At 51.4% G+C, this 121896-nt stretch overlaps 2 protein-coding genes across 12 annotated transcripts in view; both read right to left on the minus strand.

The window, feature by feature from the left end:
- The window catches only part of Kbtbd11 (kelch repeat and BTB domain containing 11), a 22169-nt gene extending 6203 nt beyond the window's left edge, over positions 1 to 15966 (minus strand). The window contains exons 1-2 of one of the 2 annotated variants that reach the window (XM_015988281.3): positions 15773 to 15966; positions 1 to 421 (exon numbers count right to left, since the gene is read on the minus strand). The exon at positions 1 to 421 is cut by the window's left edge and continues 6203 nt beyond it. The gene's annotated coding sequence lies outside the window, so the exon portion shown is untranslated. Of the gene's footprint in view, positions 422 to 15597; positions 15751 to 15772 lie in introns of those variants that run through there. The other variant, XM_015988280.3, reaches the window with a different exon arrangement.
- A 12161-nt stretch (positions 15967 to 28127) lies between these two features.
- Positions 28128 to 119372, minus strand: Arhgef10 (Rho guanine nucleotide exchange factor 10). 10 transcript variants are annotated; one of them, XM_076553671.1, is made up of 30 exons: positions 119279 to 119336; positions 108426 to 108501; positions 104341 to 104511; positions 100278 to 100457; positions 99015 to 99302; positions 96398 to 96461; positions 95214 to 95290; positions 93370 to 93426; positions 89957 to 90120; positions 87538 to 87654; positions 84963 to 85074; positions 83047 to 83153; positions 77488 to 77565; positions 77077 to 77256; positions 75194 to 75310; positions 73591 to 73683; positions 70543 to 70713; positions 69032 to 69177; positions 67328 to 67500; positions 56166 to 56281; positions 55549 to 55676; positions 55305 to 55405; positions 53685 to 53806; positions 52828 to 52914; positions 51079 to 51305; positions 50349 to 50506; positions 46556 to 46698; positions 38160 to 38334; positions 31107 to 31229; positions 28128 to 29865 (listed from the first exon to the last, which is right to left on the minus strand). In XM_076553671.1, exons 3-30 carry the CDS (start codon positions 104375 to 104377, stop codon positions 29351 to 29353), a joined length of 4056 nt encoding a protein of 1351 aa, XP_076409786.1. In that variant the 5' UTR covers positions 104378 to 104511; positions 108426 to 108501; positions 119279 to 119336; the 3' UTR covers positions 28128 to 29350. The 10 variants fall into 10 exon arrangements, with proteins under 10 accessions (XP_076409786.1, XP_076409787.1, XP_076409785.1 ...); XM_076553672.1 differs by having other exon boundaries at positions 104341 to 104431; positions 119279 to 119323; XM_076553670.1 differs by lacking the exon at positions 108426 to 108501 and having other exon boundaries at positions 119279 to 119372.
- Between the last annotated feature and the right edge of the window lie 2524 nt (positions 119373 to 121896).

Raw genomic sequence — 121896 nt, forward strand, 5'->3', positions numbered from 1 at the left:
CTCTTGTACGGCCCCTCTGGAGAACCGAGGTTAAATGAGTCTGGTCCGCCAAGGCATGCCCTTCATTTGACTCTGTGTGAACCCACTGTGTCACCTTGCCTCACAACGCTGTGGCCCCAGGACCAGCAAATCCTCTCTTAAGGGGCTGTGACCACATTGAAATCCTTGGCTTCAGCTCTGTTTGAGCCTCCAGCTAGCTGTGCAGCCACGAGTTCAGCTAAGGTGTGTCTCTCTCTCTGAGTCCCGGGTGGCAGCTCTGCACCCACGCTGTCCGCTTAGGGAACCACTCCACCTATGGGTGGGTGTCTGGAACGGCAGTTCCTGTGTCACCCAGGCCTTCTTCCTTTGCCATCTGGAGCCTGCCTCTGCTGCTTCCTTTGTGGGGTGTCAGGGGCCCACATCGCTCTCCATATTCTTGCTCCTGTTCACAGAAGGAAAGCGGGAAGATTTTGAGTTTCATCGCTGAGTGAAATGGTTTTACCCCAGACCCTCCATCAGCAGCAGTTAGTAGTCTCTGGTCTGGTAGCCAAACGTCTGATTAGCACTGGAGTTTGGTGGAGAGGAAATACATAATTACTCAGCTCCCGCCCCCCCACCCCCCACTCCCCATCCCACCCCACCCCACTCCCTCCACCCCCGGCACAAGACTAAGAGCCCAGTTCAGGCAACAGGTGTCACCAAAAGAGGCTCTGACCACGGTAAAGTAAACCCAACACGTGGCTAGTTCCATTAAGTTGGACATCGCCAGCCATCAACATCAAGTTTAAACCCAGTAGAAGCACCTTCAGAAGCAAGAAAGACCGTGTGTCGAGGAAGCTCAGTGTGGCTACAAAACCTCATTAACTTAATGTGTTGGCAGTCTCCCTTGGCTTTTCTGGACAACCACCTTAATTACAACAAATATGCATCAAATATTTGAAATCGTCCTCAGTCAAGGATCCGGTCCTGGGGCTCCACCTGCCACCTGTGGCCGTGATTGGAATCGGGTCTCTTCTTCAGAGAGGCGATTGCCAAATAGCATGAAGTGGGTAAAGGAGAAAGCAAGGCAAAGCGGCAGAGGTGTGGGAGGGGGTCAGGACCCTGCAGAATCCTAGGCAGAGTCCTCCTGCTCTGGCAGCCCCTGGTGGAGGATTCCCTGCCTTGCTGGAGGGGACTTGGGGGGCAGGACAGTGTGGCCCAGTTGTCTTCTATCCTTCAGAAGAATAGGAATGAGGACATTGGAGACAGCTCAAGAGCTGGCACTTTGCCACCCCAAGGCAAGAAGTAGCATTCAGGTACTTTCCTTGCACATCATGTGACCTGTTACACACACACACACACACACACACACACACACACACACACACACACTATTATGTAAGTGCTGCTAGAGCTTGAGTGTGAACTGTCCCTCACAGGCTTATGTTTGAGTGCGTGGTTCCCAGCTGCTCTTGGAGGGGTGCTGGTGGAGGGGGCTGTGGATGCCTGAAGTAACAAGCATACCCAACCTTTCGACATTGCAACAGGATGTTGTCATCGACAGCGCTCCTGCCCGGAGACCTGTGCCGTCAATTTAACCCCTCCCCCAAACCAATCCCCTCATGTTTTAAGTTATAAATTTGATTTTAGGCCACATTCATGGCTATCCTAGATATATGTGCGTTTAGGAGCTGTGGCTGTGGCTTGAAGGTTCTAGACCATTATCTCTTTCCCACCTACTTTCCTGCTTTCTGATCTGCTAAGACATAACAAACCCCGGGCAGGCTCTCACCATCACAGATGAAGCCCCGGCTGTCATACCTACCCCAGGGTAGTGGACTATAAACCTTTAAGTAGGAAGCCCCCAAATCCTTCACCTCTCAAGTTGTTGGCCAGGTGTTTTGTCATAGGGATGAAGAGAATGACACAGAAGAATGTAGTGTACAGCACTCCCGCCCACACCGGTTCTTTAAGCCACTTTGCCACTGATGAGTTTATTATGGAACTGGGAGACATTCCGTTCCCCCCATGCGAGAACTGTTTCATTTGGCATGTTCACTCTGCCCATGGCACTGCAGGAAGATCCTCAGGAGGGGTGATGCTAGAGAAGTCTGGGGACCTGAAGCCTTGCTCACCAGGCACATGGGTCAGGAGACTCCAAGGAGGATGGGTACAGGGCATGATGTCCGCTGGTTGACCCAACGAAGCCTCCATCCAGCTCTCCGTCAGTCCAGGCATCAGAAGGACTTGTTGGCCCCCAGCAATGAGGATGTGAGGATGACTGCAAACACCAGAGAGACGGGTACCCCAGCACCCCACGGGCTGTAGAGCTTTTCCTCCGGGCTTAGCCACTGCAGGAAACTGAAGTCAGAAGCAGGACACACTTCAAGTCTCATGTGGAAGTGTCTGGAAACCTCGCTGCATGAGACAGAAACAGAGCTGGCTTTCCTGGTTGGCCCATTCTTCACACTGCCTCCACGAGGGACAGCAGACTGTCACCTTTAGAATGTCTTCTGACTTGGGAAGTGGTTTCAGAACTACCTGGTTCCCTGGTTTCATAGCCTGAGAGAAGAACCAAGCAACAGAAGACTCTAGAAGGGCAGCTTGGGATTGGCCATTTAAAGGTCCTAAATCCTGAAAGAACGTGCAGTAAGTGAGCATTTTACTGTGCCCATAACTAACAGAGTCTCCATGCTGAAGCTATGCTAAGGCAGTGGTGTGGTCTGGCCCACACCTGGGGAGGGGGGCTGTCTCTGTTCAGGAGACCTGGGATGGAGCTGCCTCTAGCTCCTAGTCATTCAGGAAAAAGGAAACTCAGCTACCTCCAAAAGCATGCCTGCTGCGTTCTTAAGCCTAAATCGCTGTTACTCCCAACACACATGGCCCCCACATGACTTTTGGAAGCTTATTTCCAGAGTATGGCTTTAACGGTGTCCCAGTGAATTCCTCGATGTCCCATGCTACCCTCAGCACAGACGGCAAGATGAGTTGGTGGAGTCCTGTGGAGTTGGCACGGAGCACACAGCTCATGTAGCCTCGCTCTGCTCCCTCCCCCAGCAAGAGCTCTGCTGTCACCCTGTGACAGTCAGTAGCACCCCACCCTGCAGCAAAACCTGTCAACCACACCTCTGTGAAGCTGGTGCTGAACAGGTTCTGAGCAATCTGACAATCAATGCTGCCCCGCATTAAAGCCAGGGTCACACTTCAGAAATCTGGTTACCTGAACTGGGAGCTCAGGCTGGCGGCACAGCTCCCCAGCTCAAAAAAGAGATGCAGGTATCGAAGTTCCCCATAGGAGCAAGACAGAGGGGCCCTTTGCCTTTGGGAGGTGGTGTTAAAGGAGACTGGGTTTTATCACCCATTACCGCAGCTTAACCTGAAAACAGACAGCGCAGCCCGTCCATTTCCACACACACAAGCCCTCACTAACAATGGGATGGCTTCCTGGACAGCCTGTCGGTGGGAATGAGTGCCTGAGCTTTCTGACTCTGGTGTGAACACACTCCCCTCCTGCGCATGTTTGTGTACAGCAGTCTTCAGGGAAGCAGTGTTAGTTGTACAATTGAAACAGCCACGTTCATAAGTTAGAGGGTTAACTGTAAACCATGCCAGCTTTAAGAAGTTACTGAAGTTTAAGCAAATAGACTACAGCAAGGCTCCAACAGCTGTGGTTCTGCTAAGACCATTCTCATGGAATTCCAAACCAAACGGAGGGAGGTTTGCAAATGGAAATTTCCCTGCTTTGTGGTCAGCTCTCGGGCGAGAATTCCTCGGAGGCTCCTGCAGAGCGCTGTCACCGTTCTGGTGCAGTCATGGAAGGCCTCACTGCCTGCTCCAGACCTTAGGACAAGACTCTCCTCAGGGAGGCTGTTTGTCCAGAATACTGCTGGGAAGGAGTGTGCCAGGGCAGAGGAGGGGAATGAGAGGCAAAGTCTCCTCCTGAACTAGTCAGGAAATCATGCACCACAGCAGGCTTTTAAATACAATTTACATAGCATTTCCTCTGTAAGAATATGACCTTCTTAGACCTTAAAAATATCTAAACAATATTAAATTTCTGTTTACCATTTATATGAATAAAAAACATAAGATTGTATGTGGCTTCCCACTGTGGACACTGGGCTATATGGTTATCAGTTTATTCAAAATTAAGTGCCATGCTTTGCTATCTATAATGCCAGTTGTTAGAATCCTTCAGGTCATTACAGCCAGCTCACTTTGTTTGTTGATGGACTTACAAACCTGAGGCAAACTTCAATGAGTATGTAGTACTTATAAGACAAACCTCCCCCCTGTCTCTCCCACATCATGTCTGTGTCTCCCACACCTACAGGACCACAGGGTCTCTGGGAAAGGTGTCTTTGCTGTCTACCTGGTGCTTCATAGTCAAGAACCAATAAACTGCAACCGGGATCCCTGTGCCAGTAGATGAGGCACAGGGCAATGTGTTTCCTCTTACCACTCACCTCTCTCCCCACCCATCAGACCCTTCCCTGCTAGAGCAGCTCATGAGATAGTGTGTGCCCACCATCTCAGGATGGTAGCCATGCAGAGACGTGATGTGTATGTCAGAGAAGGCAGCTTTGTCTAGGAATCTCCATTCTCCTGTGAGCCAAAATTCTTATTCCTTAAGCTCATACTCCATGGTATCTTTTATTCTTTAAGTTCATGTTCCATGGTATCTGCTCCAATCACTGCTGGAATTGAGGGAAAACTTGCCCTGGCTGGTGTGTGTGTGTGTGTGTGTGTGTGTGTGTGTGTGTGTGTGTGTGTATGTGTGTGTGTGTAAATCTCAACACATAAGTAAAAAAAAAAAGTCTAAGAAATGAAAATCACAGAAGAGAGAACACTGGACTGGGTCAGGTCCCAGACCTTCATCTGGCTTGCAGGATTCTGAGGTCTGTGAGCTGCATCCCACCAGGACGCATCTGGACATGCTCCCACAGCTGTGGCCACCATCCCAGCCATGCCCAAGAGCAGCAGAGCAGCTACCCTCGTCTGGATTTAAGACACACACAAAAAAAGTGTTCTGTGCTCAGAAGTATTAGGGGCACGGTCTCAAAAGACCAAACGAAGCCCAGCAGTGGCCCCACTATTGCCCTTGCACAGTCCACAGGTGGCCTTGGAGAGGAGAGCCGAGGCATTTGGCATTCCTAGTCCTTAAGTCAGTAAGCCCATGTGAGCTAACAGGACTGAGTCACTGGTCAAGGTGTTTAAAGGTTTACACTCAGTCACATACTCTAGCCCCCAGGGTTTTACCCTATGTGCACTAGGGTCAGGCCCCACTGCATATAGAGAGGAGGCTGGATTCCTTCCCCTGGGATCCCTGACCATCACCAGATGAGAGCTATTTGGAAGGATCTAAAGTATCATGTAGAGAGATTAAATTTTCACTAATCCAGTTGGACACCGGGTCATGAAATCATAGATGTTAACAGTCTGTTTCCTCCACCCAATTGTGGATGTTTTTATATCCAACTATTCTGAAACACACACAGGAATTGATTAGTTTCACATCATACAGGATGCATCTTTCCTTTGATGTGATGAGATGCCTAGAGTACCACACTTGAAAGTGGATGGGGATAAAGACCTGCCCAACGATGGGAGCATTCGAACCAGGTGTGTAGAGCAACCCCATCCACCCCATCTCTGGTACAAGGCAGACAAACTCATGGGATCAGACTTGGATGTACTGACAGAAAAGTGTTGAAATTAAATGTTTGTCCACTCAAAGCATCCAAGGGTCAGATGACTCAAGCTGTGCCCCTGACTTCTGTGAGGACATATGCCCAGACACAAATGGAATATTATGAAATCACAAGTGTCTGCCCCTCCTGGTGACTCAAGTGAAATTAGAGACTTGGAGAAATAGAAAGCATGAACACCCACAATCACCAAGACCTGGGGGGAAAAGGTATACAAACTGTAAGTCTATCTTACATTTATAGCTATAACATCCAGTTCCTAGCACTGCCTGAATCAGCCTGATTATGGAATCTTCTGTGAGTCTGAAGTCCAAATCGAACATTTCACCCGCAACAGGTGCTAGTGTCAGAAACGGCAGACCATCGAGACCAATGAATCTGCAGCTTTCTCAACCATCCACTTAGGTTCTGACTGATCCCCCAGAGCTGGAAAATACTTACAGGTAGTCATTAGGAGAGACACACGGAGCACCTACCGTGTGATGGGCACACAGGGCTGGGTACCTGGATGAGGCAAGACATCAGTTAATCCTCACCCTCTGGAGCTGTATCAGGAGACAAACTAAGCTGGCACATCTTCAAATGGAATCATACGCCAGCTAAGAGTGGACACAAGACCTAGTACTGTGGTGCTATTGTGTTCCTGAAAATATTGTGCACCCTAATAAACTTATCTGGGGTCAGAGAACAGAACAATCCACTAGATATAGAGGCCAGAAAATGGTGGCACACACACCTTTAATCCTAACATTCCAGAAGCAGAGATCCGCCTGGATCTCTGTGAGTTTAAAGCCACACTGGAAACAGCCAGGCATGGTGACAGGAGCCTTTAATCCCAGGAAGTGACGGCAGGAAGCAGAAAGGTATATAAGGCGTGAGGACCAGGAACTAGAGCTGGTTAAGCTTTCAGGCTTTCAAGAAGCAGTTCAGTTGAGATCCATTTGGATGAGGACACAGATGCTTCAAGTCTGAGGAAACGGGATCAGCTGAGGAACTGGCGAGGTGAGGAAGCTGTGGCTTGTTCTGCTTCTCTGATCTTCCAGCATTCATCCCAATACCTGGCTCCGGGTTTGATTTTATTACTAAGACCTTTTAAGATTCGTGCTACATAGTACGTCATAGTAAGATCTAACTTCCAGGGCAAGTGATGCTCCCTGAGAATATGAAATGTCTGCTGAAGCCAGCGGGAGATTCCAGGGGTAAGGCCTGTGGGAGTGAGTCTGTGGAACTGACCTCCACAGGAGAGTGGCCAATGGACTGTAAGAAACCTCAGGAGCCAGTGGGGCAGCAAGATCTTGGGTGGCCACAGAGTTTTGTCACCTTGGTCTCAAAGGGGACTATGAGTGGCTTTTAAAGATTTAAACCGAGCAGTGATGTGCAGGTGGAACCTGACTAGTCTGTCCTTTCAGATATGAACAAAAGATAAAAGATTTTGACTCTTAATTACAGCACCACTAACTTTACCTTAAAACCAATGAGCTAAAATCTGCATGGGCCAATCCAAGTGAATCCCACAAACACGATTCCGACTTTATGAAGATCTAGCAGATGTTTCCCTATAATGCCATTGATAGGCTTTTTAAAATACACACACACTGCCTGTCTTTTATAAAGTGGAAAACACAGGAAGGGAGGTGAGTCGGGTCTTTGTGCAGCATGTACTTGTGAAGTACAGGGGCATTTCCTCTTGCTCCCCGCTGCTGGGCTTCTCAGGATGGGTGAACATCAAAGGCCCAACAACAACACGTTCAGTCTCAGGAATGAACGGGAGGGGCCTCCTTTCTGTTTCTTTGATATTTTGCGTTTGTTCAAAGTCTTTTTGTTCATAATTTGTTATTCTGAATGCTCCAGCGGCAGGCTTTTCAGTGAAGGGAGCCGGCCTACACTAAACGCAGGGTGCAAAATCCCAGACAAAATAAGATTGACACCAGGCAGCGGGGCATGACGGGGGTAGGTGACTTGGGCGGTTGCTCACGTTCTAGGCAAATGAAACAAAGAAAATCAAAATGAACACTCACGTGGGGGTAAGCTCTAAAGTTCTAGGCTCTTGGGTTTATTAAGCTAAAGCTTGGACAAGATCACATGGTGGTAGGTCCCACCTGCATCTTCTAGTCAGCACAGGAGATGACAAGGCCCGGACAAACTTAAACCCGGCAGGAGCCCCCAGCCAGCCTCCAGCTTCCATGCTCTCCTCACCCACTGTGCCTGCATCATGAAAAACTGTCTGCTCCGTTCTCAAACAGAGGATATTATTGAACTGGAACTTCCTGCTCAGCCTCAACAGCAAGTGTTAACTGCTTCGGGTCCAGAGAGAAAACGGGATTCTTTTCATCACAGTGGTCGTGTCCAAACTTCCTGTTTGGATGTCAGGAAGAAGAGGCTGGGAACCGATGATGCTGAGAACAGGAAGACCAGGGTGGGGCCCCCTAGGCTGGTCATGTGACCATCTCCACTAACTAGGTTAACTGGACATGCAGCAGGGCAGAGATGAGCAGGGTTCTTTTCACTGACAGTTTAACCACTGCTGTGGAAGTGGGCATCAGAACCTGTGGTCTGATGGGTAAGAGCAAGAAGACCACTTCCTGTCCCAAGGTTCCGAGAGGTGGAGACACCTGTGGATGCAAAATCTGCCTACAATTAGGCCCTGAGATGAGCTTGGAACCGTGCATTCCAGACACGTTCACCACCATCACACCGACTTCTCAATGGTTGCTGACACACTCATCTTTATTTCATTTTTTTCCCAACACGTAGGTTTGAAGGTAGCCTCTGTAGAACATTCAGGATGAAAGGACCTCAAAGTCGGCACAAGACACCCCAAGACCAAGTTCTCAGCACAAAGGAGATTTATTTGCCCCAGAGGGCAGGGAATAAAAGACAGAGACAGGAGATAGAGGATGAGAGAAAAGAAAAAAGGAGTAAGAGATGGGGGGGGGAGAGACATCTGCCCTGGAGAGACAAGGACCGCTACTCTAGAGGAGACAGACGTGGCCCATAGGAAACGTCTACAGGCCGTTTATTAAGGAAAAGGGGGAAACCCCGTGTTAGGATGAGTTGGTTAATTTTAATTGGGCATGTTAATGAGGGTGGTCAAAAGGGGGCTTTTGGTTGCTGGACTTCAATACTTCGATAGCTGGACCTTGGTAGTCAACCTCAGGAGGAGGAAGTGGCCAAATAAGGGAACAGCCCATGGGGGCCAGCTTTAGGACCGGCATCTAAAGGCTTACGAAGGTTGAGGGAATGGCAGAGAAGGGGGAGGCAAAAGCTGTCCGTGCCATGTGCTGCCGTGCTCGGGCCTGCTAGAGTCTTTCTCGAGGACTCCCGCTTGGACCAGTACTTGGCAAGACATCCTGGCCACCCCCAAACAGGCTGCAGCATCTTGTGTGACTGGTGAGGCCTCTCCCCACACTCTAGTGCTGAAATCCTCTGGGAGCAGGAAACGTTCCAAGTGTCCTGACGTGGGAAGGAGTGGCTGTAATCCGACCTCAGCACGGGTCCCAGGGGACTCTGAAATTAGGATTATCTCCCTTTGGGGCCAAAGGTCACATGGGTGGTCCAATACCCTTCTAGCTTCTGTGGGTAGCCTTCCTATAGACATCAGCACCTTCCCTCTAAGGGGGTCTCGGGAGAGTGGACCAGCCACTTAGACTGGCCTTTGCAACAGGAGTCTTACAAAGGCACTTTTCATTTTATACAGGAGCTTCCCTCAGTCCTGAGAGCATATTCTAGACACTCCTACCTAAGAATTCTTCCTTTATCAGTTATTCATTCTTTATCAGTTAGCAGCAGAGAAGGCAGGCAGACAGACACTGTGTTGAAAGGAGCAGGCTAAGTCTTAAGAGGCCAGAGTTCCAGGTGTCCCTCTCCTTGGAGAGGGGAGGACACAGAAATTAACCAAGGCAAGCAGGGGTCTCAGGCAGGTTCCTGCTAGCTCTGGGCATCCACAGCCTCCAAGCCAAACAGACCCTGCCATGCCGGCTACATGCTCCGTCAACCTTCCAAACAAATGACACCTGGCTCCAAGAACAAGTGAGTTTGGCAGCTTAACACTGCCCTGTCTGATAAACTGATCTCTGCTTTATTATTGTTGTTGCTATTTGTGCTGGCTAGTTGTACGTCAGCTTGACACATGCTACAGTGATCTAAGAGGAGGGAGTCTCAACTGAGATGTACGGCAAGCCTCTACAGCATTTCCTTAATTAATCATTGGTGGGAGGGGCCCCAGCCCTGGGCTGGGTGGTCCTAGATTCTATAAGAACGCAGACTGAGCAAGCCCTGGGAAGTAAGTCAGTAAGCAGCACCCCTTCATGGCCTCTGTCTCAGCTCCTGCCTCCAGGTTCCTGCCCTGCTTGAGTTCCTGTCCTGAATTCCTTCAGTGATGAAGAGTGATATGGAAGTGTGAGCCAAATAACCCCTTTCCTCCCCAAGTTGCTTTAGGTCATGGTGCTTCGTCACAGCAACAGTGACTCCAATTAAGACTCTAACCTAATTACTATCGTTACGTGTGCTCCAGCAGCACAGAGCGCCTTTGTCTGGCCACCAAGGTTCTGATTTAGCTTGTTTCATTGGACACAAGCACAACCGTCCTCCATCCCTCAGGCTCCTTTCATACAGTAGATCTCTCTGCCACCTCACTTCGTGCAGTTTAACCTTAGACGTGAAGCCTGCCTCTCACAGGCAGCATTAGTTGACTCTTCTCTGGGAAATAGCTGCAATGTGCTTTTTGGGGGGAATGGAACCCGTGTTATCCCTGAGGTAAGTACTGGCAGGTAAGGCTCACTCCTGCCTTTCCTCCAGTCTTTTGTTTGTTTTGTGGACCAGGTTGCTTTATCCTTCTCTGCTAGACTCCCATATTAGCAAGTCTACTGCAGGTGTCGGCTCTGTGTTTCCTGTGATGATACCTCACTGAGCGCCCCCCTCCCCCCCAAAAAAAAGTTAAGGGAGAACCATGGGGCTCTGTGGTTCCTTCTCGGCAGAGCGCAGCACTTTTGGGAACTGTCGGCATTTTATTCACAGCAGCCTTGCGGAAGTCTGAGTAAAGGAAACATTTTGTGTGGATGGGGTGTACAGATGCAGCTTCTGTCCAGCAGCCTGGGTCCCCAGAGAGCCCTGGAAACTAGAGACAACTGGAAATCGGATGGGGTGAGATGTGGCCAGCTCCAGCTAAAGGGAACAGTACAGGATGAAACATCATCCTAGGCTCTGGAGGCACTGCGGGGGCAGGACACAGGCAGAGAAAGTCACTTAGCTGCAAAGAGCAGACATTGCCAAGGAGAAGGAAGAGCTTTGGAGAGCCAGAACTAAGCTACTGCTAGCTTGTACCTGGCTGTCTTGGGATAGCTGTGGGTCACTGGCCTCTCAGCCTCTCAGATTCCCCTTCTCACCAAGAGAAGAGAAAATGGTTAGTTTTATCATCCATGTAGGTGTACCACACTATCCAGATGTTTGGTCCAACACCAGTCTATATGTCCCCTGGAACACCTTTTAGACGAAGTCAGCAGCCTGGGTAAAGCCAGATGTCCTCCATTCTCTGAGTAGGCCTTACCTGGTCAGTCCAGAGCTTAGAGAAAGAGATGGAGGTGCCTGAGGAAAGAGAATTCACCCTCCAGGCTCATGCTGCACCATCAGCTCTTCCTGGTGTACTAACCCATTTTCTGTGACTGTGACTGAACACCTGAGACTGGGAAACTTATAAAAACATAGAAAGTTACGTATCTCTGAGGATCGGGAAGTCCACGGACACAGCTCTGGCCGTCTACACAGCTTCTGGGACAGGCCTGGCCAAAAGCAGAGGGTAAGTGATGCCTCCAGAAAAGGCAAAAGGTGAGGGCCGGACTCACAATGAACCAAGCACTACGAGAGCTTGCACACGGCAGCGTCAACCTCCAAATGACCAAGTACGTGTGTCATCAGGAACCAAGCCTCCAACGCAAGCCTTTCAGGGGACACTTCATACCCAAACCTTAACTGGGACCGAGCTTCACTGTGAGTCAGTCGTGTGAGAAGAAACCACAATTATTGCTCAAGACCCGGGGCTCTGCCTGCTGGGCTGCCCCCACCAGTGGGGGCTGGGTTGTGCTGATTCTTCATTGTCAATTTGACTGGAACTGGAACCATCTAGAAGACGCCTCTGAAGAGAAGACCCGCCCTGAAAGTGGGCTGAATAAAGAGGAAAAAGGAAACGCATCCATCCCCTCTGCTCCCTGACTGCCACCTCATGTTCCCGCTGCCATGTGGTCCCTGTATCAGATCATGAGCCACAACAAGTCCCTTTCCCTTTAATTTCTTGTTAGTCACAGCACCCGTCACACACACACACACACACACACACACACACACACACACACACATACACACACACACACACACACACATACACACACACACACACACACACACACATACACACACACACACACACACACACACACACGCGCGCGCGCGCGCCTGCACACTCACATCCCATGGCTGTTTGCGGAACACTAACAAGATCGACAGTGACCCTGTGCTGCCCATTGTGGTACCTGTGGGTGCAGGGCCAACATCTCCCCTCTTTGGTACACAGGCCTTCCAATGGGTAGGAAGGCCTCAAGGCAGCTCCTTCACCCAGTAACATGACTTAAAAACCCTGACCCCACAAGAATATAAGGTATTGAGACTTTTGACCCTCATCTCATGGGGCGCAAAGGGGGCGGGAGGGGGAGGTAGTGTTAAATGCAGCAGTTGGAGGTCTGACTGTGACAAGTGATGCTTTCCAAGGACACCTCTTAGATGGGACTTCTTCAGTGCTCTCCCTGGGTAGGAGATGACACAGTTCCCTGAGTGGTGGAGTTCCATCTCTTCCTTCAATCGGCAGGTTGTGACTGTGACGAAAACAACACTATGTGACTCAAGGCTCCTCCGGAAAAGTGGTCCAGCTTCTATGGGGCTCTTTCTTAGAACATGCTCCTTACAGCCCATGATCCACGGGGGAGCGAGTTGACACACAGATAACTCAGAGGTCCAGCTGCCTCTGCCCAGCGGTGCCAGAAGAGAACAGCAGCTTTCCGTGACTCAAGCCCTGGCTTGCAGGCTGCCACATCTGGCACTGATTGGCAGACATACCACCTCGGAGACTGCAGGATGGCAAGCAAAATGAATGGATGCTATTGTCTAAGCCATGGAGTTTTCTCAGAGAACCTGAACGGGAGTCTTGATGCTTGAACTGAGGACTACACTCTGTGGTGCTGGGAAGCAAGTGAAGGGCCAGTCTCAGAAGATGGGCATTCCAAATAGCGGTGCTGACCGTTGCATCCAAAAGCAGATGTCCACATCACCAGCAAAAGCAGAAGATGGATGTGGCTCAGAGATCCCAGACACAGTGAAGGCAGACACCAAAGCTGTATGGCTCTAAGGGTTCTTAACCAAAACAATGACCCCAAACACCCCTACAAGGCCTTTTATGTATGCAACATCTTACCCACACCCCCCAACTTCAGGATTTCCCTTTGACTCAGGATCTCCATTCTGTAAAACTGAGCCACATGCAAATCCATCCGACCCTCCAGTATCGCTTCATTGATGCATGTGAACTGAGGTTACAGACAGACTTTCCAAGGCCTCCTCTCTGGCCTTGCCTAGCGGTCTGTCTCACACTACAGGGCCTTTGCACATGAAGTCCCTGCTGAGGCACCATACCAATCCCCTGGCCACACCAGGAGCCTTCATTATGTATGTTTACGGGATGTACACACTCCCTTCAGAGCTTTCACACAAGTTCTGAAAGGGCATGCTTCATACCTTTCACTGTTTCAAGTCTAAGATGCACAGGCAGGGAGATGAGGCCATGTTACGCAGAATGATGTACCTGGCTCCTAGGATTATACCATACAGCAGACATCTGTGAACACTACTGAAAGAATGAGTGTTCAGCCATTTGAACGGCACTCGCAGGACTTGAAGCAGTTTCGGTTTCCAAGGCGATATTTAATTATGATACGACATCTAGCGGGAGCCAGAATGTTCCCCAAACATAAACTCCTAGAAGTTTGCCTTCTATTCTAAAAGTTGTTGGCTGTAAATACTCTACAAACCGTGTTGGTACTGACACTCTCAGCGTATAACCGGAATGGTCTCAAGAGAAAAGCTAAAACTCAAGGCCATCGGTGAGCTAATAACCCATGGCTTCCAGAACAGGGCAGACATCCCTGGACTAAGGGCACTCACAGGAGGCTGGGCTGGTTTCCACTGGAGGCAGCCTGCCCTGCTCCATGCAGTCCCCATACCCAGCTGACACAGTCTGTTCTGACCACAGCCGAGATGCAGGGCGGTCCAGAGAATCATTGCCACTGCCTAAGTGGATCCAGATCTGCACCAAGCTGTTATTACACAGCAATCTATGCCGTTGGTGTTTAGGAAACATCTGAAATATGAGCTTGCAAAGGGAGAGCTGCTTGGCTCAGAAAGCGTACTGCAAGGAGAGAGACGCTGTCCCGTCTCTTTGTTCATGCTGTGTGACCCGTACTGGAACATACCCCATCTGAGACCACCGACAGCGGGGAACAAAGTGGTGATGTGATCTCAAACCACAGATCTTAGACCCTTCCATCCTCTTGGGGCGTAGTGGCCCCTAAGATGGCGTTGCGGGGAAAGAAAGAGGCGCATTTAATGCTTTCTCCCTCCTCCCAAACCAGAGATGACCTTACGTACTATAAGCAAAATATTTCCAGCATTTCCCCCTCTGTATTTTTTCTAATGACAGGATGAGCCGTTTCTCGTCGTAGCTGACAGTGAAAAGCTGTCACCGAGCCTTAGCTGAGTTGCACCAGAAGGGAGCGTTGGAGCACCTAAGTGAATCAGCGCGGGGCGGGACACTGGTTTCTCCCAGCAACTCTGGTACCCGGGAAAGCTCCTTTCTGCCTGGCAAGAAAGACTTGGCGGGGGGGGGGGGGGGGGGAGGGTTCTAATAATAGGAACCGCTCAGGATGAAAGGCTTAAGAGCGCCATTGACAGCCACGGGGTTACTAATTAGAGACTGAGTAACTGCGATTCAGTGGGAAGTGGTGGGGTGCTGGGAACCCACGGGGAACCAAGGAACTTCAAGATAAGCTCCCGAGTGGGCTGAGTGGAAGTAAAAGTGCTCACCAGGATGACGTGCTTTTTCCTGTCTCCGGAATAGACACTAGCGGCGGCGGCGGCGGGGGAGGGGGCGGGGAGGGGGGAGGTTAGTACTTTAGGAAAGCTACATAGTGTTGGAGAGAAAACCTTCCTGTCTAACGCTACAGGTGCAGCGGGCCAACGGAGAGGAACTAACTCTGCAGGATCTGCCCCACCGCCCCGGAGGGGCTGTCCCCGCGGCGCAGCGGGGCTGGCAGGGTTCCGGGAAGGCTGGCTGGCTCCATTGCCAGCCTCTTCGCCTGGCTGAAGGCGAGCGGCCGCACGGTCCTAATTTAAATGCAGCGCGCTTTCCTCCTTCCGTCCCCTCCCCACCGAGCTGTCAGGCACGTACCCGCGCAGGCCACCGGGCATCCCCGACCCGCCGTCTGGCTCCACGAGCCGAGGCTCACCGGAACGAAAAGTATGGTTGTGCCATGGCCCCCCCACACACCCCCGCAGACTAAGCGTGCCGAATGGGGACAGACAGCATAAGGCCCTCGGTCCAGGCGCACCAAACCATGTCCACATTTCGAGCTAGTGCCGCGTCCCTGGGCCCCCCAGGGAAGAACCCGGCGCCGCAGGCGGCAGAAAGGAGCGGCCAGACCCAGGCCTGGGAGGGACCCGCGCGGGCGACTCACTGTCGCCTGCCGCCCTCCCACGCCCAGCCCGGTGATTACCTTGGAGGAACCCGGCCCCCCGCCAGTCCCCACCTCCCGCCAAGAGCAGCGCCCCTGCCTTCCATCCCGAGGTCCCTCCATCCTCCCAGCATCCCGCAGGCCGCGCCCGGCCCCCCTACCTCAACGCTGGTGGCTCGCCGCTCTCCCTCCACCCTGCGCCCACCCGAGCCCAGGACACGCAGCCTGGCCGGGGTGGTGGTGGGGTTGTCTCAGGCGCGCATGCGCGTGCGAACATTCGCGCGCACCTGTACGAGCGCCCGCAGGGTGGATGCGCTGCGCGAACCCCCCACGCACCTGTGAGAGCGAGCGCCGCGATCCTGCGCGCCTTCCCACCGCCGGGAGCGCGCCGGGCTCCTCCGCTCCGGCGCCAACCTCCCCGGGTTGGCAGCGGCCGCTCTCTCGTGCGTGCGCCCCGCGCTTGGAGGGAGCGCGAGCTGGGCGGCCGCCCACGGCCCCGGCGCGCGTGCACCCCGCGGCCCCGTGCGCCGCCTCCGGGACGGGGATCCACCCGCGGGGGCTGCGGCTGAGCTTGCCCTCCGAGGGCCTAGTGCGCGCTGTGCCCCGCGCCCGCCGGCCCGCCGCTCCCGCGCCTCCGCACTTAACCCTTTGCACCCCGGGTGAGCAGAGGCCTGGAGCTCGCCCCGGGCAGCCGCCGGCCTTGACAACTGCTCCACCGCGCACAGGGCGCCTCCAGTAACGAAACGCAGCCACATCCGGCGGGCATGACCTGTTGAGCCCCCCTCGAACCCGAAAGGCACCCGGAATAGGTGTCAGCGGCGCGCACGGTCCCACCTAGGGCCCTCTTGGCTGTTGGACCTCCAGCACCACATCCTGGCCCCGCTGAGCATCTGTAAGAGACGATGCCACACGTAGTAATTAAAAACCCATTGCCTACATCCTGATGGTGTTTGGAATCTTTAAAAAGTCCGGGATAGTGAAGCGTGCCAACCAGTGGACGTTTCCTGGTGTCTAGACAAGGCCTTCCCCTCCTTACGTGGACAGCCTGGGGTGACAAGTTGTCAAATCAGGGTTGGGCCCCGGGTAAATGTTACTTTTAAAAGCTTTATGCAAATTACCCATGGCTAGATTTCAGAGCACAGAGGACTTGGACATTTGCTTCCTTCTTCTCGGCTTTGATATGCTTGGCCAATTTACACCATCGGCCCTTCTGAGTTCAATACCAAAGCTGTAAAAACCCTTCTTGTTCTGTAGCCAGACATCAATCTGGGCAGAAAGCTGCAAACTGCTGGAATTAAACCTTCCATTTTCTGTTGGTTGTAATATAAATAGGCAATCTTGAGGCTGAGACCATTTTCATTATTAATTTCAGTTTTTCCTTAAACATGTGAGAGACTCTTGAGGTCTCTTTAGCACGTTTCCATTTACACGTAGGTGGAGAAAAGGCAGAAGGCCGACCAGGAAACAGCCTCTTGGCTTCCTCTACACCACCAGCCCCCAGCATCCCTGCTCTGGATGCTGAGAGGATTGCTATTGTCTTTCTCCATCTTTTCATGCTCCTACATAGGCTCATATGGAACTTGCATCCCTTCCCTCCCACTCCCCCCCCCCTGAGATTTTTACAAAGAACTTCCAACTAATCACCACACCTCTGCAAATTTCACTGAAACTGGAGTCTATAAATATCTAACTGGGGAAGCACATGGGGGTAAGCCCAATGACTCTCCTGCCGTAGACCCTGGGAAGGTAGTTTGAGTTACTTCATCCAGTTCTTCAACTCTTTCAGAAAATGTTCATGGATGTTACCCCCACATTGGAAGTTCTTTGTGCCTCTGAGGTCCTGAAACTGACCTGGATTGTGGTCCTGCTGGGAGTAATAGTAATAGTGTATGCCATTAAATCCTCCTGCCTCAGAAAGAGCCTAACAGCAGTGTGGACTTGAGAAGCATGAAGACAGACCATCACGGGTGTGGTGGTTTGAAAGAAAACTCCCCCCAAAGGGAGTGGCCTTGTTGCAGGAAGTGTGTCACTATGGGGGCCGGGCTTTGAGGTCTCTTTTGCTCAAGCTTTGCTCAGTGTGACCCTCAGACCACTTCCTGTTGCCTGCAAAATGTAGGACTCTCAGCTACTTCTCCAGCACTATGTCTGCCTGCACAGTACCATGTCTCTCCACGATGACAATGAACTGAACCTCTGAACTATAAGCCAACTCCAGTGGAATATTTTCCTTTATAAGAGTTGCCGTGGTCATGAGGTCTCTTCACAGCAATAGAAACCCTGACTTAGACAGTGGGTGTCAGGTGTGATGCTGACTAAACCTTTTACACCTTGGGTGCCGGGTACAACTGGGTTGGTCCAGGCCACCAGCAGCATTAAATCTCCACAGACAAAAACTCTAATACAGTCACCCTTCCCAAACCTGACAGGGACGAGATTCTCACCTTCCCTTACAGTACCCATCTCAGATTGAAGGAGATGGTACCTGCTGTGTACTGGGTAGTGGAGCCGTCTTTCTCCAAGGAGGGTGTTCACCTGATTCTACCATTGCCCTGGCAATTCTCGGCTCTGCCTGTCCCTTTATGGTCTACCTTTCCTGCACACAGCCTTGGGGGAAGTAGAAAGAGGCAGGTGGTCTATAGGTCGTAGTCACAGAGTTCTTTCCTAATCCCAGGCGCTCTGTTTGGCTCCTGTTGGAGACTGGGTGTTGTTTTCTCACACAGGCCACACTAGACAGTCCCCAGACTTTTTTTTTTAAAGCCTGTTAAGACTGCATGTACTGCACTGCATCCTGCTCCCCCCAATCAATTAAATTCCAATGACTGTCAGGAATGGCGCCAGTTGCTCTAAGTACTTCCAGCTTCTTGGCATGAAAATAAATAATTAGATGTTTGTTGGTTCATTTAAAATCCAGCGCATGCTGTGTAAGAGGGAAGTGGTCCCTCGGGACTCCCTTAAGGCAGCCTTGTCTGGCCAAGCCACGCCCTGCAGGGGTAAATCTGCATATGGATTCTTCCAGGGGCTTCTTAAATACTGTGCTGCATGAGCCCTCCATGAACCCTCCTTTCTCTTCATACACTGCAGACCAGTGCCTAAGACCCCGGTACTCAGAGGTCACATGATGTGTGTTATCCGTGAAGTGCCCAAGGCAATGGTGACTGTGGAAACTGAGGCCACCTGTGAGATGACCCTATGCCAGTCTTGCCCTTGAAGGCACTTTAAAAGTCCAGATGACCCCCAGCCTGAGTTGATACCTCATGCCTCAGAGTGGAATACGACAAGACTGTCTTCCTTAGCTCTCTGTCCTCCTGGGTGGGTGGAAAGCCCTGAGTGACGAGGGATGCCGGTTTTGACCGTCACATACGTCTGCTGCTCCTGTCTTTTGCTCTCGGTGGGCTGGAGGTTTGGGGAGACTGCTTCAGCCCACCTCAGTTCTGGAGAGGAGATAAGTCCTTATCAAGTGAGCATTACAATCATCCCCTTAGTAAGCCAGTAGGTTCACAAGTGTGAATCCTAATAGACACTTTCTTTTGAGAATAGCTTTAAAAGGAAGTAAAATTTTAATAGTTGAGATGTTCTTAAAAATATGTTAATACTCTGAAAGCAGGCTGTCGGCAATTGAACGAGATTTCACTTTTGTAAGTATATAACTCAAACTTGTATTGATGATGAATCATAAAGAATTTTATTTTAAATCAGTCATTTGGTATACACAGTTTTTTACCATTTATTAAAGAGGAAATTTGCATACTAATGAGATAGATATGCTTGTTCATTTTTGACGAAAAAATTAAACCTCTGCTGATTATTTGATCTTGTAGGACACAAAGCATCTTTGTTATTGTTTTTTTTTCAGAGTTGGTCAATATTTTTTTAAAGATTTTTATTGGTTTAAATATTAAGGCCACTCCATGTGGTTAAAAGGGAGGTTTATTTTGTGGGGTAACTTACAAGCGAAGGGATAGGCTACAGGGTCTGGGGGAAGTGAAGCGCAGTCCGGCGGTGTTCTCTGGAGAACTCTGCTCGGTCTACCTCCAGCGTCCAGGCTCCAGGAACCAAGAGAGCCGGCCCATCCGGATCTCGGGTCTTCAGGGGTCCTCTCTCAGCCCCGCCTTGTAGGCGTGACAGTTACCGAAGCCTCAGTTGGGTGGCATTTCCAGGTCAAAGCTGGAACGGCTACCCACTACAGATTTTTTCTTTTTAATTACATGTGTTTATGTTGCATTTTGCCTGAGGTGTGTGCATGTGAGTTCAGGTGTTCATGGAGGCCTAAGGTGTCAGATCCTCTGGAGCTGGAGGTGCAGGTAGATGTGAGCTAGAGAACCACTGCATGGCATGTATGTTAGGAGGTAAATTGACATGGCCAGAGGTACAGTCTACACTCTTAACTGCTCAGGTATCTTTTCAGCCCTGAGATGGTATTTTTTTTTATAACTGTGAATGCTGAGAGTACTATTTCATATAAATATGTAGCACAGAACGGCAGAAGCTATGTGTGGGGCCATTTCATAAGTTATTGGAATTTTGTCCTAATCCTAAAAACAAAATTCCTTGAAAAATTTCTTTATATAACTCAAGCAACTAATAACAGCAATTTTAAAAATGAAATATTCAAACAAAATACACTAATTTTGATACATGCTGAGGAATGACAGAAAATATTGGAAGTCTTCATTTTCTTTAATTAAACATTTCCATAAGAGCAGAAAACACTGCACTTCCTAACATTACCATCAAATTTGAGCCAGGATGTTTCAGGCAGCATCCTTTGGCACCGCTGGACATGGCAGCATGCACAGTGAAAAGTTGTATATGCCATGTGCTCAGAACCACGGTTGCAGTGAGGTGTCGTGATACATGGGTGAGTGCCTCAAGAAACACCCTGAATGCATTACATGTTTGGTTCCAGATACAATTTTGGCTTTTGCGCATCCTTCTGTTGTCTAATTTTTTGTGACTTCACATTCAGTTCTGTGACCCCGTCTGGGAATCTAAGAAGCTGGGATTTGCAGTCCTGTAGTCGACCAGAAAGTTGAAATGGTTCCTTGTTACAGTGAAGGAAATTCATTGTTCATGAGACGGAATGGACTTGCCCTGGTCACACATTTTATACAAACACAGCGGTGTTCTCCTCCTATCCTTGTTCCTTTGTGAGGAAATGCCACCTTTCCAAATGAACAGAGGTCCTTGCTACAGAACACAAAGCGAGAAGGCTGCTAGCACCAACGAGAACACATGGAAGTCCTCTCCATCTTGACCATATTTTTGTTAGAAGTTAAACAGTTTGGTGTAGCTGACATTTTATTTGGGTCTCCAACCAGTTCTCAAATACACACACAGAGACTTACTAATTATGAATGCTCAGCCTTAGTTTAGGCTTGTCTAACTAGCTCTTTTAACTTAATTTAACCTGTTTACGTTCATCTACATTTTGTCTCAGGATTTTTTAACCTTTCTTTCATTCTGTATGTCCTACTTTGCTGCTTCCTCGGTGTCTAACTGACTGGCTTGGCTTCTCCCTGTTGTCTCCTTTTCTTCCTTCTCTGAGCCTAAATTCCTCCTCCTACTTACTCTCTCTGCCCAGAAGTTCCTCTTACCTCTTCCCTTGATATTGGGTTCAGCTTTTTATTAGACTAATCAGGTGCCTTAGGCAAGCAAGGTAAAACAGCAACACATCTTTACATAGTTAAACAATTATTCTGAAATAGTTTGGTTTTGGTGTTTTGACAGGATCACATGATGTGCCCCAGACAGGCCTTGAACTCATGGTAATCCTCCTGCCTCAGACTCTCAAGTGCTACGATTTCAGGTATGAGTCACCATGCCTAGTAGAGGGTAAAGGTACCCATGAGCTATACCTCTTATTAAAGTGGCTTGACTCGCTTCAAATGGCAGGAACCTTGTGCATGTGGTCAGTGCTCAGGCAGCTCCAGATGGACACACTGAAAGTGGAGAGAGCTCCGTGCTGCAGAAGGCACAGCCACAGGAGCCAGAATGCACAGGCCTTGGTCCTGTGCCAGCCCTGGCAGCCAGTGCACATGTTGTCACACAAATCTGCTCTCCTTTGGTGAATGCAGTGCAGTTTGGAACATGAGCGATGGCTTTGGTGCCATATACAGTTTAGCATAACAAGAATCCAAATAAAAATAAGACATCCATCTCACTCTTGATCCTAAATCACTACAAAAATTAATTTTCTTACTAAGGGTTGAATTGTGTATGATAATAAAAAAAAAATGGTGGCATCTCATCCCCATCCCTCCCCCCCCCCCCAAATGTAACTATATTGAGAAACAGGGCCTTCACAGAGGTTACTCTCAGGATAGAGAGGTCACGGGGGCAGGTCCCGACCAGCATGACCAGCGTCCCAAAGGCAGAAGAGAGAGACAGATACCACAGAACGAAGTCACGACAGGAAGAGAGGCTCAGAGACGAAGCAACTAGCTATCTCGGGGTAGGTGTCCACACCACAGGACACAGAAAGCTGACAGGCACAGAAGGAACCCCTCTGAGTGCCCACAGAGAGGGCAGAGCCTGCCGAAACCTTGGCCACAGGCTTGTGCCCCAAGAGCTGTGGTTTATAGGCCCCAGCTTAAGTATTTTGTGGCTACAACCCCATGGCACGGAGAGAAATTTTGCATGGTTATATAAATAGATGTGGGGTTTTCGTTTGTTTGGTTTTTTTGTTTGTTTTTGTTTTGTTTTTTCTCTTTTCAGTCAGCCTGGACATGGACCAGATGACCGTAAGTGTCTTTACCTTTCCAATCCATTATGGACTCCTTTGCAGCTTACAGTAAATGTAACATTTAATGAAGAACGTCTGAGGGCTGGGGTGCAGCTCCATGGAAGAGCATATGTCAAACATGGGCAGGGCCCTGGGTTCCATTCACAACACTTCAAAGAAACAAATGAACGAGAGTAAAAGCCAAAAACAGGCTCAGTGCAAACGAAGAAATGAATGAACAGAAACGAAGGGCAAAAACAGGGACTAGATGAACAGCAGTCACCACGGGACTGAGCGGGCAAGAGGCCCCAGCGAGCAGGCTGCTTTCAGCACCTGAGTGTGGTAGGGTGACCTAAATCATGCTGTGTATAGCCTTGCCAGGACGGGTCCTCTGGGGCAACCCTGCCATGTTTCCCCATGCCTTCCCAAAGACCTCAGCTTGTAGGAGTGGAGGGAAACTGGAATTCCTCTTTCACTCTGTCTTACCCGCAAACTCACTTCATCAAAAGCAGGTGCAATACTTCTGAGAAGTTAGCCGGCCAGGGCGGGGTGGGCATGGGGGTCTGGAACCCGGGACTAGACTATTTCCATAGACGTTGGCGGAAACCTGACCACTTGGCAAACATTACCCGTGTGTTCGGAGCAGACAGGCCGGCCGCCTTCCCTGCTGCTGCTGTCTGGGATGAAAGGGTGATTATGGTTTGCAGACTCAAAATGGCACTTTGAAAACACACAGCGTCCCCTAGGCTGGCCACTTTTGAACACTCCGATCTCTCAGGTGGCATAAGCCACTTCAAGTTATGCCAGTGTGCTTATGCTGGTACCACGCCAAAGCTTTTGCTCCCCCCCCCCCCCCACTCCCGCTTCTGCTCCCAGCATCCTGGGAAGTGGGTCAGCCTGAGCAGGCCTGGCCAGCTGCCTTGCTGTGCAGGGCGGGGGGGGGGGGGGGGGCGTGCCTTCCCCCCACTTCCTTCCCCGCAGCCTCTCTCCCTGCATCCAGAAGCTTGTTTGTTCTCCAGTGGAAGGAGCAGGAAATGAGAAAAGCTGCAGGCACTGGCTAGAAGGACCTGACAGGCAGTCCTCCACGACCCCGTGGGGGCCCTTTTCCTCCTGTCCCTGGGTGGGAGAGAGTCAGACCACCTCTTCTAGCTCCTGCCTGAATGAGCCACCAGCCTGCACCTGCTGGTCCCTGGAGAATGCCCACGTCAGTAGCCCTCCACGTGCCCCAGCCCGCACCACAACTCCCTGCTGGGCCCAGGGATGCAAGGAGGCTGTATGATGATGGTGGCCTTGGTCTCTGCAAAGCTGCCCTGGGTAGTCAATAAACCCTGCCTCATCCCCAACCAGAAGAACATTTCTCCCCCTCTTTTAGCTTGCTCTGCCTCCCCTTCACCCCGACTCCCCTGCCTTCCCCGATCAGGGCTCCCAGGTTGTGTTTCTGGAAAATTAAGTGGAAGAGGTTCAGAATGCAGACATGGTCTTTATGCCTCCTGGGGCAGACGTGGGCAAGCTCCCCTTCACCAACTCTGGCAGCAGGATGAAGGCAGGCCCCTTCTCCAGGGGAAATTGTCGTCACCTGCCCTGGGCCCTATAGCAGGAATCTTAAAAGTTCTTATCAATAAAATCAAACCTGAGCCAGGTATTGGGTTGAACGCTGGAAGATCAGAGAGACAGAAGAAGCCACAGCTAACCTCACCTGGCCAACTTCTCAGCCGATCCTGTTTCCTCAGACTGGAGGCCTCTGTGTCCTCATATCCGAATGGCTCTCAGCTGAACTGTGCTGCTCAAAATCTAAAAGCTTAACCAGTCAAATGCTTCTAGTTCCTGATCTTCTCGCCTTTATAAACCTTTCTGCTATCTGCCATCACTCCCTGGGATTAAAGGCTCGCTTTTTGGGATTAAAGGCGTGAGTCACCATGCTTGGTTGTATCCTTGAACACATGGGTTTCTGCTTCTGGAATGCTAGGATTAAAGGTGTGTGCTACCACTGCCTATCCTAAGTATCTAGTGGCTTTTCTGTTCTCTGACCCCAGATAAGTTTATTAGGGTACACAATATTTTGAGGAACACAATACCACCACAGGGCCCACCTTCCAGCTGGGAGCGCAGGGCCTGCACACTCAAGAAAGCAGTTGTTTCTTCTTGAGGGGTTGAGAACACGCTTTCCTCCTGCTCCCCTTCTTGAATGCATGCCATCTGCACTCTCCTTGGCCTGTCACTGCTGAAAAGAGCTGGCTCTAAATGTCTCCAGGGTCCCCGTCCTCCCTTCCTGGGCCTCCCCAGTGTTTCACCTGTGTCTAAGAGGCTTGTTCAAGATGGCCAGGCTGGAGCCAAGCCAGCATGGACCAGCATGGACAGCTCCTTCACACACCTCGAATCTGTAGGCATCACTCACTAGGATTCTGCTCTCCGTTTCTTGATGGATTATGGGATTCTAGGATCCTGTCCTTCTTGGGTTCTTTTTTTTTTTTTTTAAAGATTTATTTATTTATTATGTATACGAGAGAGGGTGACAGATCTCATTACAGATGGTTGTGAGCCACCATGTGGGTGCTGGGAATTGAACTCAGGACCTCTGGAAGAGCAGTCGGTGCTCTTAACCTCTGAGCCATCTCTCCAGCCCCCTCCTTGGGTTCTTACAGGCCATGGCAGGGCTCCACCGTGCAGGCTTGGATGCTCCATTTGAACCAGGGGGGGGGGGGGGTTCAACCCAGGCAGCAGGCCACAGTCTCGTGACCACGACCACCGGAGTTAAATGCACCTGGCGGGTGAGGTGCTGCTGACTGAGTGGGTGGGGCTCGCTGGGCTCTGTGTCCTGTCCACACACCACAAGGGCAGCGGGGGCAGCAAGCCAGGCTCAGGGCTGACCCTGTCTCCTCCTGTCCCATTGATGACCAGCGTGGGCTCCTGACAACCTTGTCACACAGTAGCCACATGGCTGAGCCAGCCTGGGTCTACCAGAGTCAGGGGAGTACATTCCAAACTCCCTGAGCCTTAACTCTCCACCTGCAACAACTTGTCTGTTACATGGTATTACATCAGAACCACAACGAGCCCTAGTCAGGAGCACAGACATCCACAGGGAAGTAGAGTTCTATCGGCATCTAAGAAACACACACACACACACACACACACACACACACACACACACACACACACACACACGACCCATATGGACAGAAGCTCTCAGATGCCAAGGCTTTCCGACCCTGCTTGCCAAGAAAGGGTTAATTCTTTCCCAGAGTCCTAGGGAGCACTGGCCCCAAGCCCAGGGTGACCAGCAGCTGCCTCTGTTATTTCCACTCCAATAGACATTGCCCAACCAGTCCCTCACGGAAAAGCAGCAATTTATTAGAGAAGAGCAAGTATGTGTGCGTGTATGGGTGCAAATGCAGACCTGTGTGCAGGTGTGTGTGTAAATATGTATTTACACAGGGATGGAGACCTGTGTGTGTAACTGTGTGTATGCACATAGGTACAGACCTGTGTGTGTAAATGTGTGCATATTCACCATGTTTGTATGTGTGTGTGCACTGTGTGTGTGTGTGCAGTGTGTGTGTGTGTGTGTGTGTGTGTGTGTGTGTGTGTGTGAATGTGTGTGCTTATAAGGGTAGAGAAGGGCTGGGGTAGGGAAGCAGTCTCTTCAAGGACGGGAACTATCAGAGCCCTGGACCCGAGCCGATATTCTTCTTTAGTGGAACTTTCTCTAATCCCATGTGAATACTCTGCTTTGGGAAGCAGGGCCTGCAGCCCAGCAGGGCCAACGACTGCAGAGGTGAAAAGCTCCAAGTTGGACATGTGGAGGGCAGGCGCCATGCGGGCCTTCATCCCCAGTCCCTAGGGCATATACCCAAGCTGGGGCTGGCAAGCCTTACATCAGCTACAGAAGATGCATGGAGCTGGGGGGGGGGGGCATGTCCAGACTCTGGAAGATAGGGCCACTGTCAGGGCTCCTCCTGGACTATGGCTCTAGCGGGCCACCTGCTTTGGGGAGCCAATAAATCCTGTTGGCGCCGGCCCTGACCACTGTCTTCCACAGGGTTAGATGTCATGGCTTGAGGCAATGCTGGGTGCAGAGCACTTTGAGTGACAGTCCTCGGCCGAAGGGTGGAACCGAACCCACAACCCGTTCTTCTAACGACAACAATGCATTCCAGGCTCCAGCAGCAACGGCTACACAGAAATTGCCTCATTTCCCTGAAAAAATGGCAAGACACTCAACCCTGCCTAACGAGGCCACCGTCGGTGGCAGGATCTGTCAAGCTGGGCCTGAGGACTGTACACACCCCAGGGCCACCGCTGTGCGCTCAACACCACCGCTCAGGTCCTCTCCGGCCAGAAGCCAGCAAATAGGTCATTCTGTCCTCTGGTGGGTGGGGCTGCCAGGCTGGTGCCAGCACAGACCCAGGACAGCTTGCCCATGCTTCCAAGGAGCTGACTGCTGAGTGCATTTGCAGCACTCTGGGGGAGAAGAGGCCTCTCTCTGCCTCCAGGGGTTCCTTGTGCTGATTTGGGAACACAAAGTCCTATTAACCCCAGCCCACTTCACCAGGGCCTTGCTGAGTACTGGCTGGTTGTGGGGCCTGCCTGTGTGCTGAGGTCCAGGTGATGATGCAGTGGGCAACATCCTGACTACCTGGGCTTTGTTGTTATTCTGAGACAGGGTTTCTCTGTGTAGCTCTGGCTGTCCTGACCAGGCTGGCCTCGAACTCAGAGATCCACCTGACTGGCATGACTACCTGTTCTTACATCACACCCTGGCTCCTTGGTTCTGCTTCATGGTACTCTGACGAGCTCTCCTTTACCTCTCCCACACCTCAGATCCAGGAAGGACGGGCAATAGCAGCTAACGCAGGGGGTAGGCAGTTGTTAGGCTGTGTTTGCATCTCCTGAAATTTTGTCAAAACCTTCCCATTTTTATGAAACCTTTGTATCTGGAGGGGTCCCGGGAGCTGGGACACAGGATGGGGATCTCATGATGGTGCTAGGGCTTTTGTTTGTTTTTCGAGACAGGGTTTCTCCGTGTCGCTTTGCGCCTTTCCTGGAACTCACTCTGTAGCCAAGGCAGGCCTCGAACTCACAGAGATCCACCTGCCTCTGACTCCCAAGTGCTGGGATTAAAGGCGTGCACCACCACTGCCCGGCTGCTAGGGGCTTTTGTAGTTGGAAACATCGTGTTTCACATTTCTTCTCCTTCCCAGGAAGACAGTGAGAAGCTGACTTTGAGGGCTGTGGTTGGATGTTGCTCTCTGAGGAGCTGACCCAACCTAGCACCTGAAACACATCTCTCAAGACTGGGGGCTTAAACTGGGGCTGCAGGTCCTAGAGAAAGGTGCCAGCATGATGGGGTCCACATTTCACTCCCAGGCCTGGGAGAACTTAAGGTCACTCTGACACGTAACGGGCTTACGCGCTGGCTCCTCGCGGCTCATTAAGTGTGTTGACACTCAGCATGTTGCTTTGTTCAGTGGCCGCTGACACACCTGTGTCTCTCAAATCCAGGACTCACCAGACACAGGCCACAGCAGGGCTTGCCATCCTCGGAGCTCCCAGCTCTGCCCTGTTGGATGCTCATCACCCAGCCTGCTTCTCCCAGGTAATGAGCTGTGGCGAAGCTTGCTTTGGGCATGTCTTGTATCGGCCGTGTGGAAACACTTGCGGCTCCTGCCTTCCAGGACCATGGACTTGCTCTGTGCATCTCTTCTGTCGGTCCTCTAGGAGTTCGCCCTGGCCTTGCAAAGGATCAGTAAGACAGGCAAGTTATATATCAACTCATGATGCCACACACCATGAGAATTGGCAAGTGCTGGGGTCCTTGGAGGGTCCCTGTGAGCTGTCACGTACACAGGGTCCCTGCAGCTGGCTACCATAACGCCCGGAGAGAAGAGGGCTGCTCCCTCCCCTCCTGGATGTGATCACCCTTTTGGATTTTATGGGGGTTGGAGAAGAAAGGAAACTTGTAATACTGCATTCTAAAATAAAAAGTCTTTTTATTTATTTATTTATTTTTTTATCAAACAAGATAGCAGCTAACAGTTTAAGAAAGCTTGGGTATATGTGCAATGTAGGAAATATTTGACTAAGTTAAAAGTTAGCGTTTTTAGTCATTTGTAAAGTGCTGAGAAGTGTGTTTCTGATGAATATCTGAATTAGGCTTTAAAAGAAAAATAGTTTTAGCCATCCAGTAAGTGAAACACTGGTGTACAAACACAGGTAGAGCGAACAGTCTATAGGTTACTCCTGTCCCTTGACAAGTGCTGCTGCCTCTCACGTGCCCCATATGACCCTGTATGTTCTGTATGTGTGTGTGTGTGTGGGACACTGGCGTGGCAGGCCGTGGAGGCAGCGGCTGACTGATCAGCACCATGGGCGACTCGGCACGAGTACCCAAATGCGGAGGCTCTTGGACAGCCAAGTGCACAGAAGACCTGAGACTCTTCCAGCACCATCCCTGCATGACTGGACCTGCACGTGTCCCGGGGAGATATTAACATCGCTTAGCATGAGAAGGCAAGGGTGGTTTGGCATGGAAGCTGGGGTCCCAGTGTTCACAGGTATCGAACATTTTTGGCTTAAAGCAAAGACTATGTGCACAACGCTACAGATAGTATACTGACTACAATGTTAACGGTTAATCTTTAATAGAAAATGCAATATAAAAACACTATTTGTTAAAGGGTACAGTACACATGTCAGTCTACTTTGGAAAGCCTCGGTCGCTCCCAAACAAGAGGACTGGGCTGGAATGTGTTGTTACCTGGCTTTTTAAATTGTTACAATTTTTATTCTGAGATTTAAAAAATATATAGAATATAAATAACAGCAGTGAGTCTAAGTCAAGTAGAATGATTTTTAAGAATGGTTAATGACCTCCTATGCTACTGGACGCTGCATTCCCCTGTCGTCTCTCTGAGATGTGACCAGAACTGATGCCACTGGCACACTGTGCATCTCAGGGGATTGACGGGGCGGACTGCAGCACTATCCTGGAACTCTGCTCGGCGACTCAAAAGCCGGAGCGCTCCTCTGCCTCCCTAGCACACCGGGACTCAGCTGTGCTGTGTGAGAAGGCGGGAGAGCTGTGTTTCCAGTTGGTCCCAGCGGTACGGATGCAGCCTTCGCCACTCGGCCTGCACCCGGCTGAGAGTTGTCCCTGATTGCCACCCTCACGCCAGCAAGCAGCAGCCTCTGACCTACATGCCCAGCAGTGGGATCTGCCACACCATCACTGAAGACACCGGGTCCTCCTGAGAAGGCTGCCTCGCCTTCCGATGCACTCGCCGGTGGCCTTGGCCCCCACACACCACCAGCGCCGAACTGGCTTTGGCTCTCCTAGAGCGCTGTGCCCTGCTCCTTGGGGAGGCGCTGGGGTCCTTTAGGAGGTCACACAGGCTGCTGTCCACAGATCTGTGCTCAAGGGAGCTGGAGCCATGGGAAAGGCTCAGAGACCCGGAGGATGAAGACAGGTCACTCTTCTGCCCTGCCAATCCCGAGGACTCTCCCAACCAAACGGCTGTGTTGGCGTCCGTCTGGCCCAAGCAGGAAGTGCCCTCCTCATTGCCGAGCAAATCCTTGGGGTCTTCATCCTGAGGCTCGGCGCCGGAGGGTGGGCTGTCTCTGGCTCTGTCCTTGTTTTTCTGAAATGCTGTGGCCATGACAATGAACTTCACAGGCCCATTGTGTGCATGGTAGGAGACCATGCCTCGCCCTGAGAGGACAATCCAAAAAAGGCCTTTAATAACACATGGGCTGCATAGGGTAGCAAAATGCAGGGTCTAACCCTGCACCCCGACCCAGGCAACAGCTTGGCAAATAGCACTAGCACACAGGACAGTCAAAGCAGAAACACCCTAGGTCATATCCCTGTGGACTCTCCGTCATCCGCAGCCTTAAAATGGATGGCTCCTGGTAAGAAAGTGTAGTGCTCTTGCAGAGGACAGGGGTGCAGTCCCCAGGGCCCACACTGGGCACCTCACAACTGCCTGTAACTACAGGGAATTGATGCTTTCATCTGGACTCTTTGGGCGCGCGCGCGCGCACGCACGCGCGCACACACACACACACACACCTGAATATAACAGTAAGCTTTTAGCTTTGAGGCATGAAATACTTTCTAACTTGCTCTGTGCAAACGCACCTGAAGTGCTCGGTGTTAGGAACACAATGCCTACACTACCTGAAGTTCCCTGCAATTTCCACTGCAAAAAGTTCCTGGAGCTTGAGAAAAACAATTCTATCATTGTTTTTCTAAAAACCAGGGCTTTCCAGGTGGGTGTGACTCATTTCATCTTTGCTGTCAGGGATAACTCCTGACATCCCACCGACAAGTCCTCTGCTCTACTGCTGTGTTTCCCGACAGGCGGTCTAACCAGCATCCACACAGGATCCTTGCTTTACCTCCAGGGTCACACTCTGGGGATCTGCAGCAGCTCTCAGCCATGTTCTCTTCAGTGAAGGACCAGGCAACTCTTCCTCAACATCTCCCTACCTCTCATTTCAACCTTCGGGTGGCCTCTTCCCATTACGCTTTGCTCCTGGCTGGGGCTTGCCTGAGTAGCATCCTGAGGTGGAAACCCCAAGACCATGATATTAAGCTGCTTCCCAGACTCACGCTGCCCAACATGAACTGCAGCCAGAAGCAAAACCCAGAGGAGAGAGTGCACACCCAGCTTCCTCTACGCCAGGTAAGAAGGGGTCTGTTTCAAATGTGCAAAACCCTGGGTTCTGATGGGAACTAACGGGTAACAGAGGCACCATGAAATGAGTTTTCAGGGTCGGTTCTCCTGGAACTACTAACATGAAAGCGAGAAAAGCAAAGTACGAAGAGAACGTGAAAACAGAGCACATCGGTATCTGCTAAGTATCTATCTACAGCGCACTACGGACCGCAGGACAGCAACATGCCGGGCCACTTTCAAGAGAGGCGGGCATGTGGCTGTGCCCACTTACCTGTCACTTTGGGGATACCTTGAAGACGAGGGACGGGCAGGGCCACGACAACACCCAGGCTGGTACCAACCATGAGCAAGCCGTGACAGACGAGCAGGCTGGTCACAGACAGACGCTGGTGCCCTGGATAAGAAAGAGAAGGGTAGCAGTGCTGGGTGGGGGGTGGGGGGCGGGAGGGTATAGCCTGGAAATGTCCAGACATCAAGGCCAGTCTCCCAAGACACCACAAAGCTGTAAGTAAGGATGCTCACACCTGTGCCCTGAGCCTTCCTCTTCAGGAGAGAAAGACAAGGTCCTGGGGTTGTCCCATCAATGCACCTCAACTGAACGGCAGCAAGCGCATGGCAGGTCGCCAGGCTGTCCTCAGACCAGCCTCGCTGGAGATGCACCAACACCAGAGCTACTTAAATCGTCTGCATCTATCTAGTTACATAGTGTCTGTGCTCTCTCTGTCTCTGTCTCTCTCTTACACACACACACACACACACACACACACACACACACACACACAGTAGATAAGGGGCCAGCGCCTTCGAGGCATCCAGAGTACCCCACAGGCGTGGTGCTAGTGACCGTAAGGAACGGGCAGTGAGAGCATACGGGGTCAGAGAAACCTCCGGAGTGCCGGGGCTGTTCTGCTGAGCCGGCCCTGTAGCCAGGGAACTGACCAGGCCAGGAGGAGGGCTGCAGAGGAGTGAGCGACATTGCCACAGGGATCTTCTTGCAGGCTCCAGAGAGGCAGGGGACTGCAAGGGACTCTGCTTCCACGGGAAGTGACACCGGGTTGAAAGGAGTCCCAAAGCCGACCAGCACAGAGGCACCGAGTTTACTCATGTGGCACCTTTGACTCTTGTTTTCTGTAGAACAAAGGTTATTTTTGCCATATCTGCATCTGGCAAGCAGATACTAGGGCCAAAGTGGACTGTGTGTCTTCAGAGGTCATTTTTATGAAATGCTTAAGACTTCAAAACAGGTATTCTAAAAATAAAAGGCATTTTTTTAACCTCTTAGCATTGATCTGTGTAATGTCTTTTTTAAAAAAAGCTCTAACAGTATTTAATCCCTGAGATTCCAAATCTGTCTATGTGGAATGCTGTGGACCTCAGAGATGCATTGCAGTTCACCCTGCGTGGCCGGCCACATCCTCAAGCGGGTACTTTCAAAGGCTGCTGAGGAGTTCCCACGTCGACACCCACTGTCACTCACGGCCATTATTGCTGACTGGTGTGTTAACCACGCCAGGGCAGGCTGGTGGGTCATCCCCGACATACAGGGGCCACTTCCTCCACCTGTCCTCCCATGGGTCCCCCCACAGGGGGGACAGGAAAACAGATGGGAGAATGGAAAGTTCCCGTGAGTCTGAGGAACTTCCTTTTTAAAACACAGAGGTATGGGAAGGAATTAATCCCACAGCTCCAAGAATCCCTCCCTCCTCCCACCCCACGGCCTCAGCTCTGCTCAGAGGAGCTGCCTGAGGGGCAGGCTTGTACCCTGGCTGCCAGTCAACTGCCTTGTGCAGGTGAAGCGCCACAGATGACATGGCTGTGAGCGTTCCCATCTGACGTCCCAAACTGGTTCGCACGGGGAAACCGACTCCCCTTTATTTTTTCTACAAAGAAGAATTTCTGAATTCACAATTTTTAGAGTGCTGAGCTGAGCTGGGCTTTTTAAAGAAGCCTGTGAAATACTTTTACTGTAAGTAATGTGACTTCAAAGACAATTAACGGGCAAAGAGGGCAAATTGTGTGTAATGCCATTTTACTCAGTGGCTCCAAAAAACAGCTTACCATCCAAGCATGAAGGATGAAAGAGTCACTAGATATTTTCATTCACCCAGAAATACATCTTGTATCCTTCACTCTCTGATTAAGTCTCCTATGTGTAAACAGTGGGTATTTTTTTCAGAGAAATTTCACTTTTACACCTACATTATCTTAAGAATATATAGTAAGAATCTGGGAAGGGTTCCATTGCCTTTTCAAAGAAATCCCTTCTGTCAGAAGTGTGTTTCTCCAAGGAGAATACACAGAACAGATAACAGCTTCCTGGAGAGGACAGAAGTCCTGCGGGGATGCTGAGATACAGAGGATGGGGTGTGCAGTGGCAGGGGAGCACACAGGTGTCCCCTGACCCCAAAACGCTGACCTGAAGTCACGATGGTCAGATGGAAACTACGAAAAGAAATGGCCTTCCTTAGTAATTAGTAGTAGTGATAATAATAACAATAAAAGTGAGTAACAAAGAGACAGCAGGTGAGTCCCAGATGCTACTATTTCCTGTTTTTTTATTCAGGAACTGGTTGTTAGCTGTTTTCAAACGCTCACCTCACCTGCTGTCCAGGTCAGTCCCAGCCAGCAGGAGGGAGGATGCCCAAGCTCCAGTTGTGTGTGTGCCTGCGCAGAGTCCCCGAGTCACACATTTCCAGAAGTGCAGTTTAACTCGCCAGCCCCCTTATGACTGGGCCCAGGGCACCTGTAAGACTCACACTGTTTTCTTTTAAATAAAAAACTTGGCTCTTTTATTTGGCCCCATCACTTCTGGAAGCTGTATCCGCTCAGCAGGGACACAGCAGGTTAAATGTGTCCCGCCCTGCTCTGCCTGCTCTGAGTGTTGAGGACGAGACAGGAAACACCTGTGTGGTGACACCGAGGCTGCTGAGGGGCCTTCCCGTGCTGCAGCCACACCTTCTGTGGCTCTGTTCTCAGAGTCCAACGCTGGGCGGCCCTGTGCTCAGTGTGGTTTACATTAGGAGCCTATGTTAAATGGCCTCAGAACTGAATTCCACATGCAAGGGGATGTTGACTTGCTAAGAATGGATTCATATGTTCCACGGAGTGGTCTTAGGTCTGATCAAGTTTTGATGATTCCACTATCTTTTCTCTTCCAAATTTTGTTCTTTTTTTTTTTTTTTTTTTTTTGACTCGGTGTGTCTCTATCTGCAGGATCTACTTGGACTTTATAACTCCCAACAACGGCATAAAAGGACTCTTGCCCATGCTGCTTCACACACACACACACACACACACACACACACACACATACACACACACACACACATACACACACACACACACACACACACCACCTTCATGTGCACTTACTGTAGTACAAACAGCAGGTCACCCGGGTTGCAACACAAGACGGTGGTGCGGCCTGCTATGAAGCACTGGCTTGATTCTCTAAGCCACAGCGTGTGCTGGAGAGCAGAGCCGCCCACACGGCACCATTCGGGGATGGCAGGAACTACTGTCGGTCACAGCAGACAGGACCACCCAGTTCTTACTGCCGCAGAGCTCCGCTCTGAGTTACGCTTCCTCCGTGACCAGGCTGTGGGACAGCACCACATCACCAGTCGAAGAACGCAGTGGCGGGGTGTGTGTGTGTGTGTGTGTGTGTGTGTGTGTGTGTGTGTGTGTGCAAGCCTGACAAGCCTCCCAAAGGTAGAGTGGAAGCTGCTTAACATACGGCACAGGATGCTGAAGAGCACAGTCCAACCCCAGGTTTTCCGGTCCACTCTGGTCTGACAGCCCTGTCTGTTCCATCCATCCATGAATAAGGAGCAGATTGAGGAGATTGATGACCTGCACAGATCTAGATCAAGATCTATGACAGAGGGTACCACAGCCTATGTCCGAGGTGGTGTGCATCCGCCCAGCTTCCACAGCTGTGACCAACTATCCGACTCCCGCAACTTAAAAGCAGGACTGACTGTGGGTCCTGGCTTCAGTCCACAGCTCCAGTGCCCTTACACCTGTGGCAGGCCAGAGTGGCAGGCGGGTGTGGTGAGGAAATCTGCTCACCTCATGACAGTCGGGAAGGCTGTGTGCACAGAGGGGGATATCTGTCCAAGGCACCCCCCCCCCAGCAACACACCTCTCTCACTAGACCCCATTTTCTAGTTTCCACTACCTCTCAACACCATCGTAGTATGAATCATCACTGGATTAGGCCCGAGCCCTCATGAACCATCCTCTAAAAAGCCTTTAACTCATGGGCTGTCAGGAGGCATTGTTAGATTCAAACTGTTAACACAGTGGAGAGACTCTGATAAACCCTCCAGCCTGAGGGAGGAGAGGTAGGTGGTGAGGTGGCTAGTCCTCTGGAGAGTGGCCCATACCCCACAATCCCGTGAATCTGGTAGTGCTGAGGGGTCGGGCTTTTGCAGAGAAGGGTGGGACAAGCCAGTGTTTGGCCAACTGGAAACAGTGAAGAAGGCTGAGGAGGGGCAGCACCCGCTACAGGGCCCGGAAAGAGACTCAAGGGCACCGTGCCGGAGGCTCAGCTGCGGAACACTGCACGCACCCAAGCTGAGCGGTCCGGAAGCGTTTGCTGCCTGCCCCCCCCCCCCCCGCGGGGGGGTACGACGGGGGACGGGGACCCGCACTGGTCAGTAAGGCAGAGGAGAGGATGTGGGCAATTGTGCATGGTTCGCATGCGCCCTGCTTGCCTGAGTCTGTAGCAAGTGCTGCCAGTGGATCTGCTCCGAAGCCAAGCAAGCACACCCCACTTTCTCCACAGCAGGAGGACACTGAGAGGACAGGGGAGGGCAGCGCACCGTTCACTTTTAAAATGAGGGGGACACAGAGGGCGTGGGAAACACCAATGCTGGAGGGTCATCGAGGGAGAAGCCCCGGAGCCACCTCACTGGTCACTTGGTGTCCCTGCTGTTTGGTTTCACTGTCTCCTGGACAAGGATTATTTTCACAAAAATCTCAACACATAAACTGCACTCACTGGTCGGCCCCTTCTCTCCCCAGTCTCTGACAGAAGCTGCAGGGGAATGAACACAAGGCAGAACGGGGGGGGGGGGGGGGGGGGGGGGCCTGTGCCAGGGGCTGTGGCCAGACAGCATTCCTGTGGTTGGTTCTCAGGATTCCAGGAACCATGGCAACCACAGCTGCTTCCCGGGAGGCCACAGGGTACCGGGGTCAGGGATCTGGGCCCCAGAAGCCTTTATCACAGAACAATCTAACTCCTGTCGCTTTCCATGTCAATAGAGGGTGCAGGGCATTCTCTGGCCAGATGCAAGCATGTGTTGGCAGCTGCTGCATCAGACTTGGTTTCTGTCTAAGGGACAATAGATTCCAATTGCAAACACCTGTCTAGGTGGATAATACTTAAAACAGTCAGGTCCCTAGCAACATGCTTTGGGGGCCATCCTGATGCTAAATCATTTTTATTTTCTAAAAATAATATGCATTATAAAACCTTTATTTTTCCTAACTAAATAAAACAGCTTATTAATATCTTAAGAAAAAAAAAAGGGTTGGCAGCCAATCCCATAGAGAAAAACACCTGTCAGCATCCCTAGATGCCTGTGTCCTGGAGGTCTCAGAATCTTTTCAGCTGCCATCTTTTCTTGCCTCTACCTCCTCATTATTCCTCATGTCACAAGATAAGTGCATACCCTTTCTGCACTGTGACCCCTAAACTACTGTGCTTTCCCAAGGCATCAAAAATGCGAACTGTGATGGACTGGAGGAGTCAGTATCCTCATACATTCTCATGTTTTTAAGTGATAAGATTAGCAGGAGGTACCCGAGGGAGGAGACAGGATTAGGTTGGAAGACAGGGCAGCGTGAGGGTTGGGTCTCGTGATGGATTCAGCAACCTTACAGCAGGGACCAATGCCGATGATGCTCTCTCTGCCTTGTGTGAACACAGTGTGAAGGTGCTGTACATGAACAAGCTGATGCTCTCTGCCTTGTGTGAACACGGTGTGAAGGTGCTGTACATGAACAAGCTGATGCTCTCTCTGCCTTGTGTGGACATGGTGTGAAGGTGCTGTACATGAACAAGCTGATGCTCTCTATTTTGTGTGGACACAGTGTGAAGTTGCTGTACATGAACAAGCCAATGCTCTCTCTGCCTTGTGTGAACACGGTGTGAAGGTGCTGTACATGAACAAGCTGATGCTCTCTACCTTGTGTGAACACGGTGTGAAGGTGCTGTACATACACAAGGAAGTAGAGCCTACCGAGACCTCACACCTTGATCTTGAACCTCTGCCTTCCAGACGGGGGAACAGGTGATGCCATCAGAGGCCTCAGCCTGTGGCCAGGACAGGGGCCAGCAGCCTTCCCTCAGAGCCTCCTGTTCCCCACAGACACCTCCCCCACCATAACTCACCAGACAAATAGACAAACCCACCATCCACACCACACCAAACACACACACACACACACACACACACACACACACACACACACGGCATCTGGTCTGAGTGTGATGTACAAATAATATCAGTCATATAAGTCACTGCTGCCTGAACAGAGCATCACACAGGCCCTCAGAGAACATCTCCTGACTACTAATGCACATGATGCGAACACTGTCCGACAGGGACATCGGCCTACAGTGACTGGGATTACCTGCGGTCCACACGTGAACACTGTCCGACAGGGACATCGGCCTACAGTGACTGGGATTACCTGCGGTCCACACGTGAACACACATCTACTAACGGGAGACCAGCTCACCTCACCACCCATTGCTTACTTTCTAACTTCAGCCCATTCCTGTGCTCTCCACTTCCACTTTTCCCTCATCCTCTCCCTGCAGTCTGTCAGGCAGGACCCTGTGGACAAAGGGCGGGCAGGACCCACTCCAGCCTCTCTCTCCCTGCAGGATGATCCTCCCCAGATCCACCCTGGCACGGTCTCTTCCCCTCCCTGTTCAAAGTCTTCAGCGATTTCCTGCTGGCAACAGGTACATTCGGGACCATGAAGTTAGTTACCTTGTCTTGCCTCTGGCATCCCCATCCGGTCCATTATGGGCCATCAGCGCAGCCTTCGTCATATTCACAGACAGGCTGCGTAACTGTGCATACAAGCTACACGTTTATATGCACTGCCCACACTTGGACTCACGCCAGGCACCACACATGGTGGCTGTGCAGCTACAGACGCGGGGCATGTGTGAATACCCAGGGTCCGCGGACCACACTGGCTATACGCGCACGGGCAGCTGCGGTCTCCGCTGCTCCTTGAACCTTTGCTGCCTTCTCCCTCTCCTTCTGAGGCCCCCGGCTGCACACCACACAAGGGAGAGTACCTGGCAACATGCTATGCACGGGGGCGTCGATGTTGACATCCTGCAGGTGCTTCAGGGTCTCGGTGTGGAAGAGGCGGAGGGTGGACCCGGAGGTGAAGGCGATCCAAATGCCAACGCCAGCCACAGCCATGTGGGAGATGATCATCCCTTCCTCTTGGTGGGCCTCCAGCTGGTTCTGGGAGAGGGGGGAGCGGGGAGAGGAAACGGGGTTACACAGGGTATGAGGGGTTCGGCCAGAGTCTACAACAGCGCTGTGGGCAAAGCTGCCACACAATGGGGGGTGGGGAGGCTGAGTCACTCCTGAATGTCATGGGGTCCAGCTGGAGCTCAAACCCATGACTGTAACAGCATCCATCTCCTATTCACAGTGCTCTTGTGGAGTTTCCCCCTGAGCAGGTAAAAGTGCTTCAGGGAACACAGTGCTACTTTCCACTTACCCCGGCACCTCTACGAGCTGAGAAGACAACCCCACCCCATGAAAGGGGCTGAGGAGGGGATGGCTGCTGATCCTGGGCCCCAAGGAGGCAGAGCCTGCTGAGTAGCCTGGTGAGAGGGTGGTGGGAAGCACAGCCCTGGGGACTGAGGAGGAAGCTAGTCCTTCTCCTACAGTCCAGGCCAAGACGTAACAGCGTCATAGGGCCGCCTCTCCCGAGGCCTGCCTGGAGCCGGCGGTCCTGTGGGATCCCATTCCCCCACTGACACCACACTGCACAAAGGCCTGACTGGCAACAGACAGCTACGTGGCCATCTTGAGACCAGATGGGGTGTGGTGGCCACAGCCAAGTCGGGGTACAGGGCAGCAAGACCGGAGAAAGTCAGGAAATTCACACTAAATATCAATCTTGCATGGTGCTCTTAATTTGAACAACTTAAAATACCCCCCATGGGGGAGGGGAGCAGACATAGATCTGTGTCCTAAGGGAACAAGAGGGAAGGCACATGACCCCTGTCACAGAGACATAGTACCCCACACCCTCACAGATGCTCCCAGAAGGGCTGGTCTGAGCTACACCCTGCATTCACTGGATCTCATTTCACTGGAAGATTCCAGGGCAGGAGCAGCTCTGCTTGTACATGGCTGGCAGAGCCCAGGTTAGGAGGTGTATGGGAATGTCTCCTGACCTTGTCTCCTTGGCCTGGTTTTCAGGCTGCTGGCTGCGGGCACACACAAACTAGATTGATTTTTTTTTTGGATATTGATCTTGTACCCTCTGACCTTGCTGAATGTTGGGTTGTTTTGTTTCAGTCTGCTAGTGTCGTTCCAGATTCCTTAGGGATTCTGTGCTGGAGACCATCTCTTAGCAAATTCACATCCTCCTTCCAACCCAACACCCACCCAATCCACCCCCAGCATCTCTGGCAGTAACAGCCAACTCTGTGTGGGCAGACGAGGAGGAGGTGGGAAACTGTGTACACCTCATGATCTCGTTTACACAGTTGCTATTCCAACACCCATCTTCCTCTCCATGTCCTGACACACTAGCCCTGGCCTGGTCCCTAGACTTCTCTGTGGGCCCATGCTGAGCACACATGCTGTGTCTGATGTTCACTGGGTGGCTGTGGGGACAGGTCTTCCTCAATGCCTTCACACAGAAAACAGAGCATGAGGCTGGTGCTGCCACCCCCAAAAGGGGCTGTCTGCTTTACCCAGTCTGCATACTGGGATACTTCCTGGAATGCTGAAGGAAGCTGATGCCCGGGTCTATCCCCTAAAGTCTCAGTACTGGCATGGTCTTTAAGATTCTGAGATGCACACATGCATGCACATGCATGCGCGCGCACACACACACACACACACACACACACACACACACACACACACACCGTATAGTCAGGTGTCACTGGAGGAAGAAGCCTGAATCAACAGATACGTCTACTTCCCATGTAGCTCTGGCCATAACACATACTGTAGACCGCTGTGATTTAGCTCAGACCACAAAGAAACAGGGACCTTTCACGTGGAGCTTGTGATCCAGCTATGAGGAATCAGTGTCACCAGCCCAGGATCCTGCAACTGCTCTGTTCTTGAGACAGCTTAGCTGGGGGAACCCTGGGCATGATCCAGTGCCAGGGACTAGAGAAAGGAGTGGCTTTGAGTAAGGACAGGCAAGAGACATGGGGTCAGGGGAGGGTCAGACTGCTCTGTGTACTGTTCTCATGGGCCAGCTAAGGTTACGGCTGCCTAGCTGCCCTGGTCTCTGGAAACTGGCATCAACTTCCTCATAGCAGCCAAGCCGCCAAGCCTCAGGTGGAGAAGTGCCTTGTTTCTGTAAGTGCTGAAGGAGTCCTCCCTTCCTGCTGTTTGCCCAGTGCTCACGTTGGGTGCAGAACTGTCTGCAGGGGAAGACGACTCCGTGCATTTGGGGCACAAGTCTTGATCACTACTGCCCCTCAGGTGAGTTCAGGGCACAGCGGCGGTAACTGCCCCTGAAACCTGTGGCAGCTGAGTGACAGGACCTCCAAAGAGGCTTGGAAAAAGCAGAACGAGAGACCACGGCATGTGAGGACACAGACCTGGGGGACTAAATAACAAGGCTCCTCCTTCCTGTCCACGTCGTCACAATGCCTACCCAACCTTCCCTGGAAGCCTGCGTGGCCTCAGCTCTGGGGTCACCAATTCCCAGCAACTTCCTCCATGTGACTTGCAGTCTGCAGGCTGTAGCACTTGAAGGGCTGGAAGCACTGTCTCAGAAGAAAAAAACCCATTTCATAACATCTGTTCTGTATCTAAGGTCTCCTGGTGCTCGATGTCACGTGACAGTCAATAGGGAAATGCACAAGTCTGCTTTAGGGCATGAGGTCAAAGGTGCTAGGCTCCTGCAGACCTGGCTATTCCCATCTCCACCCATAGACCAGGAAGCTGGGGAGCAGTCCAGACCTCTCCAGCACCCCTGGAATCTATACTATATACTGAGGTGAAAAATCTAGGCTCCTGCTAATGTGGGGCTTTCCTGGTGCTGTCAACCTGTTATATCCCCTCACCCTTCACCCCATTGGCCCACGCTTCACCCAGCCTGAGAACCAGTTCCTCCGGGAGTCCCGTCTCCCTCTGAAAATCCCTTGGGGTTTTCTTTCTCATGTCTTTCAGGTGAACTCTGCTTATCTTGATGGGAGTTGTGATGAGGCCCTGGAGTGAGGCCGTATGGCCTGACACACAGACTCAGGGCAGACACAGGATTTGAACGTTACAAGGCCACTCCTGACCTGGGCATGGGCTTACCATGCCTGCTGAGGACTGGACAGAAAGGAGCCACCAGAACTCCACAGCATCTGACACTGTCCCACGGGTGGACACATAGCCAGGGTCTGCTGTGTGGTACGTGGTACTTGGGAGGTACAGAACAGTATTTAGATGCTGGATGAAGGGCCGCATGACATTGGTTCAGTTCTGTGATGCTGGGCATGATTTTGTTTGAAAACAGGAACACGGGCCTAGGACCTGTGCTGGCTAGTCCTATGTCAACTTGACACAAGCTGGAGTTATCTGAGAGGAAGGAACCTCAATTAAGAAAATGCCTTCATAAGATCCAGCTGTGAGGCATTTTCTTAAGATTGATGTGGGAGGGCCCAGCCCATTGTGGGGCCATCCCTGGGCTGGTGGTCCTGGATTCTATACAAAAGCAGTTTGAGCAAGCCATGAGGAGTAAGTCAGTAAGAAACACCCCTCCATAGCCTCTGCATCAACTCCTGCCTCCAGGTTCCTGCCTATTTGCGTTCCTGTCCTGACTTCCTTCAGTGACGAACAACCATGTGGAAGTGTAAGCTAAACAAACCCTCTCCTCCCCGACTTGCTTTTGGTCATGGTGTTTTGTCACAGCAACAGAAACCCTAGGACAGACCTGTTCCTCCAAAACTGTTTCTGAGCATGTCTCAGAGGGATACCAAGATGCATATGTGGAGCCCTGGTCTGCACTGCTGTGCTAATTACCATAAGGAAGAGTATGGCTGGAGACCACTGTGATGTTGCTGTGCTACTGTCCTGGCTGTTCATTCCGTCTGTCCCGTTAGCCCTCTTTCCTTCCATCTATCTGAGTGAGTCAAAAGCACTACATATGGTAGAAACTCAAGAGTAAGGAAAGCAGTCTTCAGAGTTAAGCAGCTCCAGGAGGGAAGCAATAACCATGCGCCCATGGCTCTAAGAGAAAATGCTGTGAAGTTAGCATCTGCCAAAACCCCAGAGAAGTCAGCCTGTTCCTAAATGTCAGATTGCTTTAGGCCTCTATTAGGTGTTGAGGCTTGAGTTTTAAACACGCATGCATGCACGCATATGCGCGCGCACACACACACATATATAGAGAGGCAGAAATAAAATGTGGAGAATACAGCTCCTCCACTAGGTGACAATTAGCACTAAAAACTCCCCTCATGCTTTGCAGGAGGCCCAGGTGTCATCTGGGAGATGTTCTGCCCAGGCCTGCCAGGTTCTAGACCCCAAACACAGGACACCCTGACCCATGAGCATTCCCACTCAGCCCTGCAGCGGCCATGAAGATGCCTCAGCTCCAGAACCTCCTTCCTAGCGGCTCCTGGTGCTCTTACTTTCCTGGTGCTCTCCACCCTGTGCAGAGAGGCAGCTCCCTCCAGGAGCACCCCCACTCCAGCTGGGTGAACACAGGTTGAGGTCCTGGGCCGCACCCACATCTCAGCTGTGGCTGCCCACAAAACAGGAACAGCATGAATCTCATTTTCCCAGAAAAGCAGGTTTTGCTTCTCTCTATAAATGTGGTTAGTTATTTTTAGGCTAAAAACTGCACAGAGGGGACCAGCACTTGGCTCTGGGTGCTCTACTCTTGGAGCCTTGGAGATCTCCAGCACTGAGCCTCTCTGGAGCATAGAGGCACAATAAAGCCGAGGGGAAACACTGCCTTATCTTAGAAGCCCTCTGGGGAGGGCTGCCAACATCCCTGGCATTTCTGCTTTTAGTTTATGAACAATGTAGATGATGATGATGATGATCATGCCATTTGGGGGAAAAAAATCTTAGGACAGTGTCATATGTCTCAGTATAAAAACAACAGACGGCCGACAACACATTACTCTGGCTCGTGTACGTTCCTTTCAGCAAGGTTTCATCCTGATGAAAAGTGGTGACTTCGGCTCCGATGGGCTGCGCTGGATGCGGGCACTTCCCTTCACCAACCAAGCAGCTCTGACCTGGGGCCCTGGAAAGCTGGGCTATGACATGCAGCTGGGCTGTGGGTGGGCCTGTGTGGGAGCCCGTTCTCGGGTTCCTCGTGGCTTTACCCAGCAGGTCTGAATAGAGGATGATCAGGACCACGGGCCTGAGTGCAGGTGTCTGAGATGGTCTGCACTTGGCTGTGCTGGGGGAGGAGGTCTTTTGCTCCACCCCTTGGCGTCTCTATAAAAACCCTGGGGCAGAGACAGTCAGGGCCCGTTGGAATAGGTTCCAGGTCCTCTCGAGGCTATCCTTTATTTTCTATCTGTTTATCTCCACGATATTCTCCGCTATAAATCCTTCTATCTAATATTTCCTGCTGATTGCACTCAAGAAAACTCTGGGGAACTGTGGGGGTGGTGGGTAAACACCCCACAGGCCTGTGCAACTTCAGCTACAGAAGCAGCAAGGTGACATCGCTAGTCGGCAAGACCGCCCCGAGGAGCATGTCTACATAGGGTCTGGGACTTTCTAGGAACATTATTCACAAGATGACATCACTGGTACCTACAAGGGCTGCAACCAAATCCTAGGAAGTTGCCACAGCACCTGTGACTTGGTGGGGTTTGGGGGGGGGGGGGTCCTGTGCTTGAAGGGAAAGTTCTCACCACAACAGTGACTCACGGGTGGATATAAAAGTGACCAAAGTGACCATGAAACTTTGGGGGTAAATGTCGTCCATGTCTCCTTCTGCCTCCCCTGTGGTCAGCGAGCAGGCTGGGTCTTGGGAACACAGTGGAGCCAGGAAAACAGACGCTGGTGCAGTGGTACACTCCTGTCGCCCCAGCGCTCGGGCTGAGGTAGCGGGATCCTCTTAGTTCAGGGACAGCCTGGGTCTGCCCAGGAAACAGTGCTGGCTCCATCTCTGCCCCAGATAGAAACCTCCTGGTTCTAACCGAGCCTCACCTCCCGACCCTGAAACTGCCCTTGGGAGTCTGCAGGCCTGAGACAGCATCCGCACTGACGAGCTCAATGTCACAGTCAGGGCACACTACATTACAGCTCTGGAGCCGGGAGCGTGGCTAGGTAGTGGAGTGCAGAGCATGCGTGGTGTCCTGGATTCCATTCCCAGCACCACAACCACCCTGAGTTCTCTGCACCTGGAGCTTAAGTTCCACTCTCTCCCTGAGGGGACAGAACAAGCCACCAATGCATGTCCTGAAATAGATGTCTGAACAGTGTCTGAAAACGTGACACGTGAACCCTTAGCAAACGGCCTGAGGCCCTGCTATGGTGAGCCGGCAAACTTCACCAGAGATGACCCAGAAATGTTTTCTGCAGCTATGACGGTGGCAGTTTGATTGGCAGATTTCTGAACAGTCACTCCAACATGTCAGATTAAACAAGCCACACCCCAGAGGAAAAAAACCTAATACCTCTTGTGTGACACCTAAAGAAAATCTTGTGAAGATTGGTTTGTTGTTGTGCTTTTTTGTTTTGTGTTGTTTTTTTTTTTGAGACGGTGTTGCTCTGTGTAGCCCTGGCTGCCCTGGAACTCACATTAATGTTGTGGGCCACCACGGCCCAGCAATATCATTCATTTTTAATGGCAAAAAGAAAATAAAAAACAGTGTCCATGTGACCTGAGCTTACACAGGGGAAGGGCGGGGTGAGAGGCAGTAAAAGACAGATGGGTGACTGGGCACCAGCAGTCCGTCCAGTAAGCGGTGTAAGATATGGCTAGAAAGGGGCTGGAAAGATGGCTCAGTGGTTAAGAGCACTGCCTGCTCTTCCAGAGGTCCTGAGTTCAATTCCCAGCAACCACATGGTGGCTCACAACCATCTGTAATGAGATCTGGCACCCTCTTCTGTATATGTAATAAATAAATAAATCTTAAAAAAAAAAAAAGATATGGCTAGAAAAAACGCCAACGGCACAATGACGAACATACAGGTTATATAGCTGTGAGCTCCAACATGCACACAACATATACGCAGCAGATGTGACCACAGGCAGTCGATGCGGCATTATGCTGCAGGTGTGGTTTGTGAACGACACACATCGCCCGCGCTCACCGCCTTCACTGACCCATCGCATGCCTGGGCCTGACCAGCTCCCCCTGCGGAGGTTTGTTCCTCTGACACACTGAAAAGCAGAGTCTAAGAGATGGGAGGTTACCACAGAGGGGAAGAGGAGCAAACCAGTGATGGACAGGGGGTTGTTAAGAGAGGGAACGGCTGTGTATAGGGCTGCCATGGACACATGTCACTGCGCATCTGTATCTCCAAAGTGACAGCACTGACCTGTCGATTCAGGCCTGCTGCTGATGTAAACAAACACGGCACACGTATGGGTGCCGGGGGCAAGGAAGGGGAGCGTGTGGAGGGCGTGCTGAGGGGGGAGGGGGAGGAGGGAGGGGAGGAGGGGCAGAGAGCTGCTGCAATCTGAACTTCCTGCTCAATCTTTCCAAGAATCTAAAGTTTATACACAAAACAGAACCTCGCTGTGTAGGCCACGCTGCCATCACCGAGGCCTCGGGTGGTGTGACTGTGCACTTCCTTTCCTGCCCGTTGCTGCTCAGGCCCTCTGATCACTCTCTACCGGGTTGGTTGTCTCTCTCTCCATGTCTAGGAAGACCTTGCTGTACATCAACGTGTTAATTATAGGTCATATGTACAGGAAGCATTTCCCCAAATCTGAACATGAATATTTTGGTGTATGTGTACTAAATATTACGTGTGAAAAGTGATGATGCTAAGTCACGGTTTCTTTCCCCACTGTGGCAACTTCTGGTGTCTGGGGTCTTGGGAGAGGCCTCCTCCACAGCACAGTGATTCCCACACTAATCCTGCTTTTCACCCTGTGAGTCCATGATTTCTCCTTTGTGAAAGTTCCCACACAGAGGTTTTTTTTGATTTAGGAAGCCTGGACTGGTGTCCTCCCTGCATCCCAGGAATGATCCCCTGGCCCACTGATGAGAAATGACACTCCAGTCAAGAGCCGATGTTCCATGTATCCCTGCGGGCTGTTTATAGCGCATGTATTTTTAAAGCAATGTTTCCACTACTTAGCAGGTAAACACATAGCATCTATGCCCCAGAGATAGCTGAATTTTCTAGTTAATTGTATCTTTCTAAGCAAAGCCCATAATCATTTCCTTTCACACACAGCCCCAGAATGCACCACCCGGTCCCGCCACTCACACTGCAGAATGCCTGTGCTGCTGGGACACACCCTGTCCACAGCACGCGGCAGCAGAAGGTGCTTGACAGCACTCACCTCTATAGCGTGCATCTCCAGGCTGGCCATGAACACCTGCCCTCCCGAGGCTGCCCACAGCGCACCTTCCACCAGGAGAAGGCTTTTGACAGGCAGGACGCCCAATTTGATCACTTGCTGGGGTTCCGAGTTCCAGGATCCATCTGAAAAGAAAACATTTTTAGTTCCTCTTGAGCTCAGCTACCTATGTATGGGAACAGAGAAACAGGACCACACCTCCCTGCAAAAACACAAACCAAGTACCAACTGTGCCCACAGTGCTTGTTGTATTCAACATGGGGAGTTCAGGGGCACTGGAACCAGCCCTGGTCCACAGAGCCTGTAGCATGTGGAAGACACAGAGGACAGCAAGCAGGATGGGACCATGTCTCTAGACACATTCATTCCTTGTTTTCTAAAAATTAAGTATCAGTTTCTTTATCTGTAAGATGGGGGCAGTACTGTCATGAATTAATAATGAGATGTATACATAAAAGCTCATTGCAGGGCCCATCACGTGGTTCCTTAGATCCTGCTGCAATACAGTGGTTATGTGTGACATGACTCAGTCGTCAGGAGGACTGCATCATTTTCAAAACATTCTGTGATGCGTACAGCATCATGAGGAGAGCCTGTTCTTACTGAAGGTGAAGAGACCAAAGCGAAGCCAAAGGCCCTCCCTGCTCTTCTAATGTCTCCCTCCCTTTCCCGACCCCTGGGAAGCCAAAAATGTATTTTAGTTGGAAAAAGTTCCAGAGATCTGGGAGGAGTTCTGCCATGATGAAGTGTGAACCAATAGCGTAGTGACTGTAAAGACTGAATGCAAGATTTAATGCAAATTTTAAAGTGACTGATGTGACTATCCTGTAAGTATTTAACTCCTCACTCATCGAGCCCCAGGATTCCGATGGTAGTGACATCATCAGTGTGACTTCCCTGCTGTGTGAGTTCTCTTAGCTCTGAGGAAACAAGGTCTCAGCTTCTTCTCTCTCCTGACCAGAAGCGCTGAGCCTGAGTACAAATCCCATGAGCAAAGGGGGCTGAACGGTGCTATTAGACAGAGGCAATGGGCAAGTTCCTGTTACAGTGCTCCTTTAACAGGAATTCTGCTCAGAACAGTGCTGCAGGATGGCTTTGTATCCCAGTGTCCCGGCCTACCTTTCATGCCACAGGTGCATTGGCTCTACACATGGTTAGGTGCATGTGTGTGCATTCATGCATGCATGCGCATTCATGCATGCATGTACACAAAAATGCAGGTGTGTATACAGCCACATGCATACACTTTTCCCTCACCTGCCCTAACATTCATACAAATAGCCATCCCATGTGGTACTCACAGCCCTTCACAGCCCTGTGGCCTGTAGACACAGTTTCCTCTGGGGTTCACAGGCTCCGAAGGGCATGGCATGGTACGAGAATACAGACCTCTGAAGTGAGACAGAACTCTGCCCGCAGGCTGCCAGAGTACTGTGATGCTGCTGACTGATGGTATGGTTCCTTTGAAACAGGAACGCCAAGATCAAAGGAGGGATAACCCACTTTGGGGTTAAGGCTGGACTTCCAACAATCAGCCTCTGTTTTCTGGCCACCTAAGCAAGCTCTCTTCTCCTTAGATACTGTATCCTTGTCTCCCTGGGAGGGTCATGTGCAACCTCACTGCTGAAAGTGTGTGAATCTGGGCCAACTCTTGGGACGACTTCTTCCTGGCAGGTCACCTGCACCACAGCCAGACTTCATGCACGAGCTAGCAATGCTGATGACCCCAAGTCTTCGAAAGCTGAAACATTCCCATCAAGTCCCAGGTTTCCAAGACCCACTCCAAAGCAACCGCCCCTCTGTCTGGGAAGGCCACAGTCTCCACTCTACCACCCAGGCCTGGCCACATGTGCAGGCCGTGTAACACACAGCAGGAAGGCTGCAGATGGTGGGACTCTGGAGACACCATGTGCTGTGATGCATACCGCATAGCACAGCACAGAGCTGGGCTGGCCAAGCCCAGGGACACACAGCGAAGAAGGTTAAACCTTCAAGCAATTAACACCCAAGAAGGAAGAAAACCAGATGGCCAAGGGAAAGGAGCAAAGATAACCCCCTGGATATCTAAAAGAAAGGGCATCATGAACGGGAAGCATAAGACAATATAATGGCAATCAGAAAATTCGGCACAAGAGAAAAAAAGGCTATCCAAAAACCCCTGTGCATTGTGCATGTGCCGTCTCTAAGAAGGGGACGCAAAGAAAATAAACTGTTACCTCTAAAAACAGGCGGAATAGAAAAGGGACTATCAGCTTTTTAATGGAAGAAAGGGCTGGGGACATGGCTCAGTGGCCAAGAATCTGCTCTATGAGCAAGCACAAGGTTCACAAGACTCAGTTCAGTCTCTAATACATTAAAGATAATAAAGTAAGACAAAGTAAAATGGAAGTATGTTATAAGTCAGTCACTATGTAAGTTTTAATAGTATAATGTTAATCTAACAGAGACAAACTGCACCAGGAATGATTCAAAAGTTCACTCATAGTAATGGAAAAATGAGCACCACCTTCTGAAGTCAACTTCGAAGGCCTGTTGCATTCCCCTAAAATCACCTCCCTTCTGACTTTCAAATAATCGATATTCCCACATTGTGTGGGTCTCCACCAGAGGGGTCTGGAGAACACAGGGTGCAGAGCTGGACAGCAAGGCCCAGCAGCAGTGGACCCCCGTCCAGAGCTCCCCAGACAGTGTTCATCCTTGACAGTGCTCGGCAGGGTGGTAAGGAACTCACCAGCCATGTTGAAAACACATTAACAACAATTCAGAAAGCAAACATTGGCAGGCGTACAGGGCAGCATCGGGGCAGGAAATCCCACACCATATTTTGGAAGTGGTGGCTCTGAGACTCCTCAGGAAATGCAGAGGGTCAAGTCAGGAGGCTTTGGACACGTATGCCTAGGGCCGGAGGCCAGCTCTCGGGGAGCTGCGCGGCCAGGTGTGCAAGGCTATGGGGTAGACCTGGGCACGCGGTCAGCCTCGAGGCTTCAGTTTAGCATGTCTGTGTTATGTGCCTGCATGCAGGGCTAGGGAGAAAGCCTGGCCACTGGCCATGCAGCAGCGAGGACGATCCCTGGAAAAGCATGGCTACAAAGCAGCAGCTGAAGCTCACGAGAAAAGCTAAGGACGGCCACGGTACCACGCCCACAACACAGCAAGTTCCCCAAGTCTGAAGAACAGTGTGAGGCTGCTGTACCCTCTGCCGGGAGAATCACAGAGGGACCAGAAAGCCAGGGAGGCAGGAGGGTCTCCAGAGAAGAGCATGTGACCTAGATAGTCCTATTTCCATCTTCATGAGTCCATCAGGATGGCTAGTTAAAATACTACCGAGCTGTAGGACTGGAGGCCGAGGGGCACACACAGGGGCTGAGCGCTTCTGAGGTGGTCAGGATCGGGCTCAGTGTGTGAGACTCTGCGAGGGCAGATACAGCAGAGCCATAGGGGAGGATCATAGACAGAAAGGCCAAGCCTGGATGGCAATCAACCCCCGTCCCCACGTGAAAGTGGGCTTGAGTGATGGAGGAAGCCTCAGGAGAGCAGCGAGAGGCTAGAGTGCCCAATAGCACTAGGATGGGCCTTCAAGGCTGGTCTGCACGGTGGAGCAGGAAGAAGCCCCTGGCAGCCAACTTTAGAAAAAAAAAAAAAAAACGTCCCATGTGCCCATCAGTGTCTTTCTGGGAAGGAGCAAGTCACGCAGGTTTGGAAGCAGGGCTGACAAGCACCATGGGAGGTGAGATGGGCGTCTAGACAAGAGTCAGGGCTGAGTGTGGGTCGTTACCTGGAGCCTTGGTGTAGCTGGCCACTGACCCATTGACCAGGCCCGCGTACAGGCCTTGCGGGGAGCAGGCCAGGCTCATGACCGTGGACTTGTCAGGGGTGTAGAAGTGCTGAAGCCTCACTTTCTTGCATCCCTGACTGCTTTTGTAGATGGAAATGCTGCAAAAGAAAAAAAAAAACACATTCACAGGCCCATGTGCAGCCCGTGGGAAGACCAGGCACCAGTCAGCGTCGGAGAACGACACGCGTCCTCTTCATGCCTCCCCACGGCCTGCCTCCCCGCTCTTAACACACCCTTGGCTACATTAAAAAAAAAAAAAATACCTGCAACCATTCGGATTTCATTCTTAGAGCTTAAAGAGAAATTCTGGGTCAAACTTTCTTTTCTTCCTATAGATTTTGGAATGTTAGCTTATTTGCCATTAAATAGTGTCAATGTTCCACATGATTATACTATAAAATACTATTGCTTCATTCCACAATTGAAGTAGTATTCTATTTCTAAGAAGAATTAACAAAACCAAACCACTCTGGAAGCAAGCAGAGCTTTCCTCTGTATCTCTTGCCATGGGTGTGGCTGACTGGTAAATTTAGAGTACAGTAACCGGGAACCCCACCCTCACCCCACCCCCGCCCCCTTGCGTCTTCTATTAGGCTCATCCTGTTCCACGTGGGAGCTGACGTGTCTTGCACTGAGGACAATCCCTACTAAAACAGTGGCTATTCTCTACCTTCCTTCTTCTGTGCCCAGGCAGATGGTGGGCACATGGGACGCTCTCGAGGCTGTGGCCTCTGGGTCCACGGCTTCACCGGACTCTTGGGGCTTCGGCTCCTCTGCGGGAATGTATACCATACACAGGATGCGTGACTCCACGTTGAAGCACTCGATGACTTTGGGGTTGGAGCTTTGAAAGGAGACGATGGCGACCTGACCCATCTGATCGCTACAGCTTCCGATCTGAGATAGGATGTGAGAGGGAGGAAGAGTGAGAAACTGAGGCACACTTCTGGAATTGCTAAATTTTCTGATCAGGTATGATTCTGGATATGCAGAAACCTGACCTGTGAAGGTATCGATTTTCATGTGTGAATCATACTCAGAAAAAGCGAATGAAGTAAAAGGATACCTAACTGCCCGTTTCTCTTTTCAACATGTTTCATTTGGCTTTTACCTTTTTCAATAACATGAACACAACTTTATTTTCAAGGGGAAAACGTATACACATCATCGAACACCAGACACTCATCCCTTACACAACTGTAAGGGCCTATTCACACACTCATTTTGTAAAGTACTGAAGAGCAAATTAGTGGCAGCGTTAAGTAAGCTGGCACGAAGGTGTGACAGAGCTCAGCCTCAGTGAAAACAAGCCTTTCAAGAGGCGACAGCTGAAAAGAACACAGCCCCAAAGCAGGCCATCCCAGAGAGCACACTGCGTGCCGCCAAGCAGATCCAGGATTTCTGCAACGAGTCCCATGAACGTCTATAATCCTCCCCACAGTTAACAGTCTGGAGGGAGCCTGGCCCCTGCTGACAGACAGCCCGCTGGTTCCCAGGACAGTGGATCCTCTCTCTTCCCTCCAGCCTGGAGCATGCAGTCACACCTCCCTGCCTCTCCTGCACGTGGTGTTCCATGCTACAAGTAAGCAACCCCCTCTGACCCTGTTGGAAGGAGGCCAGATCATCAAGTCCCTGGGAGAGAGAGAGACAGAGACAGAGAGACAGAGACAGAAAGAAATATCATGCATCAGCAGCTACAAATCTGCTCAGTAGGAAATCACTACCCAGGAGGAGTTTAGTATCTCTGCTGGTCCCTAGGTGCTGAAACACCAGCTAGCCACGCTCCCCCATTCTGAGCACACTGGTTGCAACAGAGATGTCAACTTTTTTTTTTTTTTTTTTGGTTTTTTGAGACAGGGTTTCCCTGTGTAGCTTTGCGCCTTTCCTGGAACTCACTTGGTAGCCCAGGCTGGCCTCGAACTCACAGAGATCCGCCTGGCTCTGCCTCCCAAGTGCTGGGATGAAAGGCGTGCACCACCACCGCCCGGCCAGAGATGTCAACTTAGAACGATGTATGCTGAGAGGGGCAAGGGGAGAAGCAGGAGGCCAGGGGCCCAGGCTCAGGGAAGTTCCTGGGCTACTGCTACTGAGTACTACTGACAGCCTAGACTCCGTGTGGAACAAATTCACTTTAACTACGACAGCCAGAAATGTTTTGGAAGAGGAGGAAAGTCAACGTGGAGAAACACTAGCGTGGAGGACCTGCTAAAGTTATCCTCACAGCATTTAAGTTCTTAGTCTTGGGTCCTTACTCCACTGTAAAAGTCTTAAGATGAAAAAGAATGAAAGCCAACCTTTTAATTCCCAAGTCTACACCTCAGAGGAAGGGTCCTGTCTGGGAACCTAACCTGGTGCTCTCTGGTGAACTCCCCTGACGGTTCTCTGTCAACCTGCCCTAAAGACAAGCGAAGAGCCTTACCCACAGGAAGCCACGTGCCGAGGAGGGCGAAGCGGGCTGGCTTTCGTTGCTTAGGTAAGGCTCAGGGTTATAGGCTGCACATTCGATCTACAAAGGAACAGGACACTGTGGGTTCAATGCGTTTTCCATCGTCGGCTGAAGCGCGGGCCGGAGCCCTTGCCCACGACAGCCAGCTGTGTGGGCCTCACGAGTTTATTCTGCAGGCGTGGGTTCCCAAGGAGGTTTGGTCTTCCGTGTTGTCTTTGGAACCCCTCAACCATGCCAAAAGCCAGCCGGGCACGCCAAGTCGGCCGGGAGGACTAAGCCAGGAGCAGGACACCTGATGGTGTGTCCACTGGCCTTCCTGACACACGTGCTGTGTGGTTCTCCCTTGAGGCATGGACGAGGCCGTCCCCATCAAGTGGGTCAGAGTCCAGGAATAAGAGAGAGATAACAGCGTCACGTTATTTCTTAAAGAAAGGCATAGTACCTTGTCAGTGGCGTTGGGCCTCGGGGCCTGAGCTCAGGACCCGTGGTGTCCACAAGACACTCGGGGCCCTTTGGCGGAGGAGCACACCACATCAGCAGATAAAGACTTTAGAGTCCCGACCCTCTACAGAAAGGGACCGTTGTTCAAGCTGGAGCACCACAGAAGAGGCAGGTGCTGGAGGACAGCGGGCACGTGACCTACGATAACCCTAGCCGGCAGCAGGCCACACAGACCGCGGCTGAGCCTCACCGGTGGGTGGGTGGGCTCCCAGCAACAGCATCTCCAATACTGGCAATACGTTTCCTCTCCGGTCGTAGTAACAGGGTCCTACACCAGTGTTCCCCCAGGAAAATCCTCTGCAAAAGCGGGTATCGCCTGGGGCCCTCACCTTGAACTCTGGCTGCCTGGCCACCATCACGGGCATGTGTCCCACCAGGAGAGGGTGCGTCTCCTTCTTGGCTAGGTTGCCATCGTCGTCCACACAGAACCATCCCATGTGGTTCTCCTCCTCTGTGGGCACATTCAGAGAGAGCAGAGCTGAGCGGCTGGGGTGAACGTGAGTGCCTCCTCGTGTCCCAAGAGCTGTACCCAACACTCCAAGGCGTGTGAGCAAAAAACGATTTTGTCTTGGGAAGCAACACTACCTTTCCCTAACTGGAGGCTGGGGGGAGGTGAACTCTCACACTGGCAGCCTAATCTGCACCATGTCATGGGGCCTCACACTTGGATCTGCTCCCGAACAGAATGCACCAGTATCCCAGGCTGGGTCCACCTGACAGGCCTGGATCCTTCAAGCAGCTGAGCTGGTCAGACTCAGTGAAAAATTCTTAAACATGAAGACATAACCTGCTCCTAAAGATAGTGTCCATCTTAGCTTTGAGTAAAGACAGAAGGGCGCTTACCGCTGTATTATTTATTTCACAAGGGGTCATCCCCTGGATTATAGAGACACAACCCAGGAGAGGACAAAGAGCTATGTCCCTGTCCTCAGCCAGGTCAGGGAGGCTCCCTTTCACAGTAAAAGTCTTTTTTTCTTTTCACTAACCATTGCTTTCTAAGGGGCCAGCAATAGCCTACCTCTGTTTTGTGCTTAGGTGACGGTTCAGAACTTGTGCACTTAGAAGAGGATTTCACAAATGGGTGCACACACCTACCCACATACAGGTAGGTAATCAGTCTCATACACAGACACCCACACCTATGCACTTACTTACATGTCACATATATGCCTACCCAGCAAGCTGAGTAAGAAATCTGTGTATATAAACTCTATACAAACTATACAGAGATGGATCTGCCGCCCTCCCTCCCTCTCATCTTTCAGTCTGTATACCTATCTACCTACCATCAATCTCCATCTGTCTACCTAATTACCTATTGTCTATCAATCTATCTCTCTATCATAAATCATCTACCTACCTACCTATCGTCTATCTACTTACTACCTATTGTCTATCGATTTGCCAACTGTAATTACCATTTACCATCTACCAACCTATAATCTACGCATCTACCTACCTACCTACCGACATAGGCTAAATAGACAGCAGAACCAAAAAATAGTTATAAAGCTGCTTCTAGCCACAGTAAAACCATGGGACTTATTTTTAGAGCTGGGGGTCCTGAGTGACAAGGTGTGGATACACTGGATTCCCTGTCACAGGAGGGTTAGCACAGTGGCTGACATGATGTGTGTGCTTCCTGCTGCTTGAAAGCTGACCCACGCCAGGGTTTCAGGCTCTGGACCAGGGCTATAGCCTCAGGGGCCCATTCTTGTGCTCAACAGACATAATATACAAGAATGTCATATCACAACAGAAGTAATTGGAATGTTCTTGTTTAACTTAACTTTTCCAATTAAATCTATGCTTCCAAGCCACAGGAAGTTCTCTCTCCACCCCGGTTTTACCCTCCCAGGTGTATGCACCATCATATGACCTCTCTGATGACTCTGAAACATCTATTTCTTAAGGGCACATGCCCAGTTAGCGTAAACCCTGTGTCTTACCAAGTGCCAGCTTGGCCATCTGCAGGCTGCTGACCCAGGACTCCTTGATGGCAGGGGTAAACGTATTGAACACAGCGGTAAAGAAAGTGGGCCGCCCTGACCTGCCAGAGAAGAGAAGCGTTCCCTTTACAGACCGCACTCCAGCACGTACAATGACTGTGCACAGTCCACCATGTGATGCAATCACCAAGCCAGAAAGCACGTATGACAGAGAACGGTTCAACTTTTGTTTTGAATCACTGACTTGTCTTGCTTCCCCGGGAGCTGTAACTGAATCCTGCAGCGGTCAGCGGCTCTGATTTCCTCTTCTTTCTTCAGGATCAGTCGTTGTAAGCCTGACGTCCAATCATGGGCTACCGCCTGGTTTAAATTCTACAGAGGAGATGTACAACATGTTCGTTAGGCTTTACTGCATTTTGCCTTGTCCGTGTGACAAGGTCTCACTCTAGCCTAGGATGACCTAGAACTCACTAGGTAGTCCAGGCTGGTTATAAACTCATGGCAATCTTCCTGCTTCATCCTCCCAAGGGGGGTGTTTACAAGCATGAGCCAGCACACTTTGCTTACACACACTTTTAGGAGAAGGGAAAAAGCAAAGCGCTAACATGATGAAGACCCCCAGGGAGACTCAATCATATTCATGTCCAATTACAAAGTGGATCCGTTGGGGTTGATCATGCAGAGATACAATGAGGCATAAGTACTACAGCATGAAGGAAAGCTATGCCGCCCCAAATAGAAAGCAGCACTGGACCTAGTCCTTAGAGACATCCATGCGCTCGATTCTGGAGAATCGGGAGACAAACCGGTTCTCACAGATCTGGAAGTCACAGCAGCATCCCATGCAGAAGGCCGCGTTACCTGATAACTCCCGCGGAGGTTTCCTATTAGCTGTGAGATCTGGCCAACAACGTTCAGGTCAGACAGTAGGTTCTGCAAATCCTGGTACAACTGCCCTGGCCCCATGTAAACTTTGTCTGAAAATGTGAAGGAAAGACAAGAATCACTTCCTGCTTGGGAGGCACCAAAACAAATTTTAGTTTTGCTTTTTTTTTTTTCTAAGTTGAGGAGGATCTAGAATTAAAAAAAAAAAATAGCTTCAAGCATTTGGGAGTCATTCCTTTGCTAACTGCTATGCTATTTTGAAATAATTTTACGTGCATAGAATGATGCCTTTCATCTGCCTTCCAGGAGGTTGGTGTCTTTCCTCACAGAACTGTATATTGCGACGCTCAGGATGACACAGAACTCGCTGTTCTGTGACATCCAAACACCACCAGCTTTTGGTCACTGTTCTCATGCTGGTCCAGCCCAGGTCCCTGAACTCCTCCAGTGTCCTAGCCTTCACCTGCCCACAGACCTCTCAGTCTGTCTTTGACGAATTTGACTCTTTTGAAAGACACTGCTGAATTATCTTATAGACTGTCTCACAATTTGAGCAATGTTTTGTGTGAGAGAGAGACAGACAGACAGATGGACAAGGGAATTTCATGTACTTCAGATTTTCTTGAAACTTCTAAATAGCTGAGACTGACCTTGAACGCGTGGTCCTCTTGCCTCTACCTCAGGATTGCTAAGATTGTAACCACCATGCCGTATTATACATACGGTTCTGGGGATCAAACTCAAGGCTTCATGCATGCTAGGAAAGCAACTCTGTCAACGGAGCTGCACCCTAGGTCCCCTCATTTTAAATGTAATCATTATTAGTAAGAAATACCCAGATTCAAAATTTAATCAGAATCACATTTCTAATATCTGAGATATCCAACACCACAGAGTTCCCTAAGGATTTCCCCAGGGTTAAAACATTTAGAAAGGACCAGAATTGGCTCTCTCCATAAACTCGAGTCAGGAGGTGATGAGCACCCTGCTGTCTATGTGTCCATAGTCAGTTCTTACCAGCCAACCCCCAACAGCCAGGCCAGCTCCACCACTTACAGAAGGCTTGGGGGACACAGGAGGGAGATTTGCAAACACTGTATCTCTAGACCCCCCAGGTATGTGACTGTTGAGAACAGACCCTCAGCCTCCTTGGGTTCCAAGCTGACTTGGAAACCACCCAAGGTCCCACATACAGAGGTAAGAGGGATCTGCACTCAGAACTACACTCCAAACCCATGCTGCAAACCAGCATGGTGTCCTCCTGTCCCTTTCTCACCCTCCATATCTCATAGTCATCACATCAAACATCTCAGGGCCAGCCAGGGAAAGAGCCGATTCAGAGCCAGATTCATTGGGGCTGAACAGAGCATCAGGGCCTTGGTGTTCGGGTCTCAGCAGACCAGCTGCCTGGCCACAGCCCTGCCTCGAGGGTCCCAGGCTCAGCAGAGCCCAGCTGGGTTTCAGGGTCTGGTCTGTTGCTAACACCTTCAGCTTCTTAGTGATTCTGATCACTGAAGTCCGCAAGTTCAGTTTGCACTCTGTCAGAATCACACAGCTTGTCCCATCCTTCAATCTGTCTAATACGTCACTGTGTCAAAGCTTCCCATGATAAAGGCTTCATAAATATGTGTGTCTCAAATACACACTGTCTACCTAAGGACAAAGCACTCTATCTGTGTCAAAGACACCACCAGAATATAGACCTGATTTTATCACCTTTCATGCATTCTTGAATTAGGTGCCTCTCAAGAATCTTGAAGTTCAACCACAGGAGGAGTAAACTGTGGCAATGCGTTATTATGAAAGTTTCTCTTGCATTCTGAGAGACTGGAACTTCCTAGACCTCACAGCTTAGTTAATAATACATCTTGAGGTTACTTAAGACTCAACATGGATGTGTACTGTGTACTCAGCCTGTTAGTTTAATGTGCTTTTAAGAGGACAATGTAGCTGTCCTTACTTGCCTTGTGTTTCCCATGTAATCAGCTTTTACAACCCAAGTTAATATATAGCTTTAATCTTAAGATATGTACTCTTCCATGTCCCTGACCCAGAGGGCGATGTGTGTGCGTACGTGTGTTACGGTAATAAATGCTGGAAACAGCAAATAGGTTGAAAGCAACCTTATGCAATAAATTCCACCACAAAGGCTGGAAGCAGCACACAGAGAATTATCTGATAGCATGTGTGTGTTTGTTATCTAGGTCAGTAGGGTTCACGTGCACTAGGCAAAGCTTCATCCCTTGTGAAACACTGTTAAGGATGTCTGTAAACTGCCCCTTGTTCCTTTCCCATGGGATGCTTTCTGCACTGTTCAATAAAAAACAGAGCAAGAGCCTTTCGTGAGGGGCACAGAGACAGGGACAGACAAGACAGCCTTCAGGCAGGCGCAGACTCAGACTCATGTAACAGACAAGTTCTACACAGACCAGAGACAGAAGACAGGGAGAGAAACAGAAAACTCAAACGTGGGCTCTCTCTTGATTAAACCACTCCAGGGGCAAGGGCCTTGGTTTCCTTCCTTCATGAAACACTGATGAATTCTAGTGACTCTGACTTCATCACCAATGCACTCCATCGATGCAGTAAATGTGTTGGTGTATCTATGCACACACACCTATTCACCTACGATCCACACACTGACTCTCTCTCTCTATTTTACATTATGCTTACAAGTCAAAATATTTTTATCTGGCAACTCATCTGTTACATTCACGGTATAAACTTTTGAGAATAAACTGTGAGCCCAGGCTTGTAGTGATACTATAAATACCATAAATGCCATAAATTAACTTTCTTGATCAGCACCTACTTTACATTAGCTTTACAATGATTAATAAATGTTGACTTTGATTTTTGGTAGGCAGCTCTAAGAATTCAGGGGTACATTTTAGATGCCCACCACACTCTTCGGTCAGCCCACAGGCCAGGAATAGCGCCACGGCTCACAAAAAATGACTCCTGTCACCTGTGGAACTCCCTCACACGCCCCGCCCCCAGAGTCATACCCCCTCCTTGGCCCTGTTCTCTATCACTATATACCTTTGTCTAACCATAACCCATATTTAGTTTTAGCCCCCAAACTAGTATAGTTTTATTTATACTGGTGTTCAGTTGATGAGCCCTTATAGGAGAAACTCCTTGGTTTGGAGGACAAGTGTCCACAACTGTCACAGTTACACCCTGGGCCGTCATGCCAGGACAAATGCCAGAGGGCAGAAGTCTGCACTAAGAAGGCAGGTCTGCACCAGGCTGCCAAGGGCCTCTGCTCCAGCCTCGCTCGGCACTTCCCGTCTCTGGGGACAAGGTGATAAACCAGAACGGATACCAACTCTCCGGCAAGCGTTTCTAAGCTGAGCATGTCGAGAACACACATGCAGTGTGTGCTTGGAGTCGAACGGAAACCATTTCTCCCACTCACACGTGAGTGAGCCCCATGTTTAAACAGAGGACACTTTTCTACTTAATCCAGCCTTTCTTGGATCCCTTCCAGCCCGAAGCCATATCTAGGGCTCTTCCTCGAGTCTCCACTCCCTTCAAGAAAAAGAAGTGATGGGTGGTCAGGGCAGCGTCCTGAGTGTGGGAGCCCATTTGGGTTTCCGGGTGGCTTTGCCCATCTGGTCTGCACAAAGAGGGTGACTGGGCCACGGGCCTGAGTGCCGGGTGTTTGGAAGGGTCTGCACTTGGCTGTAACTCGCAAGGGCGAGGTCTTTGCTCCTCCCGTTGGCACTGTGATAAAAAGCCCTTTTGAATCAAGTTCAGGGCTGGTGGGTTTTGACCCAGGCCCTCTCGGGGCTACCCTGTGTTTCTGTCTCTCCTCTCATCGTCTCAGTATCTCTTTCTAGCTAATAGTTCTCATTTCTCCCTACACAAGAGTATCCTGGGTCGTAAAAGTGGCGGCTGGTCCGTCACACCTGAGCAGAGAGACCCCGGGAGGAGGGGAGACGTTGATAGGAAACAGAGGGATCTGAGGTAAGGCTGCTCACTTTACCTCACAGACACCTGGAGACCCTCCTCGGAAGAGAAGAAACATGGAGACACAGCCAACCGTGTCCTACCCACTCAGAGAAGAGACAACAGGTCTGCACTGTGGCTCCAGCTTACACAGCAAGGACTTTACCTACTGAGCCATCTCCTCGGATTAAAACAACAACTTTTTAAAAGAAAAAAAAACTGTGTGTGTGTGCGTGCGTGTGTGCGTGCGTGTGTGCGTGCGTGCGTGCGCACACACCCACATGCACCATCACTGATGTGAATCTGGGGCAGGAAGGGAGGCGACTTTCTCCTCAGTGAATTAAAGACCTTTATATCGTGAGACCACAAGGGTGTGTCCGCTGCTGCCGCCCTGCACAGGAAAATGTACCAAGTGGCACCTGAGCATGAGTGGCAGACACTGGGGACACAGAAGAAGAACAGGAAGCCACTGTGGAAGATCCCCAGCAAGCCAGAGCACCTCTGCTCACGGCAAAAAACTACCAGCTGCACAGACCTCAGAGCGCAGTGGCTCTCAAGTGCTGCTGCCCCGCAGGAAAGAACTTCTTGTTTTCCAGCCCAGACTCCATCACGTAAAAACACACAGTCGGGAAATTTGTCAGCGCTGGTTTCCAGCTACCTGGTGACAGATTCTGAGTATTTTAGATGTTGTGGGTCGATGCTCTATTGTGGTCGGCACACAAAAGCTCCACATCTTTCCCCGGCTTTCTCACGGACCCTGCCCTCTCCCCTGCCCCACTCCCTGTTTCTATGGAAATCCCTAGAACTGGTTAGAAAATTCAGGGTGTAAGCTGAGTGGAATCTTCTGTGGAACAAGGAAGGGGCTGTGTGGCTAAGTCACCAGCAAGGACATCCACAATGACCTGGGTGGAAGTAGGGGCGCAGACATGACCCTCAGCGAGTCTGGAAGCTGAAATCTCTCTGATGCTGGAGGAGGGATGTCAGGGGCAGAGGGTTCCCAGGCCCAGACAAGGCTGTTCCACGGGGGGGTGGGGGGGGGCTGTAAAGTGGAGGATGCAGGGAGCAGGTGTGACGGGAAGCAGTCAGCCGTGAGTCACCACAGGCTCCCCACGTGCTGTCCCTGGGAGCTGCCACCCAGCTCATCTCCAGGCAAACATTTTTTTTTTCCCCTCAGAACTCCACCTGACATTCCCAGGGCTCCAGAGAATCAGCAAGAATTGGAAAGAATTGCTATCCTCAGGCATAGCAACCAACTCCAGTCTGTGTCCCTGTCCTCCCCTTCCCACGGGGCCACTTCCCCGGGGTCAGGTTTCTCAAACCTAACTGCTCCTGAGAGCAAACACCAGGGTTCAGAGTCGGCTTCTGTGTGCCCTGAGAGGGGGTTACTGTGGGTTACTGTAGTTACTGTAGACGTCCTTGCTGGTGACTTAGCCACACAGGCCTGAGAGGGGGTTACTGTGGGTTACTGTAGTTACTGTAGACGTCTTTGCTGGTGACTTAGCCACACAGTCCCTTCTCCTTGTCTGTCATTCAGCTTACACCCTGAATTTTCTAACTAGTCCAACCTCCCGCCTGTGAATAACTAGCTTTTCCAGAACTATTTGGCGAGGGGTTTTTACACATGACCCCAAAAGCACAGATAACAAAAACAGAAGAATAGGCACATTATATGAAACTGAGAAGTTTTTTTTCTTTTTAAATTTTTTTATTATGAAGAGATTTTTCTGTTCATTTTACATACCAACCACAGATTCCCCTCTCCTCCCTCCTCCCGTGCCCCAGCCTTCTCCCCAACCCACCCCCCATTCCCACCTCCTCCAAGGCAAAGTCTCCCATGGGGAGTCAGCAGAGCCTGGCACACTCAGCTGAGGCAGGTTCAAGCCCCTCCCCCCTGCACCAAGGCTACGCAAAGTGTCCCACCATAGGCACTAGGCTCCAAAAAGCCGGCTCATGCACCAGTGACGGGTCCTGATCCCACTGCCTGGGGGCCCCCTAAACCATTCAAGCTAAACAACTGTCTTGCCTACCCAGAGGGCCTGGTCCAGTACCACAGGGGCTCCAAACGGAGAAGTTTCTACACAGCAAAAAGAGCGATCAACTGATAGAAGACAAAAGATGCCGCAGACTAATCATGTGACAAGGACTAACATCTAGACCGTCTGTAACAAAAATCCAATTAATCCAATTAGAAATGGGCCAGTAATCCGAATAGACATTCCTAAAAAGTAAGATGCACAAGCAGCCAATGAGTCCACAAAGAAGAATTCCACATCACTAATCACCGCAGAAAGGCAAACCAAATTACACGCCACCTTACGCCAGTGAGAATGTCTGTCATCAAAAAACAAGTAACAGACGCAGGTGAGAAGGTGGAGAAAGGGGAATTCCTGCCGGCACCGACAGGAGTGCAGATTATTAGTACAGCCTGCCCAGAGAACAGCGCGGAGGCTCCCCAGAAAGGCCCAAGCCAACCCACCATATGCTCTAACTACCCTACCCTGAGTATCAGTCCAAGGGAAATCAAGTCAGCATGCCACACAGACCTGTGCTGGCTGCAGCACTTCTCAAAGGTGCCAAGACACAGAGGCAGCCGAGGTGCCCATCAGCAGACAGGACGGGCAATGAGTGGCACACACACACGATGAGAAATTGCATCCAATGATACAGAGTATGGAGCCCCATCATTTGCAGCAACGCGGATGGAACTGGAGCGCATTGTGCTAAACGGCTTAAGCTGGACACAACCAGATAAACACCATGGGAGGAAGGCAAGCAGAGGGTCCAAACAGAGACTAGTTATTTCAGAGGCTGGGGGTGGGAGAGGAGCGGGAGACCGAAGAGGGACTGAAGACCGAAGTATTAAGTTCTACACAGCACAGTGTGACTATAGGTTACAACAACCCATGGATAATGGGAAGAGAGATGACAAGAAGCCCCAAACACAGAGCAGTGACAAGGAGATGGTAGCATTAGGTACTCAGCTCAGCCAGGATGTGTGTCAGTCCTGAACTGTCACACTGGGTCCCACAAACATTTATAATTACAATCTGTTAACCAAAAGTTGAACGACAATTTTCAAGGAGACGGAAATACTGAGGATCTTGTTCAATTATTGTATTTTGAAGTCAGATGTCAAGTTATCATATTATCCGGCATAAGTATGTTAAGTATAGTAACAATTCATAATAAGCAGCACCAGGGGATGTGTTCTTACTTGGGCGAGGAGGACCAGAGTCAAGTGAGGTCATAGATACCGAGCCCCCGGGTTACCTGTGGACCATACACTAGATAAACCAGTACAAACTGACCACCCAGGACCTGCTTCTGCTGTGGTATCATCAGTGTGCAGAGGGCAGGTCAGTGTGCAGCATCCCAACAGACGGTTCATAATCTGTCTTCCCAACCATGAGCCACAGCCTTTTAAACTGCCCCAGAAAAGGACACACTTTGCAAAGTAATTCCAAGGGATCTCAACACTTAACCCAACCCATGGGTCCCTGGAGGAGGCCAGCTCACTGGTTCCCAAGCCTCTCTCTATGTGCAAAGTTTATCATGGAAACTCAATGAGATCAACACGTGTGCCCTACCCCCAATGGCAGTCTGTTTTCTGGGTGCCGGGAGCTGTGCAGGGGGGCAGCTCCTTGCTGCTTCTGCTGGCACAGCCTCACCCTTTCCCAGCACTGGTTGCTAGGCAGTGACACCCACACTCTGCCTCCAACACAAAACAACAGACCCAGCTTCCCAAACCGAATGTCACAGTCATTCAAACAGCACAAAAGTCCTATGATTTCAATGAGAACGAGAATGTCTACCTAGCTCCTCCAAGTGCCCCAAGACAGCTAAGCCCAAGGGGAGGGAAAGAGCACACAGAGGCCAAACTCTGAAGGAAGCAGGAGCAAGATTCGGGGACGTCTCCATCCTGAGACCAGTTCAGCCCGGTGCTGGCGTGACTGACTGGCAGGCTGGAGGGCAGCTCATTTGATCTTAGGGACAGGCTGATCCCCTGCTATGAGATGAGTCTGGATAAACCCAGTTCAGCTCTTTCCCAGTATCTAGTGTTTAGATAGGCCAGCAAGCTTGTTGTCTGCTGCAGGAAGAGCAAACTTTCTCTCCCTCCCCTCCCTCCCTCCCTCCCTCCCTCCCTCTCTCCCTCTGTGTGTGTGTGTGTGTGTGTGTGTGTGTGTGTGTGTGTGTGTGAGAGAGAGAGAGAGAGAGAGAGAGAGTTTCTCTGTGTAGCTCTGGTTGTCCTAGAACTCTGTAGAGCAGGCTGGGCTTGATTCAAGAGATCCGCCTGCCTCTGGCCCCCAGAATGCTGGGACCAAAGGCGTGTTCCATCACCGCCCGGCAGCAAGCCTCTCAAAAGCAGGACAGCATTCCATCACTGAGGCCTGCATGCACACAAGACAACTGGAAGGAGAGTGGACTCTCTCTTCTGCATTGGAAGCAGCAGAGGTCAAACTCAGGTCAGTCAGGCTTGGCGGTGGCGGCAAGTGCCCACTGAGCCGCCTGACCAGCACTACATCTGCAATGCCTAACCACCAGAGAGAAGAAAAGTAAACCGGTCCCTGCTGATGGTGATGACTGGCTAACCAACTTGGTTGCACGATGCATGTCACTTTACACACGTGTACCAGAGCATCACACGAAACATTTTAGACCTATGTGGCGTACAATTAAACCTCAGCAAGAGGGCGAGGGCAGTCTGGGACGCACAGCACTCATGTCGCCCTCTGAGATTTAGTCCTCACTGCTATGCGTACCACTCAGATGAAGACGCACTGGGTCCCAAGCAGCAAGAGGACAACTGGGGCCTTTTCCACTCCTATGTCCCTAAGACTGAAGCCGCAGCTCCGGGGCAGTCTCCCACGGACCCCAGGGCTGGCTGGACTTCCACAGCTGCCCCAGAACCATGGCTCCTTCAGGAGTACCCATGCCAGCACAGCTGAGGGCACCCATGCCAGGGTCAGTCAGGGTGCCCACCTCCATCTGCAGAGCCCCATGTCTTCCCGGCAGCTAGTTTTAAAGGCACTGTTTCTGAGAACACGGTCTCCCTTTTATCTGCCAAAGCCTTTATTCCGGCTTCTATTACGGGATGCGTCATCACACAGTGCAGCCTCTGTGTGTCGGGACAGCCTGGTCGGTGCCAGGTTCGCTTGTGGCTCACAGGACTCGGGGCTTGGCTTGTTGCGGGCTTCTAATAAATAATCGCGAAGAACAACAATGCTTCATTAAACCGCCCAACGCCCACTGGAAACGGCAGTGCTCTTTAATTCGTCCTACAGATGCCTTCCACATGGCACACTGTAAAGCTGGGGGATAAGGAACGGCAAACCAAGGGGGAAATGAACAGATGAAGTCACCCACCCACTAAGTTACCACCTCAAAGGGCATGGTATTCCACCATCAATAGCAGCAGCAGCAGCAGCAAGATGAGACACACCGTGCCAGGACGTGGGTTCACCCACAGTGAGCAGACACTCTCTAGAAGACAGCACAACTGTCTCACTGTCAGAGAGGGTGTAAAAGGACGCCCCAAGAAACGGCTTTTACTCGGGGCCGTCTTAACGACACAAAACCAACGCGTGCCTGCAAAGGGGAGTCTGCACGTCTCCAAGGACTTTCCGAGTTCCTCTTCACAAGACAGACCGGCAGGGATCCTGAGCTCGGAATGAGGACAGCCCCCCTCTCCTGGGGAGCAGCTCCCCTTAGCCGGCCCACACTTAGCATCCTACCCGACACCTCATCCTCAGGCAGTGGGCAAGCTCAGCTCCGAGCTGGCTGGCTCTGCTTCCCTTCAGTTTTCCCGGGTAGCTCCTGTCATTGCCTTCACAGTGAAGTGGAAGAGAGAAGGCGGGTGCTCCGGGATGAGTCAGCCCCGCACAGCAGTTGGTACAGAGAGGTCACTGCAACACACAGGCCTCCAATAAGAGGAATCCTGTTCCGGTTCTTCCGTCCACAGGAGCTGGTCAAACCATCCTGCTTTATACTTTCTCTTAATGTTTCTTACTGATTCTAACCCCATTCTACATTTGCTTCTGACAAGTCGTCATCAATAGAAAGATGATAGGAAAAGGTAAGTCTGTGTGTGCACAGATGATCAGAATTATCAATAGCCATCTGGACACCGAGGAGCAATCTCAGATACAAACACACTTGAACACTGACAGCAATGTTAAACACAGTGAGGTACACCACCACTTGCAATCGACACTCCTGCATAATTTAAGGGAATTCTCGAGACCACTTGGGAAGACATGAACTGGGACAATTTGGAAAATCATTCTCTTCCTGCGCCACCCCCCTCCATTCTTCCCTTCCCTCCTCACGCTGCTCATCTGTCTGTAATCCATCTTGGTGCTCTAGGACACTCTTGGGTGTTTCAAGTCTAGTGGAGAGTCTAGATAAATTCTGCTTTAAGTAGGGGGTACAACTTACAGTCAGCATTCAAGAGTCTACTAACTGATACTGTGTTCAGAGAACTAGCCTCCGAGGCAGATGACCCCACTGTTAACATTCTGGGAATTAGAAAAGAAGAGGGGATTAGGCCAGATACTCATTGCTCCATCTTCTCCTAAATGGTCATGCCCAACCAGAAAGGCTGAGCTTCAATGCCTGCCTTCATGCTTCTGGATGTGTCAAAAAACAAATTAATCTGAAAGGTTAATGCTTGTTAAGGTTTATGGATAGTTTCCCATTCGCTGCGGTTTAATTGGTCCAGAGGCTGGGGTCAACCACTGCATTAAATCTAGCTAGTCTTTAGTCAGGGTTAAAATGGAAGAGGAGGAGAAGGCAATGATTCCTGCTCTCAGATCAAAAGCTCCAGTCCGAACCATGACTGGTGACAGCGATCCCAACGACTGTGCAGTGCCGAGTCATTCCCAAAGGACCGCCACCCCTCCCACTTCACTGTGAAGGCCACGTGCACGAGCTCCCCACGGGGAACTGAAGAAACGAGGAGCCAGTCAGCACAGAGCAGAGCCTGCCCAAGGACTTGTGGCACCTTGTAGCCAATGCAATGCAGACAGAGCTCCGTCATGTCAGACAGACAGACAGACAGACAGACCAAGGCAGCAGACTGACGTTCCAACAGATGTACCACTCCAGCTCCAGGGGGGACATGAGGGCCAGGCTCAGAGCTCATGTTGCCCACCGCTCCCGGGAAAGTGGACAGGACTGTCACTTACGTGGCTTCACATTGGCCACCACGGCCAGGCTTTCAGGCGCGTGGGCGGCATGGTGCCTGTGCTCCCCAGCGCCAGAGCTACCACTGTACTCGATCACATCCACGTGTCCTAGAGGGACACTCCACTTGAGCAGGTACCTCTGGCTCATGACAGCATGGCTTTCGTGTGAGGTCCTGGAACAAACAGAAGGCTGTTACTTTACGGGCGACCACGGGGCCGAGTTCCCATGCCGCTCATCCCTCACGTATCCCCGAGCAACAGTTTAACTGCCACGGCACTGCAAACAGCAGTCACTGGCTCCAGCTAAGGCCTCCAGCTCAGGCCTTCAGCAGGATGGGCAAACAAAATCCTCTCCACAATCTCACTCAGAACCTGAGAACTCACAGCAACCATGTCTGAGGAGTCGGGACAAAGTGTCCCAAGTGCGCAGAGATGTGCTCTGATAGCTCCATCCGGGTTGCCTCCAGCTTCCTCTTTACCCTTGTACGGCTACGTTACAATCAATCAATAAAATTAAGTCACATCCCATACTCCATGACTGAAGCATTTGTTGGGCATACAGAAGTGAAACAAAAACCTATGTATTCTCTTCTCCTTACCACAACGTGGGACACAAACACCTATGACCAAGCAGCAGCAGAGCCCACAGCTCATGCGACTTTGCACAGGCACAGTGACGGCCATGTTGCAAGGGTGCTCCAGACGGCTTCTGCATGGCCAGTCTGACCCTCATGGTCAGTGCCCTTCACTTGCTGACAAGGAGTCAGAGGCTTGGCAGGGGGGGGAGGGGGTGACTCACATATCCTCTCTGCTGGAACTCTGTGGTGGTGGGAGGAGGGTGGCCACCTACTCACAAGGGTGAGTGTGGACAATAAAGTGTCATGTGATGGAGGTGCGCAGCTGCACGGTTCCCAGCCCGCTCTCCAGGAGGGACAGCCCAGATGTGGCGCCACGCACCTTCACGGAGCAGGCACTCCTGGCTAGACCGCCGTGAGTTACCAAAGGCTCCTCTTGACGGCTCCTGCAAGGCCGGCAGAAGCCTCTTGCCCGCTACTGGAGCTGGCTCCACATCAACCCACGGGGAGCCTACCCTCCCAGATTCCCTCAGCTTACCACAGTACCTATGTGCTGGGGAACCGTCCTGCTGCCCAACTGAGCGACAGAATTCATGGGGACTACGTGGGGATAGACCAAATGGAAACACGCTGGGAAACACCCATCCGAAGTATACTTAGAGGATCAGCGAAATGACAGTGGAGAGCCACAGGGGACAAGGGAGGTGGGGGGGGGGGGCGTGGGCGGGACACAACGACGACAATGCAGGGCCAGCTCCAGCACCCAGCACCGGCCTACCTGAGTTCACCTGGACACACCTGATTTCCACCAGCAGACCCACTGACCCTCAACAATCCAGTCCCAGATTGGTCTCTGTGTAACGCTCTGGGTTCCACCCTCAGCAAGGCATAATAATAAAATTAATGCTAACACTACTACTACTACTAGATGATGATGATGATGATGATGATGATGATGATGATGATGATACAAAAAGCTTGCAATGAGTTTCCTTTCATTAAGGTACTGGATTTGGCCACAGCTCGGTGCAGTTCAGGTGAGGGATTGAACGCAGCCTCTCTCTCGTTCTCTGATGTACACGGCCTGTCACTCTAAGGCCGACGACCTGTGACCTGGGCTTGTTCTTACCGTGAGCTGGCAGTGGCACACATGAGCACATCATTCAGCATGAAGAGCCGGCGTTCTTTGGTCTTGATGATCTCTCCCCTGTCGTTGTAAACCGTTTCGATCACGTCATCGGATCGAATGAGGTACCGGTTTCCACTGCTGAGGAGCTGGGTGTTCAAAGAGGACACCAACACAGTCACTACCTCTGGGTTCACGCGAAGGAGAAGGGAAGGGGGACTCCCGGCATACACAACCTTACAGTGCCCATGCTTTAGGACTCAGGGTCCATAGCTCCTGCTCTCTCCTCCCACGGAAACTACCGGGCTCAGTGTGTGATTTTAAATTCCATCTCTTATCAATATCAGCACTGGGGGTGAAAGGTCACATAGCAACTGACTTTACAGCCAAGTTACGTCTGTATCTAGACTTGATTTGCTGTCCTTGTCTTGATCTGCTTGATTTGTTTTACCGCCATCAGTGATTGAGCACAGGACTTCCATGCAACCCGCCAAGTGTTCCACCACTGAGCTACATCCCCCAGGGGCTGTGTCTGGTCTTCCTATCGTCTGCCACTCTGTGTGTCACTGAAGAGACATCAGTTCCTGCAAGGATGCTCTACACGGATCAGTGCCATGGGATGTCACTTCGTGCTCATAACAGGCAACAGCACCGTTGGCCCACCTCTGAGCCTAGCCTACCACCGGACTGCCTAGCTCTCAGAAACCGGCTAGAAGCCAACGGCATCACGGGGCCTTTTGTGGCCTGTGCACGGGACCAAGGTCAGGTGCTTCCAGGCTGCAGTCAGTATGCCTTCCTTCCCAGTACGCTCGCACACCAAGCACCATGGAGACGCTCAACTTTAAATGATACAAACTATGTCAAGAGCACAGCCGACTGTAATTCTCCATTCAAAAACTTTCAGTCATTGAGAAATCGGAGGACTGCCTCTCAAAATGCATAACTCCTCAGCAGGAAGCCACTGGACGTCATCCTCAAGGAGGACATCTCCCCCACCGAGGAGAAAAATGAATGTGGCATTAACAACAATGAGTAACACCATACAAATTACCACAGTTCCTACGTGTGGACTGACTCCTCCCCACAGACGGGGCCTTAAACAAACATGTGAAAGCCTACGAAGGTCAATAGTGTTCTGCAAGAAATCCTTCTGCAAAGAGGAAGTCCAAACAGCCCGGCCAAGGAAGGCACATTTTTGGGGTACAGACAGCTCAGCACTGGTGGATAAAGGCAAACAGCTATCTGTAACAAATTATGGAATTTTGAAACTAAAGCCAAGAGTTGTGGTTCTTAACCTTTTGGGGGTTCTTAGATCCAAATTAGGAGCTACCAAGTCTATGATCCTCTTTCCTGAGAAAACATGTGGGCAGAGGTCAAGGTTTTACGTGCAGTCCCAGGCATTCCCGGCCCTACCCACCACAGTGAGCTTAGCAGAGGGAGCTCCCCTAGTAGTTAATAAACTTTTCGTAAGCCTGGCTCGTTAGCACGAAAGGGCCGAGAAAACCCTCTCCGACCTTGTTCAGGTATCTTTCATTGATGGCTTTTGCTATCTGTTTGACTTCACAGCGCTGGTCAGCATCTCTTTTCCTCTCGTTCAGCTTCTCCGCCAGGGTCTCGAGCTCCGTCAGCGCCATCTGAAGGGGCAGCCTGTCGGGGTGTCCCTTGGCCGTGTTCTTCAGCATGTCCTGTGAGCAGGAGGCAGGGCGTGGGTGGTCGGCAGAGAGGCGCACACGCACACACAGTTAGCAGACCACTCAGTCTGGCAGCTGCCAGACATGGGCTGCCGGCCACCTCTGTCTCTCCACTCCCGACAAAGGCCCCGAACTTGAGGAAGAAGACTCGCCGCATGGTACCACGCAGGCATGCCTCACACCCCACTCTGCTCCTCAGACCCCACGTCTTCTGCAGGTTGAGGCCACAGCACTGTATCCACCTCATCCACGGGGAGTTTTCCCAACATGTACTTAGGCTGAGTCTCCATGCCCCATCTGGTAATTCCCACAGTATTTCAAGCATTTCCATTACCATCCTGTTATGGAGAGCTTGATGTCTCTATTGCAATTGTTCTGGGGTACCGTAACCCACGCCACTCAAAGACTGTGGACTTCATCTATAAATGCGTGTGTTCTATTGACCTGCTGACTGGCCACCCCCTGAACCTCCTTTTTCCCCTGGGGCCCCCTAACACCAGAGACACAACGGCACTGAAGGAGGTCGGTCAACAACCCTACGGTGACCTCTGGAGAGTCTCAAACTGCTCACTCTCAAGCAAAAGCTAGAAGTGGGGCCAGGTGTGGTGACACATGCCATCCCAGCAGGCCAGAGGCCCAGGCAGGGAGGGTCAAGGGTTCAAGGCTGAGATGAACAGTGAGTTCGAGGCCAGCCTGAGTGCTCTCTCACCTGGTACTCAGCTGTAACTGAGAGATCTCTAAGCCTCTTGGGGGAAATTCAATGTTCTCCTTTAGTAAAGACACCAATCTTGATGCTGACACAGGAAGAAAAAAATCAAACTAGCCAGATACGGTATTCCTCGAGCCAGCTAAGTGAAGAGACCCCCCACTTCTCCGCTCTCGGGGAGGCTGAGAGAGCTGCCGACGCTGGACAAGATGAGCCTGGAGTTGGCAGAGGCCGGATCAAGAGGTGTAAGCACAGAACATCCCTGGAACGCGACAGGAAGGCGAAGCAGCAGGTGCCGACGGAGACGACTCGGCAAGGGTGCCGCAAGATCCAGCTCAGATAACTGCCGGATGGATGGAAGGACGGGCTAACCAATGAGCTTCCAGCGAAGGCCAAGCCTCCGGCGAACAAGACGCCACTTCAGATTCGCCCCACTAGAGAGGAGCAGCCAGTGCCTGGCTCAGAGCCACAAAGGACAGGAGGACTCTGTTGGAGAGCAGAGTGGACATGCAGGGAGCTGAGATGGAAGATGATGGAAGATGATGCTTGCTCAACCATCTGAAGGCCCTGGACCTTCCCATCTCACCGGGCCTACTCTGCTTGGGCTCTGAACATGGAGGACAAATCCTAGCGACAGCCCAGGTCACAGCGTCTCCTACTCTGTGCTCTAAGCCCACCACGGAGAACAGCTACGTAGAGGAAAGGACGTCTCTGAAAACAGTACCGATGCTTTACCAAGCACGGTGCAGCGGATGTAGAGAAAAATCACTGGGGATGAGCCGGGAGAGGAGCCTGAAGGGAGGGCCTCAATCACTGACCCCTGACCAAGGGCCAGAGAAGCTGGGTCCCGAGAAGGAAGCTCCAGCAAGCGCTGTGAGCAGCAAAAAGCGGTGACGAGGACTTACACGTATACGTGAGAGGGCTGACTCCAGTTCCAGGGGGTTCTGGGTGGCTAACGCTCTGTGCAACAGACGCATGCTACAAAGAGGAGCAGGAGCTGGGCGGTGGTGGCGCATGCCTTTATTTAATCCCAGCACTCGGGAGGCAGAGGCAGGCTGATCTCTGTGAGTTCAAGGCCAGCCTGGGCTACAGAGTGAGTTCCAGGAAAGGCCCAAAGCTACACAGAGAAACCCTGTCTCGAAAAACAAAAACAAAACAAACAAAAAGAGGAGCAGGAACTATCTGACTTTCACCGGGGGCTGACACTGCCCCCGGCTGCTACAAACAGGGCTCAGAGATGTTTCCTGGAGGGACTGAGAGGCATGGCAAACACCCCTCCTCAGAACTGAGCAGGGCTCTGTATCACGAAGCACCCATCTTTGTGTACGTTACCACAGAAATCACATCACACGGGTGCCTTTTCCTGCATAGGCACTGCACGCCAACCGATTGCTCCCCTGCAGCCAGTGGCAGCCTTTTCTGAACGAACATTCTCGCGGCCTTTCGCCCAGCTCTTAGGCAGCCCTTTAACCAGTCCTTCATAGTGGTTGCTTATGATTCCTTAATGTTCAACATCTATTATTCTGGTCCATTAACTCCCCCACCTTGGCCAACTCTGCTGTGGAAAGACGTGGACATCGCCTGTACCTCTGATGACCAACTCCCCCCTAAACACTCTGTCTTTTCAACAGGGAAAGATCTCGGCACAAACAGCCCAAAGGCTCCAGTTTTCATGACCAATAGGTCCTTACTCTGCATATACATTACATGACATTCTGTCAACAACAACAAAAAAACCCCAAAAAACTACCAAAAAAAAAAAAACAAAACAAAAAAAAAAAACTCCAAAAACAAACCTCACCAAAAAACTAACAATGTACAGGTCTGGAGATGGCTTAGGAGCCAAGACCACTGGCTGCTTTTGCAGAGGACCCTCCTTGGTTCCCAGAATCCACATGGCAGCCCACAACCCTCCTTCAGTCCAGTTCCAGTGCCCTCTTTTGGTCTCCACAGCCACTACCTATGTGGCTGCTGGTGACTGTGCCCCGCTATCCCCTGTGACAGCGGTAGATTAGGGACCGACTCCTCCAGGGGCGGCCCATCTACTTGTAGCTGCAAAGGAGGTCTGCAGTTGTTGAGGGGGGAGCCTGGGGGCCCCACCCACTCCTGGTCCTGGTCTTTCACCAGAGTGACAAGCACATGCTCTCCGCAGGCCCGGGCTTTACCTGCAGCAGGAGGATGAACTGCGGGAACCTCTGGATGGGCCGCATCATAAGGCTGTGAAGCGTGACTCGGTCCGGACTGGAGTCCTGGCTCAGCTACGGGGAAGAAGGACAGGCTCAGTGCGAACAGTGGGTCAGCCCAGCTGTGTCCTTGCTGCATACCGAGTGAGGATGATGGACAGGCCGCTCAGCGAGAGACTTTCTAGAACATGTGGAAAGCACTTCCTACCCCAGCCCCTGGGAGGACTCATTGCAGATGCTGGCCTGAGGAGGGGCCATACCTGGCTATTTCAGGCCCTGATATATTTCCCAGTATTCTTAGGGGGATTCTTAGTTCCATATTGGCCCAGTCCTGCTCTAGGAGAGGTGTGGCCCCTTCGGCTGCTTCAGAGAGAAAGTTACTCCCAGCACTTCTCAGTCACCTTGACCAGCATCTCTGAGCACCCAGGGAGACATCAGTCCTGGACCACCTGAGACCCTGGGTGGCCCTGGCCCCGGGGCCACACCTGGGACATCTCCTTATAACAACCCCACAGAGTGAGGTCAATGCACAGTAAACAGCATGGCTTAGCTAGGCCTAGACTCAAGGTCACCTGGCCCTGGGGAGAACACTGGGAGGGACCGTGGCCACCGCAATGCCACAGTTTCTATCACCATCAAGTTCCTGGCAAAACCCTCAGAGGAAATCAATTTCTAACTCGGCAATGTCTCGGTTCCCTCTAGGAAAAGATGTCACAGCTCCAGGACACAGAGCTCAGCTTCTCCAAAGCCAGAGGATATTTAATCTCTGGAGGGCCCTCCTTGAGCTGACCGTGGTGCCATGGGGACCTGAGCTGTGTTCCGTAGAAGGGAAGGGGGAAAGTATCCCACCTTAAATCGGGCATCAGTGTTAGCAAGAACACGTACCCTGTGTCTGTTCACCCCAGGCAGCAGACAGAAGCCAGAAAACAGTCCAAGGACCAAGAACACACTGTGCTCTAAGGAATTGTCATTCAAATGAGACTGAGCAGGGATGTCCAAGGTCCTTGAAGGGGACTTCAGTCTGGTTCACTGTGCAGCAACCTCAGGGAGGCTTTCACGTGGCGCCCTCTGAGCCCTGCCTGCAGACCGGCACCTCCAGGGAAATGCCCTCCATCGTGGAACGGAAGAAGGCAGCAAGGGCTTGGGGCTCTCAGCCTGACATCAGGAGGCACAAACCCCACACCTCCAGCATAGGCCCCTCCTCCCAGGGTCGGCCTTTCCAGGCCTTGGCTCACTGCTCTGTCTCAGGAAGGGGGATCATTTCCAACCATAATCTGGACGTGAGTTACTGTCATTCCTGACACCATGCCGAGATGGGCGGCCTGGTCATCTGCGGGTTCTGATTGAACTTCCTTTATGTCTATATTCATGTAAGTACACTTGTAAGGTGGGCAAACCAAAGTTCCTTCAAAAGCTGTGATGCAGCCTAAAATCCCCAGATCTCCCCATACCCAGGGATCTGATGGTATTGACTCTCTACAATAAACGGCATGGCTCGGTCCAGCTTCATTCCAAGGCACTTCGATATGGGACTCGTCATAGGAGACACAGTTCACACCCGAAGCAGGGGTAGTGGTGTGCTTACCTTTAGGAACTCCAGGAAGGCGGGCTTGGTGGCGCACGTCTTCTTGAGGACAGCCACAGCTGTGCTGAAGTTGTTCACGTACTCGCTGTAAGCATCCAGCACCATGGACTTGGAGAACTGGAGAAAAGAGATTGGGAGAGGCAGGGCTTGGAACACGCCCTTCACGGTGCATTCACAGGACACACCGCTGTGGCTGCAGGACACACCGCTGTGGCTGCGTGCCGTTCTTCCTCCCTGCGCATTTGCAGTGAGTGCACTTGGTGTCTACCTGGCTGGACACGGCTGGCCTGACCCCAACACACCTACCTGTTCCTGCACTTTGAGTTGGGGAGGTAAACCCTCCCGGCTGCAGAGGAGCACAGCCGGCCAGCTCTCGGTTTCCTGGGCAGACACAGCTTCCAGGAGAATAAGGGCCATCCCACAGCGGCCTCAACACCCTCCCTTGGGGCACAATCTACCTCTGGAAACACAGGGTAAGGCCGACCCCTTCCCCAGGTGGAGCTATGACACCCATATGCTAATATCCCCTATTTTCCTGCAAATGCCAAGGCTTCAAGATGCAGGACAAGGCAGGACTGGTGTCCCCGGCACCAACCTTCATGTTCTTTCACAAAGGCACCATGTGTCACCAGGGACAGCCAGGTGACTGACATGAGCATAATGCAGGTTTACATGAGGTAAACCTTTCTGTGTGTGTGTGTGTGTGTGTGTGTGTGTGTGTGTGTGTCCGTCCGTCCGTCCTGTGTACTGACACTGAAACTGTTCTGTCCACTTCATCTTGTATTTGTACAAGAGAAAAGAGCTCGGCCGGCACTCACGCTCAGGAAGCTGAGGCGGGACACCTAGAGTTCAAGGCCAGCCTGGAATACGAAGCAAGTGTCTCAAAAAAATATAACAGGGCCAGCGTGGTGACTCAGAGGGTAGAGGTGCTTGCCTGTAAGCCTGACGACCTGAGTTCAATCCCCAGGACCCAAAGAGCATGCAAGAACAGAGCTGACTATGAAAAGTTGTCCTCCAGCCTCGACATGAGCGCCCCCAACACACACAATAAAAAATAAAATGTCATTTAGAAATAAACAAATAAAAATAACTGTCAAGAGTTTGCTACATTACTAATGTGGCATCATTTAAGTATCCAAGTACTTTCCCCACAACTTCACGCTTCTATCCCTTTGACAGCGACCTGAAATCATCACAGAGCTAATCTGCTTCCTCCACAGCCATCTATATCCAGACTGAAAGGGAAACAACCCGCACTGTGCGTAACCCCCATGAAGAGGAAAGATAAAATGACTCTAGATCCATGACACACAAATACTGTGCCCTTGGCTTCTGAGGGGGCTGCTCCTGTTGCCAGGAAATGTCACCTGCAAAGGTCCCAGCATCATATTCCTCTGCATCACCATGGAGGACCAAATCCTAGAGCCCCATAACAAAACATCCAGGCCAAAGAACAAAGGTTCGAGGAAAACACCCAGGTATTTTTCTGCCTCATTTTACCCAGTCACCAGGCATAGAGACTATCATGTAGAGAAAGTATGACCTCCATCAGGAAGGGGCCTGGTGACCTTACCACTACACGGACAGGGCCCTCGCTCAGGGACAAATGCACGACTCAGTAAAGTGACTGTGCACTCCAAACCTGATCAAGTGTGTACACTTAAGCCTTTCTGGACCTGTCCTTTGTCTCAAAGCTCTGCACAGTCCTTTCTGTCCCCCCCGGGCAAGGGGCCCTGCTCCTTCCCTGAAGGTACAAACTGGGTCAGGGTACTAACTTATCAGCATGCATCCTTACAAGCTCTGGGGTTCTGGGAAGGGATGCCACCCTGAAAACAACCCACGAAGCTCCAGGTAGGGTGGGGGAATGGTGTCTGCTGAGTTACCGAGGCCACGAAAACGTCGCCGATTGTTTCCACGGCATCCCACTCAGACACACGGCTGGCCAGTGCGATCTGGAACATGGAGTGACATTGTAGGATCTCTTTGACACGATAGAACACCATCTTGAGCTTCCTGTCACTCAGGAGCCGGGGCTCCATTTCAGACAGCGGCTTCTCATATTGCTGAACCGGAAACAAGGACGGACAGTTCAGTCACCCAAGGTGGCAAGAGTTAGTCTCCCTTCCGAACCAATCACGTGACTCTCACTGTCAGCACACAGTCACAACACTTACACTTTTTGGAGAATTTCTCAAACTTGTGTATGTTTGGTCATAAATTACATGCATACAGAACATATACGGCAAAACTATGTACAAAAGGTGTGTGAGGTATGCAGCGTTGTGCTCAGGTACCTCCAAAATCCTCCGTAAGGCATCTACGTAGTTCTTCTCACTTTCAACAATGGACCCCAGGATATACCTCCTTAGAACCTGTCAGAAATGTGAAGACAAGATGGTAGAAAACTGCTTCAGAACACACACAGGTAAACTGTACTTCTAGGTTAAAGCTTGTGAATTAAAAATACATTTCTGCCAGATGTGGTGGTGTGCATCTTCAGTCCGCACTGGAGAGACAGAGGCAGGTGGGTCTTTGTGAGTTCAAGGACAATGCTGTTTACATATTGAGTTTCAGGCCAGCCAAGCTACCCAATGAGACCATGTCTCCAAAAAATGTAAAATATTTTAAAAATAAGGAGACCTCTGAGGAAATGTTTTAAGTGGTATGTTAACTAAGTAGCACGGTGGGTATAAAACACACCTCTGTAGATACAACTGTCATCCTTTAAACCCCAAATTATAAACTGTAACAACAGCAGGACAAGTAGAATAACACTGCTTATGCAACATCCGTGATGTGAATTAACCAGTCAGGTGTCAAGTTCTCCATACTAAGTGACGTGCCATTCCATGTATAAACTGAGGGCAGAAAAGCTTCAGTCTCAATCAAATAATGCTAGTAGCAACAGCAACCCACGAATCATTATTCTTCAGTTACAGACGAGCAGAATGCCTGGGAAGATGGAAGAACTGACTCTGTCTGCTAAGACCCACCTGGGCAGCGGGTCAATTCTCTCCTGTCATGAGAGACATTTGGTACTGTCATTACCCCAAGTACATCCCAGCAAGTGTCAACTGCCAACAGAAGGGCAATAAGGCATAACACCACAGCAGAGTTGCCCTCAAGTCAACACTCACAAACACACACTCGACATAGCCATTTGTACACACGTCATCGTCACACATGATGTGAACACACACACACACACACATCACATTCACACCAGTACACACCAGAACGCTTCTAGGCAAACTTGCTAAATGGCATTATCTGAAGATACTGCAATGCCACCTAGTGGGCCAGGAAGTCATTTCCTCCCAAAAAACTCCCGAGGTTCAGATTTCAACTATGATTTATGAGACAGTCATTGCTCTCTTACAATCCACAAAACTAAGACGACAATAAACCTTCCGAGGATATCTAAAGAAACTCTGTGTGTGTGTGTGTGTGTGTGTGTGTGTGTGTGTGTGTGTGTGTGTGTGTAAGACACAGACAGACAGACAGTGTGTAGGCCAGAGATCAATCTTGTGTTGTCATCCCCAGGCACTTTAATTTTTTTTGAGACAAGGCACTTTGCTGGTGTGTGGCTCACCAGTTGGGTAGGCTTGCTCGTCAGTAAGGAGCCGTAGGGATCACCTGGCCTGCTCCCCCAGTCCTGGGGTGTATCTCACTATGCCCAAGGTTTGTCACAGGTTCTTGGGGTCAAGGTCAAATCCTCATGCACATACAGCAAGCCCTTGACCAACTGAGACGTACAAATACAGGGCCTGGTGGCTTATCCCTGTCATCCCAGTAGTTAGGAGACTGAGGCAGGAGGACTCACGGTGAGTTAGGGCTATCTAGTGAGTTCCTGACGGTCTTGCCTACCAATCTAGAACCTGCCTCAAAAAAAAAAAAAAAAAAAACAGATGAAGTAAAAGTTAGAAACACTCTGAGTGGCCATGAGGTCATTCTCAGTACCGTAGCTCATCAGGAACAGCCTAAGCACAGGTTCTTCACTGTAAAGTACACTCCTGATCGCACGCAGATCCAGGAAACTGTTTCTGCCAAAAATCAGAAGCCCAGACCCTTCCCCGGTGCTCTCGAGTAACACTGCCCAAGGGTTAGCCTAAGGATTCAGAGAGCTACATCTTAAGGCCCTGAGATAACACCTTAGGTCAATGGACCAGAAATTGGTATAAGGTGGTCAGCATACAAAACCAACTCCGTCATCTAGATTTCCTGGCTACTGCAGGTGATGTCAGCCTTTGGGGGCACTTAGAACTGACCCATCAAATGGCATGTCCAGAGAGGAGTGGCATTAGAGAGCACCCAGCAATGTAACATCATCCTAAGAACTACAAATCCAAAGTTGCAGAGATCAAGTTCACCCAAGGGCATTCAAGGGCCAAAGGAACAAGTCAGGGGAGGCAGTATTGTCCTCAAGAGCGACCGGTCTGCTCAGAGTGGAGTGAGCAATCCTCATTGGGGCCTGGGCCTGGAGAGGTTCCAGACCCTTCTATGGCCATTCCTGTCCTTAGAGGAGATGCTGTGGGGTGACTGATAAGATTCAGTGCTCTCAGGATGCAGATAATTTTCAATAACAATTTCAAACATATAAATAAGAGCTGTCCGCCGGGCGTTGGTGGCGCACGCCTTTAATCCCAGCACTCGGGAGGCAGAGGCAGGCGGATCTCTGTGAGTTCGAGGCCAGCCTGGGCTACCAAGTGAGCTCCAGGAAAGGCACAAAGCTACACAGAGAAACCCTGTCTCGAAAAACCAAAAAAAAAAAAAAAAAAATAAGAGCTGTCCTACCCCTTCCAAAATTAGGGCATGAAAAGAATATTCAACACACAGCCTTTCTATCTACTTCCACTACCTTCTTTCTCTTTCAAAAGGGAGGGGGGGAAAAGAATCCAAAAGCATCAACACCCCCAGTTTAACCTTTAAAGACATAACTCTCAAGGAGAACTCAGTTGCCAGGGAGAAAAATAATAGATGTGAATCACAACTGTAGGACAGCAAGTTGAACAAAGAACACAGAACTCAGGACCCCTGCTCAGGGTCAGGAGTGCCAAAATAAAACTCAAATTCCTCCACTGACCCTCATAAACTACTACAGTATCACCAAGCCATGCAAGTGGTGAATTGGGGTTAAACTCAGTCAATGTGACCAAGCTAATCCTAGTGTGGTCTACGGGCCTTTCTGCAGAGATGTCTCTACTTATAGTCACCTGGGTAACCCACAGGGCACCTCCACCACCACCCCCTGTCCCACTAACCACAGTGAGCACCCAAGAAGCTGCTGGGATTGGGAGGTGTCAATACCTCCTGTTTAAAATCCTACGAGTGGACTGGCCAGATGGCTGGAAGGGGACAACACTTGTCCAAGCCTGAAGATCCGAGTCCCAACACCAGAAGACAAGGTGAAAGGAAAGAACTGACTCCCGAAAGCTGTCCTCTAATCTATACACACACACACACACACACACACACATCATGGCATTGCCTACCTGCACACAAACACATATCATGGCACTGCCTGCCTGCAAGCACGCACACACACACACACACACACTTGGCCACTTCCTCCTTGTGCTGTATCCCCGTCTCCTCACACATCACACATCTTACCCACGGTTTCCTCACACTCTCATTCATTATCTCCATACTCCATACACTCCCTCACTTCACACATCCCACACTACTATCTCTACATACAGCTCACACACCTGTGTTCACTATCTCCTCACAAACCATGCAGCTCTATGTACTGTCTCCTCACACAGCAGACACCCTAGCTCAGTACCCCAGCTACCCTACACCCCTGCCCAGTGTCTCAAGATAGGTCCCGTCCCTGCTCACATGTTCACACACTCTACCCTCGTTTATGGTCTCAGCCCATCAGCGTCTAGTCCCAGCCTGTTCTTTTTGTTTGGATGGTGTTTGCTCGTGGCTGCCTGGGTCCTCAGGTTCCTTCTATCCTCGCACCCCTCGGGATCTATGCCGAGCCGCACCTCCTCTGTGGAGCTGCCCTCCTCTTACAATGGACAGCACTTCCCCTGAGCTTCCTGTCTGGCACAGGAGTTTTGTGGACAGAGAACAGGATCCGGGTATCATTCATATATTTTGTCCCCGGTACCAAACTGAGATGCTATATAGGATCAAATGCTGGGAACAGTAATGTCAGATCACGTCAAGAATGCTGGCGGTAAGCCTCTCCCTTGTTATAACTCACACTCGCACGAGGTGGGCGAGCCAGGCAGTGAGAGGGGTTCTTTGTGCCTGTGACAATCTGTCAGCGACCCGTTTCTGGCCAGCAGCTCAGGTCACTTCCCCAGCTGGGCACGAGAGAGGGGTTCAGAGCGGGGCCTTTCGCACGTGTATCTATCTGTGAGGCGTGGTTCAGATCGTTCACCTCCGCCACGGCCAGCTTTCTCTGTGTAAAATGCACACAGACAGAGAGGGCTTTGGGGGATCACGGGCTCCGGAGCGCATCCGGCCTCAGCCCCGATGACTGGTAATTAACCAGGCGGCTCCCGGGCTGTCTGTGTAACCCCGCTGATGGACCACACCTCTTTACTCACTGCCACTCTGCCTTGATTCCGTTTTCAATTCTCAGAAAAGGTAAGCTTGCTAACTGGGCCTGAAGTCTATTAACAGCCCCTAGATATCCTCTTTAACCTTTTCTTTTCTTTTCTTTTTTTTTTTTTTTTTTTTTTTTTTTTTTGGTTTTTCGAGACAGGGGTTTCTCTGTGTAGCTATGCGCCTTTCCTGGGACTCACTTGGTAGCCCAGGCTGGCCTCGAACTCACAGAGATCTGCCTGCCTCTGCCTCCCGAGTGCTGGGATTAAAGGCGTGCGCCACCACCGCCCGGCCTCTTTAACCTTTTCAACACTAACTTTGCAACGTAGTAGCGTGTTATTTTCCTTTTATGTGTCCACGGACTGTATCTGTTTACCTATACATGATTATGCTCCTCTATCTATCATCAGCCTGCCTACCCAGGCACTGATTCATCTCTAACTTGTCATGAATCTTCATTTATTCTTCTGTGTATTATTCACAAATTGAATTATGGTTTGTGTCTTGTGTTTTCTCTTCCTTTTACCAAGGAAAGTCAAATAGAAACCACTGACTTTCCCCCCTCTGTGCTTACTGTCAGGTGTTAGGAAATGAATCACATCCAGATAACTGCATTAGTTATTAAAAGTCTATCCTTTGGGGGCTGCAGCGATGGTTCAGGGGTTAAGACCACAGGCTGCGTTTGCAGAGGACCCAAGTTCTGTTCCAAGCACCTACATGGTGGCTCAGAACCATCTGTGACGCCAATCCCAGGGGATCCAACACCCTCTTCTGACTGCCTTGGGCACCAGGCATGCACACGGTGCACTTACATACAGGTAGGCAAAACACTCACATTCATAAAATAAGTAAGTCTTTAAAAAGAAGGTCTATCATTTTAATCTCAATTTTAGGCACCTATACATACATCTTTTACACACACCTGTATATTGTCTCTTTAAGGGTTTTATAGAGATTAGGTCTGGCTATACATCCCAGGTTGGCCTCAAACTGATAGCAATCCTCCTGCCTCAACTTCCACAGTGCTAGAACTACAGGCATGGTCCACTATGTCTTACTGTCTCTATAAAAGTATCTAGAACTAGAATAAATAAAGTGTGACAAAGAAATTAAGTCCCACACATTTCTCACACTTCCACTTGGAGGTGATATTTATGGTATTTAGGGAACTGTGCTGAGACCAGAGCTTTTCATGGCTGGTTTAGGGGCAAAGTGTGGAAGCCCCAGTGATAGTGCGTTCTCAGAGACACTAGCCGGTCCTCTAGTGTGAGCACCAGTGACCCGCTCACCTGTTGCTGAGACAAGCCCTCGGGCATCGGGGTCAGGACAGCCTCTGGATGCTTGCAGTCCACATCAATGAACAAATTCTGCTCTTCTTCAAAACAATACCTTTGATCTAAAAAAGGAAAAAAGGTAAGAATGCATGAGCCTCACATCAAAATTCTGTATTTAAGATATCATAGCATAGTAAAATAAGCTGGGTTTTAAAATAAATCTTCTGTGTAAGCATTTCAAGTTCAAATACATACTTCCCACCTGGCTATTATTAAATTGAAAAAATTCTTCCACAAGGGTAATAAAGCATAAGTATTGAGATTTTTGTTTGTTTGTTTGTTTTTCGAGACAGGGTTTCTCTGTGTAGCTTTGCACCTTTCCTGGAACTCGCTTTGGAGACCAGGCTGGCCTCGAACTCACAAAGATCCGCCTGCCTCTGCCTCCTGAGTACTGGGATTAAAGGCGTGCGCCACCAATGCCTGGCCAGTATTGAGATTTTTGAAGTTTATCTTCAGTATCTTATGTAGCCAAAGGGTAAAGCAGAAAAAGGTATTTTGGTTTCTAACATTACACAGCAACAAAAAATCAGAAACAGGAAAGCAGCAGGGACGGGCTAAGAGCGGACACTTTGTAATCACGGAGGACTCAGGTGGGACCTACTCACTCACTTCCTGTCTTTCTCACACTGGGGTCCAAAAGAGCACCATTTTACAAAAATCAAAAACTTTAAACTAAATCTGGGGATACAGCTCAGTGGCAGAGTGCTTGCCAGCATGTGCCAGGCCCTGAGTTCCATCCCCACCACTGGGAAGAAAAGTTTAAACCAGAACTAAATCCACTCCTTAAAAACCAGGCAGAGCCAAGTATGCTAGAAAGTGCAGTGTGTCTGGAAGCAGGGGTCACAGAGGGCTTCCGGGTAAGAGAAACCAAGAGAGAGAGGCTGACTGGATGGCTGGGGAATCCCGAGAGGCTGTTGGCTGGGTGGCTGGGACCTCAGCAAGTGATGCTTTTAAGGAGCTTTCTAGGTAACTGAGACATCCAGGACAGAGAACTCTTGCTCAGGCCAAGCTGCTGGTCTGGCCGCTTGGGAAGTGCAGACAGTTGGTGTGTTTAGGGACACACCTTTGAGCTACTGCACCTCTCTCCTATCCCCACTCCCCAAGAGAACCATCCTGAGCCAGAGCTCACAGCTGCACGCATCCCGGAAGCCTCTGCCAAGCCTCAAGGTCCCAGCTGGTATCTCAACTCTAGGAACTTCCTCTGACCCAAAGGATCTCGTGCCTACAGCTTAGTGACAGCACTCAGTGTCCCCGGACACACACAGGCCACACAGGCTGTGGCCCTTTAGTGAGTGTTAGGAAAACTTGAGCATTGTGACACCAGCAAGTCTTCCTTCACCAGCAAGAAGCTTCTTTAACATCTGAACAGATGGCTACCTCGTGACATACACCCCTAGTCCCTGCAGAATGACAAAGACTGGGAGAGCCAATGTATGGCCAGTATTGTTATGCACCAGTCTGATTTAGGACGGGTGAAGAGACTAGAAATCCAGAGAGTCCCTGCACCTGAGGGCTATAGGGAAGGGGAACAGGGGGGCAGATGGAGTACTAACTACCCTCTAGTAAAAGGAGGCAGCCAGAGAGATAGCTATTTACAAAGACTCCCTTAACTTTCTGTTTTTATTGTATGCATCCCTTTCCGTATTTTGCCAGCGAGTCTCAATATCCCGCAACTATGTGGGGGCCATAATGGGCAGCCCTCTCCTTCATTTGGGATGGGCAGGCCTAGGTCAGCTGGCTAGAGCAAAAGTCTCTGTGCTGAGGGGAAGTGCAGGAACTTTCCACGCTGCCTCCACCCCGCACCAGCCAGTGCCATAAGAGAAGGGAAAGCTGAGCCAGGCTCATGCTACATGCGAAAATGGGTTCTGGACCTTGAGCGAAAGACTTGGTCCTGATGAAGGAACGGCCTCTCTTCACGGCGGCTTTGGTCTTCTCCAGCCCATCTTTGGTGCCCTCCTTGGCTGCCTTCATGAGCTTCTGCATCTGTAAAGCAGAAGCAAATGAGTAGGGAGCTGGGGGTGGTTCCGCACGATGTCACCTGCTGGTACTTTAAAAGAATACTGTCAAGTAGTCTGAGTGGAAAAAGGACCTGCAATGAGCTTTTCAGTTAGGGAGACGCTTCTTGGTTATAGTATGTGTTTGTGGTTCTGAGATATTTCTGATTTTTTTTTTTTGTTTCTTTCTGTTTTTTGTTATTGTTAAAGAAGAGTCAATCCTTCCTTGACATGGTTCAAAAACCTTCCTGCTACATCAAAGGTTTTTGTTGTTGTTGTTGTTGTTGTTTGTATTGCAGTAACTTCCAAACACAGGGAGCTTTGTAAGCGGCAGGCAGTCACATGCCCCTAATCTAAGGTCAGAAGAGTTCACTGCATGCTCACTTCAATTAAGCTTTTGGATGTCCTCTACAGGAGTCCTTCCTGACAAGTCCCAGGTCTGCACCCAGTTGGTGGGAGGGGCAAGAAAGAGTCAGGGATAGAGAGTGGACTGAGACTGGCCTAGGTGAGAAGAAGACAGCCAGTCCCTCTGTTGGGACGTAAATCAGAACGACAACAGCCCATGCGGGTTGAGTTCACTGGACCTGGTTTCCTCCAGCCAGGGCTGTGACTTCACATTCAAATTTGGGCCACAGGTGCCCAAGAGTGGCCTTGGCACATGCTGGCATCTCTCCTTCCTTACTCTTTAAACAGCTGGGATTGAAGGTACTGGCAGCAGACCCTGAACGTCCTTTCAGAGGAAACCCAAGAGGCTGGTGAAGGAACAAGCCAGGATCCCTCACACCAACCTCTTGGCAAGTCTGCTTGACCTCTCAGCTGGCTGCCATGGCAACTGAGCTCGCAGCTCATGCCCTCTGCTACCTGCTCTTGACCGCTTCACCTTGCCGGGGGACAGGAGTCCTTACTGGCAGTCTTTGGGAGTGTCTACACTGAAGTCCCCTGCTTCCCAACGATGAAACTGCTGCTTTCTAGTCAACGACCATTCAACATAGCTATAATTAACCCCTGATCTACACTTCCAACCCAGCACCCAACTCGGATTTCCATCCCTTTTATAACCATTCTTTCCCATAGTGGTAAAAATTATAAAGTGACTCTTGTCCCCATCCTAATTGCTGCGTCCCTCAGTCCATGACCATAACCTGTTGGTATTGTCAATGGCTAGCTCTTTTAGCTCACGGCAGGTACCTTTCTAGGCCCTGCTCCTCCTGACCCCAACCATGGGCAGCTGCACCCCAGCCCCACTTGACCACATCAGAGTAAGCAGAGGAACGCAGACTAGGGGCAGAAGGGGCCCTTCAGACCCCCAAGCACACCTCCATGTTAGGCAGGTAAGATTCAATTCTGGGAGGTAAGGAGACTCGCCCCAGGCTCAGCCTGAAGGCGGGGCTCTTGCTTTTCATGCTCCTAGCTCTTGCTCCCATCTCTGGACCTGTCACTCAGCACATCCCTAAGCAGGACGGAGCTGACTTTGTGCGGCATGCTACCCCAACTAGCAGAGAGCCCAAGGCTCCCAGGAAAACCCTGGAGCTAGTTATCTCATGGATCTGCCTCAGTCCCCTCACTGCCCTGCGGGGAACCAACCGGATGCTGGCCAAATGGTGCCGTGACTCTCTTGGGGAGGCTGCCCTGCTTCAGAGAGCCTAGTGTATAAATGCTGAGGAGGGGAGCCACCACCGCCTGCCCAGAGCTGGCTCCAAGGACATCTAGTTTTAGGGGAACCCCATCTAACAGATGAATAAACCTCGCAGGACCAAGGGGATGGCGAGCCAGGGGAGGTTACTTGACAGTGCCCTTTTAAAACACACCTCAAAGGACGAAGATACGCAAAGTCAGCAGTTCTCAAGCTTCTGGCCTAGGAGCCCCTTAAAGGTCACGGTCATGTCTGTGTTTTTGAGCGGTGCTAGAAATGGGAGTCCAGGGCCTTGAGCGTGCTAGGCGCTTGCTTTACGTCACTTGGCTCTTAAGACCACGGAATGCCCTGCAGCTTTCTCTTCTATTTTATTAATCTAGAGTAACAGCAGTCAAGTTAAAATTGGTAACAATTTTAAATGTTATATTGATCTTTATTTAAAAGATAGTAAATCTATTGCATTTGCATTAAATGACATAATTATGAGAAATGATTTTATTTTCCAAGACAAAAATTGATATTTATTTGGCATGCTGGGGAATCTCCCGGACACTGCTGACTCCACATGCCATCTGTTGTGATATCACACATTGCAAGCTCCTAGAAACTTCCTCCCTTCTCTTGTGAGAGATCGAGTCCAGAGGTCGTTAAGGATGGCCCTTGGTGACATTAAGGAAATGCCCACGTGACCCGGGAGCCCTGGGCCATGCTTTGAGAACCACTGTTCTGGCTGAGCTGCACATGGCGTCTACCTTGTGCACAGCATGGTCTGCTCTGGACCACATGCTCATTGCAGAGGGTAAGGAGGAGCCACACTACCTTCCGCTCCTGCCTGTGCTTTGCCTGCGGCACCTCCACGGCTCCCACCGTACTGGCCACCAGGCCTCTCATCTTTTCCTCACAGTGCGCCTTAAAGCGGTTTAGGTCATGAGAGAGCTGTGGCACAAAGAGACATGCTTTTCAGAACAGGCTCTGTGGGTCCCCAGAGGCTATCCTGCGTGAAGGAGGGTGCGGCACCTTCTGGCTGGCGGCCACGGCCAGCTCTGCTGACCTGAGGTGAACGCACGTATGAGCGAGGTGTGCAGGAAGGATACATGCGCCTTCCACCAGTGGGCTGCAGAGGCCCCAGGGAAGAGCAGAACCAATAAATAAATGCACAGAAAGGCCTATGGAAGATCAGTCCATGACATCTCAAGGAGACAAGGACTCACACAGGCAAAATGCACTTAAGACTATTCTGTGTCAGCATCCACGGGGAGGAACCTGTCATTCAGGATCATGCTGGGTGGGCGGTTACTGTGGGGAAGACAGCCTCCATGCTAACATGACACCCGGACTGGTGTTGGCTGGGGTGTGCCGAACCACCCTTCTATAGTCACCACCATCTCAAACACACACAGCCAGCCGCTTCTCCTCTGGGGGTAATGTCTCATGTCAACCAGGACAAGCACACTTTATATTATGTTTAATAGAAACTGGATACCACTTCAACAACTCAGTTTTACACTCTGGTACTTTTTTTTTTTTTTTTTTTTTTCTTTTTTTTTTGGTTTTTCGAGACAGGGTTTCTCTGTGTAGCTTTGCGCCTTTCCTGACTCTGGTACTTTTTAAAACACGGACACCTTAGATCTAGAAAGCCTGTTCTTCTCCTTGCACTTCTGTGTTGGGCAGGCTTACGCCCCCCCAGGACCCCTGTCCATAGCCCCCATCCTCCCGGCAGGAGGTGTGGGCTCTGCATTCCTTCCTTACTGCTCCACACTCACAGGCCAAGCATCTCTAGCGCTTCACCTAGCCAGAAAAGGCTGCTGAGCTGGCATTTCTGGAGGCCTGACAGTAAGTATGAGTCCACCTTGAGTGCAAGGAAGACATCCCCCCACCCCCGGCATTGCCAGACTGGATGCCATCTTCTCAAGCCAATCAAGAGGACAGGCCCGAGTGTTTGCCGCAACACAGTTTCGTAGGCACCCTGGATGCTGCCCCTCTGGGTTACTTTTTAAGGACCTCGGATTAGGTCGGGAATGTCTAATACAGCTCGATGCAGACAGCTATCACCTCTTCATTAGCTGCCCTGGCTACAATAGCAGATCCATCCCTGGACAGATCCCCGCCGTACTCCTGATCACACAAAAAAGACCCATGATCCTGGAGAAAGCCTGACTGCAAGCCGGCTCTACTGATTGTCCTTGGGGCTGAAATAAGTTAGAGGAAAGGGACGTTCTCTGGTGACAACTTGCAAAAGTAGAGTGACACAGAAATGTGGTCGCGACCCCAGCTTCTGGCTGCTGGAGTCACTGGGGGAAGGCGGGCAGGTAAGGCAGGCACCGGGTCTCAGATGAGGACCTCATGTGGGCTGTCTGTCAACCACCTCACACAGGAAGCGCTCGGACACCACCGTGACTGTTCAAGCGGTCAATCAACCTTTATACCCTGCCACGGGCAACGCCACCAACAGGAGTTACACACGGTACCCACAAACCCTCCTTCCACACCTGGCCATAGGGGACCCCACCAACAAGAGTATGTGACCCTGCCGGCCACAGAGAACCCCACTACGGAGCTCACCTCAACAAGCTGTGGCCAGGGCCAGGGACGCCCTCAGTCCAATACTCACTCTTAAAGGCTCCCATGTTCCTCCCTGGACTGTAACCTAGGACGTTTTATGCCCCAAACCAAAAGTTCTCTCTAGGGAAAAATGATCCAGGAGGCTGGGGTCCCTATGTTTTCACATCATCCAGTTCACATGCAGTTGTCCACCGGCTGGACCGTGTGGGGCAAAGCAGAGCTGTGCCTGTCCTGTCCAAAGGGACCCAGCCAGCTGTGCATAAGGACTGCAGCTGCCCTGTGCATCCATTTAGTGATCACTGGCATTTTCCCTCCTTGTCAGAGGAAAGGTCTTTCTCTGCTGTCCTGATACCGTACACCCCAGGCTGGCCTTGAACCCCCAGCAATTCTTCTTCTCCAACCTCCCAAGTGCTGGGACGACACCTGTGCCAACACACGGCTTTTACCGCTTTCTTAGCGTCCAGGTGGTGAGCCTGTTTAGGGTGGCAGAAGTGACTTCACAAGGATGTAGCAGCCAGAGCCTTCTGTGCTTAGAGCTGAAAGACTGCTTCCGTGGTACCCTATGTTCCCCTAACTACACATCGATGTCTGAGAAATAACCACGTAAAGTGTATGACTCAAAACACATTTCCCGGTCCTGTCCCCGAGAGAGCGGCGGAACAGGCTGAACACATACTTGCTTTTTATGGCTGCTGCGCAGGAAGGATCTGGGAACTCCATTCTTGCACTCAGAGTCACTTTGCTCCTCGTAGCTCTCGAATTCACTGGAACTCCACCCGTATTCCAGTGAGCTGTTTCCACCTTCATCCCCATTCTCCACATCATCATAAATCATTTCATCTGAGTGCACAGACCACGGTGAAATTAGATCAAATCTGCGTTCATGAGCCTGCTGAGTTACCTTTTCACCTACAGTCTAGATGAGGGCTGTCCAGCACTGTCCGGGATAATGCAGACGTCGCTAAGGGCACTGGCCCTCGGAACCTCCTCCACGTGGGCAGTGACTGCAATGTGATAAGGCAGAGAGAAAGGCAAGCAGAGATGCGGAGCTGACATCTGATGGATGGAGGCTCTAAGGATGGTAAACAGCTCCCTAAATAGTGAACAGCGATATAAGTTGGGACACGAGTGTGGCCCACTTTTCCCTGGAACTCTGCCCGGTGGAGGACATTCTCCACCCCCCTGATGCCTAGCAGCCTGGCTGTCACACTGGGGCAGGGTCTCTGCATTTGAGTGAAGCAGCTGGTTTAGGATGTTTATGGATGTGATTTGAACTATTTCAATTTATTGATCTCAAGTTACGATTTTCAGAGACAGGTGCTGAGTTACCTCCACCGAGCAATCTTTCCTTCCTCATCCTCCCCCGCTCCACTTCTCTCTCAATAGCGTCCCCAGAGTCTGTTTCTGCCAGTCAGACAATAGCTTTGGCTTTCTCAATACTGCTTAGCATTCTGGTTTCTGTTCCACACTTTTCCACAGTCACCCTCTGCTGCTGTCCTCCAAGGGACCGGGCAAGATCCCACTACCTTTCAACACATTTTGACCACAGGCCATTATCTCATATGGCTTCACTGTTGTAGATCTGTCCTGAGAGTTTTTAAGATTACTAAAGTCAGAATACACTGTGATTTCCGGTCTCACTCCATCTTTGACGGCTTGAAAGGTGACAGTACAGCTATTTTTGTAGAGTGGTTTTCTATTTCTAAGTATTTATTTACTTATTCATTCATTCATTGTAAAGCAGGGGATTGAACCTGGGGCCTTGAACACACTAGAATGGTGCTCTGCCACTGCACTATAGATTCCCACACCTTTATCTTCATTATAGTTTGGTCGCACTAGTTGCCCAGCATGCCATGAATTTGTAGGTCGGGCAGGCCTTGAACTCACTCTACAGCTCAGGCTGGCCTTGAACTTACAATCCTCTTCCTCAGCCTCCGGAGTAGCTAGGATGACAGCTGAATATCACCAGGCTCAATAACTTGTATTACTTTTATCCTTTTAAAAATTCTGCTCAATTTTTAAATCAATTTTATTGGGCTGTGTGGTAGTTTGATGTCATTTGGGAAGAGGGAACCTCCACTGAGAAAATGTCCCCAGCAGACTGGCGGCTGGGTCATTTTCTTGACTGATGATTGATGTGGGAGGGCCCAGCTCACTGTGGGCAGTGCCAGCCCCAGGCTTGTGGTTGTGGGTGCTATAAAAAAGCAGGCCAACCAAGCCGTGGAGAGCAAGTCAGTAAGCAGCCCCCCTCCCTGACCCCTGCTCCAGGATCCTGTCCTGTCTGTCCTCACTGATGGAAGATCACCCCAGAGTTATAAACTGAAATATACCCTTTCCTCCCCAGGGTTGCTTTGGGTCATAGTAGTTTTATCACAGCAAAAGAAACCCTAACTAAGACAGACTGTTTATCAAAAGACATTGGCATAATACTTTTTTGGTATTTATTAATGCTTGCTCAGAAGCATAGTGCATAATTTTAGAGTGTTGCATGGACTTGATAAAACACTTGGAAACTGTATCTCCAACGCTGTCTTCAAGCCGGCCATGCTACCATTCCATAGCCATTGATTCTGCGGCCAGAACCCATTGACAATGGTGAGGCCTTGGTTAAAATCTCACACTCCGCCGGGCGGTGGTGGTGCACGCCTTTAATCCCAGCACTCGGGAGGCAGAGCCAGGCGGATCTCTGTGAGTTCGAGCCCAGCCTGGGCTACCAAGTGAGTTCCAGGAAAGGCGCAAAGCTACACAGAGAAACCCTGTCTCGAAAAACCAAAACAAAAACAAAAAAAAAAAAAATCTCACACTCCAGTTACACAAGGAACCTGTTTCTGGCCACACCTCAGATGTAACTTTCTGTATGCATGTGAAGCCTGTCCTGTGAGGCCATTCTGTCCCTGCAATAATGCCACGAAGCAGGAAAACTAATGTGTACTGGATACACTGGCTAATAATGCCAGCTGGTATGACACCTAATAGGTTGTTAGTTAAACTGGCCACATTTTGGTCACCATCATATTTCCTTCCCACATGTTTGCTTCTACATTGTCTGTATCCTGACAGGCAGTTGGATCCAATTTCTATTAACTGTAAGCCTCAATATTTGGACTCACTCTGCAATCTTTCCTCATGCTATCTGTCATTTTCTTCTTAATTTGTAAGTCCTTGCTTTTGACCTCATTGGTTTTGCTCACTGGTTTAGAAGCTAAATGACATATTTCTATGCTCTCAGGTGCTGCCCATCAAATACACACTGAACCTTTCATAGCCAAACAAAACCACAAACCACAAAGAACAACAAGAAAGCCAGCCACTACCCTGCCAGTGCAGAGGGGCCCGGCTCCCCGCAGCTCTGAGGGTCAGCCCATCAGCACCGTCAGCCGCCCCCACCCTGCCCTGTGGTTCACCACAGGCCTGCAGGCACCCATGCTCACGGCTCTCCTGCTGCCTAGTGCTTCCTTCCGCTTCTGTATCCTTGCCCTCGAGTCTGTGAGGACAAACCCAAGCTTCTGCCTGCCGTGGCACGTGGAAGAGATTGTGCTTGTCTGGACGTGGAAGCCGCAGGGGCGCCTCCCTTTTCCAGCTACCCCGTGGCCTGCCGTCCTTCCCCCACAGCCCTCAGTGGCTCATCTGTTTCCTTTGCTGCTTTAAGATTTTCGCAGCGATCTGGTGCGCGGGCGGTTTCGTTTACATCCGCCAGGTTCTATAGATCAAGGTCGATGGACCCTGCTTTAGGCTTGTATCGCTATGATCCGACCACGGCCTGTGTTTTCCTTTAGATCTGGAGAACCGTAACCTGACCTTCTGTGCTTCCCCCTTTATATCACTTCCTAGATGTGTGCTAGAACGTCTCAGCCTCAGTGTTTCCAACCTTTGCTCCTATTTTTCGTATCTTTCGCTCTTGTGCCTCAAGTGCTGTGAGCAAGCGCACCAGTCCTCAAACACACCACACAAGATAAGCACCCGAACCACCAGGACAGAAAACACGCATGCTGGACCCAGGGGCTTGCACAGGCACTAGCTACGTTTGCACCCGAAAACAAAGACTGCTAAACTAGACCTAAAACTCCAGTCCAGACAAGATCAAACCTGGTTCGGAGTCTGAGTTCTCCCTTGGAACGTCATCGTAAATTGCTTCCTCTGGATCTGCAATAAGAAGGGAAGGTCTGTTCAAAACTGGCCAGAACCAGTGAGCGTGGTGTTATAAACACCCCAATGGTTAGCGTAGAGGGGTGGCCGACTGCATCCCAGCCAGAAAGACCACTCTGAATTACAGCTTCATCTCAAAACAGAAAAGATGTGAAACAGGACCAACAGGGGGCAGTTCCCAGTTTCCAGGCCCACCCACTCACTCTATCACTGTGTTCACAATGTATCTCTCCGTGGCTCTTTCACTCTATCACTGAGTTCACATTGTATCTCTCCATGGCTCTTTCACTCTATCACTGTGTTCACAATGTATCTCTCCCTGGCTCTTTCACTCTATCACTGTGTTCACAATGTATCTCTCCGTGGCTCTTTTGAACAGGGTCAAGCTTGTGGGGTTCGGAATACAAAGGTGATACACAGTTTTAGGAATAAAAAGAGTATCCACTGGAGCTGCATCAGTGGGGAGTCCACGGACCTACACTGATACACCCTGGAGGTGAGGAGTCACCCATCCGTGCCACTAATCCGTCAAATGCACAGGGCGGTTTCCCACCCAGGATTATGGGGACACGAGTGTTCTGTGGGTAAGTTTTCTTAACCAATGTGTGTGATGGGGGTGGGGGGTGTTGTAAAAATGTAATACACTATATAAGATGGTCACATCGGATCACCAACGACATTGAAACTGATCTGAATATGTAAAGTGCTTACATGCCTTATGTGGATAGATGCTTCATCTAAAGGCTCTTGAAGTTGATTTTCCAGGGTATTTGTGTTATCGTTTCTACCCATCCACAGTGTATTACCGTACTGAAAACCATGGGAGACGGAGTATAAATGTACTGTCCCCCACATGCAGCATGGCTTCTCATCACCATGGAGAGCAGGCCCAGAAACCACAATTCTGAAGCTGTGGTGGCAGCTGGTATGCCACTCGCACCTACCAGCTGTGACCACAGCAGAGAGCTCTCCTCCTGAGACAAGGCTGGGTCGTGTCAGCCCTAGGGTTGTTTTTAAGCAGTTGACTGTTTAGGTTTGGGGGGGGGGGGCGGGGTGCAGACACAGAAGAAACCTGAGCGCCATGTCTACGACAAGAGATTTGTGGGTTGTTGTGATGGTTCTGAGTCAGCAGCCCCAAAAGAGCCACCACAATCACCCTAGAACCTGTGTCAAAGTCACAGTTCAAACCAAACCAAAACTTTCAGGAAGACACTTGAACAGCTGAGGCAGCTGAGGTGGTTTGACCTCTAAGCCAATCATACAAAACAGTTACACAGAAACTAGGAGCTACTGGGTAATAAAAGGCATAATCCTTACTTCCTTAAAAAAAAAAATGATTGGCTAAAAATATCTCGGCTTCTTAAAAAACAACTGTGGAATCTGAGACCTGCAGGCCACCCCTGAGCACCCCCACCGACAAACACAGTCTGGAGGAGATCCAAGAAGCGCGGATGGTGTCTCCATGGAGAATGGCTGAAGACAGGCGGCAGGTTGGAGCGTTAGCTCCCTCCCCATCATACAGTGAAGCCAGGCTGTACCAGGAAGGAGCGGGAGGGGTACGTGCTCCATGAAGAGCTGTGACTGCCCCAATACAGAGCAAGAGGCCACTCCAGAGTCCCAGGGAAGCCTCTCCACATAAGCTTTTGTCAGCGCTCGGGTAACCGGGAGCATTTTAAAGCTTCCAATCCGATCTCAGCCAGGAAAGGAAACCCACCACCATCTACTGTCAAAGACCCTAGGCGCTCAGGGGCGGGGATCCAGGCCCCTGGGTCAGTGGCACTTACTTTCCATCCATGCTGTGTTGGCAGGGTCGGCTGCCCACCGGGCCAGGGCACTGCCCTCCTGGCTGCCTTGGTCGCCACTGGAAGTAAAGACATCATGAACTGAGAGCGTGGCAAAGCATGGCAGTCACGGGGAGCTGAGCGACTTACAGTGTTCGTGTGTGCGCACACTATTATGCTTGCTGTAGGTCTTCCCGGACACAACTACAAGAATCCCAAGTTCAAGTTCACACACATAGCTCCGTCAACAATCACGCACACAGTAGTGTCAGAAGTGCCATGTTTTCTGTACAACCCGAAGGTCATGCATGATTCCACCTGACTGTGCGAGCCCCCTGCCTCCTCTTTCTCCAGCACAGGCTGCCAGGAGGAAGGCACCAGGACCACGGAGCCATCTCTACCCTACAGGGTGACAGTCACAGGCAGACAGGGACTTGGACTTCTGTCTTAACACAATGTGAAGCTACTGGGACACTTCCTACAGAGAATGACAGGAAGGGATTCCCTGTGAGACCTCAACACAGTGTCAACACAGCCGTTGACAAAAGGGTGGCAGGGTGACAGGTCCCAAGACGGCCACCGCCCGCTGGGGCAGTCATAAAGGCAACTGCCCAGCCCTGGTGTTAGTTTTGGGAAACAGTATCTCACTATGCAGCCTGGCCTAGTAGTCTAGAACTCATGATTCTTCTGTCTCCGTCTCCTCAATAGGACTGATTACTAACTTGTAATCATACATAGAGCTATAGTTTCTGGGGGTGGGGTTGGGGGTGGGGAGGTCTTGGTGGGTCTGCTTTGCGACAAATTCTCCACTCCCGCTCCATAAAAAGTCCTTGCCATGTGACTGTTTCTAGAAATTCCAGTGATTTCTAGAATTTCAAGTTTGGGATACTTTAATCCTTAACGACTGAAGGGGAGACACGGTCAAGAGCAGCCACAGCCATGCAGGAGATGACGGAGAGAGGACACGGCTGGTCACCATCTCACAGCTGCACTGATGCTGCAGACAGAGGGGACACTGAGGCTGTGGCTCCCGGGAGGGCCTGGAAGCGGGCAGGACCCACGAAAGTAACACCCTGAGGGTCCAGGGAGTGTCTTCCTGCAGCTCAGACGACCTGAGAACCCAGTGGGCCAGCACAGCACTCAAGGTAAGGCCACAGATACAGACGATCCGGGGTTAGCACAGGTACCTGTGTGGAAGGTCCTCGGAGCTTAGGGAATTGCACTGCCCGTCTCCCGAAACTTCTGCTGCTTCTGTCAAGAGAAAAGATTGACAGTGTTTCACACCTGACAAGATGCTTCCACAACAGGCTTACGCCACCACAGATTAGAAAATGCCCGGCTCTTGGATAAAATGTATTCATGACAGAATGTGAGATACCAGGTCTGTGACCCAGATTAACACAAACACGCATCATATACCAGCCTGGAGGGAGGAAGCACAACGCATATCAGCCTTGGATACAGTGTCCCCCAGGGGGGCTCCTGTACTGAGGTCATGGTCCCCGGGTTAAGCGGCCCAATCACTGAGAGGTGACCGAACTATAAGGGCTCTGACACCAAATGTTAACCACCAGTGGGGTCATAATATGACGGCGTTATTGGAAAGTGATGAAGACTTCTGGAGGTGGAGCCCAGTCTGAGAAAGCAGGCCACAGGGTGGCAATGCCCTTGGGGGCCATCTTCTGGAGGCCCCTGCCTCTAACAGTTTCCTGGCCGCCATGACAGAAGTCGCTTTGTTCCATGTACGCTCTCCTACCACTCTCTGACGTTCTGCCTCACAGCAACGCAGCCGTGGCCACGGGACGAGCCCCCAAGAGCCCCGGGGCAGAGCACACCTTCCTTCTCTTTCAATTGTTCACTCAGGTACTTGCTGTCATAATCGGAGCTGACACAGTGCTCTTGCAGTTCTGAGTTCTCGTGGAAGTTACTGCTTGACTTACAACACAGGTACCTGGCAAACCCAAGAAGGCAGTGTGGACAGAGGAACGGTGATGCGTGATAAACCCAACTTCCTCCTCACACCGGTTGTCCCGGCGCCCTCTGGTCTGACTGGCAGTGTCCTCCCATTTCTGACCCGCACAGACGCATGTTCGCCCCGGACCTGACCGGACGCTTCGGGTGCTTCCCCGTGCCCACCGCTGTTCTGTGTGCAAGAGCCTGCTTCTAGGAAGTCGGGTGAAGAGTGGGCCCCCCAAGACACGGGCAAGATACGGAGGGGGGGGGCAAGTGAGCATGTGCAGGAAGTAGGGCACCAGAGGTCCCTGGAACCAGCAGAGGGCTGCAGACAGTGATCAGAGCTCTTTGCCAGGACTGGCTCCCCACCAGGTGGCCAAGGCCTGAGCTCCAGCTGGGCTGCCAGCGTTGGCTATGATGGGAGACTTGAGGATATGGGTCCCGGGAAAGCTTTGTGGGGCACAGCGGCCTCCTCCTCTAGGGCCCCATGTGGGTACTGGGTGTCCAGAGGCCAGGGGCTCGGAACTCAGTCCCTCACCAGGGCATTTCTGCCGAGTGCTCCCTTCTCCCATCTCAAGGGTCTCTACATCTCTCCAGGGAACACCACTGGGATACCCAAGGTAAGACATTCTTCTTACACTTGGGGAGGCTCAGAGGCAGAATTCTGATTCACAGTTACATGGGAAATTCAGTAAGGGCTCTTTCCTTTACAGTTAACAACCAAGAAAACAATCTTTAAAGAAAACTCCGTCTTTGAATACTGGAAACCATAGGAGGTTCTAAAGAGAAATGTTTCCTGCAGAAATTGACCATAAATGCTAAGACTATGCTACGTCCTACAGTGTGCATCCTCCCTCTCTAGCAAGAGGGCAGCTGTCTAAAAATGATGGTCTTTGCAGTCAGAGAAAACGTGTCCATAGGCCAGGCATGTGGTACAGCTACTTTGGGCAGCTGAAGCAGGGGGATCCTGAGTTCCTGACTGCCTAGGCTACAGGGTGAATTCAAGGCCAACATGGGCAGCTTAGCAAGACCTGCTCTCAAAATAAGTAGTCAAGAAGGGCTGTGGATGTGGCTCGCTGGCAGAGTACTTGCCTAGCATGTACAGGGCTCAGATTCAAACCCTAGTAATAAGGAAGAAAAGAAAGATCTATCATTTTAAAGTGATGAATAACTGAACGCCATTTGAAGCACTTTATTTAAAAAAATAATTCAACATGACTTATAACAATCTATTTTCTTGGCCGGGCGGTGGTGGCGCACTCCTTTAATCCCAGCACTCAGGAGGCAGAGGCAGGCGGATCTCTGTGAGTTCAAGGCCAGCCTGGGCTACCAAGTGAGTCCCAGGAAAGGCGCAAAGCTACACAGAGAAACCCTGTCTCGAAAAAAAAAAAAAAAAAAAATCTATTTTCTTATTTTTGTATGTGTTTTACTTGGTAGAAGCACTAAGCCCCAGCACTTAAGGACAAGGTGCGCATGTTTATCTTCTGACCTCGACCACAGAGAAGATGACGGAGACCCCGTGCTGAGGCGCACAGATTAGGAGAGGACGGGACAGGGACACACTCTGGGACGGTGACGATAGGTTAGAGAATGCAGGGCTGGGGACCGCTCTAGTGTGAAGACCACACAAGCTCTTCCCGGTGTGCAGGGGCCGGAGGTTCCAGAACACACAGCTGCCTCTGAGCCGACCGCTTTACTGCACCCAAACAGTTATAGCAGGGGCTAGCCTGGGCTCGTTCTCCAACACCGCAGACAGACAACGTAGGAAGGGGAAGAAGGAGAGACCGGACATGCACGGGTGTCGTGACCACTGTGCCCTGCCACTGTGCGGAGGAGCTCCGGGCGGCCTACCTTCCTCTTCCACGGACTCGGCTCGGATGACGACGGGGCTGGAGTAGGCCGGCAGCAGCAAGGGCAGGTTCGACGGGACGGCATAGCCGCAGGGCACAGGCACAGAGTAACCGCTGGGCACGCGCAGGCCCGCCCCTTCCTCCTCCGCGTTTGCATCTGGAGACGGCGGCGGCGGCTGGTCCTCCTGGAATGGTGTGATGTCAATGACAGAGTAGGGGTTCACTCTTGTCGGGGCCACAGGCTTCGCAGGCTCAGCCTCGGGGGCAGGCTCGGCTCTAGTTCCATTTCCTGGAGGACAGAGGGGCAGCAGTCAGTCAACGAGGCATAACGGGTGTACATGGTCCCTGTGTCTACAGCAAGGGCATGGGAACCCTGCATCCACCACCGGTGTCAGGAGCCCCAGCTTTCCCAGATCACCACAGGAGGCTGTGAAGCCCAGGTCCTTGTGGTACACCGGGGAATGGAGAGCTGGCCTCACCCCTGGGCACAGCTGGAAGAGATTCTGCCCAGAGGCTCCCAGGACAAGAAGAGTCAAAGAAGCACATGGAGAGCCTTGACTGGGGACAAAGGAGAAGGAGCTGGTCCTCAACCACAGTGACCACTGCCGCATCTAAGCGGTCTCTCTGGCTAATGAGCCAAAGTCCCAAATCTACCTCCAGACTTGAAGAACATGAACTCCCACAGGTGATCCATCCCAGTTTACGAATAGTGATAAAATGGCAAGTGACATCTATTAGAAAAGCAGCAGGCTCCTGCCTCTAAACTACAAATGCAGGGTTAGAGCAACGAGAATGGAAACTGAGGGAAAATGATACCAAAAAGAAAAAAAGAAAATCCTCCAAAGCTGCATAAAGCTCTTCCAGCTGATCACAGAGACTAGACTCCTCTAACCCCCAAAACTGCCCTTGTCATGATTTATATGTGAAGCCCATCCCCACCCAAGGCTTACAGGCTGAAGGCTTGGTCCCCAGCAGGTGGCGCTATGAGGGGGTGACTGGACCCTGGAAACCCATGGATGAGCTCCTCACTCAATTCCCAAAAGGGGGGACCCAGCTGGGGGGAGGGGGGTCACTGGAGCTGCACATGTGTGCCTCTGAAGAAGCCACCTTGTCTCTCTGAGTCTTGCTCTGCTTCCGGAGTGGCATCGTGTGAGGAGGGGGTCTGCTTTGCTCTTCTATACCACAGACCCAGACCCACCTGGAAGCACCGAGCGGTCGGGGTGCCTCCTGCAGGACCCCGGGGCGGCATGGCTGTGTGACTGACCTGCAGGGGGGGTGGTCTCGCCGGTCTCGCCGGCAACACCTGCTTCGGCACCTCTGGTCCCGATGGCTGACGGGGCCTGCCGATCCGCTTCGGGGACTTCGTCGCCGCTGTCAAAGTCAAACAGTTCCCCCTCTTCCTCTTCATTGTTATTGGTGTCGTATTTCACTTCGTTTTCTGAAGCTGAAAATAACAGAAACCACAGTGCCGACATTTGCTCCCGGGGATGGCACCTGTACCACCCCGACGGGATAAACCCAGCAGGAGAGATGGAGAGCCTGAGCCCGGCCCCCTGGGGATGCAGCTGGTGGCATCACTAGAGACAGCAGCAGGACTCTGGATCCGGAGTTCCCTTGGCAGGCGCTTCGCCACAAGGTGGAAAAAAGAAGAACAGAGAGGGAAAGGCGGAGAGGGGGAAAGCATCTCTCACGCCTGAAACCTGTGCTGTGGCTTAGGATCTAGGAAAATCTGATCTCCTTCCTTGTCGCACCAAGACAACGTGAGGAGAGGAGGAGAGGGGCTTGATTTACTAACAGACCCTCCGTCCACGGGACAAGTCCACGGCCTTGCTATTCGTAATGACACACCTCGCATCGTCCCCTGGCAGAATGAAGGGCCACTTAACGTCTACCCCACAATTAGAACGGTTCCAGACTGCTCTTTTGGCAGGGGGAGGGAAAGAAAGAAAGCGTGGCTGAAATAAACACATTGTACTTCACGTCGGGCTTCTCGGAACGGGGTGTATGTAGTTCAGTAGCAGAGCACTTCCTAGCATGGGAGCCGCTCTGGATTCCATGCCAGCACTGCCTTCCTCTTGGAGGTACGGGGTGGCACATCTCCTTGAGGAAACGCAACTGCCACAAGACCATGGGGACACCCCCAAACCAGCTAGTGGGTGAGAGGGCACATTGTGATCCATGAAAGTGGCGTGTGCGGAAGAGAATCTCGGGCGAGTTCTGGCAGCGGTGGCGCGGCCCTTGTTCGAGGCAGTGAGACACGTGATGGAGCTGTCTGCCAGAGAGAACTTGCCCGCGTAATGGAAGAATTCAAGTGGGGAGAGGTATGTGGATGATGGCACCCTCTGCATTCGCCTCCGGTTTGCAGAGGTGGGAAGAGGTGGCAGGATGAAGGGAAAGGTAGTCCCAGTGAGATTCCTCTCTGAAGAGCCCTTCCTGGGGTTGAAGATCTTGGGAGCCCACAGGTAGAACCAGACAGCGACAGCGCAGAGACAGAAATGCTAATAGCCCTCCGATCTGACTTTCAATACAGGGGAAGAGGAACATCTTTGATGATGGGAGCCCCAGTGATGGCACAGCCTGGAAACCAAGAAACTCAGGCAAGACTCAGCATCTGAACTGCTTGAACTGGCAGCGACTTTCAGGCTAGGAGCCTTCAAGAGCATGGCTTGTGAAGCTGTGGGACGCAGTGGTGGATGGGATCAAGCTGAGGGCTGTGGAAGCAGAGAAACCTAGCAATAAAACCACTCGTGCCTCCTGGAAACAAAATCTGAGTGTTCTGAGGCAATATGAGGGAAATCGGTCCCTGGTGGACTGGCTCATGGGCCATTAGGCACACTTGATTCTTGCTGGCTGAGGTCCTCATGAGTATCAGGGCCTGGGAGACACCTGGAGGGTAAGTATCACTGGAGCCACCAGATGCAAGAAGAGCCGTGTTGGGGCAAAGAGGACTGTGTTCACAGGAGAGCTGAGAAAGAGGCTGGTTCAGCAGGGCGGTGGGACCAGTCTAAGGCCTTACTGGCCTTGCTGAACCTCACACTGGGGCCGGAGAGGCTCCCGCAGGTCTGAAGGATGCAGACCGGCACGTAAACAAGCAAAACAGACAAGTGGGTTTGTCCAGGTCACCCCAAGGCAAACGTGGCAAGACTGTGTAAAGCCAGAGTTCCCAGGGGAAAAAACGTAACAGGAAGCTGAGGGCTGTGCTAGTGAGCTTCTGGAAGGCACGAGAGCATGCACAGCAGTCTGCAGAGGGCCTACGTGACAAAAACGTACACCACCCCCCCCCACCCCCGCCAAAGTGTGCACCGTGCATTTCTCCCCTATAGGGAAGTAAACCAGGGGTGGAGATTGCTCATCCAACTGGGGGTGGGGGGTGGGGGGTGGGGGGCCCTTTCAGCAGCCAAGTGTGGCTGATGGAAAGGTGAGCATTACAATGTGAGCCTGCAGCCTGCCAGAACCAGGGAGCCCAACAGCAGCCACAGCTGGGCACAACTGGCCTAACCAAGACCATCAGTAGTCGGGAGATGTTCAGTGACACCCCCCTCCCCCCCCCATGGGAGCAACAGAGCCCCAGGATGAGGAGCCTGGATGACTCTGGAAATGATTACAGAGTTCTGGAAGAGGTAACGTCTCCTCATCCACACGGCTGTACCCCGACCTTGTTCTTTACACAAAACAACAGAGGTAGGTAGGTGGCGTCCCATGTTAAGCTGGACCTCACTGAGGTTCCATTTCCAGTCTCACCTTCGCAGTCCAAGACCACTTGGCACCTTCTTGAAAAGACAGCAGAGGTCCTGCCTTCAGAGGGCCGGCCAACCCCCCATAGAGGAGGTTTCTAACTCATATCCTCACTGCCGTGCTCGAGCCCGTGGTCTGAATGAACAGAATGAAGCTGTTCCTGGTCAAGGTCAAGTCACGCAATGATACCCGCCCCTCTCATCACCCTCTCTCCTCTCCTTCTCACTCCTGATGACTGATGGCCCCTCCTCTTCTTACTTTGCTGTGTGTGTGTGTGTGTGTGTGTGTGTGTGTGTGAGAGAGAGAGAGAGAGAGAGAGAGAGAGAGAGAGAGAGAGGAGAGAGAGAGAGAGAGAGAGAGAGATCGATCCAGTGAGCTTCATCAGGTTGTATACCACTGAAGAAAATCAAATCTCTCTCCCCCACTAGCAATTGTTAGTGCCTATATATCCTTGTGGAGAGATGGCTTGGGACTTGCTTTCATAGCCTATGCTTCCTGGGTGGAGCAAACCCTAGCGGGCGAGCTTCTAGCCTGAATCTTCACCCACACGGGAGTCCCCTTGGGGTGGCAGTGTAACTGACTTTGCACTGGAACCTTCTATCTACCCAGTTCACAACCTGGGTCCTTCCCAGTGTCTCCAGGTCTTAGATGTGCCTTGGAAACAGCTGTACGCGTGTTACTGGTGACCCCCGTGTGTCACCACGCAGGCCCAGGGCTCCCAGGCAGCCGACAGTGGGACAGGAGGGCCAGAGCCAAGTGTGACAAAGGTCAGCCCCTTTCAGCCCACACCTGCAGGGCACTGGACACACAGCGGGATAACGGCCAGCCTCATGTGGCTACACTGCCTCACAGCCACAGCTCACCCCAACCTTCAGACCTTGCCTCCTTCTCCATCTGCAGGGTGGGTGGGTAGTGGGGTCTCTGACAGACAGTCTTCAAGAGAAACCAACCAAAGGCCCCTCCTTTTGTCTCCATCAAGTGAGCAGGTAGAAGAGGATGCCCAGGTTGGCCTTGAGCTGACCACAGGGGAGGGATGCAGGGAGAACACTGCCCCAGTCCACCCCCAGTGCTCAAGAGGTTGCCAGTTCCAGAGGGAACACGACTGGAAGGCTGAGGCTATCCCCAAATATGGACGGCACACACCCTGAGGTACGGCCAGCGCTGGATCAAACAAAAGAAAACTCATGGAAGCCAAGATGCTGAAAACATGTCACGTGCTGGGACACAGGCAGCTAGCTTCCTGGAACCCAGATATATCGCTGTACCACAGGGGCAAAGCCCAAATCTCAGGTCCCATCTATACCACAAGACCAACCTTCTCTTTCTTGCCCCATGCCAAGCAGTAGCAATTTAGTGATTCTGGAAGCTGGAGTCCTCAGAACTCCTGAGGCCCACAGGTTTCAGGGACACCTCTTTTTAATGTGCATTTGGCATGAGATCCCCTGGAGCTGGAGTCACAGACAGTTGTGAGCCACCATGTAGTTGCTGGGAACTGAACCCAGGTCCTCTGGGAGAGCAGCCAGTGCTCTTAACCACTGGGCCATCTCTCCAGCTCCCCCCCAGGGACACCTCTAAGGAGGCAGATCCCCTACCTGCAGGCGCAGGAGGTGAAGGCTCTCCTTGGTCCATGCTCAGCCTCGCCTCCTTTCTCCACACTTGGTCAGCATCAGGGGACAGGAGCCCCTACAAGCAGAAACATTGTCCATCAAGTTGGCATAAAAAACCTTCGCAGGAGACACCATTCGGGACTTTCTAGAAACAACCTGTAACAAGGAAAGAGGTCACCGACGTCACTCCCAGCTGTAATGACAGCACTTACCATCTATTAGTTGCAAACACTTGCAAATCTCCCAAGAAGGGACAATCCAGAGCAAAACACAAACAAAGGGTTCTCAGTGCGCTGGACTTCACCTTGAACCATGGCCAGGAATTTGTTTTGGAACCCGAGGCCCTGGCCAGAGCCCTCTCAACCAACACCACAGCAGGTCTTTGCTAGATTTCACGCCATGTTCTAAGGGGAGAAGTCAACACATAAGCCCGACAGTTTCACCTCTTCCTTCAAACAAAACCTCAGCAGCGTTGAGTGAAGTTCCCAGGGGAAGAGCTGCGGCCACATTCAACACTTTGCATGGCTGCTTACCGATCGGAACATCAATGACTGTGGAGAGCTGGAACACTCCCAAGTCCAGAGCATGATTATCTCGGGCTATCTTGGGCCCTAAACAGCCATTCCCCGGCCCCCACCCTCCCCGTGCGTGACCTACACACCATCCTTGTGACTGTGAGGTAAATACAGAACAGACCCTGCGGTGGCTTGAATGAAAAGGGCCTCCATAGACTCACGGGAAGTGGCTTGATCAGAGGTGTGGCCTTGCTGGAGGAAGTGTGGCATGGGGACTGGCTGGACTTTGAGGTTTCCGAAGCCAGTGTCACTCTCTCTTTCCGCTGCCTGCCGGTTCAGATGCAGAGCTCTCAGCTCCTTCTCCTGCACCGTGTCTGCCTGCATGCACGCCCCTATGATTCCCACCATGATGACAATGGACTAAACTGTAAGGATTCTGTCCTTAATTACGTCATCAGCCTGCGATGGCATCCCAGCCTAAAAAGCAGGTGGGCCCTCTGTGTGTCCCTCTCTTTCCTTTCCGCTCCCTCCTTCCGCCTGTCCTCTCTCTCTCTCTCCCTCTCCCCCTCTCTCCCAGTAAAGTTTCTAAAAAGGTAACCATGGCTCACAACTCTCCTCCAGCTCTAAAAAGGTAACCATGGCACATGACTCTCCTCCAGCACTCTCCTCTGTCGGCAAGGCCACCGCAGGCGGCGGCCAGCCACGAGGAGCGCACTGTTTAACCAACATTGGTGCCGAAACCCGGAATAAACCACCGAGGACCTGCTGACTGCTGTCGCCTGCTGCTTCCTCCCTGACCCAGCAAGACCACAAGAGCGCGCGTGACCCTCGCCTCTGCTGGACCCTATACAGCTACCACTACTGATACGGCCCTGATTCTTCACCACAGTGAGTCCGCCGTTCTCGTGGCTGTAGTCTGAGCTATATTCTTTGCGACGGACACCCTGGGGGTTGTCCTCGGGCTGTACTGGCAACGGCAGGCACAATGGTGTCTAGGGTTCAACGGTGGACCAACTGCAGTACAGCCAAGCCCTCACCTTCCCTTGATGAAGAGGAACGGTGACTTGAGCTGATTCATAGATCTCTCTCCACTCTTTGGGGACGCCCAAGATTGTAGTCTGATCCCGGTTTGTTATTTTAATTTTTTATTTTTCTCTCGGCTACAGCCAAGGGACAAAGGGGCGGATACATTGGCGGATAGGGGCGGGCCCTGGTAAACCTGGCCGCATAACAGCATCGAGGGAACTTCTGCCAGCGAACGGGCAAATAAGAGTTACTTTATCTCCAAGTTATCTCCAAGCTTTCTACTAAAGCTCTGAACCCCTCTCCTTCCCCACTTCTGCATCTGCCAGTGCAAACTTTTCTGTCTGACTTTGGCCGGCAGGGGGCGGGCTCAAATGGGCGGGCTTGGGTTTCTAACGACTCGCCCTAACTCACCTTAACTCCACCCACTCATTCTCACCTGCATACCGACAGGTCCCTGATCTTTGCCTTGTCCCTAATTCCAAAAAATAAATTCTCATGCACCACAAGCTTTCCTCTGCTGTCGCCTGCTGCTTCCTCCCCCATCCCTGTTCTAACTCACTGTGCAGCCAATGGTACAGGACCACCACAGAACTGGAGTCCAGAGATCATCAACATCTTGTCAAACAGAAAGTTCCCAGCCACAGCCAAAAGGGATACATGTCTCCAGAGCAAATGGATGACAGGCAGCATCCCACAACGCCTGTCTACCTCAGAAGACTCCCCCAAGAGCCAACCGACGTCCAAACGACAGCTGGAAGCACTTTTTGAGAGGAACGATGCCCCTATTCCCATCTACCTGCTTTCTTTTTTATAATAAGTGAAAGTCTAGGATGTAAGGATTTTGTCCTTAATTACATCATCAGCCTAAAAAGCGGGTGGGTCCCCTGTGCATCCCTCTCTTCCTTTCCGCTCCTTCCTTCCATCTGTCCTCTCCCTCCCTCCCTCCCTCTCCCCCCCCCCTCCCAATAAAGCTCTAAAAGGTAACTATGGCCTGTGATTCTTCCGACCAGCGCTCTCCTCCGCTGGCATGGCTGCTGCAGGTCGCGGCCAGCCACGAGCAGCGCCGATTTAACCAACATAAACCTCTGAACCTGTAAGGCAGCCCCAGTTAAATGTTTTCCTTTATAAGAGTTGCCGTGGTCATGGTGTCTCCTCACAGCAACAGAACACTGACTAAGACAGATCCCTAGCCTCCACCACCCCAAAGATTAAGAATGTCGTCGGACAACATCAGAGGCCTAGAGGAGCTTCCTCCTCTCTGCTGTAACTCACCTACCTGAGGTAACCAAGCGCTCGGTGTTGTTACTATAGAACACTTCCGGAAACTGCTACCACACAGGGACATGGTTCTGCTCCCAGCCACGATCGTGTGTATTTGGCTCCAGAATAATCTCTCTTATCCCCTTCGAGGTGAAAGCTGAGGTTTTGTGCTGACAATAGTTTTTTTGTAAAACCTGTTCCTCATCAGGAACAAAACCGACATTTTCTTAGCTACCTCTGGAGTCAGCAGGGCCAAGCTCCACAGGCTGTGTTCCTGTCCTGTCCTTATTTCCTGTGCTTCATTCTCTACATGTATTAGAAAACTGAACTTGAGAAACAGTATTTTATGAGAGGGGTAGTCTGACCCACACCGAACCACTCAATACCCATCCTAGCTTCATCCAGGGACTACTCAACACCAGCCCTGGATCCTGCCTGGGACCACTCAACACCAGCCCTGGATCCTGCCTGGGCCCACTCAACACCAGCCCTGGATCCTGCCTGGGACCACTCAATACCAGCCCTGGATCCTGCCTGGGACAGCTCAACACCAGCCCTGGATCCTGCCTTGGACCACTCAACACCAGCCCTGGATCCTGCCTGGGCCCATTCAACACCAGCCATGGATCCCTCTGTGAATCACTCATCACCCTCCCTAGAATCCACCAGAACAGTGGGAAGAAAAGCAAACTGCTTTGAGATCTTCTCCATATGCTTCTGTTCCAGTGTCAGACAGGTGGATGCAATGCCCGGTGGGTGGCACCCCTGCCTCTTCAGCCACGGGCTCTCCACATACTTCCCGCCCAATGGCAAAGAGAGAGAGCAAGAGAGCAGGCAAAGCTTTGCACCTCACAACATCTAAGATGCCAAACCAGCCCAGTGAATTCTTTCACCCTAATTAGCAGGCTTGATGTTGGCCTTGGCACTTCCAGTAAGCCAGACCATGTTCTCATGAAGACGAGTTGGCTGCCCATGCCAAGCCCCATCATCTGCCAGTATACAGAGCCCCTGCCTGCCTGCCAACCTTGCTCGAATGTGCTCTCTGTTATACGCCTCTTGCATTGCCCCCATGCACGGCCATGTGGCTCCATCTCACCCTCAGGAGCACTAGAAGTCGCTTAGATGCCTACCCGAGTGGCTAGGCCTCTTCAGTGGGCACCTGCTGTCTCAGCTCTGGAACCCGCAAAATTCCACCACCACACAGCACTTGTGGTGTTGGCTCTCTCTGCCATACATGTGGTGAGCCACAGCCAGGCTTGACGGACTTACCGCTGAGAGTATAACTGCACCCCAGCTCTGAGAACAGACCCTGTTATTTCCGATGAAGACACTAGAGCTTGAGGATCTGCAAGATACACCAGGGCTATAATGAGGGCGAGTGTTTGGTGTAGAGCCTGAAGGTCCAGAGCCTAGGGTAGAGGCAAAGCCCTCTGCCGGCCAACAAGACCTGGGCAAGATTCGAGGTGACAGAATCTCTCTCAGAGGGGCTGTAGGTGAGACACCCCATGCATGTGGTAAGTGCACGTCTCAGTGTGAGGCGCCCTGGCCGGGTCCACACGTGCACAGTGCTGCGTTGCTAGGCAACACCTGTGACTGATGTCCCCGATCCCGTGCTGACCCTCCTCCACCCATCAACCTGCCTGGTATTGGCTGGACATCCGAGGGTTTCAACAGTAAGAACAAAGGGGTTTCTGGAAGGGCTTCTTCCTGGTAAGTGGTGAGAAACCACAGGAAGCAAAGGACACACAGCTGTGTGAGACTCCCTGGGAGAGGGACGCTGACCACTTCCACGCCACCTCCCCAAGAGGAGGACGTGGCTGCTTGGAACGAACACCGCCCCATCTCCTGGAGCTCACGTGACCTCGTCCTTGCCTTTATTCCGGGAGCCAAAACAGGTCTAGGGTTCTGAGGACTCGGGCTGCTGAGGACTCAGCCGGTCTCATGAAAGAATGGACACCGATGAGCTGTGTTCTGTGAACGCAGATCCGGCCCTGGGACACGCCTTTCCCGGGCCTCATGCCCTTGTGGAGCAGATGAGGGCAATCAGTAGGTACTTTCGAACGCTTTACAGTCCAGAAAGACCGGGACCAAAGAGGCGTGCGTGGCCACTGGGCACCTGACAGTGTCATGAGATAAACCCAGGCTGACGGCATCGCTTAGCGCCAGTAAGAAACAGAGGCCAGCTAGAAACCAGAGCAGGCGGCAGTGCCCGGGGGCTCTAGAGGAAAGCAAAGCCACCCTGCATTGGCTTTGTGCGTCTCTGTGCTCACCAGCACTGCCCACTGACCCTGCCAGTGACCCCGCCATCAGCACTGCCCACTGGCCCAGTAAGTGACCCTGCCAGCAACACTGCCCACTGACCCAGCCAGTGACCCCATCAACACTGCCCACTGACCCAGCCAGTGACCCCATCAGCACTGCCCACTGACCCCGCCAGTGACCCAGCCATCAGCACTCTGACCAGTACTGACCAGCTGGTGCCAGCCAGTGACCCAGCCAGCACAGTCTAGTCTGCTAACCCAGCCATCTGCACCGCCCACTCACATGGCTGGCACTGCCCACTGACCCAGCCAGGTGCTTTCCACTTAATCCCTTCTCTTGTCTTGCAAACGGCGGCGCTCCCGGGAATGCTCACACTGCCTCAGCCTCTCTGCCCTTCTCTGCTCCCAGCCTGACTGAGTCCATGGCTAATGCAGGCAGGAACTCACCTGGACTTGTTGACATGAAATATTGTGTTAAGTAATCCCTAAGAACAAAGCCCTATTCACAGGCTGAGACACAACTCTGGACATGCTCCAGGTGAAGCGGACATTGCGGAGGCTCCCGCTGAGATGGGGGTGAAGGTTAGGTAGGCCATAGCTAGAGGGGCGCAGCTGGTGGGCCTGGTCCGGTGTAAGCCTGAGGAGACAGCCTCAGCATGCCGGAGAAAGTCGATGACCAATGAATGCACCTGGAGGGCTCCCTGCCAGCCTGTGTCTTTACTGCTGCAGTCTATGCAAAGAACCCCCCCCCCCCCAAGGCTGCCTCAGGCCTCTGCAGACACTGTGCTCCCGGGACGTCCTGGCCCAGCTTCCAGGGATGGCTCTTGAACATATATCCTTCAGGACTCAGCCAGCCATGTTACCGCATGTACCATTCAAACTCCAAACAGTCCAGGTCAGCTCAGAGACCCACTGCATCCACCTGCCTGATCCCTCCGGCCCTCACAAGAACCCGAATCCAAGAGGACAGAGAATGACGGGCAGCAAGCAGAGCCCCAGCCACGCACCCGGACCGTGCTGCTGGCTGGCCTGCATCACCTCCTTCGTTGAACTCAGCAATGTACGTTCTGCACACAGTCCCCAGAGGCTCCCAGCAGAGGTGGGAGTCAGGAAGGAGGAGGCATCCAGGCCAGAGCCTATTGAACTTGAAGGTCACCACGCCAGGATGGTGCTTTACCATCAAAGAGTACCTTCCCTTGGAGCCTGGCTGGCGGCCTGGGCGCCCCAAGGCATGCCCGGATTGCGACCACAGATGACACAAACCAATAATGCCTCAAAGACTCATGTCATATAAACAAAAACCCAGACTGTATGTTGTCATCTAAATGTCTATGCAGTTATAATTTCACGTTGACTGGGTAATGCCTTTGCAAATGTTCTTCGGGAGACCGGATGACATTACGCTCAGAAGAACAACAGAGCAGAATGTCTCTTGCAGAAGCGAGCAGGCGCCAGAGGAGCGCTGACCATCTGAACTGACCGTCTGTGCCCACGCAGGCTGCTTGGGTAGCCTCTGTGGACAAGCCTTTCTCTGGCATTCTTGTGAGGCCCTTAGAACGGTGTGTATCAGCCCTTGGTTATCCATGGCCTGTAATGCCCCAGGCAGGCCTAGTCCAGGAAGGTAGAGAACTGAAATGGGAAGTTCATGACCTGACCAGGGAATAAGCCAGGATTCAAAGCAAACCATCCCAAACGAGCAGAGGGAGGATAAGACGGGGAGCAGGGGGGACAAAGAAAACTCCCCCAAGTCGCTGCTGACCATGGGGATGCCCAGTGATTTCACACATACAATTCTTCAAACTTTTGAAACTATCCGGGGTTGTGGTCTGTTTCTACACCTAACGTGTTGGGACGCCAGCAAGGAAGAGAGGGTGTCCTGGTTCTCACGTGCTTGGAGACTTCCTCTCTAGAGAGGCTCAGGTCCACCGGGCCCAACTAAGACTTCCTTAATGGAAGGAGAGACAGTGAGGACGGGTGGCCAGTGCTGCCCGAGCCGGGGACGGACATAGCTCTCTAGAACTGAGCCGCCCAGCACTGTGGGAAGGCACCTACCAGACCGAGAAGGCTGATGATCAAGGGGGAGGGTGGCTGCTGTGACTCGGGAGTGGACGGCCTGGAGTTCCTGTTCAGGACATGGCGGGCCTTTCAGAACGAAGGGATCCAGGTATGGTACAGGGGTGAGGTCTGCAGAGGGTCTGGGAGGACAGCAGCACCCCCGGGACGTCTGTCTGTATGACTGAGGATAGGACAGGAGGACTATCACGTGGTGGAGCCGAAGCTGAGCTTCAGACCCTAGCTGGACTCTGTGAGGCCGTAAGTGACCCTCCAGATGGCCCTGTAGTCATGTCCACTCTCCTCCATTGTTTGTGCTGACTCAGACTCAAGTGCAGCCTGAGGAATCCTGCCCGCCTGGTGGCTGTTAGCAGGAGTCTAGGGATCCCCGTATGGATTAAGAGCATCCTGTTCCTGTCCCACCTGTCCAGTTCAGCTGCGGAGCAAAGACACCCATCCCCGCATCCTGCAGAGGAGTGTGTCCTCTCTAGTGGGACTCTCAGGGGTCTGCACCACCATCCGTAAGCAGGTATCGCTGTAAAGGCGCTTGGGATACCCCTCCTCTGTTCCTTCTGCCCAGGTGGAGGGAACAAGCCGTGTGGTCTCTCCCGTAGGGCCCTCAGGAGAAGGGTCGTTCTCCACTCTCCTCTCTCCACAAACCAGCTGCCGGCATTCAGACACTCTCTCTGCAGCCACCAGCAACCTGTTCCTAGCCTGGCCATCGGAGGCCTACTTCTATGGATCAACAGGCTCCCTTCCTGCACACTTCTCTTGGGGAGGTCTCTCCGGGTGCCACACTCTCTCTGCACCTTCTTCTAACTCTTTGAAGCCCAGAGTGATTCCACAAGCCTGCAGCTTCAGGACCAGCTGTACGCCTAAGACCACGCAGTACTGTGATATTGAAGGGAACTACCCACCCCATGCCTCAGGGAGGCATCCAACGGACAGCTCAAATCCAAACCTGGGCACCTGACCTCCTGCTGGTGTCTTCCTCTCTCAATAAACAGAACCCCCCCCCCGGGGTCACCCCCAATTCTCCTCTTTCTCTTAGACCCGGGTCCAGATCCATGAGCAAAACAGGTAGTTTCAATTTCCCATCTTCCCAAAGCTGGCTGACCATTGGCCAGCACTACCCACACCTGGTCAGTGACTATGACCAACTCAGAATGGGCCTTCCTGCCTCCAGCTTCTCCCCTGCGGGGTCAATGCAGAGTCCTGTGAAAACACGGACAGACCCGCTTAACGCCCGTCCTGGCTTTCGGTTGCTCTTACCTACAGAGTTATTACTCCAACCTCCACAACTGTCACTGTCTCCAAGGAAACAGCGTCATCCAGACACAACAACGCTGGTGCACATATGAATTCACAGAGGCCTGCACAGGGTCAAGCCGGTCCTGAGAGGGCTAAGTAAACCCAGGGTTCCACACCTAACCAAGCAGCCATTTGCAACTGATACCTGCTGGCAAAAAGGAAAATCAGTTTTTTCCAGTAGAGTGTCACTGGGTGTATCAACCACACTCCAGGCTTGGCACGGTGCCCAGGAGTAATTGGCCAACACCAAACAAACTCTATGGTTGGTTGGTTTGTTTTAGCTTTCTGTTTTATTTTTTGTTTTGCCTTTTTTTTTTTTTTTTGGTCTTACAGGTTTCTTATTTGTTTTGATTTTCTCCCCCCCCCCCCTTTTTTTTAAAGAGAGAGAAAAAACATGAAGTTGGGTGGGTAGGGTGGTGGGGAGGATCTGAGAGGGGCTGGGATGGGGAAAACATGATCAGAATCTATTGTATGGAAAAAGGTTAATCAAAAGAAGAGACGCTCACCAAGGACAGTGGGGTGAGCCATCTGCAAAACGCACGTGGTACAGAACTGAAAACCTCCCAAGGTGACAACAGGTAAATTCAGGCGGCTTCCTCCTCTTCCCTGTGGGCCTCACCGCACGTCCCACCCTCTGCTGACCTTCTGTCTAGACACAATGGAGGGCGGAAGAGACTCTTTCTCAGAAACAGCCCTCCCACCTCCACCGAGAATCACTGAGGAGACCGCACATCCTGGAAGACAAACCTCCCTTCCCCGCTTCGAGTACCTATGATTAGTTTCCCAATCGCTTGCGCTGCCTGGCAAAACACTGCCCCTTTCATGCCTTCCCGTGAGGTCATCCAAAGCCTGCATGTCTAGACTCCATCCTAAAAAGCAGAGGGCCCGCCCCGTCCGGGCCAGGGCCCCAGGCTTCCCTGCATTCTTCCACTTCAGATCCTCGGCTCTGGGCTGTCAGTGGAGACTAGCTGTGTCCCTCTGACATCCTCAGAAGCAAATGGGAGAGTTCAGTCTTTGGCTCTGACTGATGCACCTGGCATGCCCACCTGAGCTCTGCCCCTCCATTTCTCTGGTGCAGCTGGCGGTGCCCACCTGAGCTCTGCCCCTCGGTTTCTCTGATGCAGCTGGCAGTGCCCACCTGAGCTCTGCCCCTCGGTTTCTCTGATGGAGCTGGCATGCCCACCTGAGCTCTGCCCCTCTGTTTCTCTGATGGAGCTGGCATGCCCACCTGAGCTCTGGCCCTCTGTTTCTCTGATGGAGCTGGCGGTGCCCACCTGAGCTCTGCCCCTCTGTTTCTCTGGTGCAGCTGGCGGTGCCCACCTGAGTTCTGCCCGTTTCTCTGATGGAGCTGGCGGTGCCCAGCTGAGCTTTGCCCCTCTCTTTCTCTGATGCACCTGGCATGCCCACCTGAGCTGTGGTCCTCTGTTTCTCTGATGGAGCTGGCGGTGCCCACCTGAGCTCTGCCCCTCTGTTTCTCTGATGGAGCTGGCGGTGCCCACCTGAGCTCTGCCCCTCTGTTTCTCTGATGCAGCTGGTGGTGCCCACCTGAGCTCTGTGACTCCGCTCACCATGGGCTGCTTCCACCCCCCACCCCACTGAGTCAAGAGCTTCGGAGCAAAGCATCAATATTCTTGTCCCTTCTGAAGCCAGAAGGCAGGCCAGTGCCAAGAAGCAAACTGGCCAAGCCCACACAGAAAGGCTCCTCTCTGCAGGGCCTCAACAGCACCCCACCCACGTGACCCCCTGACCCAGCCAGACTTGGGCCCACACACTGCGATGACACACTCCATGGGTTCTCATACACAAACCCAGGCCTTCAGACATGGAGTCGCTGGACTATGAAATCCTCTGGACAGTCCACACTTGGTCCTCACCATCAGGGCCCAAGTGGAAACACCACTGTATGACACAAGCCCTGGCCTTACGGGTCAGCCCGCTGCCTCACCATGCCGGTACCAGACGGTTTATCCTCTCCAAAGACTGGGCCTCTAATCCTGAGCTTACAACTAATAAGATGAGCACCAAAAAGTACTTCATTATTTTTAAATTCGTTAAAGAAAGCCAGAAACCAAACTGAAATCATGATTCCGTTTTCCTTTTAAAAAAAAAAAAAAAAAAAAAAGACCAAATAAATAGAATGGAACAGTAAGTAAGCAAAGGACCTGGCCAGCTAGCACAAGCCTTAGCACTGAAACCAACCAATCAAAAAACCCAAACATATACATTTGTTTCCTTGGTCTCTCCCATGTCTTTTCTCCTTCTTTTATTTTGTTTTGTTTATTTCAAAAAGGGTTTCATAGGCTGGGCAGTGGTGGCGCACACCTTTAATCCCAGCACTCGGGAGGCAGAGGCAGGTGGATCTCTGTGAGGTCAAGGTCAGCCTGGGCTACAGAGTGAGATCCAGGAAAGGCGCAAAGCTACACAGAGAAACCCTATCTCGGAAAAAAAAAAAAAAAGAAAGAAAGAAAACAGAGAGAAAGAAAAGGGTTTCACGCTGTAGCCCAGCCTGTACTAGAATTCACTAACAGTTCCGCTGGCCTCAAATTTGAAGTGACCCTCCCGTCTCTACCGCACGGATGCTTGCATTCAACATGTGAGCCGCTACCCCGACTTCCTATACAGCCTCACTTATCCACACCAGCAAGACACGACACCAGCTCAGACATCATCCGGACAGGACTCTAGAGCTTTCTCTTCAGTGCTGTATCTCCAGGCAATGTCCACAAAGCTGTCTTTAAAAAGAAACGACATCAGGATGGAGCTGTGGCGAGGTGGTAGGACACCCACCCAGCATGTGCAAGGCCCCTGGGTTCAATCCCCAGCACTGCAAAAAAAGTGTCACAGGGTCAGGGGAAGGTCGAAAACACCCACCAGCCACGCCCACAATGAAAAACAGACCTCAGTGTCTAAAGCTGCCCACACCTTCAGGAGAGCAGCCCAGTGGTTAGAGCCAGTTCTCTGCAGCGAGGCATGGACAGGTCCAGGGCTTCGGCTGCTTCTGCCCCTATTGTCGCAGCTCAGATCCACTTGTCTGCCCTTGCTGGGGACTGCAGCCTGGCCTGGGCCAACCAGCACCACATTCCTCTGCAGGACACTGCCTAAGCCAGGCCATAGCCGTGAGCAAGAGCCACATTCTACCCACTAGGCACACTTGTCCATGGCTCCCCTACAAGATCCTTCATATGACTGTCACAGTTCTACGTTGGACTGCAAAGTCTTGGTATGCAGCCAGAGCTAAGCTCAAACTCAACATCCTCCTGCCTCGGCCGCCCCAGTCCTGCGATGTGAATATGTACCTGGTTTTACACAGTTTTTCGTGTTGTATTTTACAGCCCAAATCACTTCCCATATCAGACGGTGGCATAGGGAAGGTGAACACATTAAACCTAACAACTTTTGAAAAACATTTTACCTCTTCCCCATTGTCTTGTAAAAAATGGAACAGCCCAGAGACACCACTTTCTGCTAGTAGGTGTACATTAACGTGACAAGGAAAAGCAAAAAATGGCAAAGGTGGAGAGAGGTCGACCACAGCACTATGAAAAATTACTGTTTTGTTTCATAATCAAGATTTCAAAATTCACACATAGAAAGAGGCAAAAGTCAGCATCCAGGCCCCGCCCCCACGGGAGGCCAGGTCAGTGGGGTCAGGCAGAAGACCCTGAAGGGGGTGCACTCAGGTAAGGGGCTGATGGCAGGACCTTTGTAAGGTACACTGTACGCCGCATGTTCCTATACTTGTTGCCCGTCTCCAGAAGCTGCAGCCCTGGTCCTGTGCACAGTCAAGGCCAATACCTTGCTACCTGTCCACAGATATACTCACGGATCACCTGACACCAGTTCTCAATTCATTTCAGACCCTTCCAAGCTGTCGGTCCTAGAACACCCACCCCAATGTACTGTCCCCAACTCACGTCTCCAGAGAGCACAGCTAATAAGACTTGTAGCTCTGCCCCAACGATAATTAACGGTGCATCCCACTCTGTCTAACCCAGCCTTGCCTATTTACCTCTCTCCACCCAAGCAAACTGTACTCAGGAATGAATAGCAATACGCTCTGCCTAGCTCCAGACACAACCTTCCATTGTGTACTTACTATTCTGAGTCGTGCAATTAAAGAATGACGTATTGTACAACAGGGGCTTCTTTCAATTATGAAAATGGCTTATGCTGTTATCTACAGACGACAACAGCCACAGTCGCTGCATTTTCACTTGTCTCTGGTGAACACGGAACACTTCCTGGTATTGAGCGGGTTTTTTTATACACATTGCCTCCCAGCGACTTCACACGGGAGCAGTACCAAGCCAAGAGTGGACAGCCGCAGGGCTTGTAGTGACTCCATCAGGTAACCTAGGGCCCAGGCACACAGCTCTCCCCACCCTTTAGAACTGCCAGCCCTTGCTCCCAGACTCACCAGAAGCAGCAGCACATCAAAACACCAAGGCGTGTTTTGATAAATACCTTCGATGAATCTAGAGGAACCAAACGCTAAGAGATAAAGAGGGCCGCGGTGTGTAGTAATAGAGCATGTGCGAGCATGATGACATGGTTCTAATCCAAACTCCTCAAAAACCAACAGTCATTTCCAGTAACCGGCTTTACCTCACCCCTCAGTAGCTAAAACTCCTCTGTCAATAACTGGGCTGTATGGTGAAGCTAAGAAATGACGGGCGTCACCCAACACAGCAACTCTTCCCTCTGAGAAGCCATGAACTACTCACTGTCTAACTCTGGACAGTGACTTCCCACAAGGTTGTAACTTGTGTTTGATACTGAAGCCAATGAAATGAGAGGAAGCCCAGTTGGAGCTGGAAAGGAGTGGTACGCATCTAAAGATACTAAGTATAACCCTCAGTAATCTTTTCTGATAAAAGTTATTTTTTTGGTAAAACGGAGATTCGAGATATGTATGTTATTAGTTACTTTGTTATTGCTGTGGTATAGAAGGAAAGGTCCATGTGGTTCCTAAGGGATGCAAGTCCATCATCATCACTGAGGGGAGCAATGGCCGCAGGTGTGGCGGCTAGAGGAGAAAGCTGAGAGCGAGCTCACTCCTGGAGCTACTCGCATACAAGCATACAGCAAAAGAGAATACATCCCGAATGGTGCGTGGCTTTGAAACCTCAAAGGACATACTTCCTCCTTCAAGGCCCCGCAAACCCACCCCAAACAGCCCCACCAACTAGGAACTAAGAAGCCAAGGGTCTGCACTTGTGGGAGGCATTCTCATTTAAGCCTTCGAAACTTTATCTATGCATTTATTTATTTATTTATTTATTTATTTATTTATTTATTTATTTATTTATTTGGCACTTACTGGGTGAGGATCCAAGCCAGCCTGCTGCCTGCCAGGCAAGTGTTCTGCCTCTGAGCCACACCCCAGCCCTGCCTCCTTGTTTATATGAAAGGTCTCACTGTTGTAGCCCAGGCTAGCCTCAACTTAAGTGCCAACACAGACTGACTAGTAAGCTGTAACTGAGACGCACCCTGCATTGGAGTCCACACCAAACACAGTCTCCTGCCCTCTAGGAACTGACATACTCATTAAAGCCCAAACATCCTTCTGCATTCAAAACATGGGGTCCCACAGAGTGTCCCGGGCCCAGACACCTGCTTTTATTTACTGCACATCAGACCAAGATCAAGATCTTGATTATTGAGCAATGGTGGGTGGCAAATAAAAAAAAAATTAAAAACAAACAAACAAACAAAAAACAGCAGTCACCTTCACCCTAAAGGGGACATCAGGATCCTAAGCATCTCCATTCAAACGCCCCAATCTGACATTTCCCAGGCAATTCCAGCGCCCCGTGAATTCACCCCAAATCTCCAGCCCAGAGACTGCAAGTCACTGTTGCACATGCCTTAGGGCTTTCTCCTGAGGCTACGGGGCATCCATGATGCTAGGGGCTAGTGACTGCTGTCTGTGTCTAGGGAAGGCATTCCCTGAAGTTAGGCGGCTGCTCACTGCTCTGTGTCTAGGGACACCCATCGACGTTGGGGGGCTTCTCATGGCCTTGTGTCTAGCGATACCCGCTGACATAGAGGGCTGCAGGATGCCTTACCCATGCCTGGGGCCACCTCAATGTTGAGAGACCGCCTGCTTCTGTCTGTGTCTAGGGGCCACCTGCACATTTGGGGGTGCTTCTTGCTGCCCTGAGTCTAGAGACACTGCTAAGTCTGGTGGGGGTGTAGGGGCTGATGGGCCCAGAGAGAGGAATACCGACCGGGTTTGGGGGCAACTAAAACTGAAGTTGGGAGTTCCTTGCTGTCCTGTGCCAGGGACAGCGGATGAACTGGTGGGGGAGGGAGGGGACACGGGGAGCGGGGGTTGGCTATTCGCTGCCATCTGTGTCACTGTGCGCGCTGGTCCCGCAACCCCTGGGTGGGGTTTAGCTACTTTGGGGAGCTGGGCAAAAGTGCAACTTTTAAAGCAAAGAAGCAGCCCGCGCAAGCGGCCTGGGGAGCGAGGAGGGGGTCGCCGTGCTCACTCACCGAGGGGCCGGGCGCCATCCGCCGTCTGCGTCCGCTAGTTGTCCGGCGCCCTCCGCGCGCGCCCCGCCCGCGATGCGCTCCCACCCCGCCCTCCGGGGGAAGCCCCGCCCACCTCGCCGTGATTGGCCAGAGCGGGCCGTGCCTGGTGCCCACTGGCCAGCGTCCCTGCCCGTTCCTGGGACGCGCCCGGCCCTCGCGCCCGCGCATTCCTGCGAGGCCACGTGGCCACCTGCCCCCCCCCCCAACCCTCCCCGCCCCGCTCCGCCCCGCCCCCAGCCCAATGCCCATCGCCGCTGGGCGCGTGGGAGAGATGCTGCCTGCCAGGCGCTCCCGGGTCGAGAAGGCACGAGCAGGGCACCGGCTCGCAGTGCCTCGGAGTGGGCGCTTTTTTTCCCCTCAGACGCTTGATCACTTAGGGGAGTGGCGCGGGGCCAGAGTGAGCGCCTCCGGAGCATCCGCCCTCTATGGGACTCCGGGAGCTGCGCTGGCGCGGGCGGGAAACACAAGACACTTTTACACTCCACCCATCGTGACCCCAGCATCTGCTGCTCCCTGCAGATCCCCGATCTGGGCTCCTGTGGGCAGGGGGCGCTGAATTGCACTTCACCCCACTTTTGACCCTTCTCTCCCTGCCCGACTCTCCCTTCTTGGGTCCCATGGGCAGGGGGCACAGAGCGGATACCACACCCATCGTGACTCAAGCATCCTCTGCCTCTTCCTGTCCACCTCTCCCATCTTGGGTACCATGGGCAGGGAGGGGGTGCAGAGCAGATATTACACCCACCATGACCCCAGCATCCAGTGCTCCTTGCAGTCCTCCCCTCCTGACACCAGGAGGACAATCCATCCGACGTGGAGTATCCACCCTCCCTGAGCCGCGCCCGCCTGCCTAGGCCGTCCGGGCTGGTCGGCGTCAGCTGCTCCTAGTCCCTCCAAGTACAGGAGCTAGAAATCCAGACCAACAGTGACCTCAGCTCACCACCTCTCCAGGCCGTTTTACAGCTTGCCTGTCGCCAGGAGGCTCTTGTTTTTCCGGACTTGAGTCCCTGCACAACTAACTTCCTAAAGCCCCAAGCCATGCTGGAGAGAGCCTAGCCAGCCTCTGCCAGGTGCCTGATCTGGATGGGTGGCGCTGTGGAGCATCACACTGTGGGCCATGGTGATAGGAAAAGGCCCGCCAGTGTCTGCATAGAAAAGTGCTGGGGTGTTCTGGAAGGGCCCTTCTGGGCAGTTGAACTTGCTCAGCACAAACCTTTATGGGAGCTGTGGACAAGCCCGACTTCTTAGAGACTCTAAGCCCACTCAACTAACTACAGAATGAGTTCAAAGAGATATTTGTTCCGCATTAAGTGTCCACAAAGCCGATGGACTCTGTAGTTAGGGGCTTCTCTGTAAAATCAAACAGACTGACTACTCTGAGGGGAGAAGTCTAGGTACCGCGACATGTCACAGTTGTTAGCAGCAATCGCTAACGTTACAGAAATGGACCGTGTTGTTTCCAAATGCTCTCTCAGACCTGTCTGAACACGGGGAAGACACTCTTGATGTCTCCATGGAAGACCCTTTGGGTAAGCTACTCAAAGAATGCCCGGACTAGAAACGTGAAGGACATTTTCTAAACAACTTTTTGAGAGGAAACAGGTCTGTACTGTGGCATTTTCTGCAGGAGTGAAGAGCACACAGCATTCCCCAAGGCTGTGAATGAGCCCCCGGACTCAGGGCTGGCAATGACACCGAGAAGGATCGCACCAGGCAAGGGCCTGGGGTGAAGCTGGTCAGAAAGGAGTTGGGCTGGCTCAAGTCCCGTCCAGTCCGTTGTAGTTTCACACACCGCCATGTCTGTAAGCCACAGGTGGGAATGCGGGACTTTCCCTTTTAGTCCTTTGACCCATGGTATACCAAGAAAAGTTAGGCTTAATTATTACACATTTAGAGATTTCCTTTTTATTATTATGTAAATACATTTATAAACACATAACTATATTTCATTATACAAGGCTTCTTTCTACTGTGCCCTAGCAGTATATGATTTTAATCTTTTAAGCCTTGTGGAGACATTTCATGGCTAGCATTGTGTTTGAGCAGATGTCCTGTGAGCACTGAACTGCATCTGTGATGTAGTCAAACTCACGCCCTTCATTCGCTGATGTAATGTTTTGATTATGGCAATGAGGTCATGTCCATGACCAGTTGTTTTTATCTGTCTGTCTGTCAGGTACTGAGAATGGTGTATTACTGACTTCAACTGTCCCTACCCGTTGAGCATTGCCCTAAACATCTAACAGAGTTAGTTACCAAGTAAACCAAATAGTGTACGGAGGGATGTGCCATATACAGAAAATATGTATGTTAAAAACTTAATCTTAGAATCAAATTTGAAATGGACCACAGACTAAAGTGTAATGACTGTAAAGTTTCTAGAAGAAAACGGGGTAAAATATCTTACTGATCTCCAGATAGGACACTCAGAAAGGACTAAAGGGCCTTAATCAAGACTTAAAATCCCCACTCATCTCAGGGCATGGTTAAGATGAGAAGATAAGCCACAGCTCCAAGCAGATATTGGTAGTACACTGTTCAGTTTCCATGTGAAACGTGCCTCCACAGGTTGATATATT

Source organism: Peromyscus maniculatus, chromosome 17, assembly GCF_049852395.1.
Source record: "Peromyscus maniculatus bairdii isolate BWxNUB_F1_BW_parent chromosome 17, HU_Pman_BW_mat_3.1, whole genome shotgun sequence".
NCBI lineage: Eukaryota > Metazoa > Chordata > Mammalia > Rodentia > Cricetidae > Peromyscus > Peromyscus maniculatus.

What these genes read in the sequence shown, in the direction of transcription:
- Arhgef10 (XM_042262938.2), bottom strand. An exon ending in TGTGCCACTGCCAGCTCACG is followed by an intron (nt 67,501 to 69,031) that starts GTAAGAACAAGC and finishes TGTTTGTTCCAG; the next exon opens with GACCTCACACGAAAGCCATG. An exon ending in AGGTATCCCCAAAGTGACAG is followed by an intron (nt 29,866 to 31,106) that starts GTAAGTGGGCAC and finishes TTGTCCTCTCAG; the next exon opens with GGCGAGGCATGGTCTCCTAC.